Source organism: Larus michahellis, chromosome 3 (genome assembly GCF_964199755.1).
Source record: "Larus michahellis chromosome 3, bLarMic1.1, whole genome shotgun sequence".
Taxonomy (NCBI): domain Eukaryota; kingdom Metazoa; phylum Chordata; class Aves; order Charadriiformes; family Laridae; genus Larus; species Larus michahellis.
Genome location: NC_133898.1, coordinates 65970988 through 66115166, shown reverse-complemented (window position 1 = coordinate 66115166; position 144179 = coordinate 65970988). Strand labels below are relative to the sequence as shown.

General features: G+C 38.6%; 3 protein-coding genes across 4 annotated transcripts; 2 read left to right on the top strand and 1 right to left on the bottom strand.

Moving 5' to 3' along the window:
• Nucleotides 1-63036: 63036 nt before the first annotated feature.
• On the bottom strand, nt 63037-81034 carry NMBR (neuromedin B receptor). Its single transcript, XM_074578280.1, has 3 exons — nt 80601-81034; nt 66330-66678; nt 63037-63652 (listed from the first exon to the last, which is right to left on the bottom strand). Exons 1-3 carry the CDS (start codon nt 81014-81016, stop codon nt 63251-63253), a joined length of 1167 nt encoding a protein of 388 aa, XP_074434381.1. The 5' UTR covers nt 81017-81034; the 3' UTR covers nt 63037-63250.
• Nucleotides 81035-88897: 7863 nt separating this feature from the next.
• GJE1 (gap junction protein epsilon 1) lies at nt 88898-91897 on the top strand. The gene is made up of 3 exons (XM_074578279.1): nt 88898-89008; nt 89639-89821; nt 90224-91897. The coding sequence occupies exons 1-3, from the start codon at nt 88970-88972 to the stop codon at nt 90617-90619; spliced, it is 618 nt and encodes a 205-aa protein (XP_074434380.1). The 5' UTR covers nt 88898-88969; the 3' UTR covers nt 90620-91897.
• Nucleotides 91898-95189: 3292 nt separating this feature from the next.
• On the top strand, nt 95190-136934 carry VTA1 (vesicle trafficking 1). Of its 2 annotated transcripts, none has more exons than XM_074580563.1 (8): nt 95190-95384; nt 111726-111820; nt 115130-115257; nt 115931-116006; nt 118254-118365; nt 125445-125618; nt 127456-127536; nt 135469-136934. In XM_074580563.1, the coding sequence occupies exons 1-8, from the start codon at nt 95276-95278 to the stop codon at nt 135612-135614; spliced, it is 921 nt and encodes a 306-aa protein (XP_074436664.1). In that variant the 5' UTR covers nt 95190-95275; the 3' UTR covers nt 135615-136934. The 2 variants fall into 2 exon arrangements, with proteins under 2 accessions (XP_074436664.1, XP_074436663.1); XM_074580562.1 differs by having other exon boundaries at nt 95200-95384; nt 125442-125618.
• The last annotated feature ends 7245 nt before the right edge of the window (nt 136935-144179 follow it).

Genomic DNA, 144179 nt, shown 5'->3' with positions numbered 1-144179 from the left:
CGGGTGGCTTTAACCAGCCTCCGTACTGATAGGGAGCTAGATGTGGCAGGTGAGAAATGAAATTTGCGGTGTTCGTTCATGAGCACTGGGCCTGATATGTAAGACCTTGAATAAATGATGTGTAAAATGTGATTGTGGATTGTGTTTTATAAATTACGTCTGCTGTGGTGTGCAACGAAAGTTTTACACTGGGAGACATAAAAATGACTATCTAGTACAGCAGATGTTTAAGTGAAAGAAAGACACAGGAAACCTCACCATGGAATAGCCTGCCCAAAGGGAAAATTTCTTTTCCCCTCTCAGTGATTTCTGCCATAATCTTATACCTCAAACTAAAGAGGTATTATTACTTCGTAGTTCCACATTCTTTACATAAGACTGGGTATTTAATTACACATAGAAATTTTAAGTTCACTTTTATTCAGACTAAGCAGCTGACCTCAGGAGTCATAGAATCATAGAATGGTTTAGGTTGGAAGGGACCTTAAATATCACCTAGTTCCAACCCCCCTGCCATGGGCAGGGATACCTCCCACTAGACCAGGTTGCTCAAAGCCTCATCCAACGTGGCCTTGAATATCTGCTGACAATGGATTCCAGAAATCATTTCCGTGCTGTTCAAAAATGGGAAATGGGCCTGGTTCTGAAACACAGATGAAGGCATACTGAGCTCCTTATTCCATCAGAAAAGAAGAAGAAAGTGCACAGCTAGAAGTCCTCTCTCTTTTTCAGTCTTCACGTCAAAAATTGTAAGAACTACTATGTGTCCTAGAAAAGTGACTTATTTGGTGTCTGCCAAGATACTTTCTCAAGCTTCAACCTTTCATCAGGTTTTATTCTTCTTTTGACACACCCAGGATGTAAAACAAAGAAAAAATATTAGTGACTTATACTGGAAAAAAACCTTTTGGTTATGTCATGCTGCACACTTCACGAGTGGGTAATCCCCAGGATATAAAACCTGTTTGTATTTTACTTTGCTACTAATCCTACTGCGTAATGTTTCCTGGTTGGGTTAGGCTGGATCTACACTTTAGGTTCCCCAGTAAAGGTTTAGCAGTTCTAAAATAGCCATAATACCAGGTAATCACCACCTTGCAGAGAAATGAGAAATATTCTTGGGGCGTTTTAAGAGTTTTTGACTTGGTGACCTCTGAATGCTTTGTTATCTGTGTGTAACTACAGACAGTAGTTACATGAGAAAATTTTTAATCTTCCTGTGGTTAGACACAGTGAGAAAATCACTGTGTATTTTCCCCAAACATCAAAGTAATAGACCCAAATCTAATGAAAGTCCAATTTGAGCAGCAAAAAACCCAAATCCTTGTGAATTCTTTTAAGTTAGCCTAAGAAACTTTCCATTGCTTGATAAGAGGAATTTTAAACAATTCAGCTAAACCAGCAAGGATTATAGTTGATAAAACTTGAGAAAAGGAAAATAAAAATGGAACACAACTGGTATTCATTTGTACTATTCTTAGGCAAAGTCCTGAAGCAAGTATAAATATTTTCCTGGGGTAACTTCACATAAATTGGGTTTATGGGATTTTGAGACTAAGAATTACTGGGAAATGTTCCTTCAGACCTTCCCCTTCAACCCAGTGGCTCCCATTTCTCTCTCCATCAGGGCTACATCCCTCCTTTCACCTCCAGTTTTTCTTATGAAAAATAAAGCAACGCACAAAACTAAAAACTTTTGTTCTAAGTCTTAGGTCTATTGGTTTAGCCAGCAAGTCACCATCTATAACCAATGCACATGTAAGAAGTCCTCTGGAAATCAGCCAGATTGCCCTTGAGAGCACAGACATGCTCAGCATCTTCCCAAGGGCTGGACGGGCTGGGCACGGGCAGGTCCGCCTGTGCTACATTCATGACATGAATGGATAACCCTGCCCTTCCAAAGCACCATGTGGACAGCTGGAGCCTGACCTGTGGAAAGAAATCAGCTGACCGCTTATTATCTCACATTCACATTTCCAACATCTCCACATGATTCTCATGCCTTTAAAACAGAGTTTATCTGGGATTGTGTAACACTTCAAAATAGGCTATCAGAAAGGACTGGATTTTTTGATTGTTCTGTGTTATGAACCTGAGCCTTGTCTGGATGTTAGAAGCAGATTATTCCTGTTCTCACGTGGGAAAGTTTTTGTAGCTGACTGTGAAAGTATGGAAAATCAGAAGCTTGTGCATGCAGTTCATAGAATCATAGAATAGTTTGGGTTGGAAGGGACCTTTAAAGGTCATCTAGTCCAACCTCCCCTGCAATGAGCAGGGACATCTTCAACTAGATCAGGTTGCTCAGAGCCCCATCCAAACTGACCTTCAATGTTTCTAGGGATGGAGCATCTACCACCTCTCCGGGCAACCTGTTCCCATGTGTCACGACCTTCATTGTAAAAATTTCTTCCTTATATCTGGTCTAAATCTTTCCTCTTTTAGTTTAAAACCCCTTGTCCTATCACAATAGGCCCTGCTAAAAAGTTTGCCAGAAAAGTTTCCCTGTCTTATCCCCTTTAAGTACTGAAAGACCATAATAAGGTGTCCCCAGAGCCTTCTCTTGTCCAGGCTGAACAACCTCATCTCTCTCAGCCTGTCCTCATAGGAGAGCTGCTCCAGACCTCTGATCATTTTTGTGGCCCTCCTCTGGACTCGCTCCAACAGGTCCATGTCTTTTTTGTGCTGAGGGCTCCAGAGCTGGACACAGTACTCCAGGTGGGGTCTCACGAGAGCAGAGCAGAGGAACAGAAGCACCTCCCTCGACCTACTGGTTGGCTTTCTGGTTTGTGAGCGCACATTGCTGGCTCATGTCCAGCTTTTCATCCACCAATGCTACCAAGTCCTTCTCAGCCAGACTGAAGATTGAGACAATCCCTTCATCCCCCAAGCCTGTATTGATACTGGGGATTGCCCTGATCCAGATGCAGGACCCTGCACTTGGCCTTGTTGAACTTCATGAGGTTCACACGGGCTCACTTCTCAAAATATATAAATTGCTGCTATTTTAGGAAATTATTATAGAGAACAATCTCATTTCTAGTGTCAGGAAAAGGAAGCTAATAATATGTCTGGATGAGCTTTACTTAGTCTTTGACTTTGAGATGACTCCTTCCATTGCCTTAAGTTGTCTATTGTATAATTGTTGACTCTTTACGTCAGTTCATCCTAAAGGGAAAGACTAGCAATGAGCAGTGAGCCAGTCTGTTCCCTATCACAGGTACCTGTTAGGAAGCTCTACCTCAGGTAAAATAAGAGGAAATCTTTATTCTGTGATATGATTTGTCATTTATATATTTCTTGGTTGGTTAATCTGTGTTGGCTTGCACATCCCTGAAATGTCTGCTAAATCTTGCAATCCAACTACTGATGGTATTTGAAAGTATTTGAAACTTTCCAGCTTCCCATGTTGCACTTTGGATTACGTAGTATGCTGCTTTAATCTTTGAAAATTACTTTTGACTGCAAGTTAGAAAAATCTAGTTGAGAATATCTATCAAACTGAAAGCAGTAACAATTTTTTTTCTGTAACATTTCTTTTACCTACAGAAACTCAAGTTCATTCGGGTATGTAATACATACTTTTTGTCCCAAAGCCTTTAAGTATTTTGTGCTGGCCCTTCAGCACTGCATAGAAAGTATTGCTTATTAGATGTTTAATGTGATGTTTTCATTATTCTTAAAAGAAATAGAACTTAAATAGTTGTACAAATAACAGGTGAAAACTGAATCCAGAAATTTGCATATTACATATTCTTATGGTATAATCTATACATTTTCATATAAACTGTGCTGTATGTAAGTTACTACTTAACTTTAGTTTTGTTTTGAAGTTAAATCCTTATAAATGGACTCCTTACAATGACATTTTAAGGCTGCAAGCCCATTTCATTTACAGCTATGGTATTTTGTTATGTTTTCCTTGAAAATTACCTTCTGTGTTAAAACCCAGTACTGTTACTGAGGGTAGTTGTTTGCAAAATTTCAGTGTCCTAAATTGTCTGCTGTAGCCTTGCAACTATGTAGAGTGGATCCAAACCACTATTGAGTCAGAGCTCTTCATTCAAACCAATAGGGATTGAACAAACATAAATCCAAGTAATAAGATTTTCTGGATTTAGAACCAAAATTAAAAAACGTAATCTCAATAAATCTTTCCATTTCCTAATTACATTCTAGAATGGATTTTCATTAAACATGCAGTGTATTTGATCACTTATGCTCATTTAACCAACAATGTTTCCTAAAAGTTTCCTAGTGCTAAACTTTGCAAGTCATTATGGAAATGTAATGACTCACAGCATTTGTTTACTCCTCATTTTTAGGGAGAAGAAAATACCTACAGAACCTGTAATTATTGAGAAATTTCAGCAATTTCACTTCCCTTCACTTCTAAAGCAATATAATCAAATGTCTGCTTACTTTGCAATTACGGTAGCAACGTCTAGGTGCTTTGTATTAATTACTCAATTCCACAGTAATTTAGTCAATGTTTTATTTAGGAACAGAATAATTACATTCATTTTCAATAATGAACTGCACCTACTAAATATTTTTAATGTATCATTTCATAATTCAGAAAACAAGAACAAGCAAGTCTTTCCATTTTAATTGCTAGCTTTCTTTTAAAAACCATTTACAAAGGGACAATTGTACAAAAGCAGAGATCATGTTTCTCGTTGCTGCAACCAGACATTTCTAATATGATTTGCCAACTTGTGTATTTCCAAATAGGAAAACATGTTCAAAAATGCTTAGAGTTTTGGGTTTTTTTTTCAGACAGCATGTTTTATTAATTGCTATTTTGCAAATGACTCAACACTTATTATTAAGTCACTGGAACTGCACAAGCTGAACAATTAGTGTAGGTCTTTCACAACACACTGCAGGTAGGTACGTTCGCGTAAAACAGAGGGGAGGGAGTCAACCAAACTATTAATTCAGCAGTTCATTGTGGCTCTTTTTAAGACAGTGAATCAACTGAGCGTGTGTCCTACAGAAGCACTGGGGATCATGTGCTGACAGTGGGCATTCCTCTCTGTGAATTTTCCATGTCTACATTTATGTATGCCATGTTTGACCTCCTGAGTCATAAGGCCTGATGTGTCTGTAGAAATCCTTTGGGTCTATATTTTTCATGGAAGTGTGAGAAGAAAAAGAATAGCAGGAAATGAACAGAGCTAAGATGCCTCAAGTAACTTCAATAATTTATGGAGCAAAATAAGCTACACACGCTGAATCTAGGCCTGGAAGGCAGCTACGTCTGTTCCAGACAAGGACAAAACCAAATTTCACAGCTTCATATACAAAACTGATTTCTTGAGAATTTGTTTTTTAACAATATACCATTTCAATGGATCTCCAGTTCCTTTTTTTCATACGTAGCTACCACTAGCCCTTGAAGCTTGTTGAAAAGGCTTCAGAAGTCTTTATTCACTCAATTGGGAGATAATTCACTCAATGGGAGTTGCAAGCCAGACAACTCAGCTCTAGTATTTGTTAAATTGGAGGTGCCTCTGAAAGCCTAAATCAGCTTCCTTTTCTGATAAATACAAGACATATATCTGAGTGCACACCTGCAATTTCAATCTATAATGTTCATGCATGTGACTGTGTCACTGTCCAACTGATGAACAACATGAATATATTTTAATTTTCAGAAAGAAACAGGAAAAATTCCTTTATGACTCTGTAGCAGAAGTGGGTCAAGTTTGTCATACAAACTGACAGAATTTAACACAGTATTAGAAATGTGCTGTTCTCACTAAAATTACACTACCTGTTCGGAATAGAAATCAACCAAATAAATAACACAGCCCAGATGGTATGAATTGGAAAGGAATTAATGAAGATTTACTGATCACAAATGTGAAAAAATCTTAAAAGGAAAGAACTTAGGGTTTTTTAAATGGGATTATAACTATGTATAGTTTTTGAGCCAGCATGGTTTTCCTGTTGATAATATTTAGTAGATTTTTTTTAACAATACTTAGTATTTTTTACTTTATAAAAAAAATCCACAGATTTTTTCCAAACAGCTAGCTTATCAGCTACACTAAACTTGCGAAGAGTATCCTCTTTATTCAGTGGGATAATAATGCTTGTGGAACACATGATGGTGAACCACTTTTTTCACAGGAGAAAAGGCGTCCTGGAGCTCCCATCCCATGTAACTTTCTGGGTATGAGTCCTGATTTGTATGTGAAGCTGTAACACACAACGTGATGTTTGTTTAAGGTACATATAGCATAGCAGTGACTATTCATTATCATGAATGCTGAGCTAACTTCTTAGGGTTTTTTCACTGCCCTTCTGCTTTGGCCAGCCTTCTCATTTTGGTTTATCCTGACACTTATTTCTACTGGAATAAAATCCATCTTCTCAGTTATTCTGAATGCAATGTCGCTATCACCAGAAGCAGTACAAAACACATCTTTTACATCAAGGTTTTCAAAAATGTATCCTCAACCTTAAGTCTTCCGGGTAATCCCCCACCCATCTGAGATCATCACTTGCACCACAGATAATTTTTGTCTTTCATATTTCACTTTAACATTAACACTTTGAAGATGAAAAATAGATTACAAAGAAATAATGGCAAAATTTCCACTGACCTCAGTCAGGGCTATAATGATCAATCAATTGCCTAGAAACATTAACAGCATTAATATATTTACATAAATCCTTTCTTCTTCAAATTGCAACATTTTAGTTGTCTACAGGAATATTCATGCAAATTTGCCTAGTAAGTGGGGTGGTGTGTCAGGGCCCCTTGTGATGGATTGATGACTCATTGCTCTCTACTTTCTGTATTCCCTCACGTGGCATTCAGTGATCACATTTACTGTTTTCTTCCCCATTTGTCTGAGTCCTCCCTCTTCTCCTTTCCCAATATATTTTCAGTTTAACCCTCTCCTTTTTCTTCTGTTTGTATTTCTCTTACTCATTTTGTTTCCACTTTTCTAAACTTTTTGCCAGCTGTTATTTTTTTAACCTTTGTTCCCCTAGAACAAAAGGAAGACTGTCAAGACCCCTCCTATTTCGAATTCTCCTTCTCCAGTTCTCCCTTCTTATAAGAAAGCTGCAAATGTAAGATAAAAAATTTGTCATCCGTATCAAAGACTAAAAGTCACACACTGTCCCTAACAGCTTAGTTATCTCAAAATGTGTGTTACAGAAGAACATTTGAGCTGCTTTAACCTGTATTATTATACTTCCACTCTTAAAAGAAATTCTGAGGTTTTCTGTCATTATTTCATGTTGTTTAGCTTTCGACATGCACTTAATTAGTGTAAAACTATTTACTTTAAAAAAATACATTTGCCTGTCATCTTATTTGATGTGAAGGGGGACTTAGTATTTAAAAATGGTCCTGTGCTTTGCCCCATGCAGTGATCTGATGCCTCATTAGAGTCAGCTTTTCACTGTGCCTCTGTGAATCTGCCTTTGCAGTCTTATACTAAACTAGGATCCAGGAGGCCAAGGTGAGGAGGACCCCAATGTGCTAGGCTCTTTCTACTTGCATAGCAGAGTGCAATCCTTTCACCAAATATCTCACAGGGTTAAGAGAAAGCCCTGGAGAAAACGGAAGAAGAAAAACAACATTGAAAGATAAAACAATACTTCAACATTCAAAGCCTGGTATAGAACTGAGAGATGAAGGTTTGTGCCTGTGGTTCAGACTGGGCTGGGTCAGACCACAGTGCTGAATTTCAACTAAGGAGGAGGTCTGCATGGAAAAAAATTTGTTTGTTTGTTTTGATTTCACTGATCATTTGTATTAATCGAAAGGGAAGTTTATAGGAGACCTTCACACTGGGCATTACATAGCCTGCTCTAATTGGACTTGCGTTGAGCAGGATGGACTAGATGGCCTCTGCTGGTCCCTTCCAACACTTCACACCATCCTGTGGCTCTATGAAAGTGCCGTATTCTCCGATCAGAAGCTGAAAGTGTTTCTTGGAAACACAGCCTTGTCTATATTCACCTGAGTTGTATTGTAATGTTCCTGTAACGTGTAATATGGAGCTGTTCTGAAGGCCATTAGCATTATGTCCAAACTATCAATTAAGCAAACTAGAGTTAGCCTGTGAAGCCAGACTTACGCATCGTAATATTGTGAACCCTGCTACTCACATGAAGAATTTACCTTAGGGATGACTGTGTAAATGGGAAGGCCCAGACATACTTTATGCTTTGCCTCTGTTTCACATCATCTAGTCAGATCAGATACAAACGTGGCCTTGCACACCGACTGCTAGTTACACCAAGTTTAGCTCTTGCTGAATATAATAAGAATGATCTGAGGCTGAACAATAGCCAGTAATATCAAGAAAATTTTCAGGAATTGCCAAATTCAACATGCCAAAATTTGCTGTAAAGATAATTCTTCACATCACAGGTAGACATCATCTCACAGCAAAGCCTCAGAGACTACCTTGTGTAGGATACTGTCACTAGCTTTTCATGCAGGTTTTAAACCTCTGAACTATATTAAATCTGCCTTCTGAAGACAACCAGTTTCTGACCATAATTCATGCGTAGTCATGACACTAAACTGTATGTATATCATCACTTTATTACAAAGAGATGTTCCTAATGTTGTTATTCTCAAGTGATTTCCTGTCTGAAAGTTAATAAGAGGTTGTTTCCAACAATAGAAATTTTAAGACAAAAAACTGACTGGAAATATCTACTACGGCTATGCTGTCCCTCATAATATCCTCACAACAAACTTACAGATTTTAAGATACTGCCAGAATTCCAGTGGGTATTTTTGTGTCCTCTGTAAACCGCTTTATAATTTCACTTAAGTTTGCAGTCCCAGAAAGATGAAATGATACTTACGCTGTGATGTCTAGCACCCTTTCATGCTGTCTTTTTCTCCTGTTTTTCTCACTAAGCAATTGAAAGTACGAGAGCTCATATGGGTGAGGTTCCCCGCTGGCAATGAAAAATATTAAACCAAAAATGCAACAATATCCTTAATTCAGTACCACGTGTCTAGGTCCTGTAATCACCATTTGGACCACTGGAGACTATGACCAACACCTGACCAATGTCTAAACCTGGTACTCACACAGAAGCTAAGTAGGTCGTTGACTTCCCTTCCTGCATCCAAACTTCATCACAGCAGTATGGTCCAAATGTACATTATTCAGTTACAATTGAATACTTTATTCTAAAAATTGCCCTGTTTTCCTTGTTTGTAATTGTTGATCACGGACATGTGAAAAGGCTGGTTGTATTCCTCCTTGAACATTCCTCCTTGAGCAATAGACCTAAATGTCGAACTATCCTCCTTGAACATTAATAGAACTAAATGTCAAACTATCAAGGCTTCCTATAATGAGCCTGTTAAGTGTAACACAAATTGCATTTTAAAATTACTAAAACTGTGAGCAGCACTTCAGTACAAACCAAATCCAGCTTTACTGCCAGGCACAAAAAACAAACAAACAAACAAACAAACAAAAAGCCTAAAAAAAGCACTTCAGTTGATTGGTTTTTAATTTCTGAAAGTAATAGCCCTGTCCAGACAACTGCATGAGAAATAGCACTGAACTATCACTAATACACATGAAGAGTATCTCAGACTTTTAATCTCCCTTAGCCATTCACTCCTGCACAACACTATCTGTATTAAGCCACATATTCATATAAAAACTACCTTAAAAATGGCAGTAAATCACACTGTACAATCAAATTATTGACTTTCTAAATCAGGTTTATATATATTAAGGTAAAGTTATATTTGTAATATATTTACATAAATCATATATGATATATATATAAATCATATAAAAATTATATGTTTGCATATTTTTATGTTACGTTTATATGTTTAGTCAAGGTTCTAATTCAAGTAATGATTACATTTTAATTGTATTCTAGTAGTGGACATCTGGAAGAAAGATAAAGGTGTAGGACTTTTTCTTTATTACTGATTTCTGCTACAGGAACCAACAAGTTTACAGTGCTAAAAGTGTACCTTAACTGGGGAAGACACAGTATTTATTGCTCTGTAATAGAGAGTAATAGAGTAAAAGAGAGTAATAGAGTAAAAGAGAGTAATAGAGTAGACCAAGCACTGTACAAACACAGAACAAACAGTCTCTGTGTCAAAGAGACTACAGTCTAAATAGACCTCTGAATTGTTCAATATTATGTGATTATTCCTGGCAAGCTTCAATGCTGAAAGAAACTACCTGCTGGTTACCTACTGGAAGAGATTAGCTGCTGTTGATTTAGATCTTTCCCGAACAGATGCTATTTCTTCTTTTTTTCAATTAACATTTCCCTGTTTTATTTTTTTTTTAATCTCATGACAATATCTGTAAAACATTTACTCTGTTCTCAACCTGATAGATTCAGGACCTCTATTTTTACCTCTTCTCTGAAACGCTTTTGGATTTAGTTACAATTATGTTATTACTTCAACTCCAGCAAAGGCTTTAGCTTTAAAAAAGATTGCAGAAAGATAAACTTAAAGCTGAGTGAAATCATACTGTCAGGGGTCATGTCTGTAACCAAATCTTTAATCTCAACTAATTGACTACTTTACGGTCATAATTAATGGCACAATGGGTGAGGAAAAGGAACAGTGAAAGAAAAATAGATAATATCTATCTGTACAATGAAATGGATATCCTAAAGGCAATTTAACCATATGCTACTTGCTATATAGAGAAGCAGTGAAGTATGCTTTGTTTAAATATGTATTTTGTAAGAAAAAGCTCTGTGAAGCATTGAAGTTTCGGGGATGCTACAGTTTATGGGGAACCGATGATTTAAGACCCTTGTCTTAGATTTCTAGAATGACACTTGAAAGATGCTTGTGATCTTATTCTGTGGCAATAAGGCTCAAAACAATACATTGCTGAAGTTCCACCCCCCGGTGCTTCATTCATGATAGGACAGATTAAGCACCGAGGGCAGAGATAACAATCAAGAGTTCTGTCATTGGAAGTCATTATATGTCAAATAGAGGCACAATTCCCTACAGATCTCTGCTCATACTTATGGGAAAGCCACAGTGTATGTTTTTCAGATGGTTTCCATTAATACTAGCACAGGGGAGCACGGATCTGTTTGCCATGCTTGTCTCATTTTCTTTGCAGCACAAAGCTCCTGTGATAGATGCAGCATAACATTTTTGTGCCTGCGCAATGTCTGACCAATTGCTCGGGATGCTTTGTGCAAAACTGCCGTGTCAGATGACAAGGCAGCCTCCACACCATTTTCTCTAAACAAGAAGTTATCTATCAGTGCACAATTGCTAGATGTAGCTACAACACTGAAATACACTCCTAGTAGTTTCCAAGAAAAATGTATAGATCAGGAGTAACTGAATATGCTCATTAGGCATCATGAGACTGTTAGCAATTACATATGGCATTGTAGTTTTCAAACAGATGCAACATTCAGTAAAGAACAGAGTAAGACAATGCATTAAAATAGATCACACATCATCTTAAGATAAACATGCTCCACTTTCAAAGAGCTGCACAGAATTTTAATGAGGCAGCTGCCACCGCAGTGGGATCATGTGGTAAGGAGCCGTTTGACAGTCTCTGGGAAGAGGCAGGAGTGTTATTAAGTCATTTTTTTTACCGTGATCACTGTCTTTTACTGCATCTATTGGGAGCCTAGTGAGGAAATTTTTGACTAATATAGAAAAGAACTCAATGAATTTACAAGTCAGAGAGATTATAAAATTATTGCTGGAAAAGTGTTGGGTCTGGGAAGTAGATTATGGAAACTGCTTTAACTGGGAGTCTTCATACTGGGATTACTACAGTTTTTTTAATTTTGACATCTCTTTTCCTCCCTTCCGTTGCAGTCAGCAGACAACACCCATTTTCTCAAGTTCTTTCCTCCCTTTTCAGCAGAGTCCTGACACCAGGTTCGTTGGGCCTGAGAGGGGCCAGTTCTGAACCAGCTCTCCCAAGCAGGTCTCCCAGGCTCCCTGGTCCCCATTTTCCCTCTGTGTGTCCCTCCGTGACCACTCCCTGATTGTTGCTGTAGCCTCTGCCCAGCAGTCAGCAAGAGCACCTTCCTACCCTCACTGGCACGTTGGAAGGGTCTTGCTCAGTATAGCAAGGGTAAGGCATTTCCAAACTTAGAAAGTTATTTTCCTTCCCTAGTTTGAGGTCCTTTTCTGACTGCAACGACACAGAGTAATAGTGTCCCTGCATCATTTTTACATGAGGAGCTGCGTGGCTGCTCTGCACAGCGGTGGGCTTTGCAAGGTCTCTGCAGAAGGGTGGTGTCTCCCCATAGTTAAAATGAGGCGACCAGCTGAATTTATGAGAGAAACAAAAAGCATAGAGGAAATAATAATCTTACGGACTATAACAGAACTTAATTTATTATTAATGCAACTCTTTTAGCCTGAAGTTAATCCTTATATTTTAGGAGATAGTTAGAACTTAGAATTCTATCAAGGGGAAAAAAATAACCATGGGGACTTCAGGTATGTCACTCTGCCTGTGGACTCATAACTCATAGGATTTTTAATTTGGTGTCTCTCTGCTTTCCTCTCAGCTGGGAATAGAAGTTGGTAAATTAATCTTCTTTTTACTACACAAAGTTCTTTTGGCAGGATTATAGTTTCTTTTTCTGTTAAGTTCTTCATACAACCTCTACTGCTGTATGCTGTTTGTATACATACAACCTATAACTGTGCCTACTGTTTTATTTCAAGCCCTACTTAGAAAAAGATTACTTTCAAACGTAGCTAACATTATTGGATTATAAAAATAATGGAGTCTTTTATTTTGGCCTCTATAGGAACTGTTTTAATTGAAAAACACTTCCGTTATCAATGGTCTCTGAAGTCACTTGTGTGAAGCTTTCAAAAATAAGCATCTTAAAAGCTTTAAAACACTGTCTTTTACTTAATCAGTAAAGGATTAGAAATATATTTTTATCATTACTATTGATAAAGAAAGATTTAATTAAATCCCTGCAACTGTTGCAAAGGAAGATTTTCACTTTAATTCCCGTGAAAAGTGCTTCGGGAGAATTGGGATAAGTAAGATTGCCCGGGATTACTGTAGTAGTCTCAGGACCACAATCAGGTATTTTATCCCCTGACTAAGAATAAATATAACTGCAAACTACTCTTAAATGGACAGAAAATTTCATTGACAGTGAAAAATATATAAGAAAAATATTTCAAACATTTAACCTACTTTGGTATTGCTTGGCTCCAGCTATAGGAACGTGTGACTAATTCAAAATATTTAATATTTGGATATCAAAGTTTTCACTGCTGTGGGCATGTCACCATGCTAGGCAGCCAGCGTGCTTCTGAGAACATTACTACAAGAACATCTGCATTCAGTAAGTAAAATCTTTTCAAAATCTGGCCCCAAATTTAAGATTTCTAGCTGCGTCTGAGAAGTTCAATTCCTGTTGAATTTCAGTAGGATCTGGGCGCCAAATTCTTTAACTTCTTTTCCTTGTTTCCACAGCTTTAAATTGATGACAATTTTTAGCACTTGCACTCTCTTTTTGTTTGTTTCTGGTCTGGTATTAAGGAAGGGGTTTTTTTTCATGGTACTCTTTAATGTAGGCAAGTCCTCATGAGATTTCCCAGGCTTCAGTTAATAATCATTATTCTACTACTACATGCAACATGGAAACAAGGCAGCTCTTGATTTTTAGGTCATAATACTTGCAGTCTCACAACTGAAACACCAGCAGTTCATAGGAGAAAAATGGATTAACATTAGCTGGGGGTAACTTGGATCAATGGTATCTTTACACAGGATAAAACACCAGATGGGTATTATTACTGATTGCATAATGCTATGAAATTTACTCCAGGAGAAACAAATTACCATCAGTCTCAGTTAAGCCAAAGTACATGCATTTCAACATACCTGAACATCCATAACAATTTCTCTGTGTTCTGGAGCACCAATACTCCAATGTCCATTTTTTATGTAAAACTGTAAATGTAAAATACATTCAACCTTCCCCAAAAAAGTCATCCAAGGGACAGACTAAGATATTTTTATTGATGCCCTTATCAAAATCTACAGTCCCCTAATGCTTCAGAAGGTTAGAGAAGGTTCAAAAGGCTTGAGAAGCAGAATACAATATACAGTGTCCACTCACAAACTTCCTCAAAATAAGCTTTGGGAATACCTTGGCTCAGTTTCAGGTATTCAGGCTTTTACAAATAAGAAAAAAAGATTTACTTTACACTGAACTTCTTCAGCACTCCTGTATTGGTATGTACATTAACATCAAAAACTTTGAAGAATATTTATCTCCAGCTACTTCATCTCAACATCTGTGTTCATTTTGAAATAATATAGAAATGCTCCAAGCGTAAAGTAACAGTAGTGTATTACCAGTGTAATATAAGCAGTGCAATATAAACAGCCATTTTAGCTATTTTTAGATAATACATTTTTCCTTTCCTTTCCAGATACGAAAAATTCTGCATAAAACATTAAGTACTTTTAAATTATTTCTGTTCTCCTCTGCATAGTTCTAAATATGATGAAGAACAGGCTTTCAAAGAGACTGACTGAAATACCTCAGTTTAATCAGAGCTCAAGAAAGCCATTTGTGTTAAGTTCCTTTTCCCATTTTTTGTTCTTTTACACTCACTCATTGCATTTTATTTCAGATGAGGTTTTAATGCTTTTGGCAGGGCAGCTTACAAAGCCCAGGGAACAGAAAGTGTTGAAAATAAAGCAGCTACGGCTGTGTAACAAGTTTCTTGAAGAGATCAGAACATGGAAGGACGTGCTGGTGTGGTGGGTTGACCCTGGCTGTATGCCAGGTGCCCAGCAAAGCCACTCTATCACTTCACCTCCTCAACTGGACAGGGGAGAGAAAATATAACGAAAGCCTCGTGGGTCAAGATAAGGACAGGGAGAGATTACTCAGCAATTACCATCACAGGAAAACAGACTCAACTTGGGGAAATTGGTATGATTTATTACCAAGCAAAAACAGAGTAGGATAATGACAAATAAAACCAAATCTTAAAAGCACGTTTCCCTCACCCCTCCCTTCTTCCCCTGCTCTACCTCCTCCCCCAGAGCGGCACACGGGGACAGGGAATGGGGGTTGCAGGCAGTTGATCACATGTTGTCTCTGCCACTCCTTCCTCCTCAGGGGGAAGACTCCTCACACTCTTCCCGTGCTTCAGCGTGGGGTCCCTCCCAGCAGAGACAGTCCTCCACAAAGTTCTCCAATGTGAGTCCTTCCCACAGGCTGCAGTTCGTCATGAACTGCTCCAGCGTGGGTCCCCCATGGGGTCACAAGTCCTGCCAGCAAACCTGCTCCTGCGTGGGCTCCTCCCGCCACATGTCCTGCCAGGAGCCTGCTCCAGTGCCGGCTTCCCACGGGGTCACAGCCTCACTGTTTCATTACTTCTAAAGCTTTTGGTCATCTTCTCCAACAGAAATACATCTAAAATGAATAAATAAAAAGTAATATCCTTCTGCAGCAGCAGTGGCCTCAGTGCTGCACAAACTATCAGAATTAAATTCTCTGTGGTCAAACTCCTTTGACCCAACTGATTCAACCTGAGAGGCATTAAGCTTCATGCTCTCCTCCTTGCCAAGGACACTGTCCTCATTTGTTACAGACATTTGTATGTAGAAGAATGCAAATAGAGATAATATCATGTCCTTTACTCTGAGTCAAGAGTAACACTTAGGGCAGAAAGGGCATCTTTCTAGCTACGGAGATACAGCTGCACAAATAAACACTGCTCTTGCACAGTGTGCTCAGGGTCCATTCTGTACCCAACAGCAGACATGGGATGACATGCCAGAGTACTTGCCACAAGAAGATTTACACAAAAGAGACACCAGTCTGGCTCTTGCTCTGGTCTCTCTGCATGTTTTCAGATCCACCTTATTAACAACATCCAGAAAGCATCCATGAATGCATCTTTTGCCCTCCCACCTGAAAGAGAATGGTATAAAACTTACAGGGAATGTAGTTTACTGTGTCTGGATACATGCTGTGAAGGAAAGACATAGAGCAGGGATAACATACCTGATTCTTCCTTTTCTTGCAATGTGAGCCAAATGAAAATCAGGCTTGTTGTGTTTTGAAGAAGGAACTCTCTAAAAATGAATATTCCTAATGTTTCAGGATAAAAGTGTTCACTCCACATCCAGGGAGAATTACAATGATAGTTATTACCAGTTATATTTTTATTACAGATTTGGAAGTAGCAATTAAAATAAGAAAAATATAACAATAGGCAAACACAAGCAGCACTGTTTCAGACTAATACCATGTATACATAGGCAAACACTTAATTAGTAGATATCTATAGTACACTGCAGATTTATTGCTTGAAAGGAGAAAAAAAAGCCAGAGTATCTGAATAAGGAATCAGTAGGCATAACAACAGTAAATAGAAAGGTGTGGGGTGTTTAAAAAATATTTCTGATTTGTACTTGGAAAGAAGCAAGGAGATTTTGTATTACGCTGAATGTTGAAGTACTCTTCATTATAATAATAATTAAGGAAAGCTTTGATCCCCTATGTGAATGGTGGAGAAATAAGGGCACCCAGACAGGTTATCCAGAGTAGCAAAAGCATTGGCTGAGGAGACAGCAAGTTTGCTGATGCCTGTTTTTAGTGAAGTCTGGAATACTGGGCAACTTTCTGGCCAGAATTAGGAGTTTATTCAGCAGTTCTGATCCAGATTGACCCATGAATTACTTCCATCTGGGCCAGTGCTTTTTCTCAGGAAAGGAAAGAGAACTCAGGCTGTCAAGCATCATTAGGTTCCCAAGCAGCCAACACTCCCCAGGTAACTACATGCCAAACTTCAAGAGCGACACAATGTGCTGCTGCTGTCTAAAGGGGGCTTGGTCTTGGGGGTGACGACTGCTGGTATGGGATTCTCTACTGAGAAAACCCAGATCCAGCCCTTGCAGCAGCTGAAGCTGGAATAGGCAATATTTATGAGCTCTTTTCAAGCATTGTGCAGTCAGTCTGTAAGCCTGTTGGTCCAGCCATCAAGCCTGCAAAAGATCCAAGAATTAAAATTATCTCATAAAGAGTTAGAGAGAAAGTATATGATGAACACGAGTCAGCACAATCTTATGGAAACAAGATTTTGTCAAACAAATGTGATATCTTTGGAAGACATTTCACTTACAGTGGATAAAGGCATAATAGAGTTACAATATAGGCTGAAGCAAGACATTCATCTGAGTGCTGTGCAACAGTCTGATTAAAAAATGAGGAGTAGACACAGCAATCTGAAGCGTAAACTTAATGGATTAAAATTTATACATTTAATGGATGACAAAATGCCATTCTCAAGGGGGAATCTTCATAAAATAGATGTTTTTCTAGCATTTACAGAGTATGATAATAGACTGAAAGCTCTCAGTACCTCAGTAATGAGAACCACATAAAGGCAATTCAACAATATTTGCAGATGACACAGAGCTGACAAAGTGGTAAATACTGACAAGGAGATAGCAACCAGAGATTGCTATAAATTGCTTGGCAAACAAAACTTGCTTAAGCACAATGTTTCGGTATAGCAAATGCAAAGTAATAGATTTATAACAGGAACAATATTCTGTGTCCTAGAAAGCAGCATACTGTTAACATGTAGCATTACTTCTGCAAAACCAGAACTTCAATGAGACAACAGTAGAGTAATATATCTACTTGTGGTTCCCATAAACTTAGAAGGGTGGTAGAAATGAGATAATGCTGAGAACAGCCTAGAAAAATTAATGAAAGATTGGAGGAAGTACATATGTCTTTAAAATTAAAAAGGAAGATGACGATATTTGTTTACAATGTGTATATTTCTTTACAGGGGGAAACTACCAGTAATTAAACAGCTCTAGTGAAGAAAGGCATAATAAAACCAATGATTGAAAAAAACAAATTAAAATTAAAAATTAAGCATTATTTCCTGTGACTGTGATTAAACCATGAAAATCATATACCAAGGGTAATACTGCAACTTCTGTCTCTTGTTATCCTTAGACAAGACTGTCTGTTGTTTAAGAAAAGTTCTAGCTAAATATAGTGGGATGAACTCAGCATGGGGGTAACTTTTTTAACAAGTCAGCCTCATTCAAAAAAACAGCAATTCAGGTAATCTATTGTCCCTTCTGCAATAAATGATGAGCATCTTAAGATCTCAAGGTCATTCTGCACAAAATTGTTTCTTTTTGCTTTTCAGTGTGGAATTTTACCCTTCCTTTGTGGTAGATCTCATCTTAGTTCCTGTCCAGTGCACAAGGCATACAGTGCAGCCTTTCCCTCAATATTGTATAGTTAAATTTTTAATGCCTGGTCTCGTGCTGATGCCTCCTTCTACTACTCCATTTAGTTTACTATTGAAAGGAGAACCGGTCCTTGAAAATGCCTGCACTGAAACACTTGTCCCTCCCAGGACAATCTGGTTATGTTTCATGACTTTGTGTTTAAAGCTGGTGAGGAGCTTGATACAACCTACAAATGCATTTCACCTTTTCTTATCAGTTGTCTTCTTTAGCCTGACCATTATTATGCTAGCAACCCATAGTTATCAGCTCCAGCACTGGTTGCTCACTTTAATCAGCTCTAGTGTTTGGTTTGTCCTGGTTTGAGCGACACAGGACTGATTTCTCTTGTAATGCCTGGGAAAACTGCACTTTTAGGATCCCAGTGTTTTCAAGCTCACCAGGTGCAGGGATGAGGAGGAGCGAGACCTGGGCTCTTGACCCACGCTGGTCAACAGGATTATTTCATACCATTGTCACACTCAATATAAATTAGAAAGTTTGCTATGAAGTGCTCTCTCTCTCTGTCTCCCTTGATGGCGGCAGTCCAGAGAACTTCTTGCCCTGTTGCCGGACTGCTGAGCCCTTCCCCTCCTCCCGAAGCGGTAGTGCTCGCAGCATCTGATGTTTGCTGTTCACTGCTGGGAGTGGACAGCTTCCTACTGAGTATATTCCTTCTATATTTTATATTGGTAACAGGATCAATACTGGTTCTTTAATATTATTAATGTTAATTATTTAGTCTTATCCTATTAAATTTATTTGTATTTCAACCTTCATGTTTCCTTGTTTTTCACCAATTACCTTTACCGGATGGAGAAGGGTCATCAGGTCATCAAATAATTGTCTAAACAACGATAAATCACTGTGAGTTCCTCAAACCGTAACAATAGTACCTGCTATCCTGACGCTGGTTGTTCTGCATGTTGCTTGAGCATCTGGGAGAGCTCTCCTTCAAAAGCATGCAAGCAGATCATGATGTGGAACTGATCCCTCCTAAAGCCAGATAGTGAAGGAGGTGCTAGGGACCATTCACACTAAAATTTGCCATCACCCTGCAGTGTTGTTTTTTTGCCTTAAATAGACCTTCTTGCCTTTTCATAGGTTCAGTGAGTAGGTATGTCTACATCTCACTATATTGAGCAGTAGAGTAACGTTGCCTTCAATAATCCCGGCAATTCAATGATCAGTATGCACTAACATTTCAGTGTGCACATTTTGTAAAACTGCACGTGTATTGCATCTTTCCACTGGAATTTTGTGAACCATGTTTGTTTTCACCACCACACTGCAAAACTCTCATTGAATGGTTACAGTATAAAACTAGATCAAAGAAATCTTGTTGTGTTGTATGTATTTTCAAAAAGGCTTTTTTTTTCTTTAATTGCTGGATATCTTGATTTATGTGTATGTTTCTTGTCTGTCTTGAGAACCAAGATGAAGGGGGAAATGTGAAATAGAAAATATGGAAATATGGGGGATTTTAGACACTCGAAGGACAAAAAATAAGTATAAAAAAAAATGGCCTTGTTAATTTTTATTAACATTGTTATGCTCAAATGGCAATAGATATTTGTTTAACCCTACTTATCATCATACAAGTCCTCTTTCTTCTGCTAAAATGATATACCTCAGTTCTTCTACCTCAGAGGTTTTTTTGCTCTTCATACATATATGAACCATTTAATTCAAAATCATCTGATTTTTTTATGAAGGTATAACAGATTATTTCAGGGCTTTTTCAATTTCTTCCTTTTGATATTGAAATAATTTCATTGAATTACATTTTAAATGAGAATGATAGACAGAAAGAGTGTACTATCTGATCCGTGATGGAAACTGACTTTACAGCTGAATTTACATTTTGGCATTCTGATGTGCTGAAGATACTATGGAAACCTGGAAAATATTGGTATCCTTCCCATGAATTTCCATATGGAAAGTTATACAGCCTGTGGTGCTTTTTTCAAGTTTCAAGGGAATAATACTACAACTTTATGCTTTTTTTAAATAATACTGATAGATGTTTGCATTTGATTGTTACCTTTCTCCTATTCAGCACATGTAGATTTAACTGTAGTTCAGTCTGGAAGCTCTAGTAGAGCAGTGACTGTTTCTGCATCTCCACTTCTCTCTTTCTCAGCGCAATGGGACCTTGGCGTACTGCCAAGGTGCACCAATACACCATAAGACCTCAATGATTTGGCTACGGTAATACATACAGTAAGGATATACTGGCTCACTGGAATATTTGATTATCTACTTTGGTTGAGTTCAGTAGTTTAGTAACTAAATGATCTGTGATAGTGATCCATACTGGCATTGCTTTCCACAAGTGGCTTTATTACTTTGCCACTCTCAGTTTATAATGATATATATGGCTAAATTGGTGGAGTAAGAAATACAATGTTATAATTACTTTTTAAAATTAACCTTTCAAGTTGAATTGGTATAAAAAAAGGATAAAGCATAAGTGGTTTTAGGTCTCATATGTAGTTAATTAATTAGCTATTCAATACATCAGCAATGCTTTTGTTCAAGAAAAAAATAAGGAAATTATTATAACACTGTATATAGAAATACAGAGTCAGCTGAAAGCTAATGAAAAGCGTTCTCACTGATGCCTAGTGGCATAGTCTTTATAATTTCATGTTGTGGCCTAGGTTTATTGGAGCAATACTTTATGTAACCATTGCAATCTGCAAGAACTTCTTTGAAGATCCATTTAGTGCGATGAAAGGTCATCTTCACTTCTATTTTCTGCCTGTGGTTTAAATAGATGTGCATAGATCCCTGTGAAGCTCAGAGAATTGCAAGCTAACATGGGAAACGGCTGCAAGACTGACATTATTGTGCCTTTTAAAGTTTTAAAGTCCCCTCCTTGACATCAACAAACATTCTGGCTGTGCTTGTGTTAGTCAAAAGCTAAGCAGATGTTGCTTTCTGTACTGGGGCCAAGGATTATATTCCCAGCATATGAGGCAGACACTTGTCAGAGGTAGGTAGCAATTTTTAAGCAGAACTGGAACTTCTTAATGAGATATTGGCCAAACAGAAAATCTGTTGGGAATGCGATGTTGGACTATGTATTTATTTGCAGTTGTTATTTGAAGTAAATTCTTATCTGGAAGTAAAATTTGCTTAAAATCTATTTAAAATAAACCCAGCTAGATAGCTGCAGAACAACTCCATTATTAGGTTAAAACTACAAAATTTAGCTGTTCCATTAAACTGTCTGGGTCGCTCAGGAAATCATGTGCATCACTCTCAACAAAATGAAAATAAATGCGCTACCAGTAATTGTATCTGTGTTAATTAAAAGATTAGAGAAAAATTGTGTAATCATGAAGACACATGCAATGAAATCATTCTAACTGCCCAAAATTTATACAAGTCCATGTTGTGGAAGACAATCAAAATGGAAATGAAGAGGTTTGTAGTATTCATGGATTATTAAACGCAGTGATTCTTTCAGATGTCCAAATAAGTGACTAAGAAAAAACAGCAAAAACCTTAGCTCTGGTCTGGATACAGTATATATTTGTGTAGTACCTGCTAACCTGTCATCACGCATCTGCAAGTACATAGCCTCTAGCCTGAAGCATTTTTGTGTGCGTGCTGCTGTACCACGCTACACAAGAAGAGAAGAGAGACAAATTTACTGCCTTAGATGATTTCTACTCAATATCTTCACTGCTCTCTCAGAAGTCACGTTCCAAGGACAGTTTTCAAACTATCTTTTGCTAGAATTGTCACAGAAATTTAATCTTACCAAACAATATCTTACAAAAATTGAAGGTGATCTATACGATCTTAGTTTATCCTATGTGTATTAGGGCACAATCAATCATTTATAGATTTGTCATTTATGTATTATATCATCTCACTTAATTTTTTTTTCTTCAGGACTCTTGGCTCATTCAATACTCTAACTAAAGACTTCAGTAGCCTTATAAGGTATGAAAAGGATTTATAACATAAGAAAATACATTGAGTATGTTCTTTGCCACCTACAATAATTATTCTGAAAATTGTATTCATTCAGTCAAAATGGGGACCTATATTACACAGTACATTACTGTCATTCAAAATTTGGAATGACAACATACAGTTTGGCTGCTTTCCAGAGGCAAGGCCAGACGAAGCAGAAATATCTTACTCAGCTCACATACATGTAAGGTGGATCTCAGCAAAGCTGACGGATCTACTGTTCATTGTACAAGGATTTATTTTTCTAAAAGGCAGTTCTACCCGTGAAATCACATTGTGTGTTGTTCTAAGTCATGGAACTAACTCAGGCATACTGAATTGCCAAAAAACCTTTAAAAAATTCTCAGAAAAGTGATACTTCCTGTATCAAGGAAGTATCACAAGACAGTTTTGCCACCACAACTCAACTGCATAATTTGTGGTAGTGGGGGAGAGCATCTGTCATTCACTTCAGTGGCCACCCCGGGCCAAACCATGACACCAGTCATCTTGTAAAAAAGATCTCCTCAGTGGATTCCATTATGGAAAAAGGTACAGTGATAACTTCATATACTCAAAGGCAAAGAATAATGTGTTTTGCAGTGATCTCTCAGCTGCTTTTCAACCCTGAGGTGAGGAGTAAGCAGTATATTCTTACATCTGGACAGCAGACACAGCATGTTCTATAAGAGGCCTCTCTAACTGAACAGCTTCACTCAAAGAAAGAGCTCAGAGGGGATATTCAGCAAAGTAATTATAAAGAAACTGAGGAAAAATAAGAAATACAGGGGCCTTTTTTTGTTGTTTCATAAAAACAGATTGTCTCTCCTGCCCTTCCCTCTCACTAACAGTGCAGCGTGCCTTTAACTCCAGAGAGGTGTGAAGAGAAGTCTGCTTCACCTTGGCACAGCGCTGGGATGCTCTGGCTCTACCCCAGGCTCTTCTCCGACAGTGTTACAATGCTGCCTTTCTTTCACCCAGAGAATAACTCGTTTTTGCTATGAAACAATGTTGTTTTATAACAGCGTGATTCAGAAACAGCGGAAATGTGTTTGGGACAGTTAGGAAAACCACACTGAAAAGAGGAGCCCTTTAATCCTGAAAAAGAGTATAGAAACAACAGATTTTACTTGTCGTGATTTAGAACACTGTTGCATACTTCTTGTGCAACATAATGTTACAGTGAAGGAGGAGACTTGAAAGGATTGCGAGGTTGGTTGCCAAGCTAGAGAGCACCACTGAGAAGTGAATTAACATTAAGGGGAGAAATCACATAAACCTTGTGAACAGACCACGCTAATTGCATAGACCGCAAATGACACACTCGTTTGCAGATTAAGGATGTACGTAGCAGCCACCTTACTGTGCCAGTCTGAGTCTATGGAGGGAGAGAAAGCCAGAGCAGGGTCTCTGCGGTCTCAGTGTGGCTCTCCCACTGGAGATGTCTGGGGGTGCAGCCCTCCAGCGGTCGCTTACATGTTTTGCAAGTGTAACCCAGAAAAAGCAGTTCAGTCTTTACAGTTTTTCACAACAGTTGGGGAAGAATTAAAAATAAGTTAGTGGAAGCTGTCAGGCAGAAGTGCCGTGTGTGCCAGGAAAGACAGGGGGCTTGGAATAACTCCAATTTTGTCTAGGTGCTATTTGAACTAAAATGTGCTCTTCTTATCCATTTTGCCAATCTGCGTAGATTTACAAATGAAGTAACAATGGATATTTAAACTGTTTTCAGGGGTGTTTGTTTTGGTTTGGTTTTTTGTAGAAATCCTAACGAGCTGGCTTCATGGAAAAAAGTGGGAGAAAGGAAACTTCTCTACAAATAGTACTGTACTGAATGCTGCTACTGACTGCGATCCAAGAATCTATGAGGATTAGAGACTCAACCCAACAAACAAAAGAGAATTGTGTTTTTGGCTCAGGAGATGGAGCAGTTAGGGCTCCTTAATATAGTAAGCACAATGAATAGGTAGGTCAGTGCATTAATCTGCGTGGTATGTCTGAGGTATGCCATGTGGGTTTATGGATTTGCCAAGCTGCAACAGTGGGAGGATAGATGGAGTGAATAGAGGGGCAAGTGTATGAGTTGGAGACAGATAGTCTGGAATAGCAGCTTAAGGTCAAAATAACTCTGGAGGGAAAGAGGTTGTCTAGAGCTGTCAGGTCAAGAGTGGACCTGCTTCCTCAAGTGACCTGTTTTTCACGCTGATGACATGTCTATAGGTCAGGATTAAAATGTTCACCCTGTGCTCATGAAGAGTGGCAGATAGCTGGTCCCTGGCAAGCCAAGCTCACTTATATCCACAAAAAAAAAAAAAATCTACTGAAGTTTGTGCCAGACCATTGCTTATGCGTAAATGTGTGAATGACTGGAGAGTCTAGACTTGAGACCAAGATCAAATATGTGCTAAGTGATAAACTTGGAGTTTCCCGGGCATGTACCTGAAAAATCTGGTGGGTTTCCAATTGTTAATTTTAATGACTGGGGACTTGATGTGCATTTGTGGGAAACAACAACAACAAAAATAGAACAAGTCCCAGACAGTTCCTGTTGCAAGCAGCTACAGCAATAACCCTTTTGGTGAATGGATTGAGTTCCATCGTAAAACATTTGAAGACTTTGCATCTCTATACCAAAATGAAGGTCAACTTCTTTGGCAATTAGAAACCTTCTGCTGTTTTACAACATAAACTCATTGGCCAATACATACAAATCACGTGTTCAGTGACATGTAGATTGGTGTAGGTTCTGTATTTTTCAGAAATACTTTGATTTACTCTAAGTTAGTGTCTTGTTTTATGAAGCAAATTTAGAAGCATTGCAGCTGTATTTTATTGATCATTATGCCTTCTTTAATCTCTACAGGAAAAGTCATGTAGCTAATTCTATTATTCAGATTTCTACTACTCTGATGAAGATTTGCACTTTTTTTCTGGTTAGTTTTTTTTTTTTTTTCCCTGTTGTTTGTTACTCTTTCATGCATTAATGTTTCTTGCATATCTGATTTTCCTCTTCTCAGGTATCAACATAAGTTTTCAACTTCTTACTTTAGTAGAACTCCCCTATAATCATGTCAGATCTGAAAGGATCTTGTTCCAGCACTCACGCAGTGTTCATTGCTTTAGGGTAGTTCCCACTGTGAACATAGTCCAGTGTTGAACACCAAAACCTCCCTCATACTCCTGATACTTAAACCATCCCATCATTCTTTACCACTTTCATTGCCTGTCTTTAACTACAAGAGAATACCACCAAAGATCACCTGAATCTCTGTCTGGGAATAGTGACCCTGTATCTAATTGAATAGGAACCTTGAAACAACATTTCTCATATGGCTGATAGGAAAAAAACATGGTAGTAAGGTAAAAAATAAAATGCTAGTTAGCCCCCTGCTCCCTTCCCCCCCAAAAAAAAAAGTCAGTGAAGCAGGCAGACACCCGAATCCAAGGATACCATATGGAAACTATGAAATAAAAGAAAACATTTTTTTTAAAACACATACAGGAAGAAGAATGGAAAGAGCAGGACAGAAGGCTAATACCAATGTCAGGAACAGGCAGATTTATGGGAAGAAACATAGGTCTATTACCAGAGGAAGTCCAGGAAGGAAGTATTTCAGCCAGGGGCAAGAACACCTATTTATGACAGGGAATGAAGAATTCACTCATTGTAATAAATTTCAAGACAAATATTCTTCCAAGGCTCCTATTTAATTTGAACAAGACTGACAATTTCCAGACAGAGATTCAGGTGGTCGTCAGTGATATTGTTTAATTAACCCTTCAAGGAATTCCTGAGAGAAGTAAGAAACAGGATTTTTGTGCCTGGCTGCCAATGCTACCTGGAAGTCACCTGTTGTTGCCAAAGTACTTTATACAGGGGACATCCGTATCATCATTCCCTATGCATATGATGAGAGACTATGTGAGATTATAGCTGCAGAAATCCAAATGATAGTTTTTTCATGCTCCCTTGATATACCTTCTGTGTGATCTTTATACTTAATAATGCTGATGAAAATGAATCAGGTTTCTACTGGTTTTGAATTTGCGCTATGAAGAATACAAACTCATTTTCTCTCCTTTTCATGAGACACCCAAACATAATGTAACATCCGCCTCCTCCTCAGATAGCTTTCTCTCCAGAAATCAAATTATATCCATTTTTTACTGATTACATTTCTAAACTCGGCACCCTAATATGACCATTATGCATGCTATTCTATTTGCTCTTAACTCTGCCAAAAGCAACAAGTATCAGTTCGTGTAATGTGTGACATGAACTGTTAATTAGGCTCAGATGTTCAGCTTTAGTTTTCCATTTTGAAGCTATTAGGAACACGCTAATTGTAACACAGCAGGTAAATAATAATCTGAAACTCTATTTCACAGCAATTACAAGGAAGCCAAGATAAATTTGTGAGTTACAACCGGATTTAAAAAGCATAGTGGGGTTTAATGACTGCTTATACACATTACAAATTTTGACTGTTCTTAATAGTCAAACACTTATTAATCCTAGTACAAGTTGTACAACAAAAGAGTGCATTTTGATGAGAAGACAGGGAGATCTATAAAGTTACAACATTTTCCAGTTCCACATATACAGGACAGGGTAACAAGTTTTCATCTTTGGTACAAGATGGAAGTATCCCACAGATAACACTCGCAGTTCTCTGGTGCCATGCAAGCACAGCTGTGACAATAGCTGGTGGAGCGCCCGCTGGAAGGAAGAAATCATATGCATAGGTTTGACCATCTGGTGACAGTTCTGGAAATGTGTTAGGAAATATCAAGATGACTCAATATCAGCACCTGTCGGAGTACTGACTGCTCTCATAGCAAAGTGCTGCAGTAAGACTGTGGCACTGATGTGGAGTACCACTGCTCACTACTGGCTCTAGCAAATACAGTAACCAGCACATTCAGAAGTAGCTATGCCCTTCTTAAGACTGAGCATTAAAGCTGTTTTTGAATTAGTTGTAAACTGAAACTTCCTGACTTTTTTTTTTTTTTTCATTTTACCATCTAAATTCTGCCCAAGCTCCCAGTTTTTTCCTACGAGATTGTTTTAAGGAAAAGAGACACGGCTGTGATGGTTTGGGTAACTGCAATAATTTAAACTCTCTTTTATTACAAACCAGCCTTGGCCCTGAACCAACATCCTTACAAGATAAGCTGTTATCACTACAGATGAGGACATTTGTATCTCACCATACCTGAACAATATGTCCTGCAGCAAAAAAAAAACCAGGCAAATCTGTAGCATGCAGACATTCCCTCAGGTCCATTACAAACAGAGGATGGTAAAGCAGAGGAAATATTAAAAACAAACAGAAAAACAAACCCCGCCCCCCAAACTAAGAATTGTTTCATAAGAGGCATCATATGAACTAAATACCAACTTTTCCTGAAGGATTCATTTTTGGGTAGCTTGGACTCTTTGAGGTACCTTCTGACAGTTTATGATACGTTACTGACTATTGCCTGTGCCTACCAATTTTTCATCATTCCCACTAAATTTTATGTTGTCTTTGATGAATATCATTGGCCAGACAGCCCAGGCATGATAAGAAACTATCTCAGTACTGGACCATCTTTAAATATATAGTGGGCTGGCTAAGGGCTGGCAGGGCCAGGAGTGAAACATTTAGAAAGATGTGACCAAGGGATATAAAGCTCTTTGTGGGGGTGGACCTCAATATACCTTAATTAACAGCCACACCTCTGACATTACCCATGTCCCAGAGTGAAATATAACTCAACATGTTAAGAAACAGGAATTACTTCTCATTTGTGATGTCTGACCTTTGAAAGGAGATTTGGAACAGGTTTTGAGGTTTTTTTATTTCCTGAAAATTTTGGAGTGTAACATTTGCAAATGTTACTTATTTATTCCTTATTTACTCCTGTATATGAGGTAAGTGTTAACACATTTTCTCTAATTATATATATGTAAATGTCCTTTTGAATTGCTCTGAAACTACAACTAATTCTCAGTTTTCCTTGTGATGTGGATCTTACAGGGGCGGTTTCTTTGAGTCAGTATCCCTAATACGCCTCTTGCCTTGCAATACCCAGCAAAGCAAAACTTCCCAAGTGTGCTCAGAATTTTTTCTCTGCTAACAGATACAAAGTGAAACATTTGCCTTATCAGTCAAATTCAGCAAAGGTAATTTCTTTCTGCTTCTTGAAATGGTTTCTCAATAAAGAGTTGTAGTTCACATAAGTGCAATATGGAGTAAAGCACAAAGCGCTCACAGCTACATAGGATTGTCAGCATTATCCAACTCTGTTGACATGGTTGAACTGAAATCAGATACTCTGACCTCGTCCTTGATGGTTTGATACATTTCCCCATGTGTAGGCATTTAAAATGCAACTGGAGGCCTGGTACAAGACCTTTCCATGTCTGCTCAGTGTGACCCAACGCTCTGCACCTTAGTACCTTCAGTCAGGATTCCTGACTTAATTTATCCCCCATTCCCATCAGTTTTCTGAAGATCGGCTCCAGGACACCTCTGTAGCAGAAAGTGGGATCGGGTAAATGGAAATACGTTAAACTATCCCTTCCTTTCCCATTCTTTTGCAATAGTATTGGTAGCGAGATGCAAGCGCAGGTCAACATCACTGCTTTTGCCAGAGGATGTTGCCCTCAGTCTAATACTTTCATTAGGAAATATGTTTGAAGATTAGATCCTCTTTATTAAATCTGTTCCTTCACTCATAAAATTATTACAATACATTAAACATGTTTTAAGAAAAGAAATATTGAAAAGACTCTCTTAAAATTTGTATCAATGAAATTCTGAGAGAAAATAGCGTGAAACAGGTGACACAGGAGTTGTAAAAGTGTAACAGGGCAGAGATAATGGAAGTGAAGTATATAATAAAAAGAGGGAGCCTTTTTCCCCTCTCTCCTGCAAGTGATAGAGCAACTAAAAGGAAGTAACAGAGCCTGAAAATCACAGACCAAGAGCATGAAAAATGGAAACAGACAGAGGAAATTAATAATTTCCTGTACAACCAGAACAATGTTTTCAAGATACACAGTAGGTTTACAAATGAAAACAACAAAGGGAGATAAAGTTTCTAGAGACCACTCTTTTTTCTTGAAATACCAAATAGCACAAATTCTCTGTATCTTCTGAGATAAAACATTTCAAGAAAAAACTTTGTGATCGGGCTAAATTTAGCAAATATATTTCCTTGTTCTTTTTTTGTACAATTAAGTAGCTCTGTAATGTACAACAACATTTAGGCCAGAAGATATATCATACTAACAGCTTTTCATGTGGATACTAAGAACAGACAGCTAGAATGCTCTTTGCATAAAATTATGTGTGCTTCTTTATGGTAGTTATGTTATTTGCATTAAATAGCAAGTTAAGGATACATTATATTAAATTATATAGGACATTATTAACACATGAATAAAACATGCTTTTGGTAAGGTATAGTATAGCAACACTTTTGAGGGGTAAGTGTCCCTAAAATTTAATGTAAGAAAAGTGCGCTCTGAGGAGCAGAACACAGTGGGCCAACATACACTGCTACAGCTCTACTCACATCAGTGACACTGACTTACATCAAGTGAGGGTTTGGAATGAAACACTCCCTTTTCCCGTTAACAGTCACCAAGTAAAGCAGATGTAGATAAGATTTAGGGCCACTAAGTGATGCGGTGCAAGACAGCTGATCGGTGGCCCTTTAATCTCCTGCAGCTTGCGAGCAGCTCCAGAGCAGCTCCCACTCCACGGCAAAGTCACGCAACTAGCAATGAGATTCTGGTGACAAAAGATTGCCAAGTAGCACAAATTCTCAGCTTTGGGAGCAGCTGAGCCAAGGACAGGCTAATGAGTCTGATATCAGTAAATGCCTTGACGCCCACAGGTCTTTTAGTTCTTGGCTTTGATTTTAGGGTCAGAGTAAATGGACAGAGACTCAGGTCAGTGGGACAGAGACTCAAGGCAGACAATTTGTTCAAGTTTTAGATTTTAATTCTCTAGCAACACTGGAAAACTTACAAAAGACACTCTAACCTTTATATTCAAGAACTGAGCACTCAGTCAGTATCAGCTAAAATCAATATTTCTCCTTCTTGCTAGGACTTTGTCAGAGATAAGACTGCAACTAGTGCAAAAGAGGATAGGAAGTGTAGGGTTTCTTTTTCTATTTCATTGTACTTCAGTACTTCTGAATGTTAACTTATTTTGATGAACAACTAGAAATTTTAAAAGCAGTTGCAAATTAATTTCCTGCCCACAGCGTAATGGCAGATAATTCATACAGACTGTAGAACCTCCTACTAGTCATGCTTGACAAGCAAGACATGATGAGTTTCTTCTGCTTCATTTCCCCTACAATTTTGGCATGAAAATGAGGGAAAGATGTGATGTGATTGCAATGTGTATACAAGAAAAGAACAGGGAGGGACTGAAATTTTTCTACTTAATTACAAACCACAGACTGACATAATGCTGAATTTTTGTCTATTGTAGATTTTTTTTAAAAAATAAATTGAAAATATTTTCTGTTTAAAAGGAATAAAGAACATAGAAATAAAGACATAAAGAATATATAGATGACCATTTTCTCTTTACTTGGGATAGAAGGGATATCATCTATCCCTTATACTGATTACACTGTAATGACACTGAGCTGTCTTCTTCAAAGGATGCGTTGGCCCTAAACTCACCCTGTCTGGAGTACTGGAGCCTTAACCTGTGTGTAATATTACAAGTTCATTATAGAACCAAACAACCTGTCCCAAAGAATATTGTGAATTTTAAGCTAGACCGCCACTCAGTCCCAGCAGATTCTTGAGTTTACTTCATAAAGATAACAAGATACGAAGTTCAAGCACTACTATTTTTCTGTGGAACACCTTAGCCACTAAAGATTTTTACTCATGCATAAATGCAAAGGGTTTTGCATTATTTATTTAACTACCAGCTCTGAGGGTGTTTGAACATCATCAGTGGTGAAAGCCACTGGAAATCAATGAGATACTCTGGGAGTTCATTAAGCTAATAATTCTATTTAGTATAATTATGTAATGGAAAGATGACACAAATACTTTGCACAAACAGAACAATGTGTAGGGATTACAATTATTTGGCTTAGTAATTAAACCTCCCATTTGGCCTCTTTGCTACAAGTTTAATTTTATAAATTCATCATGCATGCCATTCTATGAGTCATGAAGTAGTTAAACTGATAGACTATATATAAATTTCATGTCCCAGTGGAGAACCTTACTGGGATTTTCCTGTGTATTTGGAGGTTTGGTTTTGTTTGCTGAAAATGCTCTGAAACAGTGGTAGTTAGTCAAATTCAAAGCCAGCAGAACTCCAGGGGTTTGATTCAAAGGTCATTAAAATCAGTAGGAAGTTTTAATGAGTATCATGGTTTAAGACCAAGTGACAGGACGAAGGTTGAATGGATTTGGATACCAAATCACTAAACATATGCAATTGTTTGAATTGCCCAACTTCCATGTTCGGTGGGAGAGTCAGTGCATTCCAGGAGGGAAGTGAAAGGGGGAGTTAGTGTAGTGGACACCATCGTGCCACAAGCTTCCAAAAGAGAGTAAAGCTAACCTTTGATACAAATGTGTTTGGGCTTAAGGACATGAAACACATTAATAGAAATATGAGTGTCACAGATCTTCTGATCTCTCCGGTGGGTTCAATCAAATATGTTCCTAGGACTGAGAACTTGAATCACTACGCTCAACCCCATTCCTGCCTTTACTTTGAAATGCACAACTTTCACATCTTCCATTCTTAAATTTGGAAAAGTATGTTTTGGAAAAAATCAAACTAGTTTTCAGTGCTCTGCAGACACAATCCCTGTTGCACAAATTATTTTTTTAGAAACCTTCCTTTTCTCCCTCTTTTCTTGCTAAGTGTGCTTGTAAAGACTGCAAAAAAAACCAGTATCTTGGCAAGTGCGTCTGAACTCAGTACTCTTACATTTTGATTAAGGATTTGGTCCATGTCTTTTTTAATAGACAGAAACTCACTAAAGATTAAATTCTATCTACTCACAATCCATTATGATCTATTGACAATGGAAACTCACTTTAGTTGTGTAGTTAAGCTATGCTCATGATGCCTGGAACTGCCAAAGAATTGTGGTGAATCCAATAATTTATTTTTAATCATTTGTGTGCTGTAAATTTTTAGGTGAATATCAGATATAAAACTTCAGATGTGCACTTGAACATGCTATGCCTGATGACAGCTCATAAAAAATTATAACTGTTACTTATTAAATATTTTTTCTGTATAAAGAAAACAGGACCTCTTACAGCATCTAAGTAAGCAGGTTAAATATACAACTACTTCACAAATTTTCATAAATGTATATTGAGTCTGGACTTGACATCTACTTCTTTATATTGACGACACTTTTCACCAATACAAAAGCTACTTGTATGAGAAAGGTAAGTATAATTTACAAGACTTCACTCTAAAATCTGTGATATAAAAGATTCTTTTTATGCTCAGTAAGGAACAGGTGAAAGAATTTTGTTCTACAAATTTGAAAAATGATTCTTATAAATCTGTTTTATGGTTTTAATGTTGTATAATGTCTTACTATGTAATACAATGGTAAAGAAAAATTAAATGACCGGTCTATATCTTGACAGTATAATCTACATTCATCTTGCAGAACATTCCTAACTACTGAATTATAACTTGTGAGCATTAATTTATACACACGTGATTTACATTTAAAAGGCAAAATTGAACCTCTTGTTACTTGGGTCACATACATAGATTTTCTGAAAGCACAGAATTTCAATCTCTAAGACGCAATTTGTTCAGTAGCATTAACACTCAATAAGAGCCCTGTGGTACTTTCCTGAAAGAGAGTAGTTTTTGGTCTACACCATGGTTTAACTCATGACTCTCACTTACCTGCAACACTACAGTTGGATGAGACTGTAAAGTGAGAGATGTCAGAACGGTATTAAATACAAAAATGTTTGATAACTTGATGAAGTAATTTTAGTTCTGGAAAAAAGTGTAATAAAACTGTGTTTATTGTTCGGAATGATAACTCTTAATATTCCTTGAGTATGAAAAAAATGGGAATGCTCTCTTTTTTTCTCTTTGCACAACTTTAATAAGATGAAGGCTCTTCAAGAAAAAGTAGAGTTCACATTGTTTCTCCTAGAGAACGTAAATATACGCCACTCTGATGGAAACCTAATAAAAACAGGACGCCACAAGCGTGGTTCACGTTTAAGGTTTTATTGTACAGTTCCCGTTAACAACTGCCAAGTAAATGACTCTTTACACACACCAAATGCAAAATTCTTCTAATTTTATCTCTATTTTCAGTCAGAGTATCTCTATACTTTTTGGTTAGTCACTAGTGGCATGAGTGTTATGAATCCACAAAAAAAGCAATTCCCTAGAGTGAGGAAGTTGTAGGACACATCGTCTCACACTATGAACAGAGATGTGAGTCATTGCGAGGGAAAATATAAAAGTGCTTACAGGAAAATTAGCACCATGAAAGTTCTCCTTTAATTTACCAAACAAGGTGTGAAAGTGGAAACAGAAGACAACTAAGGCGAATAGAGCACAAATATTTTTTTCCAAGCCTATATTTGCACCCCATAGTCAACACAGCTCCATAAGAGATTCTGAATAAAGTCAGGAAATAATAGAAGTAAGAAGGAAGCAGTCAAAAAACTTAGGAAATCTTAAAAATATTCAGGGCCTAGTGCTTTGTTCGTAATATTATATATGGGTATATTTATTTGTATATATTGTACATATTATAATTTATACAAAAAGTGTACACGTATAACATACACAAACATGCACATGTTTATACCCACATATGCATATAATTTGATTATATTACATCATATATAACAAACTACAAATAAATAATATGCTATAATGTAACATATGGACAGATAGAGAGAGAGAGGGTCATACATTTATATGCTGCATTTGGAACATTTGATGTCTTGGCCTTCGTTTTGGTTTGACCGTCTATGAAATCTTGATCAAAGACTTTTATTTGGAAAAGACTTGGCCCTGTATAGAATCCCTATTTCTGGGGATTTTGTGATGTTTTTATAATGTTGAGAGAGACTTTTCTATTTTCATAACTTCTATGCACACTCTCTTTGGCAAACGAGGAACATTTTTGGCATAGCTTCAAAAAATAATTTTAATTAACATTATCACTGGTGATAATCTTTAGTTACTTGGCACACAAGCAAGGAGTAAACTGGTGTGCACTTTGAAACTGCCAATACCAAAATGAGAGACACCAGGCAGACTATTGGCATCAAAGGGTTTCCAAAACAAGAGCACTTACAGTAATTTTAACTGTCTCCAAGAGGCTAAAATTCTAGTAGCTGAATCCAGAATAATGAGCTTCTGCTGGCCCTTAGTGCTTTGGCTTCAGAGACCTTTGATTTGTTAAAATGCGCATACAGTAAGAGGAAAAAGGGAACCTTTTAAAAAATTGCAATAATTCAAAAGCTTTCTGTGTGTTCAGATAGATGCATATATGCTTCACTCCCAAGCCTCTGCGCCAAATTTCTGCCAGGAGCAGCTTGTTGCCATAGAGAAAACACAAGACATAAGCTGGTGAACCAGTTGACAGAGTGACCTATGTACATCTGTTCATCTCTGGAGACTGGATTGCCTGTATCAACTGGGGACAAATGAGGTCGAACATAGTTATCCAATGTTAGTGTCTGCCAAAACCCAACACAATTTGGCTAATTCTTTCCTCCTGATATAATTATCTGTTTAGCACAAGAGTTACCATATTCATTATAATTCTGGACATCTCCTCAATCCATATTAATTATATGGATAATATTATTTAAAACACAGAGCGCACAGAGTCACTTTGCCAGTCAGGGAAGCACATTAGCCTCAGGCTAATTGCTCAAGCATATTATTGTGCTTCTGTATGTATCATTTAGATCCTGTTCACAACAGAAATAATCACTAACTTGGCCTAAACTGTCCTTTCAGTAGAAGTTCCTAGGCATGCTCAAAAGAGGGAAGTTTCTCCCATGTGGATAAAGAAAAAGGTTTTATTCATCTTCAGGTACCTGTAATTGCAATAGTCATTCCCTCAGCAGTGTCGGTGCCCTTTTGTCATAAGATGGAGGCATGATAAGAACAAAAGAGGAAACCAGCATGCACACAGATTTAACGGGATCTTGCTTCATAAACCATTTGTAAGTCTAAGTAGCAAATGTATTCTACTGCATAAGACAGGATAAATGGCAAGTGATAAGGCAGTTACAATGAAAAAAGTGCAAAGCTAATTATATCAGTCAGAATTGATAGAAAAATAAGCACCGAAAAATGTGGATATATTTAGTTGTTTTTTGTTGACAATCAACCGAAGCCACTAAGTTCATGAATTTTAGCCTTGCAGAGAGGATTAATCTAGATGTGTTTTGCAGAGGACTAGTAGAGCATTTACTCTTATGAAAGAAAAAAAAAAGATGTACAGTACCCAGCTGTTACATCTGGATACTCTAACAAAGTATAAAGCAAATAGAGGTAAATAGTCATCATTCTTGGTACGGTAAATTTAATTTAAAAAAATGTAAACCTGTTCTGGCAACAATTCTTTCCATTCCAGATGTGGCAATCAGAACCTCTGTTTAGTAAAAATTTCACATTAAGACATCATGACTAAGTTGACTTGGCTTACCAAATGGGTCAGTAGTAAAGAAAAATGTATTGTGTCTGCTTTAGAAATCAATCCGGCTGTATGGGGGAAAGCGTGGGACTCTGGAATAGGCAAATTAACACTAGCAGATTCACTGAAATCAGATCGAATCAGATTTAATTCAGGATACATTTTCAGTGCAAAGATGTGTTAGGAACAAGATGTATAGCCATTTCCACCAGCAGATTTTTAATTTTGTAAACTGTCTGTGCCTTGTCACCAGTCACAAATGAAAATGGTTTCTCTCTTCTTAGACTACTCCATACCATCCTAACCGTACCTCCCCAAACACACCAGGTAATCTGCACAAATTAGCTGCTCTGCTTGGAAGAACTATCCTTTCCTTTGGGGTATGACAGAGCCTGGTGGTGTCTCTGCTTGCACTTCACGTTCCCCTTGGTTAAATGACCCTTCAGCACAGGAGAAGGCTCCTTCTGAAATGTTCTTAAAAACACGTTCAGGATCCTTTGAAGTCTCTAGCAGTCCTTCTGCTGACTTCAAACAGCTTGGGAGTGGCTCTGTCATGGATAAACAGGCAGGAAAAATAAGGCGAGCAAGGAAAATTAGCTTACAAAAATAACATCTGTTCTGATCTGAAAAGAAAAAACATATATTACAGAGCACATGATAAAGACAAGGCATTCTCATGTAAAAGCTACATCATAAACAATCCATTTTACTTGTATGGGCATTTAAGAGGGAAATTTCAGCATAATTATCAAGATTGTAGGTGGTATATTACTGAAGCTAATGCTTCCACATAGTACACTGCTGAGGTAAAATTTTCCAGAAGACTTTCTTGCCAACAGACCCCTCGGACTATTGCTACCATTACTCAGTCCACCACAGCTACTCCTGGAAGCTGTGTTCACCTAAGGCTGCCTCTGAGCTAACATGCCCCACCTGGAGACAGCAGCACCTCCTGACCGTGCCTGGATCCCACCTCCTGCCCCTGCAAGCCATTTCTGCCCCACCGCGTGGACTTGTGTCCAATGTTAAATTAGGGACTTTCTGTCTCGGTCTCCATTTGTACTGCGGGCATGCTCTCAGACATCCTGAGCATTAATATTCGATGCTATCTACTGCTGCTGAAGATGCTAAATTAGTCAGGAGGTTTCATCACAACCACGCACACATGCTAGGTACTCCTGGCTGCTGCCGGTCTGCTGAGGAGACTTGCCCATTGCAAAATGACTGCCCTTCTTGTACAAAACCTTCAGTAAATAAAGCAATTAGGTAACCTTCTGCGTGAAGGAATATTTGCTTGACTAGGACTGTTTTCTAATCCTAGGCTGTCGTTTTGATAATCAGCGCCTCAGGATGTTGTAATTTTGCTTAAAAAATAAAATAAATAAAATTCCAAGGCTGATCTAAAAGCATTATCTGAGGGAATAAAGGCTAACTCTGCATTGCAAATATTTTGATTAGCAAGCCACAGTCACAGAATTACAGTGCTATAAGCAAGGTCCTGATGTCAGCTACAGTGTTCTGACTGTCCATCTGCTCAGTTTTTGGTTCTAAAAATTACATTTTACTGCATTTTGGAGCAGAAATTAGGAACAGTGGGGTTTATTGTCACTCTCCAGATTATATTAGATATCACAGCTGGTTTTGAATGGATACGTGAAACAGCCTCACCCCATCTGCCTCAATATGTTTTAGAAATGTATCAATTGAACTGGCAAGTGCTATTGGTAGTTCAGACATAAAAGAGTTTTGCTAAGTATTCTCTCCGTATAGCTTTTTTATCCTTCTAAGATAAATCCTTCTCTGTGCAAGCTTACTGTCAGGAAACTACCCTGAGAGTTCAGGAGAAAGAGAGGAAAGAGAAAGGGATTGCAGGAGATGTACAGAAGTCCATTCTCCCTTTCCACCACTACTCTTTTCCTAACACGTATCCCTTATTTCTGTTCCATGCGCTGCTGCTATATATACAGTATATTGGTTTAAAAGATAAACCTGGAAATGCAAAACCTGAAAATGGGGAAAAACTAGCAATTTCTTTGACTTCTAATGTACCTTGAATTTCTCTCAGTTATTCTCATATTAACCTCAGTAATTCGAATTTGGCCAACATGTTTTCCCAGAAATAATTCAAACTTCGTTTGAAGACCTTAATCAATAATAACTGTGATAACAAAAATAATGTTCTTGTTAATACTTACTGCTTATCTTGGTAGTTTGTATAATTGAGTAATTATGGCTTTTGTAAAAATGCACTTAATTTCTCATCTAAATTATTCAGTTTTAATTCCAGATCGTTGACTTTCATCACATTTTGTTATTTAGTGATCTGAAAAAAATTTTTGTGAAGCTAGTCTTTTTCCTCCTGAAGATACTTTTATAACCGAATCACATTTCCTCTCACTCTTCCTTTCTAAACAAAGTGAACCCTTTTATTCTTTAAAAGAAAGCCATGTGTTACAGACCTTGCATCACTTTTAGTCCTTGCAGCTCCCTATGTGCAATTTTTCATCATCCTTCTAAAAATGTGGATAGCCATAGGATTTGGTATGTTTCTTCTGTAGGAAAAAAGCCACTTGGAGAGCTAAAGTCATGTTTCTATTCCCTCCCTCTATAAATAAGGGTGGCGTGAGACTCTGTGCTACAACATAACATTGTGATTTTATTCTTGGTGACTTACCTCTTTGGAAAATGCATTTTGCCATTACAGAAGTACAGCAGCCAAATTTCTGTATTTGGGTCTGGCAATGTTTATGCATCCGTTTCTTTGGAAATGGATGTACCAAAACTTGTAAGTATAACTATCTGGCCTTCATTATTTGCCACTCAGTGGCACCTTTGTGTAATGTGTACATTGGTATTAATTTTTTATTTTTTAAAAAATCTGGTTCTTGATTACTGATGAAAATATTGAGTCATGCTACACTGAAAACCGCTCCTTGAAAGTCCTCAATGGAATCTCCAGCACTAGAAACTCCATTCACCTATTATTTCTTATTAATGACAAGGTTTGAGAGCTCTAGGCCAGCTCTCATCTCATTGCCATGCGCATAAATGCCAGTTTTGAAGGTCATTCAAAGGTCATAAAGTACAAATCAAACTGCTTATCAAAGGCTTTATGTTTTATAGAGCCTTTATTAACTAAACTCATTATCTCAATTTAAAATGATGATATATATTGTAAAACAGCTATGTCATGTGTTGGGGATTTTTTTTCACTTTCTGCAGGGGTGGTTTGTTTTTCCCCCATAGGAAGTTACAGTGGCCGCCATTAATAATATTCTCTCTACTTCTTTATGGATTGAATCCAGTTCTGTTAAGCAGACTGTGACTCTCCAAGCAAAATAATGTCTGGTCTGCAGGAGGAGTAAAACAGCATTTGATGCTGGTGTCATGACAGGCTGCCTACAGGAAAAGATCAGGATTGTCGATTGGTGTAATATAAGCAATAACAGCCAGCATGGCAGATTATCTTTCTAATTCACTGAACCTCCAGGAACTGGGGAAGTTACCACCAAACATCCTACACACCGCACAAAGCCTTGCGTTTCACAAGGCACCCTTCTAGTTACTAAAATTTGTTATACCAGTAGAAATGCAATCCAGAGATTTCAATTTCACTTATCTGTGACCTTTATCCCTGAATTTGTACGAACTCTGAATCCAAACGCAAAACTTGAAGTATCATCACATCTTTGCTTGCAAACTTTGAACACCAGTGATTTTGTTCTTTAATTTTGTCTCAACCCTATCCGTCAATTACAGGTTTTGAATGTATATGTTTACTTGTGTTGCTATGGTTCCCTTTGTTATGCTGTGCAAAAGCCCTTGAAAATAATTTGCGTTTTGCTGAGAGAAATCTGTCTTTCACTTCTTCTCACCAGGAGATTATTCTTTGCTCTATTTCAATCTCTTGCTGAGAACATTTTCTTAAAATCTCAGAGAATTATGGCCTTATATGAGACGGCAATAACAAAAAAAAAATTACAAGTTTATGTATTATGTAAAAAAATACATTTTTAAAACAAACACTCTTCCGTATCAAAATGCTGTGTTGAAATTTAACAAAGATTATTTCATCAAGTTAACAAAACCAAGAAGAATCAAACAGAACTCAGGACACTACTTAACAGCAGTTTATTATAAAGGTGTATAAAAAAAGAACACCTCAAACTCAGTTTTCTCCTATTTTTTTTCTTTACAGATAGAAACAAGAATAAAGGAACTAAGGTAGTGGAAAAGGTGCAATGAAATACAGAAACTTTTAAATTTATTTTATTTTTGTATTTCACTATTAGAAAAAAGTCAGTCAGATACCAAAGAAAACCTTCAAATACTTTAGGTTTTCACACTAAAATTGTGCAAAAAGCAAAAATAGGTTGCTTTTTCTATGCTAATTTTGTAAAACAGCATTTTGTGTTACTATCTGATGTACTTAATACTGATATAAACTAACTGAAGTGCTTAATTCATGGATTAGAGAATAACACTTGCAAAATGTCTACATCTTCTGAACTGATTATATTTATATATATATATATATATATATATAAAAGAACAGACACTGTAATTGCAAAAAGAGGTGGTGCTTTGAGGTGCTATTGAAAATAGAGGAATACAATTTTGCTACAGAGCACTGTGTCAGTCTAGTATGAAAGCGCGGCACCCCAGGAGTATAAATTGTGCTCGCTGCCAGGATCCAGGTGAGGATGCAAAGGCATCTATGTATGGTGAGGATATATCACTTGTTCCTCCTCACAGGAGCAGAGAGAGGACCAAATTTGGAACTTGAGCCCATAGGACGCTCTGAGTTTTCTGTTCATACAGCCACACATACTGGAGTGTTGTTGCTAGTGTAACTTAAGGCAATTTACAGACACAAAAGTATGGCAAATGTCAGCTTGACATACTAGTAATTCCAGTAACGGTAGAGGTGCAAATGGGACTAAACCTCTGTCTTTGAGCTGGACCGAGGTTGAGCCTCATATTGCTAAGGCTTCATTCCAGTTAATCAGTGGATGTACCATTATTTATTTGCCGCAATGTCTGTGTGGTTCTTTTTTTACTTCAAGGGCTTTTATAATTTAGCATATGAGAACTTAGTCAAAAGTAGTACATAACTGTGGCTACGTGTACGTATTGAATAAAAGCATAGCTTCTCCGTTTTATGCTGTCTAAAACAGGAGGCAGATATATAGACATTCAGACATGGAATTAACAGAATTGACTGACACGCTCTAAGGAATTGCATTCGCTTTTTAATGTTTAATCATATTTTGACTGTGCAAATTAACATGCCTGCACTTTAGCATATATTAGGTGTAGTTTGTAATAAGTTACTTTCAGAGAAGGAACTATATTTGGTGAAAATAATACTTTAGGTAAGATTCTGTTAGTATGTTTCATACATACAAATCTCCACTACTGTATTTGCCCAAAATACTGCCCCACAAATGAGGAACATTTTTACAACTACAGATTTCAAGCCATGTTGAAGCCACACCTCTTCCATTCACATTCTAATCCCTAAATGTGCCAGCACATACTGCAGTTGCACCTAAAGTGATGGGAGTAACAGTAGGAGGAAGAAGATGTGAGATAACCATTCTCTTTTGCTTTTCAAAGCAGAAAGGAAGAGTTTAAACTCCCTGCCTTAATGAAACATGGAGTTTGGAGCGACAGGTGCCCACTTCCACTGCACTCCCCTTCCCTCCTCCTTCCTCTTCTGGGGTGAGTGAAGCAAGGACCAGGTAGTCACAAGGTAAAATGACAGCACTGTTCCAGGTGTTAACAGGTCCTCATGCTAGCATGTGGAGCTGCAACTTTTGTCAAAGGGGAGATAAAAGTTATTTCCTACAGGCCATCATGCAGAAGAAAGTAAACAGGATGCCGCAGGGATCTCCCCAAAGGAAGGGCTGAATTACTAAATGGTACTTTTTAACAATAGGGAGAAATGAAACAATTCTAAACATAATTTGGGAGATAACAGTGCATTCCAAAATGTTCAAAATGTTAAAAATAATCCTTGATAGCTTCTGCCTAGTACCTTTGAAGCTGTTTATTATTCCAGGCCTAGCCATCAGAAGATAGTGCTATCTTCAGACACAAAATGAGAAAAGCTGATAACTAAATCAGCCATGTGAGATATTGAAATTAATTTCCAAGGCTAGACTTCGGTTCATAACACCTGCAAGCCCTACAGTATTAGAAAGCCTTGCTAGACAGTTGTGCCTAAGACCAATTCTCTTCTCAGAAAGCAAACCAGCGAGCACATGTTCATGAGATGAACTTTACACAAGCATCAGTAAAAGCAAACATCCACTTTAGCTTCATGTAAAAGGGCATTCTTCTTCAAAAGCTCAGTCAGATGCCTGATCACAGCTAGCAATTATTCAAGCAGATAAGTCAAGATTTTGTCATTAGTAGAGACAGTAATAGAACTGCACTGATTAATGTAATTAAGTGTAATCCAGCATGCAGTCTTGCAGTCTGAGTGAGTTGGCATTAGGTATTATTCACAGTTTTATTTTGTAAGAAGCTGCACACAAACATATTCCCTAAAAAAGATTAGAAGGTATTTTGCTGCTGAAGGTACTGACTCCCAGTGGGATAAAAAACATAGTTGTTTTCATTATAGAGACAAACACAAATGCTGAACGTATTGGATAGAAGTAATACTATTTTCATTGGTGCCCCTAACATATTCTAGCATAAGTGTCTCAGAAAGTCACAGATTTTAAGAACAGAGCAGAAAGAGCAGTCAAATAATTTGTTTTATCTTCATATTTAACATGGTGATGTGAGCAAAGCCTGCTTTTTAAAAGATAACAAGACTTGAGAATAAAAGAAGATAAGCCATATGCCTTAAAAAAAACATGGCAAATAATTTTTCCTCTTTCCTATGCTAAGCAGGCAGAATATTTACATTTTATTTTGATATAATCTAGGCACTAGTACAGACAACTTCATTTCCGACCTCATTTAGGTGGCATTAGATGTGTGCCACCGTGAAACCAACTGGAAACTGGCTGGTCTGGGACATGAACACCACGGGATGCAGTGTTTCCCTGTGCAGTTACCATTTGGATCCTTACAAATGTTGTTTAGGTTTAATGTAAGATGACAAATGTATGTGAAGTCCATGATGGCTTCCCTTTTACCATCTGAGACACAGAAAATAATGATTGATTCAGATAATTTCCTGTGCCTTAATTTTCTTTTCTCCTGAACATGCAGCTCCTCAGAATCCCATTTCCTTGATCTCAGATTCGTTGTGCAAATAGCCAGCAGCAGATTTGTACAAGGAGATATAAGGTTTTACAGGATACAATTGTATCTGCAACTACAATGAAAGAAGCCCTGAGGAATGGAAGGACATTCAACAGGACACTCCTCTGTCAGTGCAGTGAGGTGTTTTCAGTTTAAAGCTTTTTTTCTTTGCAAAGGTATGTCTCCTCTGGGAGACCTGCCTGGGGCTGTGACACGGGGTGACACACTTCCCATGGCATGTAAAAATGTTTAATGGCTTAGACTCTGCTCCTAGCTGCACTTCAGCTACTCATAAGAGTGACTTCTAGAAAATTAAAATGAAAACTACTTTGCAATCGTCCAGTGTGAAAACCAAACTACATCATGATAAGATTATTTTTTTAAATTTCCTCTGAACTATCTTCTTTTTTTCAGTTAAATGCTAGAAGATAGAAGAGAAGCCTAAGCCAACATTTTAATGAATATAACTCAGAAAGCTAACACTAATTTCCTAAGGAGTGACAAAGGGCTCAGAGGGTTTTTTTTTTAGTGACGCTTCTCTGACTTAATCCTTTATTAGAAAAAAATGAATGAGACACAATTGTGACAAAGGTCATGTAAATCAGCACTTTAGGACAGGAACCAGCTATTCTAGTTACTTCAGAGGAGAAAATAAGTTACTGTCTTTTTAAATATACAGAAGAAATAGGAAAGTGAAAGTTTAGGAGGAAAGCTCAATAATGCCAGCGTATCAAACATCAGGTCAATGGTACTCACTGGAAAGGCAAATTATGGAATCACAATGAGTAGAATTATCCTTTTATTTGAAGCTAGACTTCATAACTCTCTATCAGAGACAAAATATCGCTGATTAAACTTGCAGTTATAGAGAACTGTCTGAGCAGGCCTTTAAAATTCTTTTCAAGTCATGTTATTTAAGTCTTCTCCTGTCCAGCTCTCCTTTCACCCCGAGAGAGAAACAGTACTGTTTCAGCCTGGGAAAAGTCTATGTTTGAGATTTCCTGACAATACAAATCATTCTGGAAGCTAGGAAAGTTCATTAAATGTATTTAAGCAAATCATTCTTCCTTGTGATTTAACCTTATGCCTGAATTCCCGTAAAATGATACAAATCAATTATCTGCGACGGAGCTACAATGAATAGGTAAAATAGATAAAACAGATTTTTAAAAATGAATTTATTTTCCTTTCATTACAATGATCATCTGTTTCACTCTCTATCTTTTTCTGGCTATTCTTGTCCTTTCTTTCTTCTTTTTCTGTTCACTCCTGGCTACAATAATTGTAGTGAGTAATAGCAACATTATCTTTCAAAAACAACATGGTGTCTATGTGATGAATAAGATGGTTAAAAAAGTGATTGCAGCAACCATTTTTGAGCATTTGCAGAATAAAATAACGTACCTCCTAGAGGACTGTGCTGTGTTACCAATGCACATAAATGATTAGACACGCAGAAATGTTGTTGAACTAATATGTGGGAGATAAAACAGAAAAAGGGATTAGACTAATATTTACGGTGCCAGTGATTAGGATTGGCCTTCTTCCCAGCCAAAGAAATCAAACGCCTTTAATATTATTAAGAACCAATATTGTGCTGAAAAGGTAATACGTTTTGTTAACTGATCAAAGCAGATCTACATATTCAGACCTAAATGAAAGATATTTCATTTATAATCATCCCCTCTTTTCCCTAATTGCATATCCATTAATTCAGCTCGCTCTTATCACATTACTGAAAATGAGCCTGACCATCTTTCTATCATCATTTGCAAGCAATTCGGTGAGGAAAGAATGCCTAAATTCTCTTCTTTGAGTTACTGGTTCCTTGGGCCTTGCTCCCATCAGGAGGAAAAGGTATTTTCACAGTGTGGCAGCTGAAACAGAGCAACCAATCCTAGTGAAGGAAAAGTGACCTTCTAGCTGTCGCATGACTTAGCAGAAAGTAGTAAAGAATGATAGGAAACCAAGCATATACCCTGAGCTGATATCCTGGTAAGAACTACTCACGTGACACCTATGTTATCCCACGCTTTTCAGCCGCCATCATTAACAACTGGAGGTTTTGCCTTAGGTCATAATCAAGTGTCCACCATAGTAAATAAATCAAATAGCTAGAGTGAAATAGAGCAAAAAAATGTATTTTCTCTGTTACTAGAAGATGAAGTCCATGTCCCAAGAAGGCAGCAAGGGTTCCTTGCAAAATCATTAATACACCTCTGGGATAAGTAAGTAAGGATCCTTAGTTCTGTCAACCAGCTACTTACCTTCTCTTCAGAATGGTTCTACCTGTGTATTATCTTTATGAGACTGTCATGGTCAATGACACCACCCTCCAGCTTTGGACTGAATGGTTTCAACACAGCAGATACACAGAAAACAATATCCTATCAACACTTGGTAGCTAGAAATTTTCATTATCGCAGTAGTTACGCCATCGTTTGTATAACCTGTTATTTAATTAGTGAACTGAATTTTGCTGAACCTTGAAAATAATTCTGTCTTTGTCATACTTTTAGCTTAAGCAACAGAAAACAACCGTTGTTGGGTTGTTGTTAGTATATGCTACATACTTTAGTAATAATTATTTCCTGACACTTATGTTTAGCACAATTTTTTTCCTCTAGCACAGAAAAGTGTTTATTCAGGGAAAGATGACTAGAAGCTATAAGGTATCATTTATGGCTTCCTGCTGCTAGGAGCTGATTTCAGCTGGCCTTGAGGTTATATCAGGTAAGAATTGGGAGGACACAACTACACTGCCTTTCTGTGCTGGACCCTTCCTTCACTGCAAATGGCAGCGACAGGGATGCAACCTAGAGAAGCTTTAAACTAATTTTTCATTTGAAGCAGCTTTCTTCTAATTTGTACTGTCTCAAAAAATTAACTGAAATAGAAAAGAGACCCTGCAACACACTGTCTGAAGGTTATTAGCTAGCAATTAGCTAGCTGCCTGGCAAGTGTTTTTTAGGCAGACACACGTACAAGGCCAACCAATTTGTTCTATCTAAATAACCGGTGACTTTGCAACTTGCAGTGATAGCGAGCAGCTTCCAGTGAGCCAGGATCTGGAGCTTTCAGCAAAGGCACACAAGGCTTCCATCCAATTCATTATTTGAACCTGCCTCTCCAAGGGGAATTCTCAGATACAGTTTCTTTGTGTCATGTAAGCTGTTGCAGAAAATACATGGATATTCCCTGGAGTATGAATCCTGGAGGATTTGAACCTGGTGGTTTTCACTGGTCGTGTACTGGGAGAAGCCAATATCCCTGATGCTAGAAACAACATTCTTAATTACCTTAGGGTAATTAAGGGATAGTGATTTGGGCTCAGTCTGCAAGTTTCCTCCCTTCCTACACTTTCCTTAAAGGACAAGATCTTTTCTCCAGCAACTTCCATGGTTTCCCTCTGGTCCCTTGAATTTCTTTCTCTTTGACATTTATGTGTCTGCATTCTACCATAAAATGGTCCCCTCACTCCTTCCAGGAGTTACTTTCTAACAGCAGTCTGCTTGCCTGACCCATCTGGCCATGCAGAAATTTTATTTCCTGACGTTATCCAGTGGCTTTCAGGAGAGGAAACCTCCAGAGAGTGCCACAGGAGCCAGGCAGCATCGCCTAGAAATAAGCAACCTTCCTCCTTGCTTCTCAGCTAGACTTTTTTCACAGAAAACAATATACAGCAAATTGAAAACAAATAAAGCTGTTACAGCAGCTGCCAGAAGAAGTCCCACAGGTGCTGCAGAGTTTTATCACTGAGCCATCATCTCTTAGCGCAGCTGTCTTCCTTGAAGCTATGAGAGCTTCTGTACGGCCAAGAGGTACGTGTGACAGCAGCCTACTGACAAACATACTGAGTAGCTTCACCTTCCCCTCACCCAGCTCCCTGCTGCCTCTTCCCCCCGCAGTGCCTTATATCCAAGCCCAAGTCACTGCTTGGTCTCATCCACCCATCCCAGCCTTTCCTGTGTGTCTTCTCACATCCCCATTACCATAGGACAGCCTCTTGACATCCCCTACTCTCCACAGCTAGTCTGTTTTCTAACACGTACTCTGCTCTAGGTAATGCTGGCAAACAAATTAATCATTTTCTCCCTCCTCTTCCCATTTGCTCTCATTTACTCAAAAGCCAAGGCAGTCATGAGCAGATTGTCACCTTTGTTCCAATGGATAAGTCTTGTTTCAAATTTAGGATCCACCATTCACTACAGCATATGGAAACTACTGGTGGTCCACATTCTGCTAGGATTACTGGCTTCCCTGGCAGATAAATGGGACTCAGATGGAAGACAGGATATCAGCATATCCTGTGCATGTTAATCAGAAGTCTATCTGGAGAATTACCAAACTTAAACTCATTGTGAATCCCCAGAGAAAGCGGTAGGTTGGTAAGACATACTAATAAATAAGATTTAGAGGTTGAAACTCACCTCATAGGTTTCAACTCCTTGTCTGCTTACCTCATTAGTACTCATTCTGATGCTTTCCTGATTTTTAAAACTTGGCACTCAAGGAATATTTCCTCTCAAGACCATCCTTTTGTGTGTGGCTTGCAGAATTTCAGCCACTTCATGAGTGGTGGACTGAGCCGTTGCTACTTACAGTCAGTCGCATTGCTGTAGGCACACCAAAAGAACACCCCTTTGCCCAAGGAAGAGAATTTTTCTCTTTTTGCAAGGTTGATTTTTCAGCTCCATTTTTTCCTCACAAGAAGCTTAAGTCTTCTCGGTGCTTATATTGATGAAACATCATCAGCATAACAAAATAGTTGGCTTTAAGCACACAGCTAGAGGATTAATTATTTGAGGGAGAAATATATAGTTGGATACCTATTTGGTCAATTCCAAACACACAACTCCTTTGGAAATCCTGCATCAAAACAGATTATATTTTATGCAGAGCCAGAATACCTGCCAAGAACTAGTACAAGGTAACAACCCTGCTTAAAAGTACTATGTTGAAAACTTCTGAACAAATGAGGTTTGAGGTTGCCTATTATGAAACAGTATTCTGGGCAAGTGAGCTGGCAAAAGTTTGAGGGGCCAGTCATTAGGCAATTAAGTAACCTCAAATTCCATTCAGCTGTGTCAACAAAGAGCCTAATCCATTGTGGCTTTCTACCAAAACGTGAAATTCACACCCTTGGAGAGAAAAGCCTTGATTAGAAAAGCTACCACAGTACGTACTAATCAACACTCTTCTTGGCAGTCATTAGAGATACGCCGACAGCTGAAAGAACATGAAGTCTGGGAATCAGGCAGCTGCTGACAGTTTTTGGAAAAAGGAGGTCCACCTGAGATGAATTATTTATTATATGGTCTAGGTATTGAATATTGCCATTAGGGGAGAAGCATAGTGTTTGACTAAGACTAGTGATTAGGCTTCAGATTTTTTTCCCCCTTCTTTTTCACATAATAATGAACTTTGTGCATAGTCTTATCTTTTTTAACAGCTGGATGAAACAGTTTTAGAGAGAGGGTATGAGGAATCAAGAAACACACTTTTTGTCAGTTTTATCAAAAATACTTTCAAATGAGAGCTAAGATGCATAGTTGAGACCAACATTGCTCGTTCTAAGTGAGATTGTATTTATCATGCTGAGACAGGGGGAAAAAGAAAAAAGGAAAATATTTCACACCAGAAAAGAAAAGTAAACTAATGTCTATATAATTTAATGATATATCTACTTGTCTGCTGAGTACAGGAGACATTAAGTCTGAGTTTATAAAATAAAGCATGAAATGGGTAAAATTCAGGCTCTCAAACCCCACAGTCATTGTCACGAATGGTAAACCATGGAGGGTCATAGAGTATACAAAAAGTGAACATTTTATATCTCAACATTTACAGAGAAGAATAAGAACTACGAAGTAGATATTTTGAGTAGAATGTAAAGAAAACATTTGTCTAACATTGAACCCAGACTTCAGAAACAGATAATGTGATATTATTTTTATTAGCATTGGTTTCATTATGCTAATGCCTAAAACACCAATGAAGAGTCGGCACCTTCAAAGGTACTGCATAGACAGATATTTACAGGATAAATAGATAAGCCAGTGAAATAAGAGGAAATGAAATGGAGGACCATTCATCTTAAAACACATCGTGGCCAGGAAAAGACTGCACCACTGTGATTGTCATGTCTGTGTTCATCATGCTGGACCAGTTGAACATCTCAGCAGTGACATATACTGTAACACACCTAAACCTGCCTGAGGCTGGATACATGACTAAGAGAGTGCAGTTATACAAACACATAGAGCCAAAGCATAAATATTTAAAATTAACATCTCTTACTAGGTTTACTGCTGATCATAATTTTAGCAGGACTATTCATAATTTTAGCAGGACAATCCATTTCATGTTAAATCTTATCGGTACTTGTGTGTGTGTGGTGAGTGTATGTGTATGTGTGTGTGTTTGTGTGTGTTAAGGGCATGTTTGGACTCTTGTCATGGGCCATGATTCTGTTTTCCTGCACTGTACCCAGAGATAGGAAAGGAAGCCTGTCAATGTCAGGTGTCTATGTACAAGGGAGTTAAGGGAGATGTAGCATATCCATCAGCAGTTTCCATTCTATGCATAAGACAAGATATAGATGTTTGTAGGGAGTGTAAGGGCTACTCAGCCTGCCCACACAGCCCTGGGAGGGCCCAGAGAACCACTGTGTTGCTGTCTTCAAACCTTGAGTGCCCTGAGCACAAGCTGCCCCTCATGCCAGAGTGCCCAGATGGTGGCCACAATGGGATATGTACTGTGTTTCCCAGTTTTTCCAAGACTGTTTTTTTTGGAGCAAAGTCAGGCTGGCTCGGTCAGCACAAAAGGTGTGTTCATGCAACAGAAGCGTGACACTTCACAGTCTTTTGTGGGGCCTCAGAACCAGGCAGTTTTTGAATTTAAACACCAGAAAGAAGATATGGAGATAGCTTTTGCTCTCTGCAATAGTTTGGGAATTATTCCAGATGTGATCTGCCCTTAAAATTTCCTTTATCTGCTTGGGATAAGGTAGCAGCGTCCTATTTCAGTAAGGCTTTTAAAGCAAATATAAGATCTCTTCTGTCAATACAGAATTCTGGGATTTACTTTTAAAAGTAAATAATAGTATTTCATGGTCCTTTTACCTACCTTCTCAGCTACTTTCCTCTGTCTCTGCTGTACTTCTAATGAAGTGTTCATCCACATCACAGTAAGGGTCCTACCACAAAGGCCTGCCATTCTTTTTAAGATAACCACAAAAAAGAGAAGTTCCTTTTTTACTAAGACTCCATGTATGTGGCAATTGTTTTAGAGACCAGCCTCATTGATGTTGTATTTTTTCTTCCTGAAAGAATATGTCTGTATTACTAGACACTTTCCAATTTTCAGGTCTCAAAGAATGCCCTACCTATATCCCAGCTTCATATCAGCACAAGACCCTGGCACATGCTACATTCCCCAGCACATCACAGACAGTAGTCTGTAGACAGCTTAAGTAATTTGCCTTCCTAAGCACCATAAACTTTCTGTAGGTAAAGTTAGCACTGCGTAGTCTGTGAAGTCTCATATATTACCTCTTAAGACTTAAAGGCTGGTCTCAAATGTCTCTTTTCCCCACTCCATAAAACTATAATCTTATGAGGACCATTGATTTCTCAAGTTAATGTTCCATCTTCAACTCCCACCATGGCGAAAGTGGTTTTATTTTGTTATTTGCACCATGGAGTTTTTCCAGAAGGAACAACACTAACACTGCCACAGGAATGGGGAAGGAAAAGAAAAGCAAAATGTTATTTATCACCATAACCTGGGGGCGTAAAAACAGACTGAGAATATCACATTACTCCTTTTTTCTTTTAAGGCATTTCTATCATGATATTACTATATGAAAGATTAATTTCTGGCTTTGGGGTTTTTTTTCTTTCTCTTGTGGAGCTGAAAAACTCACTGAATTTAAATAGGAAAAGAAAAAAATATCTCTCTTAACTGCTATAGCACAAACTGCAGCATGTGAAATTATCCAGATGTTTCTCATGGTGCAAACTATCAGAATACCTGATAGAACAGAAAATCCTTGTGTGTCCATGATGCTGCACACACAATTAGAAGTGACAGCTTAAAGGGAGCAAGAGAAGCTCCACCTCTGTCCGAAATCTCTGATGAGGGATGTATTGCCAGATTCCTACTCTTTGTTCATGCCACACTGTACCTGTGCATCTTCCTATAGAAAGGGCTCTGCTACCAGGAAGATGTATGAATACCTATATGGCATTGACCTGTTCTAGTCCCCCATACCCTGAGAAAATACATGAGGTCCTTGAAGTACATGTCTGCTTCCCCCTGGACGGTAAGTCCCAGGATGAAACCAACTCAGGTTTCCAGAGTAATGTCTCCTGCTTTGGGAAACCTTAGGAGCTTCTTCCTCGGTACCTTCCTATTCTCTTCCCTGTTATTTCCCCATCCTGTCAGAGGAACTCCTCCTTCTGGGTGAACATATTACTGTAGTGTCCAGGTAAGAGCATGTGTAATGCCCAATTTGTTGTGCATGATGAGTAGCTATTTTGTTGGGGACTGATCAGAATTGATCAAGCTGTCTTTTCGAGCCAGGGAAGGGGGCTATTGTTTAGGGCAGTCAGTGAAGCAGGCACTATAGTCGTGGTACAGCGTTCTCTGAGATACTCGATCACTTCTGCTTTCAGCATTGGTCTTACAGAGGTTATGCCTTTCTCTCCTGGCAGAACACCATTATTTGCAGATTATGGGGTTCTGTTGTTGAGTCTTGAAAAACAGGAAGGATTTCCACGTTTATTTTGCAACAGTTATGATGATTATGATGAGAAAGAATGACCATGTGCAGAATCCAGAGTGTGCTCGTTTGTGACTGCCCAACAAACACCTTCTTTTTAGATGCATGACTGTATAAGCATCGGGGCATTCAGGCTGTACATTACTCTATATGAGGACATAGACATCTAAAGTGCAACACACTCCATAGAAGGTTAAGTACACATCTGTACTAGGAGGAGTGGACTGCAATTAAAATGAGCACCAATTCTGGAAGATGTGTCTAGCTTATATTTAGATGATTAAAATGAGCACCAGTTTTGGAAGATGTGTCTAGCTTATATTTACTTACAGCCAGATGAAGCACACTGTTAATATTTACATTAAATTTATTTACATTAAATTGGTATTTAATATCTTCATTGATTTATCTAAAGACTGATACCAGTCTGGTTTCATGGGGTTTTGTCACGTCCATCTTCCTGATGAGTCCTGTGCTGTCAGCTGCCCCCACTTCTGACAAATGCCATGAGGCAACACACTCTCTGAAGGGTACAGAAGTCCTCAGCAGACCTACATGAGTCTCTACTCAACAGTATCAAGTATGTAAATTATTCTGGTTCTCTGCTATGTATTTATGGCTTGTGAGGGTTTTGTATCTTTCTAAACCTATTTGCCTCTTAGCAAAGAAAGCGCAAAACAGATGCACTGCAAAATCAGCATTCTCCCATTGTTTACAACACCCATAGTGTTTTCTACTCACTTGTCACACTTCATTTGGGATATTTTTGAAAACACAGGAGAATTAAAGTCACAGACTTGACATTTTATCTTGTTCTTTATGAGCATTGTGCACAGTCACTGATCCAACACGATTTATGAAAGACGATTTACAAAAAAAAGAAAGATTTTAATCTATTTGACATGACTCAAGAGTGTACTCAAGGGCTATATCTTCTGTGTCCATTTTTGCTTCAGTAAGAAGAGAAACGGCTTTTGCATTAAAATTTTCACTTGGTTCTGCCATTGTGCAAGCTCTGGGAACATGCTGAAGGGTTCTGATGTGCCATGGCTTCACTTGTGCAGTGTCGGATATAAGACTTTGTCAGAAAATATCTTTATTTTCACTTGATAGACTGATGGAATAGTCATTTTTACTTTCTGCCTTTCAGTCAAATTACTGTGTTGTGCTTGTTCATATCAATATCTTTCACATGAAATAAAAGTCGTACGTAATTTAGTTAAATATAAAGGGGAATTTGTGGTAAAAATTCTCTGTAGAGGGGACAGATCCTTTAAAACTTGATCTTTTGCACATATCACTGCTGCATGGGGACTGTCAAACAGTTTCCCAGATTTAAAAGTAATGCCAGAGAGTTTGAATTGGGCAATTTGGGTTCTTCTGCTCCTCAAAACCAGAAAATCTCTGTCATTAAGTACAAATTCTGATTTTTCTTTGCTTTTTGCTCAGATTCAAACAGGACTGTCATTATTCTTAACTGATTTTAAGTTACTTTTTTCACATAAAATGTGACTCATTAAAGAAAAAAGTGTTGAGATTTTTCATATGAATTCTTTTCTTGGGAAGAATTTTCATTTTGCAGACAATCCTAGTGAAAACCATCACTTGGGACACCTGAGTTTGGTTTTCAGTTCTTCTTTGTTGGGTTTTGTTTCTGTGGGAGTTATAGAGGCTAAATGAGATGAATAAATGGATTTTTACCAGGCTTATTACAATGTTCTCAGCTTGAAAAATAAAGCTTTTAAGATTTAATTTTTAGCAGCCTTTCTCCAAAAGTAAAATTTAATTAGAACCCAGTTATACTTAAAGTGAAGTAGTGCTGAGGTAGTGCAATGAATAGTCTGTCCCATATGATCTGATTTATAATCCATAAGCACTTTGAAGAGCTACCTTATTGTCCTCTCTATATTAATGTATTCCCTATTAATATAGGAATTGTATGGCTGGTTTGCATATATTTGAGAAGATTTTTAAATAAAGTAATATAAGAATATTTATTTTACTGTCTATTTACTATGGCTTTACGCTGCCAAGAGTAAACATGCATAAATTCATGTGAAATTTCAGAACCTTAAAGTTCCTGTTGGAAAGGGAAAGAGTAAAGCAAGTGAATCTTTTAGAAACATCAGTATAACCTTAATTCTTTAGTACAGAAAACCCTTGCTAGAAAATATAGAGTAAGGTTTCCTACTTATACCCACTTACACCAATATGAGCCCAAAATAATGTTTCTGAACTCATGATTTGTAGTTATTCCAGACTTAAAATGAGGTCTAACAAACTTCTCTAAGTTATACGGCTAACCATAACATAACAGTTAAACAAACAAACAAACAAGCAAACAAACAAACAAAACACACAGAGATATTTTGCCAGACCATTTTCTTACCCTCCACCATTTTTCTCTCAGTGAATTCCTGACACTTTTAAAGGGCTTGTATCTGAGATTACTAATTACATGACCAGAACTTAGAGCAGAAAGCATCTTCACACTCTCTCTAGCTAAGGGACAACATAAGGTACAAGAAAATCAGCAGGGTATAAAACAGTAAAGGAACCAGCTAGTCTGAGGAAATGGTGATTTTTGACTCATGCTCTAACTAATTTTTGGTCAAATTTCAAGTCAGAAATAGCTGCAATTTCTTATCTTTTAATGTCTAATGGGATATGTTAATGATTAAATGATAATTGGTTACTTACACAACTAGCACTTCCTACAAGATAATTTTGATGTGGACTTAAACTAGCTTGTTAAGATCAAGATATTTTCCCCAGAGGTCGTCTTGCATTTTCAAAATGGTTTCTGTAAGGTAGCAACCTACTTTTTAAAAAAACAATTTTCTGTTTGAGCAGTATGATGATCAGGTTTTGCAGGCTAGCCAAACGGCAGGAAGACACCAAGTTAGTGTACTAAATAAGTGTTCTGTTAAGACCTAAAAAAACTTTTTCTTTTTTGTAACCGAAAGCTCCTCTTACTTCCTCTTATTTTCTTATGTACAAGAGGCTTAAAAATACTTTTATTGTATCTATTTTCTCCTGTTACGCAGTCTGATTGCAGATCTGACAACACCGTGGGAATTGCCAGCAGTTCTGCTTGTTGGCAGCTAAATGTCGCTGAATGCTGATACCGAAATGATACCTAAATTCAGTGTTAAATGTCACTGAATGCTGTCACTGTATGCTGATACATCACCACATAACTTCTCAGATCACACTTGCATCCACAACCCGAGCACTGCCACAGAAAGCTGATGGGTGTTGCTAAGAGAAGGCAGGACTCTACGACCTCCCATGCGATCGTTGATTTGCAGCTTTCAATGCTTGATTACATGCTGTTGAAAGGTGGAGAAATCTATAGCAATGTGCTCTTTTTTTAAACCCAATTCAGGCTGCTACTGTCATTATAAAGTCATCATAAGACATCTTTACATCTTTGAAAAGGAGTTGAGAAGTGGATTAACTTCCGAGCACGTACTTGCCCATTTGGGACACTCACAGCATGTGATCATCAGCTCACTGGACCTCCCGTACATACTGTGTAAAGGACCATTTCCTCTCCTCTGCACGTAGTCTCTGTTCTCTATTGCATTTGTGGGCAAAAGAGCCAAACCGTGAATTTGCATCTGCTCAGGTTTTAATAATATTATTCAGAAATGCATCTTTATTAGTTGCTTTTCTGGTCAGGCGCTGCTAAATCCTGTCCAGGTATAAGCTGATTTGAAGCTTTGATGTTTAATTGAAATGTGTTCTTGAGCCTGCTGTTAGTATTGGCCAGTATGCTGGAAAATGCAGCCTGATTTCTTGTGATACAAGCTGTCAGGGTGACCCAACCACTTTGTTTCAATAAAGGCTAAACCCACAAAAACACTCTTGCTCTGTAAACATCACATAGAAGATTCAAGAAAATCATAGTAAAAGGTCTTCATTTAAGTAGCAAAGCAAAGCTCTCCAAAGTTAGGAAATGCTGGATATACAGTGACCCTTGCTATCTGTAGCTCCCGCCCTGCGCAATGAATAAAGAGAAGTCCTGTGGGAGTGGAAGAGTTTGTGGTCCTACAAGTAACAACAACCTCAATGATGTCTCACCCAAAAAAACAAGTGAGAGGCACTCACTTTTTTAGCTCACATTTTAGCTTTCCCTTCTTTGTCAGTGCTCAGGTCCAGCAACTGAGCCAGGCTATTAGAGCAACCACTGATATAATGTTAAATTGAGGCACAGGAGACTATACAGATGCCCGGCGGTTCAAAGGTGGTTTAGGACAGTGTCATTCCTTCACTGAGTGGAGCACTGCTGCAGTCCCTGGGTTTTCTTTGTTGAATCTATAGGAACATGGTCATGATGAAACATGGCGCACGCATCTGTCTTTGCCTGGAGAGGTAATGAATGCAAACAGTGTCTAGACATGGGAGAAGCATTTAACTGAGACAGTGCACAGTAATATTTGCCATTGCTGGCATTCTCTCCTACGGATACTTCCCCTGCTGCTGACGGCTCCATTCCCTGCAGCTACAGGATCAGATCGGAGAAGCTGCTGTAGGCTCACGAGCCCACCCAAATATGTGCTGTGCTTTTCTGAAATGGCTGCACTGTTACAGAAATTAGATAACTCTGCTCCCGGACCAGCAAAGCCTATGGGGGCTTGGGCAGCATTTAGTTTCAGATATTGCGATGCTTGAAGGTAAGGGTACTTTGCCATTTTAGAACTGGCAATGCTTTTAGATCATATTGATTTTATTTCATTGTCTTGAGATCATCTACCCTTAGCTCTAAGTATAACTCCAGACTCCCACAGCTCTTGAAATACAGAAATAGTCCTAGGCTATGCATAACTTAAGGTTGGAATGCACCCCCCAGCTCAGCCCAGGCAAAAGGCTGTGCACAGCCGTGCAGAGCTCTGCAAAAAGGCTGTACATGCTGCTGGGAATAGGGGTGCTCTGACAACAACAGTCATGGCACTCAGGCAAGGGCTAGTTGTCCAGGCCAGGTGCTGCAGAGTTTCAGCAATAGGAGACAAATCTTGGGATGTGCTTACAGGTTTCGTGTAAGTCTGGGGTTTGCAGCGAGAGGAATGACAGTTGCAATGCATGGACAGAAGGCACAAGGGGCTCTCAGGCACTTACCTTTTATGCCTAAAATATATATGATGTTTTTATTAGTAGTTCAGATGGACCAGAGTCAGCTATATAAAGCACAGCTAGCTTTCCAAAGATGTTCACCTGTGGTGGAGCTGATTGGACAAGCATCTATAGGGTACATCTGAAACACCTCTTTCTCATCCTTTTCCTGTCTCTCCCTTTCCAGTCCCCAGATACTGTGAGAAGGTGGCTGCTACTTGCCACGGGCATGAAATGAGAAGATGCTGAGAGGACAGAAATGAGAAGGACCTTATGTGACACGCAGGTAAGTACTACCTGGTACAAATGCTGGAAGGGCTGCCTGCTATAGAGCAAGGTGTTGCAAAATTGTTAATGTCAACAAGGATATATTGGCTCAGATGCCATGGAGATGGGACCCTCCAGCTTTACGGTAGCTAAGGCAGCAGTTGCAGCCCACCCACACGCTAGGTCTGCTGGAGGTAGACTGCTGGAGATGGATGGGAAACACAGTCTGTAGGCACTGGGAAGCAGTAATAGACTGGTTCATGGAGCAGCTCAAAATCCGGAAGGGTTAAAAACAGCTATGCTACGGTACCATCTCTCTCGGGAGAGAGCGAGCATTAATACCTTCTTGTGTTCACTGGATAGAAGTGTCTTTTCTGAATCAAACATGCACTGCAAAGTGAATTTGTAGTGCACTGAGACAGAAACGACACAGAGCTTCTGACTCACAAATTACTCCCCCTGTTTTAAGAATGAAGTAATAAAATCTCTCTCCTCATAGATTAAAAACAATTCACCAGATTAGTTAAGCATGGCCATGTATTAGATCTTCTTGGTTTGAAATCAATGCTATAGAAATTTACTAACTGTATGATGTTGTAATACAAAATCCAAACTTCTTTAATTTGCCTTCTATACTGACAATCCTCAACTATACTCTCTAAAAGAAAAAAGAACAAATTCATCTCCAGTATATTGCTATTTTCCTGTTGACTTAGGTCATAAAAGTCATTAATAGATGTTTGTTAAAAGCAAACGCAATTCTTCTACGTTGTTGCTAGTCACTAAGACAGCAATAGTACTATTGGGAGTCAGAAACAATTAGAAATTAAGGCAACTTTTCAAAATTGAATTAGACAATTTTCTAAATTAAGTGAGAAATCAAAAGCAGGTGTGTCTAAGCAACGTATTTTTGGTGCCAACCCACCAGTTTAATGGCTGCAAAATGTGTCATAATGTAAAGCACAGAGCCAAATACTTCAGTCAGACTTCCCCCTTCCCTCCTCTGGAGCAGGACCAACCCCAGAAGTGTCTGAATGTACTTGTGAATTGTACTTGGTTCTACCACTGTTGTATATTTCTATGGCTTGAAATAGAAAACTTCTTTGGGAAGCTACAGCTCTTGAGCTATAGCATGCACATTTTCAGATGTCTTTCTCTCTCATCCAGATCCCAAGGGACCCCTGCCCTACTAAAACGTCTATGTTTTCAGACTCTGTTTGCCAAAATGCAGTCATGCTGGCAATCTTTGAGCCAGCAAAGACCATTTGAAGACACACCTTTTTGGTCTGTCCTTGTTCTCGTTCTTCCTCCTCCCATACCCGCTTCTGGCACAGCGGACGGGGCCCCTCTAGCCTCACACAGGCAGAAGGACGAGAATATTCATCACGGTACCAGAAAGAAGCAAGAAGCCAGTAGCAGGTAACAGCGAGCGTCTGTGTAGAGCCCTGTGATTGTTACAAGTACTGCAAATATGTAGGTGGGTTTTCAAAGGCATCTGGTGATTTTGTGAGGTTGAGTTGTGATTTCATTGAAAAGTTGACTATTGTGCAACAGACTCTTATTTTAGAAATAAGTGAAGAAAGAAACGGGTACTGGAAATCAACACTGCAAATCTTCAACTTAATGTAAAACTGTTTAAATTATGAGAAAGCATTTTTCTCTCTTACTCCTAAATTGACTCTTCCTGTGCTTATATTTCTGTGAGTCTCTTTTGTCTGAGTTAAGAAAAATATCCATGGGGCAGGTGTGTTGTGAAAAGTAAAGACATTGTTCTGTATTGTAACCAAAGTGTCTTTGTTGAAGACAACTATCACTTCACACTGTAATGCTAAATGAGGTACGTCAAGTCTGTTGAGAATTCAAACATACTGACACTTCAGGATTCAGCATTGTAACGTTTCTTTTACAGGCAGAGTGGGGTGACAAGATGCTATCAGACTTATTTTGTGCTAGTTCTAGTCTTGAAAATAAGAAGTCTTACACAGAGGAAGCAGTAATTACCTCTATTCTCTCATTTTTCAGAGACTGTGAGAAGAGACGGTAGTTTTCTCAATAGTTGCAAAAATATTATTGAAAGAAACCAACTCAAAGTCAGAAGAGAGTGATAGAAAAGAACTGAAGTTTCTGAAATAAGAAAGTTTTCACAACAGAAAAAAAAAATCAAATGGCATTTTAACAATCGTTTTGGCATAGATCTCAATGTAGTACTTGAAAAGTTGACACACTCACATTTACAGATTCTCTTTGTTTCTTTGACTACAGAGTTCAAAGAAAATACTTCATATAATGGATTCTACAATCATTTTTTTTAATTGTTAGCAAGCAGTGTTGTTTGGAAATAGCATCATACGTACAGCTGTACTTGTATACAATGTGAACAGTAACAGACACTTCCAAAATGTGCATATTGGGTTAGCAACATAAAGCTCCGCACAGATTAACTAATTCCCTTGCACCATGCTACAAGAATTTGAGAGGAGGCATATACAATTTAGGTTACTTACACAAAACAGGCTTTGAGTATTAGGCCTGGGAAATAACGAACCAAAATTGTGCAGATTTCCTGACAAGAGGGAGTTATTGTCTACCTGGGAATACTTTCCCACACAACGAAAAAGAACAGGCTGTAGCTTGCACTTCTGCCAGAAGGCAGGCTCATGCTGTCCATACCACACATAGCAATTTAAGACACTGGGAGAAGAGCGTAAATCAAACACAAGCATCACATCTACTATAAATTAGATTATTATTTTTCCAGTAGGGTACCTGTATCATCTGGTAATGTCCACATCAGACAAATGCCTTCAGGAAATAGCAAATACAATGGATTTAGAAGGCCTCTGAAATGTTATGCTGTGTAGAGAGATTGCCAAACAAAATGAGAAGCAGGGAACCAGAAAAAAAAAAAGCAGAAATAAAAGGGCAACTTGATCACAGTCAATGATCACCATTGAGAACTGAGAAAGGAAGGCCTTAAGTTTTGTGTTTTGTGGGTGTAAAATATCCAGGAGTAAAAATTTTTCAAGACTGATCAGAGCAGAGGAATCTAAAACTCTGGCTGGCATCCAGGAGGAATTAGTGGCATAAAATTAAAGAGGAGTTCTGAGAACTTGTGGGCTCACATGGAATTAAGGCATGGAGGGGTAGAAGAGGAGACGAAATGGAGAAAAAAGGGGATGAGGCAGCTTTAGGCAGTTATGGATGACAACTTCCTAAACAATTACAGATAGGTTTACAAGATCATGGCAATCTGCTCCTTTGTGTTAAGTCTTCCAAGGAGCCACTGAAGCCACAGGGCTACTGCAGTCAGCTAGGGCAGGCATGATGGAGCTAGTCCACGCTGAACTTCACAAATTTTGTCATTTGAATGCCGCACACAACTTTACATTACATACTATAGGTCTCACCAGCTGGACCACGCTGACTGACATTCAGACTGCAAATCTGCTGCTTAAATCTGCTGTTGAGTGCTAACAACTGGGGATTTTTTTCAGGTAATTAGCTAAAATCATGTACCGATTCTATCAATGTAACTTCTTGCTTTAAAAATCGGGGTAAGGTTCTAGCCTTGAAGGTACGTGAACTGGGAAAGAAATTTTGAACTTCAGCTGGTTACACAGAGTTACAAATAGAACTAAATTAAGAGCAAGTGCATCAATAAGGACAAAAGGAACTATAAACTGCTACGCGGTATTATCACTTCAGATCTTGAAATTATAAAACTAGCAACTAATTCTGAAATCCAATCTAAATTTCTAGTGTACTTTCTATTGTTCACCTTAGAGAAGTCACTGCAGAAGTACAGGCTACAGTGTTGTGACAGAGACAGATTTGTGCTGGAGCAGTTCCACTCAATTTGCAAGAAAGAGCTATTTAAAATTACATTTGTCTCATGACCTGGCCAGAAAAAACTACTTCCACAAGGTGCCATTGTCTGCAACCACTGCCCCTTCTCCTAAGGAAGGACACAGTGAGTATCTCCTCTCTAGAGCTCAGACCCTGCCCCGGTTAACCTCTCACCTGGCTTGGGGAATGGTTAGTCTGACAGCAGACAGCTGTGTAAGGGGGAAATCAACTGTGATCCCATCAGCTCTTTCAGCAAAAGCTGGTGCAGCCCTGGAACAGATTAGAAACTTTTATATGGGTGGCCTTACATAAGTTTTCACAGCAACAAGCTTCAGTCATTGTGTCTATTTGACTACCTGTGTTGACACGTGAACTGATTTTTAAAAAGAAAAAAAAAAAAATGGAAAGGAAAAAAGAGTCAAAAAAAATGAAACAAAATGAGGCATCGTAAAGCTGAACTACTTTCTTTCTTGTGGTCTTTGCAAGCCTTGTATAAATTATCCCCCGCAGCGGAGTGTGAATGAAAAGAGAGAGCAGTAAGCCCTTCTAGTAAATTTATTCTGGACAGGATAGCATTTGGCAGCTACAGCCTCACCCACCATTCCCTGCTGTTTTAATCCCAGCTCTGCACTGGTCATGTATGCTGAAAATGTTCTCCTGGGAATACTGACAAAGACCTGTGCACTGTCCGTGGCACTGGGATGTCTCAAAAAAAAAAAAACCAAAGCATTTGATAATACTTTTAGTCAGCCCAGATAGGATTTTCAGAAGTGCACTGACTTTATGCACAAGGGCCTTCAGGAAAAGAAAAAGTGTCTTTTAAAATTGAGATTTTCAACAGTACTTAGGCTCTGTTTAGACTGTAAACAGTGTGTGCAAGAGGAGTAGTAGATACAGACAGTAAAACAGCTGGTACTGAGCCTCAAATGCCAGCTACCTGTATATCATCACTGGGGAGTTATTTTATACTGGTCCCATGGGCTGCATGACCATTAGTGATCAGAGTATGTTAGGTGTGTTTCTGCGCGGCATCCTTCATGTTTGGCTTTTTTCTGTTAGTAATATGGGTTCTGCACTCAGAGACTGCCCTGAGCCGAAGGAAGCCTTGCCACAGATCCTCTCTGAAAAAGCCACTCAGAACTTCACTTCTTTGAATGTTCAGTCGTCCCGTTACACTTAGCATCCTTCTTAGCTGTGTACTGATATCAGCAAGATCAGTTAGTATTAGCAAATATAAAGCATGTAGACACTCTAAAGCAAAGATATCATAAACTTAACAAATCAGAGAAATGAGCTTTCAGACACTAAGTTCTAGAAAACCTGCACATTGCCCACAACATTTTTCTTTTGAGAAATTTGGTTAACAAATCATGAAAAGAATGTCATTTTAGCGGATAAACTGCTGACCTCAACAGCAAACAGAATCCCCAAAAAAGTAATTTCTCATCTGTACACCTGCCAAAGTGAAAAATGAGGTGGATTTAAATGAGGTAAATATCTGACACTTGATACTTGAATATTTTTTTGTCTGGCATTAGAATCTATGCACCACAATAGCTCCTTAACTGGTTCAAAAAATGCCTACCACTCTTAATGAACAATGCTTGTACACACAGCACAGCTAAAATCATGCAAAATCTATTAGAGTAAGACACAAGCCTGGATCAATATTCAGTTAAAAATACATATTTTTCAGGTCCAAAAATCTATACTTTTTAAAGCAATGTGAGATCAGCTACACTAATATTCACACCATTATTTTTCTTTCTTATATGTTAAGCATACGTTAGCATTTCCTTTAAAGTACAATATGAAGCCAGTCAGTTTTGTTTTCTCAATAAAACGTACTCTTCACTTCTACCTAAAAGTAAGACTAGGTGTGAAATAACCTCAGATTGGCCAGACTTTAACAGATCCTCTGTTCTGAGGACTCAGATGGTCTAAGCGTGTGATAGCCAAAAATGAGTTACAAACTGCAAAGAAAAAGTTCAAATTTGTTCCACAGTCAAAAATCACACCTATTACATCATAATGACATTTCCTGTTTCAAGTTGTGCCCGTTCAGTTGTGTCATGCTAGTCACTGTGTTCCTGGTATTGCTTTTCAGGGAACTCATTTGAATGGCAGAAGAGTTGCGCAAGTAGCTGGCAGATCTCTCTTGCTGAGCTTTCTTCCTGCAGCAAAGCTGGTTGTTGAAATGTCTTCTAAAACTCTCACTGAGAAAATACAGTGCAAATGGGTTGACACAAGAGTTGCAGAAGCTTAGCACTCGGGCCACTAAGGTAACCACCATATGTCCTGTCGACGGATCAATCTCGTTGTAATTAAACGATCGGTACATGTATAGCACGTGGTTAGGAAACCAGCAGATAGCAAAGAAGCCAACGAAAACTAGGACAATTTTTGCCAGGCGTTTCCGAGTTTCCATCTAAAAAGATGAAGAGAACCCAAATGAACAACAACAAAGAGAACTACTCCACATGACAGACTTAATTAAAACATGTAGCATTTTATTTTATGTTAGCTTTAACAACAATCATAAGTAAGGCCAGTAAAAATGCTTCCTTCAGGGCCTGAATTACATTTTCTATCTCATTTACTTTCCTTTCCCCCTTTCAGTTTACTTTCAGTGAAAGATCCTATCTGTTTGCAGTTACAGAAGGTTGCTCTTTCTATATGACCTACGCAGCATGAGTGACTCATGACCCAAGTAAACATTGGCTTTTAGCCTGAAAGCACGCACCAAAGGATGCCATGAAACATAACCTTTTCTGAAGAGATCTCAGCGCTTGGCTTGAAAGTTAGCTTTAGTTAGAAAGCTATTTAGAAACCATTGGCTTTGAAATGGAGAGGCATTTTGAATGAAATGTAGAGAGATTGCTAGGGTGTTACCTATACAACGGTACTTACATCCCCATATTTTGCCTGAACTGCCTCAGCTTGCACCTCTCTCCTTGACAAATCACCAAAACTGCATTGCACAGTCTGAAGCACTGTAATTCCAGGGTAAGGTAAAAGGTTCAGTTAATCTTCAAAGATGACATGAAAGAAATATACCTTAATTGCAGTGCTAAAGTATAATTGGATTACAAAGTAGATATTGAGAGTGGCTGAAAAGTTGACAGGATACAGCCTACACAGTGATTCCACACTGAGAGAGGGAGAGAAACTGGCCAGGTAGAAGGCACCAAAAGGGAACCAGAATCTTTCTGCATTTTCCTCCCAAAAGATTTATTATGTATGTCAAGCACGAAAATTTGCAGAGGCAGGAAAGTTTTCTGGCTTTGCTCTATTTTCTATCAATTTTAAACTGAAAAAATCAAGGGGATTTATTCTAACAGTGTTTCAAAATCTGTGAAATAAATCTGTAAGTATTTTTCTTGGCTCCATCTAAACCAAAACCAGTGGAGAATTCACAAAAGATGCGAAAACTCTACCATTCCAATTTGGTAGGATTTGCACTTAGACAAATTGCAAAGGCAGACAAAAACATACGGAGGTATAGGATGAATACTACACTTCTGTGCTATGGCCTAAAGAAATGTGAGTTGATAGTGACAGTATGAATTTACTTCCTCTTGCTGGGAGTTATGTAAGTACATCGGAATTTTCTATTCTTCAGAGCCTCATAGATTGACAAAAAGAAAAAAAAAAACTACGTAGTATGAAAAAATATGTTCTTACTTTGAAAATACATGTGGGTTCAGAAATGTGATATAAATTATATATTGTTTCCACCCTGAGGGTTCAGCCAAAGGCTTTATATATTTCACAGGAAAATAAAATAATACATGAAGTGCTAATATGTATGCATTTTTGAGAAGAAACAGGCTAGAGTAGAAATGAAGTGCTGAGCAAAAAGGACATGAGGGAATGTGGTCTTTCTTTTTAGAAGAATATGCACATGCTACTTATGCAAGGAGACTTCAGTGAGTATAAAGGTATTTTCTAAAATATTAACAGAGAAAAACCTTCCGAATTGTTTTAATGGGCACAATTATTTTCCTCTATCAGTACTAATGCTTTTGTAAAGTAGCTGAGGCACTTTTTCTGCAAGAGCTGTTGTTTGTGTATATAAATGTTCCTGCTAATGAACAGCCTGTTGCTATCGTACTGCTTCCTATGCCTTACAGGGAAGCTGGCTTTGTCCGGCATTTTAAAATGCTTTGTCTCAAAGTTATACAGAACCTATACCAAAAGTTTGATAGAAGCTATAATAGAAAGAGTATTAGAAAAGTGCAATTTCAGGATTGTATCCGAGAAAGATCTACTGAGAAAGCCAAAAAAGAATCAGCTGATGCTCTGTGTTCATATTTTCATCACTCCTCAGTCTGAGAAGAAACTTACAGAATCACAGAATGGTAGGGGTTGGAAGGGACCTCTGGAGATCATCTAGTCCAACCCCCCTGCCACAGCAGGGTCACCTAGAGCAGGTTGCACAGGAACACATCCAGGCGGGTTTTGAATGTCTCCAGAGTTGGAGACTCCACCACCTCTCTGGGCAGCCTGTTCCAGTGCTCTGCCACCCTCAAAGGAAAGAAGTTCCTCCTCATGTTTAGGTGGAACTTCCTATGCTCAAGTTTGTGCCCATTACCCCTTGTCCTGTCAATGGGCACACTTAGATCCCCTAAGAAAAATTTTCCCTGCCTATGTCAGGTTTTTCATTTCCAAGCACCAGTGAAACAGGGAGAATTCTCAAAAAGTTCATGTAAGATTTCTTCCCAAAATGGCTGCCTATAGAGACAGGTGAAGCCACCAGCATTAACTACAAAAACATTGTTCCCCAGTAAGAATGCAAGCAATGGTTACAGTAACAACACATACAAACACACATACCAATCCCATTTCTTGTTAGGAATATGCATTGATGGTATTGAATTTATATTTTTCCTTCCTCATATTCATTTACACACTGGGTTTAATGCTGAGTAATAGTGAAAACAAGGAGATTTTTGAGATAATCCTCAGCTTAATTCATGCATGTGGAAACTGAACTAATCCTCTACGAAATCCAACAATTTGGATAGTGTAGTTCCTGTACTTTAATTTATAAGCGTATACAGCACACAAATGTTTCATCAGGATGTAAAAAGCAAAATGCTTACCTGTCTTTTGGAATGTTCACTGTATTCTCCAGGGATGTTGTGAGCACTTTTTATTAAACTCTTTGCAATATGATAGTAGTAGATACTAATAATTGCCAGAGGGATAAGAAAATACACAAGGAAAATCATCACAGAATGGATCTTCGGGTGCATGTCATCCGTCATGGGGTATGGTATGCATGCTGTGAAAGTGGCATTGTCCGTGTCATTGATGTGGGCCAGTTCAGAGAACACTGCTTCAGGAACTGCTAGGAGCATGGAGATTACCCAGATGGCAATGGCTTTCACACAGGTCCATAGCACTGCACTGGAGGTCTGGATGTCCATGGGATTTACAATTGCTTTGTACCTGAAATTGATCAAAATGCAGAGGCAAATTAAAAGGTATCTTTTCAAATGCAATGTGCAATTCATAAGGCCACTGCGTACCTCTGATTAAAATAATGTCATATTTTGTTCTTATTTGAAATGTCAATGGGTTTGTAATCTTTCTTAGATTTGTATTCTCTAGATCTCTAGCTTCATCTGCATATACACCCACCAGAGATGGCAAAAGGAGCCCCAGATACAACCTGTAGCTGTAGGTGCCTGTTCTGTGCCAGCCTGGTGAGAACACAGAAGCAGCCCTGACTCCACTCTTTCTTTCCCCAAATCCTCCCAGCAAACCCACAAATGCACATTCTACCTAAATACTTCCACCTCACTCTCATACCAGCACAGGCACACTAGAGTTTGTTTTCCTCCTCGTCTCCCAGAGCCCAGGACTCCTTCCTGCCCACCACCATGGGTTTTCCTACTCTCAGGCTCCACCAGCCCCCTGGGAGCGTGGGGCAATAACCAGCACTAACCACCTCTTGCCAAACCAGCACCAACCACTGCTACGGAGGCTCTTGCCTTTCCATCCCAGCACCTTTCTGCACACTGATATGCTGTCCTGACGCTAACGCCTAGAATATAAGCATCTTCATAAAGTCGGGCAGGAATGATTCCCAATGGCCTATGCAGAACTATTAAACTCTTAAAAAGAGTAAACATTTCCACATAAACAATTGGAGGCCGCTGCTCTATACCGTGTTTTGGGAAACTGTCTCATAATACATAGTTACATATAAACATTTGCAGAATTGATAATTTCATAACCATTATAATGAAAACAGGAAGTATTGCAGAGAATGTAAATATCACACTACAGCAAAGTAAAATAAATGAATAGAAGTAGCCTCTGGTTAGGAATTATTTTGTTAAAAAGAAAAAAAAATCGTTGCAGAAGGTGATACAAAGTGAAACTTACCACAAGAAAAGGTCAGGTTTAGAAGGACAGATATACTTTGAGAAAAATGTTTCAAGGATACCCAAATGTTTTGCTTAGAGTTTTAATTTATTTTGAAAACATTTATTTTCAAAATGGATGTGAATTATAGAATCATAGAATCACAGAATCATTCAGGTTGGAAAAGACCTTTAAGATCATCGAGTCTAACCGTTAGCCTAACAATGCCAAGTCCACCACTAAACTATGTCCCTAAGCAGCACATGTTTTAATGTTTTTATTAAAAACTGAACATTGAACAAAACGTTTCAGTTTGTCCAAGTTGTAATTTTGAAGTTTGCTTTATCTGATGTTCTTTTTTTTTTTTTTCTTCCTTGATTTTTTGTGTCTAGTTTTGATCTGATTTGAGATGGGCAGGGTTTTTTTTGGAAATTGCTGAGGTTTTGAGGAATGGAAAAATGATTTTTCTGTAACATCTAAAGTGTAATAGGAAGAAGGGAATTAGGAGATATTCATGCTCCAGGTACATAACTTTATTCATGTTAGGTTCTTTCTAGTCAGTGGAGATGTTCTTTCAAAGGGTGAATCAAGTTTAAGTGCATTAAATCACCCTCTGAGGTGTCTATTTTTCTCTGTTAGCTATACAATGAGCTTCGAGCGAGAAGAACTGTAACTTAGATGTCTCTACTTAGTGATAAAAATCCTTATGTATGCATGTAGATACATATACATGCATATACAAATATAAACATGCCTGGGTATTAACAGGTGTCTAAATACATACCTGGAGTTAGGTTATGGCTAAATATAACAGAGTTGCTGAAGGGAATCCTGAGAATGGAGCTGTGATCCCAAATACCCTTTATGGCTGATTTGCAGGTCCCAATAGGTACGTCATAACCTCTCAAAACCTTGAGCAGATGTTTGAGGGACTGCGGATAAAAGCCATATCCCCACGCAGCAAGAAGTGAGTTTGCTGGAAACCGACAGTGGAAATGGCTATGCCATGAAAATGTCTGGAGCAGAGCACTGCCTTGATACCCTAGCAAATGTTTTCTTCAGAGAATATTTGAGTTGAAATGTGCCTTGAAGTCCTCTTTCTCAGGACAGTGATAAATTGTCTTATCACTAAATAATTAAAAATAATGGCTATTTATGTTGATATCCTCTCCGAATTCAGGGAGAGGATTTTTACTGTGTCTTCACCCTTATTATGGAGTAGAAAATTAAACTCAGTAAACTGTCGCTACTAATTTATGTTTACCATTTCTTCTAACACATGATGAGAAACTCCCTGGACACCAACGTGTAAAGAAATCCTTTATGCTGCCATGGGAAGGATAGAAGATTTTGCACGCACAAGGCATGAATGCTCCCAAGCACAAACTGTGACCTTATTATTCAATAATTTGCTTCCTATTGCTGTCTGCCTTGATTTCATTAGATAAAGACAGACCTTCTATTTCATTTCATTCAGCTGAGGTGACGTCAAGTCCTTACATCTGCTCATTTCTTTAAGACTCTATATTGCTGGGGAAGAGCTGGTTTGGGGACTTTATGGGGCAGGGAGGGGGGAATTGAGTAAAAATTACATTTTGTACTACGGATTTTTTTTCCTCTCTTTTCCCACTGCAGTGTTTTAAAATATTTTGACCACAGCCCTATCACCCAAGACAGTCACCATGTCATGCACAATTCATTGTTTTTGCAAAGCCTGATTTGATTAATATCTAAATGGGAGATCTTTTCGGAAGGTTTTACATTAGCAGAAAATGTGGCATATATTTGTGCCTTGGCACGTATTGCTGTTTCAGCAAATAGCATGCTTTCCCCTGAGCTACGACTGACTCCAAGTTGGAAGGCATTGGAGCAGAGCACCCTTTTTCACAAAAACAGCTGGGATCAGCCCAAAAAACTTCTTCCTTAATCTTATCAAAATTCTACTTGCTACTTCAGCTGATTGCAAGGTGGCACTCTTCTTTCTAGGACTCAGCCCTGCACAGTACTCTGCATCAATGGGAAGGAAAAGGCACTAAAAGTGCTTTTACAAAATCTGTCATCTTGTTTATACCTCTGAAAAGATATAGAGTAAAAAGAGACAGGCTACAGATAAAATCAAATGTAAACTGAGTGAAATTAGAAGTGTTGCCAAAATGAACACCCAGCCTCTTCCTTTGTATAAAACCAGTGTAAGGCTAAAACATACAACCAACCCTTCAAATGACAAAGTGCATATTTTCTGTCAGTAAAAGAACACTGGTGAATCAGAGTAAAGGGGCAAATTATTTAGTCAAATTTGTAAGCAAAATTCATCTTTTCTGTTACTTCCCTGATGAAAAAAAGAAAATTATAGGTTGCCATGAAGATCAGGAAATAATTATAAATTGCATTTGGTTTTAATTAAAAGCCCTCATGTAAATTCTGTCTTCCTACGTCCTCTATCATTATCACTGCTGACAAAGGCACCCCAACTCAGGAAATACTTTCATAACAAGTTTCCTTTCTTTAAAGCTGTGGTTTCTGCCAACAGAAACAAGCACAAAGGTGCCCGTTCTGCAGATATTGGTTTTGGTTTTATAGTGTATTTTCATTATAAAGCAATCTCCTCCCTTCCATACAACCCAAAAAAATTGACGAAAGAAAGAACACCCTCTTCCTCCAGAGTTATAACCTGCTGTTACCTTATAAACTCCAGTATAGCTTATCTGGTCCTCCCAGTCTTTGTTTTCAAAGGCCTTTGTAAAGGTATTTCTCAGCTCACAATTGGTATGGGAAGCTCTGCTCCTGTCTCTGCTGAGTCTCCAATGCTATTCCCCTCCCACACACTTCATTTCAAAAGAAGCTGATTCGTGATTAGTCCTAAGCTGCCCCTCCATTGCAGTGCTACCTCTTTGTCTAGAGTAATTTGTTGTGATGCCCTTCAAAAACAAATTAAAGAGAAAAACCAAAATGACCAGAAAATACTTAGGCAGCCATTGGACTATGATTACAGCCTACCATTCTAAGCAGAATTGTCTCAATATTCCCTTGCCCTTCTGTTCCTGTATCTTGTGTTGCGTCTACTTAAGAACCTTTTTGGTCATGCACTTCCTTCTTGTTCCTGTTCATATAGCACCTACCACAAACAGGACCCTAATTTATCACCCAGTTTCCTACATGCCATCACAATGCAAATAGATAAATATAATAATGAAGTATCATAAAACAAGCAAAGGCCTAATTCAGGCAAGGCAACTCCATACTACTTGATTTAATTTGCATTTAATCCTGGATCTGGAGGGGTTGGTATCATTGGCTTTATCATAAGCGTCTGTTTTAAGTGGTGTTACTGTGTCACAGTACTGCATTTCCTGCAAACTGGAGTCATTTATTAAAACCATTTCTATGCTAGCATTTTATTGTGTCATTGCATGAAGATTTCAAACACAAAAAGACAGCATTTAGCCTCACAATATAGAAGGATCAAAATACATCTGAATAGGAAACATGGCTGTGTGGTCAATATTTGTTAAAAATACTAATATCGTGTCCAGGTGTAGTCTACTCCACTGAAGTGGAATGAAATTTTGAATGGGGCCAAATCCCTTTTCCTTGTATAGGCGGCACTGTTGACTCAGTTCCAGTTGTATCATCAAGAGGAGAACAATTTATCTAGCTGAGAACAATGTGGAATCTTTTGATGTCCGGTGTTGTGGAAACTTCTTTCACAACACACAAATAGTCTGATTTGCATTTATTGTATTTTATTCCTCTAAATTCATTCAATTTAAAGTAGATTTCTTCTTTCTTTATATAGTTAGTCACAACATTTTTGTTCTATGCTTCTGTCTTATGCAGAAAACTGCATTTACCAGGAACGAGCATCTCAGATGTCAGATAGCTGAATATAATGAACTAGCAGACCATGTGTAAACAGAAGTAACTGAATGTCGATGGTATGTGTTCTGTGTTTCTCAGGGGGGAAATCCTAAGATTTTCCAAAGTGGAAAAAGTTTTCCACTCTATAGAAATATGCTCTGTTGAGCCAAAAACTATCAATAAGGCTTCAACAAAAAAGTTTTAGTCTTTTGGATGATGATTTCTCCTCCCTAAAAAGAATAAAAAGAAAATTTTCCTAGGGTTTGTTTTTTTTTCCCCACAGGAAATATATAACCTGTCCTGTCTACCCAGCATTTCAGAGGAGAAAATTTCTTTTTCTTTTTCATTTTTAATTCTCTTGCTACTTTTTCTCTTGCTGTTCATCTCACATTAGCTAACTGTATTTCTTACAAGCTAGTACAAATCTTGCAATGGCAACTCACTGCCTGCAATCTGGCTTTTTAGTTCTACTTGCCTAAGCCCATTTACTTATAACTGCACTAGTTAAAAGTACCATAATTAATTTGTTCAATTCTCCTCCCGAGAGCAATAATAGTAAATTGTTTCACTGACTGCTATTCAGAAGCATTCATTTATGTCAGTATTCCCAGTAGATTTATATATAAGTTGGATAATGCCAAGAGTCACTGATGAACATATTTTTACATATTTTAGGACAGACAAATATGTCCGGGAAGGGAAGGGAAGGGAAGGGAAGGGAAGGGAAGGGGAAGGGGATCAGGAGCTAAATCTAACAAAAAATGTATGCTAAGTGTATATTAGCAAACTAAACAGTGCCAGTCTCTATTCTTCAACCTGGAGGCCAGTTGGCATTGGCCGGACAACCGTGACCATCCCATTAAACTCTTTAACCTCCCAATACAAGACCACCACATCAAAACAACACTTCTGTTCATAACCTTTAATGATTTAATGTTTAATGTGTTTAATGCTGAATCATGCCTAGAAATTGTTTAGGAGAATATTTATTGAATCAGGTCAAAACCATACCGTGGGCTGCTCTAATAACAATTTGACAAGTGGTTGACGTCCCATGCTCAGGCCTATGTTTTGGCACTGCTGAATATGTTTTTGTGCATACATATATGAAACATATATGAGTGAATATATATGTGTATATGAACACATGTGCATAGCAAAAACCACACATTTTCAGGTGCCTGGTCCCAAGAACACCACCCATAAGCCTTGTGCAATGGCTGGCCTATCCCAGCCCACTGTGCCCCTTCTTTCTTGACTTTTAAATTATTCAAGTCGCTGTATTTCCCCTGGTGTGCATGCCTGGAGCTCCCCTGACCAGACCGACTCAGTTTGCATGTAGGCTTCATTTGGATCCTGAAACTAAGCACTGCAAAGCTGAGGAGCCTGATCTCAAAGCTGTGTTTAAGTAATGGCTGGAGCACACTGAAGTCATTAGCCTTCACAAAGCACTTGTGGCAAAGGCAGCTCTTGTACCTTCATCACCAAGAAAAAAATAAAGCATTCATTCAGCCTGGTCATTGCCCAGGCCTGCTAGACAGTGGCTCAAAATTAACATTTCATCAATGAAGAGAGAATCTTATTCTTACTGGTCTGCATCGTAACACTTGGATGTAGCATTTCCCACCGGGAAGTAAAAAGAAGCTCAGCATGAGTATTCACTTTGCTTTTATTGCCTTTCTGGAGCTTTTACATCATTCCCACACTAATTTGGAATTCTGGATTTTGCATTCTGCTCAGGATGGGTGGACAGGAGGAGGGAAAGTCAACACTTAGGTTAGAGGGTAAGCATTGCAACGTGTAGCCTAGACGAGCTTATGTACTGTTTGACTTTGTTCCCTAGTGCTCTGCTCTCCATTAGTCGTATTACTTCTTCCTCACTATAATCCTATTGTAAGAAAAACTCTTAGAAAACCACACCTAGTCTTGTCTTATTCTTTCAGAGCTTGTATTTTGAACCTTGAAGGGCCAAAGGAGTTTCAGGAAAGAGAAACATTTCCTCAAATGGCCTTGATCCAAACCCCATTGATATCCCTGCCTTTAGACTGATGAGAAAGAAATGCATGCTTGTCTGCATATCTGCCATATATTTACTGCATGTCTTCCAGCAATTATATCCATGCATGTTTGAATGAAGAAGATTTCATAAAATCATCACTGCTAGAGCAGAAGGTCAATAAAAATATCATTTACAGAAACTAAAGTGCCTGGAAGCAGAAATACCGAGTGTAAAATATGCTCAGTGACAGTTTACCTTTATAAAATTGTTGCTGTTACAAAATCATTCCTCCCATTTCCTTTATGAAATCAGTAATAGTCCATGCCATGGCAGACAACATAACTATTGAGAACATTACGTGGTCAGATGATTTTCAGAAATGTTTCAAGCTGGGAAGAATTAAATAACCAAACCTCTGTTAATGTATCTGGAAGAGACTTAGATTTTGCCATTTGAGAATCTACATCCAAAATCTCTAATTTCTAAATTCAAAAATCTGCAACTTCATTTATTTGCTTCAGTATAAATTTTAGTGGCCAGACCAGCCCAAACCATGACAATTATCATCTTAGAACACTTCACTCTGTCACCTTCAAACTTGTTTCCTGTTCAATTTCATTTGCAACTTCCGTTGTAATTTTGCACTTAAATCATGTTATGGGGACAGACAAACAAAATAAACGTATGAAGATTTACGTTCAGGCCTGCTTGGTAAGAATTCAGTTGGATCTGCTATTTAGCAGCTTTTTTGCCTGCCACAGGCACAGGGTTTTACTGAACAAATCAAAGAAACAGGAAACAGGAGGAACAGTTTTGTAAGTTTCTTAGGGTTTAGGCTACAACCTATGAAAGGCTATCGGACGCGGGCATTTGCTTTAATCAAAGCAAAGTTGGCTGCTGCCAGCACAACAAAGGCATTGCATCTATCACTGGCTAAGGCAAGCACCGCAGCCATTTCTCACTTCACCATCCTCAGGACTAAGCTGTTTCCTTATGAGCTGACGAGCACACACAGGACACGCGCACAAAGGCAGGAGTTTAACAGAGGCATGTGTCTGTATGAAGCTAGAGAAAAATTTGCCTAACTTGGCAGTGAAATGTTATTTGCTGAGAAATCATTTTCAGCTGTGGAAAGATGGCCACAAGAGGAACTTCTCCAACAGCTGATTTGAATTCCTGGACTTGGGCAAATTTACCCTAAAATAGATAATCCCTTCATCTACTCCAGACATAAAATTCCTCCTGTGGGGTTTTTTCCCCATCCTTTTTTTCTTTCTGGAGTATTTTCCGTCATATTCCATTTAGCTGTAGGAATGATTACAAACAAACTAGAACATTTTGGGGTGGGGACAGGTGAGAACAGGATTCACTGTTTCACTTGGCAAAAAGGATTGCTCCTGACAAAATATGTCAGAGTTTCATCAAGACAAGCTTTCTGGCAAGCTTTATTTTGTGAGTCAAGTTTGCACATACAAAGTAAAGGATGAGCTGAAAAAAACATGAGAGACAAAGCCTGCCCAATCTCTCTTAAATTTCTTTTACTTTGCCTGCTATCACATAATTATAACCACATTGCTACAGCCTACAGTGAGAGAAACATCTAGACCATCATTTCTTTTAAAGTACTTCAGTAAGTCACTCATTCAATAGATTTACCTCAAGTGTTAGGGTTTCTAAGATATATACGTATAGATTTCATAGTTCTACTGGTTCCATATAATTTTGTTTTCCCATCTACTATATACAGTAAAGGCATTGTTTTTCTTTTATACAGGCAGTCTTTCATTTTACCTTTGATTATTTTTTCTTTATTCTTTGGTTAATTATACGTAATTTTCAGGATGTCATTTAATACTACTTTCTTTGTCAAGGCTCTTTAGTCCCTGAATGACAGCTATCAAAGCTCAAAAGGAAATCATGTCCACTTCCCTGCTTCACCTACTCCACTACATGTAATAAGAAACGAGGATTTTAGAGGTCTCCAATCACTGTATTTCAGCCTGAATCAGCACCTGACGTAACAAAAGAAGAAGCTTTAAATAAATTCTGAAGAAAAGTAACTAAGAAATTTTTATTAAGGGTCACCTTAATAATGAAAAATCCTAAAGTAGTTACTAGGGCACCTTTTCACACTTGTGAATGTCTTCAAAACATTTCCTGAGTTTCCAAAAAAGTAGGAGACAGTAGGCACGCAAACTGAGCCAGAACGGCTGTTATCAGTTGTAGTTAGAAGTCAGCACATAGATATAAACCTGCACAAAACGTTTTTGACTCTTTTTACACTTTTTAAAATATAGATTGCAATCTTCAAAAATCAAAGTAAATAAATAAAGAAGTAAAACAAACAAACAAACAAAAAAAGGATCAAACAGTTTAGCTATGCAAATCTATAGACTATATTTTAAGCATCTTGGTTAGGCACTGTATTTAGTTATTTAAGTATGAATGTAAATTTTCGAAGTCCTTTGTTATTAAGAATTATTAAAAGGAATGGCACTAATGAAAAATAACTTTGTTACCTGGTTAAGCAAGTATTTGTCTCAGCAATGGTGTCTTTCTGTCACATTTTTAGGAAGAATACAAAGCAGATGCTATTTCAATTGTAGTAGGGCCAGTTGTTCCACTGCTCAGCTTCACTGTCTTCATTAGAGTGTAGCAGGACTGTATGTGAGCTAACACATTTAAACCCTTCACTAGAAAGAAAATTCAATCTAGAATAAGTAGCAGAATTAAATTTAATCCTATTTCTACAGATCACACAAAAAAATCAGGCATAAATGACGGCCACAGAGAAAAGGAAAGACTATGTGAGACAAATCTAAAGTTGTTTTAAGGGGCTGCCATTTATTCCTTCAGACCCCAGGTCTCTTGGCATTTTGTGGGTACAATTGCTTTTCATCAGCATACATAATAATGCCGTGATGGTCAGAGATGCACGCTGTGGCATCTGTTGCCCCCTGAGCTTCTCCAGCCACCTCTCCACAACATAATTTATCCAACCCTCTGGCTCTGAAAGGCATCTTGGAAACACCTTTCTGTACTTGTGCTCCACTTCCTTACTCTAAATTCCTTCCCAGGCACAAAATGACAAGTTCTCTCACCCTGAGAAGAGAGTGAGGAGCCCCATGGGCCTAGTTTGCATTCTGAGATAACTGCATGGCCCACCATGGAGGTAAATTGGAAAAACCCTCCCTGAAGCAGTGAACAAACAAGTTCATGGGATGGTTCAAGTCAGGCATAGTTCAAGTCAGATTCATCCCTGGCTTCTGCCTTTTCTACAGCGAGGAGATGCTGGCACCTTTTCTTCATGTGTGCCATGCTGCAGTCCCTCTGGCTACACTTCTCTCACCTCTTTATTTTTACCCTCCTTATCCAAGACTACACCAAGTCCTGGGACTTTCTCATCAACATCCATTAGCCGTGGCCAAAACATTCCATGGCATGCAGTCCATGGCCCCTGGAAAAGCAAGCTCGACAGGGGACCCGTTTTTAATTCCTTGTCCCGCCAAGAGTGCACTCTAAGAAGTGCACCCCTGGCCATCATGCACCAGCTCTGCGGGCACTTTCAAGGTGTGCTGGATGCTATTGGGGGTGTTCTGCCTTATGGCCTACCTAGTTCCTTTTTTTTGTTGTTTTGTACGTTTTTGTCCCTCACCCCCTTTCCTTTTTTCATTTGTCATCCACTGAAATTATTAGGTTTTCTCTTTCTGTAATCCACCCTCTGTTTTCTCTTGGTTTTTTGAACCAGAGAAGCATTAAGGTTTCTAGAGGCGGTCCAGTTTCTCCACGATAGAGGAAAATCAATAGGAGCAGTGGCCATGAGGGGCAGGGGTGCTGTCCCTGTGCATCTCCTGCCTGGCAGTGAGAGGCGCCGGCTGGCTCAGCACCACTGGTCCTGTGCTGTCCTGTCCTCTGCACCCCAGAGGAGAGAGAGATTGAACCCTCCTCTGATGCCAACACTCTGTGCAACCAGTGGCACCACTGCTGCCACCGTCCCCACCACTGTTGCTGACATCCCACCCCTCTCTGCCCCAAAATGTGTGGGGTTGCAGCAGGGCACCGCCACCCACCCCTGGCAGCCAGACCCACAGCAGCTCCAGGGTGGGAAGGGCTGTTTGATGGGACCAGCTGCTGTTCTGGGGATGGGGATGGGCAGATCTTGGGCAGATCCGCTGTGTGCTGCCAATTTCAATCTGCATGTGTACTCTAGGGAAGTCTGGGAAGCACTGTTACAAATTACATATCATGTTTGTACACACAAAAAAAAAAAAAAAAAAAGACACAAAAAACCTACAAACAAAAACTCAAATAATGTCAGTACTAGATAATGAAGCTTCCAGGTAGAAGGTGCACATTTGTCACACTGAAAGCACTAGTGATGCTGAGAGGGACTTCTGTGACAAAAAGCCATACGAAAAAAAAGCAACTTTGGAAAAGATATATATGCAATGAACACTACTGTTTCTTCCTTATAGCTTCAGTTTGTAAGTAACGATCATTCAGAGTTTATTGCTTCTGTAGCTGTTGTTGTTAAATGTATCATATACGTGTAATTTGCCATGCAAAATTTCCACATAAACAATAAGTGCTAATTACACTGTGGAAACCAAGGCAACCTCCCTTATCCTAATTAATGTAGGTACATTATAAAGAACTCTAAAAAAATATTTAGAATATATTTATAAATATTTATAAATATGTTCCTTAGTGTAATCAGTGTCTGGAGTTCTATACAGTCCTATAGTAATAGGGAGTAAAAAGCAGGAAAAGCTTTAATGATCATATATTAAAACATACTTTAAGTATTACCTCTGAAAGAAGGGGTCGCTGAGAAGACATTGTATACCAGACCAAAAAGGCTCTGGATTATACTGGAGCCTTTTTAGCGATATCACTGCTTCCACACTGCTAACATGCAATGCTAGATTTGCTTATCTGGAGAAAACACTGCCCCCAGCCAGGCCTCACCTCCTCAGCACCTCTTAGGTGCAGGATGCTGCCACCACTTCTGATCTGCCAGAGTAATTACACGTACAGTTTCCCCTTCCCTGTAATGGAATCTAGTCGAGATGACAGACATTAGGATCTGGCTACAAATCAGTGTGACAAAAACCTCTCCACACTAGTGACACCCCTTTGGTTCAATTCAAGTGTCATACAAAAAAGTAGACCTGAGTCGAACCCGAACTCCACTGAGAGTCCAGCCAGCGTCACTCAGAGGTGACTTGGGTCCCTAGCAGATAAGGCACGGGTCTCTGAAGCCAGTGGGTGCTCTTCTGACTGAAAAAGAGATGGGTTTTGTTCTCAGTAACTGAAAATATAACTACTATAATATATATATTATAGTAGTTATATATATTCTATATATATATTCCATATATATAGAAAATATAAGAGGGTAAAGAAACAGAGTATTCTTACTATAGCCATTTCTGATATTTGTAAATACTGTGGACTCCAAAATGCTGTAGAAACCTATTTATTATGAGCTTATGTGGTCACAGCACACCATCTGTAGCTGTTTTCTAGGATGTGTAATTCTAAATGCGTTCAGTGTAAACAGATTCAGCATTATTACTTCTTGAATCTTTACTGATATTAAAAGAAGGCTATAAAATTATATGGAAAAAGCAAAAAAATGAATGCTCCAAAGCTATATGAAAAGTAAATGACTCCTTAAACATTAAATGACCAGCATTCCCTCACATTATAATTCACTAGAGATATGATCTCCTCTGCAAATAACTTCTTCCCTTTTCAAATAAAATACCACAATTTCACTTTTAAACAGTGGAAATAGAGCAGAAAGAAAACTGCAAGGTTTGCTTGACTCTGCAAAGACAGTTTTTAACATACTCTTTAACTGAGGTAGTCAGGGAGTTACAGGAGTTCACTTTATGATTGTCAAGCTCTTCTTCAAAAATATAGTCCATTTTCATATGCTACAAAGTCTTTATACACAAGTATTTTAGGTCCTAATTCAAACACCACTGAAATTGATGGCCACTGAAGACTACTCTCAGGTGGAATCAAATGATTTACTGAATTGGCTAAACAAAAAGAAATAAATTGCAGTTATACTCTTAAAAAAAAAAAAAAGATTAAAAGTTTTAAAGAAATGTTATTAGAAGTGTGAAGATACATTACTGAACTCAAGCCTTTACATCATGCACCAATGTAATGCTCTTGTTTGACTTAAAATCCAACAAAAGAAAATGGAGTATTTCCTATGGAGAAGGAATTAAACATTTTCATTTTTGGCTGGAAAAAAAGAAAGGGTTTAGCTAAGGGAAAGAAGATAATTTCATTTAATTAAAAGTTGCCAATTACCCTGCAAGATTTTGTCTTTCAGAGCCTGAAGCACAGTCCACAGCCACACAGTTGCTATAAATCCCTTAAGTATCCATTTATACAAGTTGAAAGGAAAAGTTTGGGGTCCAGCTTTTTGTTTCTTCCTAATTTGACAAGTACTAGAGATGGCAGCGTTTCTTTCTAGTTTGTTTTGGGGGCTTTTTTTTTTTTTCTTCTTTTTCTATAAATTCAAAAGAAGCCAAAATGAGTAGTTTGAACCAAAAGTTTAAGACTAACAATCACAACAGAACAGTTTGGTACCTCTGAATTCCCAGAGGCTGAACTAGTTCCGGCAGTCACCTCTGGTAACCTGCTCTTCTACTAGGGCACAAACACACACACACACACGCACTTACTTTCTCAGCAGAAAGAAACAAATCTATTAAAAACACCTCTGTGCTTGACTTGGTTTAAGCTGCTCGCCGCCTGTTCACATATCCCTGTGGTTTGTCATAGATTATATTTAGGGTCTAAAACCTATTCCAATACATGGGTTGTTACAGGACCATCCTGGAGGTGCAGAAGCCGGGACTAAACCCTGTTCTTGCAGCTGGCACCCTGGAAGTTGGAGGCCCAGGCTCACCCATCTTCAGAAACCCTTTAACTTAAGTTAGTACCAACCAGACTTGCCACCAGTCAGTGAGGAAAGAAGTATGGGCAGCTCACAAGTTGGAATAAGGGGATGGCAAATGAGGGATAACTTATCAGAGGGGTGCTTCACCTTTCATGCCAGCTCTGGCTAGCCTCAGCCCAAGCTGCAGAGACCTGCGAAGGAGCAGCCCAGCTTTCCTACCTGTCGGCACTGAGGGTGGTGAGGGTGAAGACAGAGACACCAACAGAAGTGAGCTGAATAGCAGGGATGAGTTTGCAGCCCACCTCCCCAAAGAGCCACTCCTCGGAGAAATACCGGGAGGCGTCCACGGGCACACAGGTCACTAGCAGCAGCAGATCGCCAGCAGCGAGGCTAGAGATGAAGATGTTGGGCACGCTCCTCATGGCACTGTTGGAGATGAAGATCTTCATGAGGGTGATGTTGCCCAGCAAGCCCACAGTGATGATGAGCAGGTAAAGCGAAGGGATCACACAACGGATAATGAACATGGCTGTAGCCCGTGATGGGGGCATCAGGGCTGTGTCTGGCACCAGCTGGGAGCTTCCATTTCCCCCGAGGGACATTGCTGTGAGCTCGGATGGCAGCTCTGCCTCCATCCTCCAGCTTCGTGCAGACCGGAAGTCTTCAATGCAAAGTGCGGTGGGAACCACTGGAAAGCTTCACCTCTCTGCGAGTCAGCTAACTTTCTCCCCTTTCCCTCCTGCCTTTCTTCTCCCCCTTTTTCTCTGCCGAGGTTTCTCCCCTCAAAAAAGCAGAGGAAGCGCCGTCCGCCGCGGGGGTGGGGGGGTAAAAAAATCCCTCTCAGCCCTTTGCACAAACCCTCTCCCGGGGGCAGGAGGGCGAGATCCCCAGCCTCGGGGGGCATCAGCGGCCATCGGGACCGCAGCCTGCCCTCGCTCGCCCCCGGCAGCGCCCTCGGGGGGTTCCGGCCGCCTCCCCGCGCCCTCCGGTGCCGGTGCCGGGCGGGCGCTGCCGCGGGGCCGCCGGCGCTGTCCAGCGGCGCCGGTGCTGCTCGGCCCGCGGCTGCGGGCGGCGCCGGAGCCGGAGCCGGAGCAGAACCGGGGGCGAGGAGCAGAGCAAGCTCCGCTCCTCACTCCGCAGCCCCGATTTATACCTGGCGCTGGGAGGAGCCTCTCCCGCCTCTCCTTCTGCAAGCGCTTGTGTCTTCGCCCCAGCCCCGAGAAGCCCGGGCGGCTCTTGCGCGGAGGGGAGGCGCGGAGCGCGGAGCCGCCGCCGTCCCGCGGGGTCCCAGCCGCTGAGAGCCATGAGGGCGGCTGGGGGCGGGGGTAGGGGGTTGAGGGGGGTTTCTCCTCCCGCCGCTGCCCTCCGCAAGCAGCCCCCCGAGAGGCGCTGCCCGGCAAACCGGAGAGCTGTCCCCCACGTCGGGCGGAAGGTGGGGTCGCCTCCGGGAAACCCCCGGGTTTCAGCGTCTTACCCAGGTGAAAGGTGAGAAATACCCTTTGAAATACAGGGTGACAGGGAGCGAGGGACTTGGAGATGAAGAGATTTTATTCCTGTCATACAGCTGTGGGTTCTGAATAGACACTGCTCAAAGACATCAGCTGCCTTGAAAGTTTTATGGTTTAATTTGCGAAGTTGCATCTCACATCAGTCTCGACTATGAAACGGGGACAGGTGGTGTGTTTTTATCCATGTCTCACTATGCAAATGGTGTAACAGAGTGTAGAATAAACACTGTTTGCCCCTTTGAAGTGTAGCATTTGTCCCTGCTGTTTCTTGCTTTTCGGTGAGGTAATACCTTTTACTTCCTAGTGTGTGCACATGTGTAGGCTTTCCAAACAGCCCCATCTGTTTCCAGAAGAAGCCATGAATGTAGGTAGCAGTGCAAATATGCTGAAAGAGAGGCAGACCTACTGGACTGAAGTTTTCAAGATAGAGGGTTCAGGCAGAGGAATAACAGCATTTGCCAGTAACATTCTCTGCAGACTGACTCTTTTCCTTCCTCTTCTCAAAAAGGAAGATGTATGAGTGAACTTGCTTGTTCATACTTTTAAAACAGTGCTTGAAGCCCTATAGGCTTATGTGTATGGCAGGTGTATGGAGAAAGCAAATGAATGCATGGTGGACTTGCTGAAATGGGAGAAAGAGTTTGGCCACTGAAATACCAGAAGCAAAGCAGGTCATGTGTGCAGCAATACATAGCCCGTCCATGGCATGCTGTTCAGTGTAGGAATTAAATTTAAAAGACATGAGCGATTTATTTTAAATAACCTTTTACTAAGATTATCAATCAAAAAGTATTATTGCTTCTTAAAAATCACACCTTGCTGCAAGTATTGATTGATCTTTGTGACTCTTCTCACTTCCCTGAATTTATAAATGTGTTACAGTTGTGTAAATTACTTATTCATATAATGTTGATTAGTTATTAGAACACCCAGCCAGTGCCAGTCCTCAGAAATGATCAGGCTAGAGACTTCACCTTTACCACTAGGTAGCAGATCAGAATTCCCACAGAGATCCTCTGGAAGTGATTCTTGTTACTGATAAAGTTTCCTCCATAAATTCAACTACATTCCCTCTAAGGCAGCCTTAGTGTCAGTCTGGGTATTTATCACAATTGCTGGTACCTTCTACTTCGCTGAGTGTACACAAACTTGTCTAAGACCACCAATATTCAGATTTCTGCAAACAGTCCGAATCAGTCTTTTTGATTCCCATTGGTTGGATTCAATATGTGTCTTTAACACTGATCTCAGAGTATAGCCCTTTCACTAATTTATTTGAAAATGGGTTTATATGTGAACAATCAATATGATTCCCATTGGGAGAATAGTTAAAAGTCAGCATGTCTTTAATATTCATTTACCTGAGACACCAAGAAGATGAGTCTTTTTGTTCGGAAGAGAACACTTCAAAAGCTTCTATTGGCATAAACTCCTTGCAGTTTGCGTGGAGAAAGGTGAGACCACTTGCTTTCTGTTTCATACCACACCACCACTGCTTTTTGTTACACAACACACATAAGAATTTCTTCTATCCTAATAATTTTTGCCTGCCCTTTAGTCCAAAGGATGGAATTCCTAAGGTTGAGGAATTAGGAACATATTAAGTGGGAATTTATGTTCCTGGTTTTTTGTCATTACTTGATTTTATCTACTTTATGTTTTCATAACTCTGAACAATGAGGAAATAAGCTTTGGAGACTATGAGTGTCTCCATCTCAAAGGAAATAGAAAGTTACATTACGCTCCTAATGTCATTCAACAGATGTCTGTGTAAAGACAAGGGAATATACTCAAACAGCATCAATACAATTTCCTGCAGAGGCAAAAAGGAGAGGGAAAAGATCCACAGACCCTGACATAAACCAGACGGAATTCCGATTCTCACATACAAACTGTTCGTCATTCTCTTTTCAAACATTCTCTTTTCCAAAAGAATCCATCCAACTCTTTGGATGTTATTTCAGAGTATAGTCTAGAGACGTGACACAGTACTTAGCACAAGAGCAAAGGAGCGCGAGCGCCACAGGTAAGTCTCCTTGATGGGAAAGAAAACGTGCATAGGCTGAAATCAGCCAGCGCAGACGGAGCGCGTCTGGGAGTGTAGCGCCACAGGGCAGGGACTGCAACAACTTGGAAAGGTGGGAGGCAAATCTGCCTCATCGGTAATTCCCAAACGTAGGAAGGAAATACCAGTCTGTGTAGGAATGAGGAAGTCCACTCATCTCACAAACGCCCTCTACCGAGAACTGCTTCTAAGAGGGGAAAAGGCTCCTTTCACGTGTTTGTGCAGCTCAAGGCGCTTGATAATTCCAGGGCTAATTCCAGATTTGCACATCACGACAAACTTTGTGTAGTCCCATGAAGAGCCAAGCATATCTGCCACAAAAATTACCTGCAGTAAGTAGCCTTTAATTAAGTATGCATGCTTGCAAACTAAAGGAGAACTGTGTTCAAATGCAACCCTGAAAGTAATCATGTTTGAAGGCCTGATATCAGTCATGCATTAAAAAGAAACAAGGCAACAAAAAAGGAACAAATACTATTTGATTTTAAAAACTGAGCATTAGGAAACAAACCTGAGAGAAATTCTTGTAGTATCACACATTAGACCAGCAGATACAGTTGGAAAAAGTGGACATGCATTGTACGAGAGAGTGACTTCCCCCAGACAGTTAGATGTACAATAATCTTAAGTAAGTCGTGTCTTCTTTCTTGTTACTTGAATACAGGCTTTCTTAATTTGGTGGAGGGGGTTTTAGGCAGAGACTTCCATTCCTTTCAGCTTCTTGAGTCAGGCGCTCTATTTAAAGGACAAGAGAATACAGAAACAGATCATTTCCCCTATCCCCCCATTTCAGAATACATAATAGGATTTGCTGCTGCTACTATGTGGGTAGCTGGAAGTGGACTCAAGAAGCAGCTGGGAACAGCAGGCAGAGTTGGAGAAAGGAGGGTTGTCTACCTGGGTATGAAACACTCCATGTCGTGGAGCCTCCAAGGAGGACAAATGTTCAGCTGCTAAGACCACATCTCTTAGGCCAGACCTCAGACTCTAAGGTTAGACATCTTGACATCAAACCTCTATGACTCTTACTAGTAAAATAGCACTGAAAGTTAATCAGCTCATAGGCACTGCTAATGCATTCCCTAGGAGAAATTGATATGAGCAGAATTAATCTAAAAAGAAGAACTGTTGTGGATTTGTGTAGAGAATGTCACAAATGACATAAGATAGCAAACTAGATATCTTAAAAAGTGAAATGCTGAGTTCAACCACAGCTGCTCAGGGATTACTTCTAAGCAGCAGCCAACCAATAGAAAAGACATCATGCAGCCCTTTCCCCTTCTAGACTCCAGATAACAGAAGAAGTAGCTTCATTCTGTGGTCAGAGCTGAGCTGTGTCCACCGGCAGTACAATGTCCTTGGAGCAGTGGCTGCAAGCAGGAGTTTGTGGCCTCCCAGGCCTGGTAAAGCTGCCATGAACACCAATATGGAAATTCCTCTTCGTTAAGTCTGCATGACTGGACAGCGTGACTCTAGAAAAGAAAGCTAAAGTGATTCATCATGCCTATTTCTTAATTTTTCAAAATATGCTTTTTACATTGAACAGACTTTGCAGTAATTAAAAAAAAAAAACAAACCCAAACAAGCAAAACAAAAACAAAACCAAAACCAAGACCAAAACAACAAAAAAAACCACAAAGAAGTGGTGAAGAAGCTTTATGTGTGACACTCATCTCCCCACACTGAGCACCATGACTGAGCCCATACCCCTGTGCCATAAACCCAGACTTTCTTTAGTCCATCCTTCTCAACTCCCAGATTTTGCATCCCGCCCGCCACTCTTTGTGCTAAACATAAACAAACCATCAGGCAGCCAGGAGGATCTGTGGAAGGCACTTGCCTCCCACGCCACCTGCCCTAGCTGAAGGTGAGGCAACCTCCATCTCAGGTCCAAATTGCAGTGGAGGCACCAGTCTGCAGCTATTAGAGGCCTTTACTGGGCCTAAGCTTCGACGTGGGGAACTCTGCAAACCAAAAGGGAAATTCAGGTGCTTCCTGAAAAGCTGGCAGAAGAGGTTGTTCTCCAAGATTTAGGCATGCAAGCTGTCTTTTGGCAGACAAAAACTTACCTTATTGACAGCAGTTCGTTTTTTGTGCCATTTCATTTTGTGCCATTTTCATGACCCAAGTATAATAGGTGCCACTACATTTAACCACACTAGTTAAGCAATGATCAGGGTGCTTACTGTTAAACATGCCACTCATCCCTCTAAGCACAAGTGCATCTTCATGCATGTATTTATTTTCCATTTGTTTAACTGTGATTACTTAGTAGAACTTCAACTCATTAAAAGGTTAAAGAGCGCACTGCTCAGTTGCAACCTTGAGCTGAAAGCCAGGCTTAGGACTCACTTAGAAGCAAGTGTGATATCAACATCTTCCATTGCATTTGCGCATGAGAGGAAACCAACAGACAGCCACTCCTGCAGACTCAAAACAAATAATGATTTTCTGTCAAGAAAGTCCCAAGGAACAGCTTGAGTTGCCTTAGCAGACTGCATTCAAAAGGACTGCACAATGCCAGCTTACTCTACTCAAGTCATCCTCTTAATGTGGTGTTACGAAGCACACTATTGAACACACATGACAAAAGAAAAACATTGCTATTAGTTCCTCCTCATGCAAAGATAATGGCCTTCCTGTGCTTCAGCTCACACGACACGTACTGAGCCACTTCAAAGAAACCAACACTTTTATTGTGGGGCTATTCATCACACTCAGTGGGGTTTGGGTGCAGACACCCATGGGGTTTGTATTGGATTTATTTGACAACCTCTCCAGAATTCGGTTTTTATTTCAGTGCAGTTGTATCCCTTATGTGTTCCCAGAACTAAAGCAGAGCATTGACAGCTAACTCTTATTTTAGCATTTTTATCACAGGACAGGAATTCAAGTATCCATAATGTTACCAAGGTCATACAGAGATTGTGTTAGATTAGAGGATCTGGTCAGGTAAGTAATTATGTTATCCTCACTTAACAATAAGAAGATACAAAGTAGCATTTGTATAGTGAAGCTTTTTACCTAAAACGTGTTCTTAAATATTTTTTCTATCTGTAGCAAAATCAAATGCTTTCTGACCAAACTTAATGATTATTGTGGGTTCATGTTGATCAGTTAACGTAAAAATAATTGCTATGATACTAAGCATAATGAAAAGTATTGAAAGATTTATCTCAGGTTAGAAATCAGGAGCTTTTCAGTTTTCCCATTATTGCCTTTTAAACATTTCTGTTTAAAGAGATCATAAAAAATGCCAATACAAGTGTTCTTGAAGTACCTTCAACAGTAGGTTTTCAACAGCAATTCACATTTTAAAAGAATTAAATGATTAAAATATTACTGATATTAAACATCTGTCCAGCATGCTGAGGTAATTTAGTAATTTTATAGTATTGTGGGAACATTAAAAATTGGGTTTGGATGATAATTAAGCTCCATATGTATTACGAGCAGAAGAAAAACAACTCACTGTAACCACAATTATTGCTTTTTTGTGAAGGTTAGTCACACATCCTGAGAACCCCAGTATTTTATTGCAGATTACATACCACCGTGAGACATTATTGCTTTCAGTTCATTCAATACATACAAAGCTCAGCATTCTCTCCATGCAGTGGAGTGGCAGTTTGCATTAAAAAATGCTTAGAAACCCAGTCTCAGTGCTACTAATACAGCACCTTTTACAGGCCTCCAGGAGATAAATAGACATTTAATTAACTGCCTGAAAAAGGAGCTGTAGTAAATAAGACACACTTACTGAAGGGCATTTCACCTTTGTACTCTAGCTACTTCAGCAGATGCAGGGCAGGTTCCCCTTACAAAGGGTATTCTGATGTCTTGCAACAGTTACTCTAATCATGGCATTAATACAGTCATTGTGGTACCTTTTACTGCCACAGCAGCTAAATCCACACATAAAATGAGCCCTGATTCCCATCTGTTCCCTCCTCCTGCCTATGTTTCCATGCCTATGAGCATACATCACAGCAGGGGCAATACTTCTTGTTACATCAGCTTGAAGTCATGCTGCAACCAATTCCAAGGGAGGATCTCTCCTGAGTTTGGAGGCAAAAGACTAAATGTCCCTCTTAGATTTGGTGGATTTCACTTTCCTGTGCATCCTCTTCAGAACACTGAATAAGCTACTGCGCAGCAGTGCCTGAATGATGAGCTGCCTCTTCCCCTCCTCTGGTTTCCCATCCCCATCCTTTCTCTCTCCACCTTCTCCTAAAACTCCCACTAGGTTCAAACACAATGTAGGTCCCTGCAGCTGTTTCCCAGCAGGAGTGCCTGGTGCATGCATGAGGTCTCACGCACAGGTCTTCTGGATTCCTTTCAACTGCGCATATGTTGTAGGCTGGCAAATTATTAATAGCAATTATTGCCATTAAGTTATTTGTACCAGTATTGGAGTGGTTAGCATTATTCGTTTTAATTGAATTGCTGTTACTTCTTTGAATTCAGAATTTTGTTCCTGCAGCTTCCAAGTTTGGCTGCATCTTTACTTTTTATTGGACTCAGCTAAAAATAAGTTATTAAGCTCTAGATGGTGCAAATTGAACCTGTCAGCAGCCCAGGAGGCTGCCGCTGTGCCCCGGCTGGCGGGAACCCGGCTTCTTCCGCCGGCAGCAGCCCCGAGAGCTCCGTGGCGGGTCTGCGGATGCCGGTTACCCCCGCCCGGGGCCGGGACAGGGACCGGGGCGGGAGAGAGGCAACGGGGGGGGCGGCCCTGCTGCCGGGGCCGGGACGGTGGGTACGGCGTGCAACCCGAGGGGGGGGTGAAGGCGGCGGGGCACGGGCAGGGGAACACCCGGCGGCGGCGCGGCGGAGGCGGCAGCCGCCGCTGCTGACGGTGCTGGCCGGGGATTACCGCCCGGCGCCGGCGGCCCCGCTGTCGCCGAGCCCGCTCCCTGCCCGAGAGCCGGGGACCGCCCGGCGGCAAAGGGCGGAGCGATCCGGGGCCGGGGGCTGGGTCCGGCCGCCGCCGCCGGCTCAGGGCGCCTTCCCCGGACATGTCCCCCAACTATATGCGGAGCTTCTCGGAGGGATGTGTGAGTACGCCGGGGCGGCCCCGGGGCCGGAGCCGGGAGCGAGGGGTCCGGCCTCAAAGCGGCAGGGAGCGGCGCCGCGTCCCCCATCCCCGAGCGGCGGTGCGGGATGTCTTCCGCCCGTCACGGCCCGCTCGGCCGCTGGGGCTCCCCGGGAGGGACTCGACGGCCACCGAAAGAGGCCTGCCTGGGCGCCAGCAACGCCCCTTTGGGGAAGCTGAAATTTAATTTGCAAGCCTAATTAGCGTTAACGACGGTTAACGACATGGTGGTCCTTATGTTGCCGTCACCTGACATCACGCAAATCGATACAACAGCAAAATGAACGGACTTTCCGTCCAAGCGATGAGCTCCATTGGGTGCATTCTGCCACAGCAGAACACAGATAAAGGCAGCGAAAGAAATTAACTGCTAAGTGCTAGACAAATGAATGTTTTTTATAAAATTAGTAGCAACAATAAAGTGCTCTAAGCCGTTATTATTTTAGAAAGCTACTGCAGCCTTCATAGGCAAACTGCTTTTCAAACAAAGAGAATGAAATAAATATTTTGGATAATGAAAAAGAGCAAGTAGGCCTCCAACAGTAATGCTGTTCATTTTTGTTTTCATGTTGAATAACCCTGTGATTTGCAGCTCAGGCCACCAACGGTAATTGGCCAATTCCATACTCTTTTCTTTGGCTCAGTCCGCATGTTTTTCCTTGGCGTTTTGGGCTTTGCTGTTTATGGAAATGAGGCCTTGCATTTCAGCTGTGACCCAGACAAGAGAGAGGTTAATCTTTTCTGTTACAACCAGTTCAGGCCTATAACTCCTCAGGTAATTCTCTTTTTTTTTTTTTTTTTTATTGTAGAAATCCAATGTTAAGAAAACGAACCGAAAAAATTAAACATAATTGTTCCATATAAGAAGTAGCAACTGATTGGGCTAATTATCACTTAGCTTTTTCATTAATATTTTCTTTTTAATAACCTTTCATCTGTGACTAAATAAGGAGTTGTGCTTTCTATCCATCATACCAACAACCCTCACTTTTCAGAAACCAACTGAACTTTTCCAATTAAAATATAACAGTGATTTTTACCTTTATTGTCGCCTAAGTGTCTATACATTTGATACACATATAAAAACAGACTTGCAAAATGTTCCAATATGTGCATGTTTTAGCTGTCCTGATGCAGTTGTAAATGACCTGACAGCTACGTTTCTGCTACATTTTAGGTATTCTGGGCGTTACAGCTGGTGATTGTGCTGGTACCCGGAGCCTTTTTTCACCTTTATGCTGCGTGTAAGAGCATCAAACAAGAAGATATCCTCCAAAAGTCATTCTACAGCAGTTTTTATGTCTTCTCTGTTTTCTTAAGGGTTATCCTTGAAGCTGTGGCTTTTTGGCTTCAGATTCAGCTCTTTGGTTTCAAAGTGAATGCAATCTACATGTGTGATATGGGAGCATTTGAAAAAAAGTTTAACATTACCCGGTGCATGGTGCCAGAGCACTTCGAAAAGACAATTTTTCTTATTGCGATGTACACATTTACTGTGATTACAGTGGTCTTGTGTGTTGCCGAAATTTTTGAGATCTCATGTAGAAGGCTAGGTTTCTTAAAAACTCAATGATGTCAATCACTCCTAGTAATTTACCACCCTGCCCACCTGCAGTTTTATAACAATGATTGCAGAAGAGAACCGCACTCATGATTACCGCTGCAGGGTAGTATCAAAAGAAAATCTTGAAGAAAAGCCTTTTCTGGGTCCAGTCATGCCTTGATTTCAGTGAGAGTTTTGCTTGTGTGTGACTGCGGAATTGGGCCCACAGAATTTTTTGCTGTGTGTGTCACATCTAACTTCTGATTGCTCTGACTAAAGTTGCTAGAATAACAGTTAAAAAGATGTCTGCATACTAAAATTATTCCATGCAATAAGTGTATTTGGATAGGTTAGGTCTTGAACTTTATATAGATATCAGATGTTTTTCTGTGCGACGGTTTCTTCTTAAGGACTAGCAGACATCTTAAACTTAGAAATTATTTAATTCTTTGTGCTGAAGTGAGGTAATGACAAAAAAAAAGATTTCAGAACTGGAAAGAAAGGAGGAGGTAGTTTACTGTATAAAATATGTACAAATAGCAATCATAACAATTAGCTTTTTTCCATTTGTTTTTCAATTCTCCTAAATTTCTAGGAAAAAAAAAAAGGTGTCTTCCTCTTTCAGCATTTTCTACAGCTACTAAATTGAACAATTTCTGTTCCGAATCTCAGTGAAATGAGAGACTCAGACTCATCACTCCTCTAACAGTGATCCAGGAATCAGCAAAGTCAAAAGGAATCCATCAGCATCTTTGGACACAGTTTGAGGCCTCTAACACTAAAGGGAAGAACATCTTTGCTTCTTGAATTAAGTTTGGGTCCTTCCAGGAATACTTGGAAAATTCTAGAAAAATTACTACAAAATCTTTTAGCACCAACCACTAGTTAAGCCATCCCAAACAAGGCTGAGTTATAGGAACTTTGTAATCCTTACCCAAAAAAGCAGTCCTCATGACATAAATGGAGCTGCATGACTTAGGTGTCTTGGATTTGATTGATTCTGGGCCATTTAAATCAAAGTGGGTCATAACTAGATGTGTGATTTTTTTAATATGCCAATCAAGAAGAAAATGATGAATTTCAATACATTCACTGTATTAAAGCACTAATGTTGTGATATTTTTTCCCTGCAGAATATGTTATGTTGTCTTAAACCTATGTCCAGTCAATACTATCAGATTTGTGCAATATTAAACTAGTTATTTGGTATTTGCAAGCATTACAAATGGAATAAGAATCACTGTGCTAACTTCTTGGTTGCATAACATGCCATGTACTTTGCCTAATAAATGCTTAATTTTCTGTTGTATACATCAGTATGTAGATGTAGTGTTGAGGGACATGGTCCAGTGGTAACTTGGCAGTGTTAATTGGACTTGATGATCTTAAAGGTCTCTTCCAACCAAAACAATTCTAGAATTCTATGCTCTATCTGGAATTATTCTTTGCAATTTAAACTTCTAAATCTCAGGTAAAAAAAACCCATCTTTTTATTTATACATAACATACAATATATATATTACTACTAAAAAGAATTTACTTCCATGTGCTAGGTATAGTCATGACCAACTGTACTCAAATCACACTTAATCATATGTTTGTATAATAATAAAATAACTTCACCACAACCTTGTCAGTATTTTCCCTGGTGCTTAATATTTGCATCACTTGTTGTTCTGCAGATTTCAAAACACTTCAGCAAGGTCAGAGGAGTGCCAAAACCCACAGCCCCTCAGGGGACTTCCCTATTGCCATCAAGAGCCTTGCAGAGCCAGGACTGGCATGGGACTGTCTGAGGATCCCTGGGGGGGGGGCTCTAGGGGCTGGATTACCCACCACCATGCCCTTTCCCTTGGCAGTCAAAACCTGGACCAATCAAAATGTGTTCTTCTTCCTAATCAGATACAATGCAGATTTTTTCTGCAATTTCTATGAAATTAAAATTGTCAAATTCCTCAGTTTCAGTTTTTCATTTAAAAAAAAAATGCGTATTATTGCCTTTTAGTGCAAATGTTTTTCTGTGACTGATTCCGTCATTGGTTTCTGGAACACGTTGATGGAGATATTATGTCCATGTAAAGAAACCATTTCCCCATGGTTGTCAACACTTCTCTTTCCTAGATTTGCCATTTGTTTTCCTGGCACTCATTGTATTCTCAAGTGTCTGTAAATTTTTCTTTCTCTTAGTCTTCCAAACTCCCACCACTATTGTCCTCATTTACATTACTTTCTATCAGCTTCCTTCCACCCTTACTCCCTCTGAGATTTATAACATGCCTGCGTGCATTTCTCAGTGTTGCACTGATTTTAGCTCAAATGCTGAGCAAATATTTGAGATGATCCTGAAGGCTTTTTTTGCCGTTGTGAAACGAATTATGTAACACACTTGGGGATTCTTTGATTCAATTCTATTTCTTTACACAGCGAACGCGAAGTCCTGTCTCCCTGAACACAGTAGGAAGTATTTTTGTTGCTTACATCAGGGTCACGTTATAAGTGCTTCTTTGACTTTGTCATTGTTTTCCACCATACTCTAGCTGCCTCATTTTGCACTCAAAGCAATCCCCAGCTCATGCATTTACAGTCAGTTTTGTCTCTAGCCAGTCATCATGCCCATTTAAGTTCTCACTTAACAAAGAGCCGTTAATTGTTCCCTCCATCATCTTCAATGAAACAGGCTAAATACACCCAGTAAGTGATGAGATTGCCTTTACATCAAAGGTATAGCTGCTCTGGGCCAGCCAACTTCTAGTACACCACCACAACATCCCAGTCCTATAACCACTCCTTGTTCTGTTCCTTTCTTGTATTCCTTTCTTCTGTTCAGCCATCATTTCCCTCCTGTTCTCTTTTCAGCACTCTCCCATGATAGCAATGAGACAACGCAACCACCTGTCCTACCCCGTGCCTCCCTCCAACACACATCTTTCTTTATGCCTTGGAGCATTGACATTCTCCTGTCTTGTAGACAGCCATTTTGAGATGAGGCGGAGGTTTGGCAACAGGGCCATTTAAAAGAAATTAAAAAATCATTTAACTATGCTGTCAGAATGAGAAGATGACAGACACTTGTCCTGGTTTGAGGTAAAACAGAACCAATTTTCTTTTCAGTAATTCTACTTTTCAGTTAAGTCTCTTCTAACTAACTAACTCCCTAAAATTAACAGTGTATTTTTCAGACAGTGTCTGCTTCTAGCAGATAACCTCAGATGTTTATAGTTAATACCAAGGAATGGTATGAAGAGGCTCCTGCTTACACTTATTGCTCTAACAACCAAGGTCAGCTGACTTTGTGAGGTATCAAGTTGGAGTGGTGGAAGCAGAAAAGCGTAGAGGGGTTGCACCTGTGGGGAGGAGAGGACAAGACAAGTGACCAAAAACTGACCAACAGGGTATTCCATCCCAACTGCCTCATGCTTGGTATAAAGCTGAGGGATCAAAGGGGTCAGCCTCATTCTTCAATGGCCAGTGTCTGAGGAGGACTCTGTTCATCTGTCTTTGATCCTAATCCGTGCACTCCTGAATCCAGATCCCCTCTATCACTGAGTCCAGCCTGAAACTTTCCCAGTGCCTGCTGGTGACGTGATCGTCAACCTGGGAGCTTGATACTGGTTTTGTATATATCATACGTATTTCATTATTTTAATATTTTTTATTATTATTAATATTTCATTAAAGTTGTTTAGTTTCTTTTTCAATCCGTAAATCTGTCTTACTCTCTCTCCCTTCTCTTCTGGGAAGGGAGAGAGGTTAACGAGAGCACCTGTTGTTCATTTAGTGGCCAAACCAGCCTAAACCATGACAACACTGCAATAATAATAGTAATTTTGCAAATTTTGAGATCCTTTTGAAACCATTTTGCTTCAGCTGCTCCCATTTCTTTTGCTGTTCCTATCCCCTCCCAGCACAAAGAGAAATCCTTGGGAGGTTCCTCTGAGAAAGTTTTGTGGGAAGCGGTGATCCTGCAAGATGTGCTTTCCCAGGTTAGGGGACTCGCTGCCGGGAAGCGGCGCAGCCCGGTGAACACGCTATTAGCCAGGCCACGGGGGTACAAGGCTTCTCCAGCGAGTGGCAGCGGGAGGAAGGGCTGAGGCCCAGGAGCAGAGGTGGGCTTCGGCGCTTCAGGCCCTCCCGTACCTCTGGCGAGCCTCGGGGCAGCTCAAGGGGAAGGTTTTTCAACCTGAAAAAGGGATTTTTCTTGCAGCTCCACCTCCAAGGGCAAGGTACCCACGGCTCTTTGGGCTGACGTGCCAAAGGAATGGGCAGAGGAGGGCTGGGGCGGCCACAGAAGCGGGGCCAGGCTGCTATTCCGCCGGCAGGGCCCGGGGAAGCCCGGGCCGCCTCCGGGGTCTGCAGTCCCCTCCGCGCGGCGGCTGTGGGACACGCTTCCAACACTGACGAGCCACGCAGGAGACGCGTGAGGCTGTACGGCCCCAGAGACGGGGAGGCCGTCGCGGCGACGGGCCAACCTGCCCGGCGAAGCCGCCCGGGCCCCGGCTCCGTCCCCCACCCCTCCCGCTCAGCAGGGGGCGCTCTTCCCAGAGCGCCCCGCCACAGGCGGCCGCCCGCCCACCGCGCAGGCGCCCTGGCGTCCCCTGCCGGAAGCGGAAGCGGCCGGCGCCAGGCTCGGGAGCCGGAGTCGCTGTCGGCCGCCTGTTGTTGCCGTTGCGTGTTGTCGCCCCCGTGATGGCGGCCACGGCGCTTCCCCCGCTGCCGCCGCAGTTCAAGAGCATCCAGCACCATCTGCGAACCGCGCAGGAGCTGGACAAGCGAGAGCCGGTGGTGGCGTATTACTGTGAGTGAGGCGGCCGCAGCGCTGCCCCGCCCCGCTGGACCCCGAGCCCGGCCCGTCGCGGCCCGGCCCGTCCTGCCCTGCCCTGCCCTGCTACTTGCCCCCCCGGCCAGCAGTCGCCGCGCGCCCCTCCCGCCGTCCGGCTGGGTTGTTGGGTTGCGCCGAGCGCCCGTCGGCTGTACTGAGAAGTGGGAGCGGGGGGAGGTAGGGGGGAAGCCCCACCTCTTGGGGCGGTACGGGGTGTTCACGGTCTTCCCTGTGTGCTGCTTCAGCTGCGAGCCCCAGCCCGTCTCTCGTGGGCTCTATTTTTGCAGAGTTAAGCCTCTTTGCAGTCGTAGTGGATATGCCAGCAGCCTAAAAACGTGATTGTACGCGCGTGTGTAAAGTCAGGGCTTCTGTGTTGGGATAGCCCTAATAAGCGTCACAAAAGGCTAACATTGGAGAGTCTTTTCAGAGTTTTTCTCCTGCTGAAAAGACCTTCTTTCTGTCCTGTACCCGAGTAAGCAATTTGGGTTTGAGAGTTTTTAATTCTTTTAATAGCGTTGATTTTATTTTTTTGTGAAGCGCTGTCACTTCTTAGGGTTCTGTTAAGGAGCAGAGCGGGTGGCTCATTTTTTGTTTGTTTCATTGAAATGAACACAGCTAAATCTTACTGTAAATCTTTCAAATTAATATGTAAATTTTTCAAGCTAACTTATGGGGTTAGGATGGTCTATGAGCCTTTCTAAAAGATTTTTCCATGGTTAATTAAGAAATGCAAGCCTGTTAGTAGTCTTAAATTCCTGTCACAGTTAATCGCCACACTCGGAAAACTTATAAGACTTCTAAGCAGATCAGCAGGAATGTGTGTTTATTTTTATTTTTTTGTTTGTATTGATATATGAGGAGGTTGTTTGGGGAGTTCACTTGGCAATAGTTTGTCTTCAAAAATAGGTAAAAAAATAGAGGTAGAACTGGTAGTTTAATTTGTAAGGGAATCTTAAGTTTAGAAGGATGAACTCATGAAATTCAGACTTCAGAAAGCTCTGAAAAAACTGTCAGCTCAGTGTCACAAGAATAATTTTAATTTTTAGGTGTTATGCAGGAATACCGTGCTAATGTGGAAAAGTGACACCAGAGAAGAAGGATAGCCACATATTAGAACACTGGATGTTCTCAGTCATACTTGCTTTTTTTTACTGGAAAATCACAGGACTTTTTGTGGCAGGAAGCACCAGCTAGGTCAAATTGCACTGTTTTCTTATTTTTCTTTATTTCTTTGGGGTTTTTTTCTGGATGTGAAGCCCTGTCTGGCTGTACAATAAAAGCTAGCATTTAGTGTAGGTAACAAAATACAAGTCTGTATTTTAAAACAGAAATGTTTTGGTGGCTGATCTCTATTTTTCTTAATGTCTTTTACATTCTGCAACTTAATGTAAGCCTTAGTGTACAGGAAAAAAATAACTGTGTTGAATAATTACCGTTTTCTGTAAAGTCCTTTTCATTCTCTGTCCTCATTAGCCTGAAAATTTGCATATCTTATTTTTTCATTTGAGTACTTCAGCACGTCCGATTCATTACTGAGTGTAGTGAAGACTATTCTAGAGATACTTTTCTCATTAGATAAAGTAAAAAGCAGTGACACTTCTTTTACAAGACAGGTCTTGCTTGGATCCTTTGTTCTTTTAAATGCACAAAGGAGAAGAATTAATTTTCACCACTGTTCCTCTGATGACACTTACTTTCTCCCATGGTTGATGACTTTGTCTGGATTGACTAAAATGCGGAATTCCTGTTTCATAGGAATTTTTTTGTTAGTTTAATTCTGGCTTTAAAGCAAAAATAAGGTTTATGAACCATTAATTTTGAACATTGTGGGTTTGGAAAAATTGTGTGGAATCCTGAAGTATTAATATTGCTACTGTCAAAAAATATACTGTACATACTTCTTGCATGTTATCAATAATAAAAGCTTTCCTAAAAACCTAGGTTATTTAAAGTGTAAGTCTGAGTATACAAAAAATTTTCAGGATACTTTTCAGTATTTGAAAGCAATGTTTCTCATTAGGTGTGTCGATGGAAAAAACCTAAACATCTCTTTGTTGAGCCTTTGAAATGTGTTTCAGAGGAACTCTGTACATTTGCTATAATGTATTTTGTGGAAGGAATAGTGTGAGGAAAGCTTGGTGTGTGCCAGAACATGTTGTGTTCTCTGTGCCTGTGCTCCTCTGTCAGCCACGTCTGCAGGCCTGTGCCTGGCACCGCACATGTGATGGGACCAGGAGGGTGGCGTGGCACAGCAGCCCGCCAAGTGCACCCTGCAGTGAAAGGTGATCTGATGGGAGAGTGCTGCGTGTTTTGTCACAGGTCTGCTTGCACAGCCACTGCGTGAGGGGGAACATCTGAATTTTGGTCTTATGATGGACGTAACTACCAATTTGAAGAAAAGAGTAAAATGTTTATAACTTTGGAATGTTGCCAGAAGTGATTCATCACTAGAAAAAAAACTTCAGTCCTAATATTAATGTTTCCACTGCACGGTAGTTTTCAGCATGGACGTATGTTTGCTAGGTTTTGATTTATGTGCATTTTAGTTCAATTTCACTTGTATATTTCTGATAACAAGAGCTGCAACACAAACTAATTTGAATATCAGATACAAGTGAACTCTGGTAAGGTGTGTTTGCAACCTAAAATATTACTTTCTGTAGCTTAGCAATAAAATTGTTGGGAGGAACTACTTACTCCTCGCGTTAATATTTTTGTCTCTCATCAGCATCCACTGGTGCCAGAGGTATGCTCTCAGAGCTGGGAATTTGAATGACAGTTGCACATTGTATTTGTATACACCATTTTAAAATTTTTTCTCATGTTTTTTGAGTGTAGTTGATATGAAGTGTTAAACTAGCATAAATCAGCACTGCCACCTAAAGAAGATACTGTAGTCCTTCTCTAGCCTCTCATTCCCAACCCTAATGTGCTTCAGAAGCAAACGTTGATGTAATTGTATGATGAAAACCAACAATAAGCTATTTTTCAGCCAGGCCAATTCACTACCGCTTAAACAGCTGTGTTCCCATACAGACAAAGACAAGGAACAAGACACAGTGGCTTGGGGTGAAGTCAGGACTCCTGCTTTTTTGGTATTGCTGGCATATGTTGATTTAAAGAATCTGTAATTTGATTAACATTAATCTCTGTTTTACATAATATGGATAGCTACAGCAGGGATGATTTGTGTTTTTCAACTGCCGTGTACCATTGAAGAGCAACGTTGATGCTCTCGTGTACCATAACACATCACAGATGCTTTTTGTTGTGGTACTTGCTAGAAACATTGCAAAAATTAAAAAATGGTTTTAGTTCTGGTAGTGCTGTGTATTCCTTACAAAGCCTTCAGGCTTAACTCCATTTTTAGGTATTCAAATTCAAAGCAGCCTATAATCAGTAGCTTTATATGTTGTTTGTAAACTGTTAATTTTTTTAGCCCTGGCCACTCTTAGTAGATGGACATAATTGGTTGAAGCAATTAAAATACATTTACTTCCTGACAGTATGTGCCGTAAGTTTACTTGGTTGTAAAATTTGTACAGTTTTGTTGGTAATGTGCCATAAGTTTACTTGGTTCTAAAATTCTCTACAGTCTAAGTAGACTGCAGAGAAATAAAGAAACCAAGTTGCTGGGTTTTTTTTTTTTAAGTTGTACAGGACGTGATCTCACAAAATAATTCTCCTTTTAAAGGGATTAGACATTTTAATGTAATTGTTCAGCACTGCCGTAACCTACCACCTTCTTTTAAAATGTTTACCTCCCCATGTGATACTTTTTCTCACATTTCATATTATTTTGTTGAATTGTCGTTAAGTATGTAGCTATTTTAGGTTCAGTAAAGGTTGTCCGATTCAATAGATAGAAGGGAATACCAGTAAAGGATGCTACATTGATTGCCTAGCAAAAGGAAAATAAGTGTTTGGTGATTCCTTATGTTAAAAACTTACATGAGTCTGCCTGTTTGACTACTTTGAGATGTTATTCTGCAAACACAAGGAGGCAGGCTTTGATAAAAAAAAATCTGGCCTGTGTAATAACTAAAAAAATTGTATCTCTAACTGTGCCACAGGCAATTTGACTGAGAAGTTCTTTTTTGAAAAATTGCAAGGTTTGAGAGGTAGTTTTGTCATCTGAAAGCTTCTGTTTTAGTGTTTAAAGCAAGATTTTCCTTAATAGCTGTTGTTTCAGCCTTTCAGTAGTGGTGTTAAGCTCTTTTCAAAGATGATTGGTAGTTTATTTTATACTTATGTACCTACTGGCCGTTGATGTTCTAATTCAAAAGTATTGAGAGAATACCAGTGAGTTGCCAGAAAAGCATGTATGTTTCGTGATATATAACATCCTAACACCCACCAGTGTTTGGATAGCCAGTGAATGCAACATGAAAAATTATGGTTCTAGTAACTTTCGAAAAGCAAGGCTGTGACGGTTTTTGCTTTACAGTCTGCTTAACATCAGAAAACATTCATGTGAGATCAGTAGACTTGATCTGTTTAAAAAAGGTACGAAGAAAATCTACAATTCTCAAATTCTTGACATAAAAAAGCATCAGCGAAATCCTCCTGAAGCATCTCACTATTGTGTTGACGTTTCTGTGGGATCAAGCAGAAGAGAAAAGCAAGAGACGTTTTTTTTTCCCTCAATTAGTTGACAACCTCTTGAATCAAGTGTCATTCAGCTTTTAACAGAAATACCCATCTGTTAAATGTGACTGGCTTTTTACTTTCAAGCTTAGTCAGACATCAGTGAAGCAAGCTTCTCACCGCATACCAATTATAAGACTTTTTTTTTCTAAAAAAAAAAGAAAGAAGACAAAAAATAAAGTTAATGGCCTGACTCAGAACTTGGGAAATGTAGTTACCGTGTAATTTTTCAACTGAAATACTGTTAATCTTTTACTGAGCCTTCCTCAAAGCAGAGAACTAATAACGGACAAATATTTTAAATGAGCTTTTAATTTATTCAACTTCTTATTGTATCATGATGAATTTTGAATTACTAATTTACAAGATGCATGTAATTCAGAAGTATTAATGGAAATAAAAGCAGCTGGTATTTGCAGTATTTCACTGCGGAGGTTCTGCATGTGCTTACTGAATTCATTTAACTGGGACATTGTAGAATTGAAATGCGTAAAATAATGTTCTTATAACATTCCTTATCTAATAAGATAATATTCCTGAGCTTTCCAGTTTAAATATTCGGGGGTTTTGTACTAGTTTTATATAATCCATTTGTAAAAGTACATTTTCCATATTCTGTTCTTGGTGGTGGCAGAAAACTGTTTTGTGTGCTACCAACAATACTACACCATTTAAAGCCTGTTATTAGAGATTACATACTGAAGAATAGGTTTAATCTGTTCTTTATTCAGGATAAATTAGTTGAAATAGTCAAATATTTAAGAAATAGATATCCATTTCATAGGTTATTATGAGACTTGTTTTGATTGTGCTGTGAGTATAAACAAAATATTTTTCAATTTTTTTTTTCCCCGCTGTGCTTTCTTTTTTTTCTGTTTTCTCTCTTAGCTTGTTTGCTCTGATTTTTTTTCAAAGATTTGTAAGTGGGAAAACTGTACTCTTAAAACTCTGTTTTTTCTGTGTAGAGAGACAAACAGTGAGAAGTGATTGGAATAACAAAGATTATAACAAAGAATAACAAAGCACCTGGGGAGGAATAACCCCATGCACCAGTACAGGTTGGGGGCTGACCTGCTGGAGAGCAGCTCAGTGGAAAGAGACCTGGGAGTCCTGGTGGACAACAGGATGACCATGAGCCAGCAATGTGCCCTTGTGGCCAAGAAGGCCAATGGCATCCTGGGGTGCATCAGGAAGAGCGTGGCCAGCAGGTCGAGGGAGGTCATCCTCCCCCTCTACTCTGCCTTGGTGAGGCCGCATCTGGAGTACTGTGTCCAGTTCTGGGCTCCCTGGGTCAAGAAGGACAGGGAACTGCTGGAGAGGGTGCAGCAAAGGGCTACCAAGATGATTAGGGGATTGGAACACCTCCCTTATGAAGAAAGACTGAGGGATTTGGGTCTCTTCAGTCTGGAAAAAAGACGTCTGAGGGGGGATCTTATCAACACTTATAAATACTTAAAGGGTGGGTGTGAGGAGGATGGGGCCAGGCTCTTCAGTGATGCCCGGCCACAGGGCAAGAGGTAATGGGCACAAACTTGAGCATCGGAAGTTCCACCTAAACATGAGGAGGGACTTCTTTCCTTTGAGGGTGGCAGAGGCCTGGAACAGGCTGCCCAGAGAGGTGGTGGAGTCTCCATTTCTGGAGACATTCAAAACCTGCCTGGACGCGTTCCTGTGCAACCTGCTCTAGGTGACCCTGCTGTGGCAGGGGGGTTGGACTAGATGATCTCCAGAGGTCCCTTCCAACCCCTACCATTCTGTGATAAATACATAAAAAGCAAAAATTAAAGATGATGTTAACTGTTTTGTAGAATTTTGGGCACTTGCTTTGATTACATAGGTGGTAATTAAAAATAATCTGCTCTGACAGAGCTAGGAATGAGAACATAAAATAGAACCAAGGGTACTTCAGAGATTGAAACTTTATTTCTGAGGTACTTGTATTTGTATAAAACTCCTAAACTTCAATTGTACAGTGTAAATGTACTATCGTGCATTTTTCCACCAGATAATTCACAGTTTTTTGGAGGATCTTTGTTCAACTTGAACCTCTGGAAGTAGAATTAAGAACTACATTTGCCTGCCTGAGGTTTGCTGCTGCTTCTGAAGAAGGGATGCATCAATATCAGCATTCTAATTTGCAGAATCACAGTATCGTTGAGGTTGAAGGGAACTTTGTACATCATCTAGTCCAATCCCCTGCTCAAAGCATGATCACTAGTGCAGGTTGGTCAGGACTATGTCCAGGCAAGTTCTGAATATTCCCAAGGACGGGATGAAGAGTCCACAGCTGCTGGGAGCAACCTATTCCAGTGTGTGATTATCCTCACAGGAGAAAATTTTCCTTATGTTTAAATGGGATTTCCTGTATTTCATTTTGTGCTCATTGCCTCTTGTCCTGTCCCTGTGCACCACTGAGATGGGTCTGGCTTTGTCTTCACTCCTCACCGCCGCCCCTACCCACATCAGGTATTTATGCACATTAGTAAGACTCATTGGGCCTTCTCTTTTAAAGACTAAACAGTCCCAGCTCTCTTTGTCTCCTGGTATGACAGATGTCCCTAGCCCTTTGTTATCTTTGTGGCCTTTCCCATGTCTCTCATACTGGGAGCCCAGAATTGGACCCAGCACTGCAGGAGTGTCACACCAGTGCTGAGCAGAAGGGAAAGATCACCTCCCTCAACCTACTGGCAATGTGTCTCCTAATGCAGCCCTGGAAGCTGTTAGCAGTTAAGGTCAGGAGTACACTTCGGGAACTTACCTCATGGTCATGCCCATCAAGGGTGCTTTGGTTCACCTCACAGAAGAGTTTGTGAGCATGAAATAGGTTTCTTCCAGTTTAAACTAAACTGGAGGGTGTTCCACAGGAGTGCTTCAAATTTGTGCTCTAATCACTACAACCTGTTTTATCTGCATGACTTGACCATAACTAATCCAGAGTAGCTGCCTTCTCCTTTTGCCTTCTTGAGATCTCAATTACTATAAATCCTACAGTTAAGGTAGTTTTTCTGTTTTAATTAGAAATGTATCACTTTCTTTATTAGACTATAGAGACAAGCTTTGAAAAATACTGCTGGTTAAAATACTGTGCCAGAGCTTAGAAACCTATGAATTCCACTTACAGATCTCTTACTCAAATTTTACAAGACCAAACTTGGTTCTTAAACTGCACTGAAGAATGGCAGTGTAGAATACTGAGTGATTTCCTAGGATTCATAATAGATATTCGATTACTTGTTTTGTCATCTAACCTTAGTAATTACCACTCTTGTTTGTAACTGCAAATTTTGTTTCACCGATTCAGTTTGTTTATGAGTTCCTATTCAAATAACAGTGAATTCTAATGTAATTTACTGTAGCTTTCAGTAATTTTAAGTAAGATGTATTTAATTTGAGATAGTTTTTACTTGACAAAGTTTGTCTGGCATGTAACATAACCTTGAAATATACAGTTATCAATCCATTTTCCTCTGTAGGAGTTAGAATACTATGAAAGATTCTGATGGGAAGAAGGGATCTTGATACTATGCTTTTTTGGTTTTGAGTTGCTTAATTAAATTTGTGTGTAGCCTTCCTTCCTCCCTCCCACTTTTATCTCAGATTATTTTTTTTCTTGCATTTCTCCTTAAACTAATTTTACCCAAAAAGAAGTATTTAAAATAATTTTTTTTCTCGGTAAAATTCCCGATTTTTAATTAATGATTCTAGCCTAATACTTACCTTGTCTTTTGCCAGTTTCCTTCAGCATCACATAATGAAAAAGAAGTATAAGGCTTTTCAAAGTTTGTTTGTCAGTGCTTTTGAATCTGTTTTTAAAAGTCCTGGAATTTAGACAACTTAGGCTGAGCCGTGTAGAATAGCATATATTTATGATCTGCATGCAGAAATTACGTGAAGTATGACACATTAGTGTTCATGAAAGGAAGCATTATTTTTTTAGTTTTGTTTGCAGATGCATTCTTTATGAAAATATATTTGCAGTAGTTTGAGTACAGTCCCATTTCATGTTTTTGTATTCCTTGCTTCCCACATTTGTATTCCAACTGTTGTCTTTCTGTACCAAGCAGTTAACAAACGTTTTTCTGTCAGTGTTCTGACAAAGGGAAGAGGAAGGTGTAGAATGTGAATAAGTAATAAATTACAGCCTGAAAAAGCTTTCATCCCTTAATCAGAATCAAAATGTGGCTAAAGTTTACGGCGATGTTTTTTGTTACTATTTAATGTCAATTTGTTACTATTAAATGTCAAAAATATTCCAGTTCCTAACAATTTTTTTTCTATACTAGAGAATTAGATACTCATGGGGAAAAAGAACTGTAATCTTTTGATCCTGTTAGACCAAGAAAAAAAGATGGATAGTAGGACAGAATTTAGAAGATAGAATCAACCTATTGTGCATGCTTGCTGGCTGGAACTTTTGTTCTCCAGTATTTTTACTTGGCACGGAGTTAGTTTAAAATGGGAGTGAGGGGAGTTTCAGTTGTTATCCAAACATAAATCTGGAATAACTTGCTATGTATTAGGAATGAATGTCTGGCATGTACTAAAGACAAAATACTCACTCTGAAATCGTGCTGTGTATTAGCAAAGGAAAAATAACGTGGTATTACGTGACATAAATAAAAGCAGAGAAGTTTCTGTAAAGCTTACTGTATAATTCCTTCCAGCACACCCACACTTAGTATTTGCTGAACAAAGATTAAGGGCAACAAATCGGGACATAAATTTTGTAGTTGTCTTGGCAAAACATTTTTCTGAGAATGATTACTTGCCAAGTCTTTATAAATTTGAAGATAAATGTCCTGTCTGCAAACTGAGAGCAAACCCTCTTTTAGTTAATAATTGGCAAAACAGTTCTGTCTTTGTGCATAAAAGATTACAAGTGACTTGAGCTCTACTTTCAATATTAATTAATATGTAGACATTAGCTCTGTGTAGCCTCCTTTGCCTCCTTAGTGCTTTAGTTTATGTGTATACTACTGTTGTTGGCCACACAAAAATCCTTTTTGCTGCTTGATTTGGATAAAGGGGGCAGAAAATGTAGGTTTTATCTGTGATGAAGCCAAGTGCACAAAACAAGCTTTAAAAGAACCAATAATGGCATTCACCTATTTGTTTCCAGGTATTCCAGATCTTCGTCATGAGAATTACAGGTCGCTTATTTCCAAGATTGTCTACATTCTTCTAATACTTCATTTAGGCTTTGAAAACTTGAAAACTTTTGCAGGAACAGTGTATGGTTTTAGTTGCCTTTTTGTATCAGAATTTTCAGTAGCTTGGCTTTTCATAGGGGAATTTTTTTGTCAAAAGTTACCAAATAAATGCCTCCTGTAAGCCTAGTTGCTTAGTTTTACGGTATATTTCTGTGGTCGTTAGGGACGTGCACTTTAAACATTTTTCAGTGTGTAGAGAGAAGTTCTGAAGAGATGAGCTCTGAAATAATTTTGATGTAAAATGACATCTCAAGCGCAGTATTTTTAAAAGGTGTAATAGTGCAATTGTAATACAGAACACTGAGAAGTTTTCTTTCTGTAGTGTTCATACCATTCAGGAGATTAACCTACTTATTAGAAATTGAACCACTTGCATTAAAGCAAAATTTTTGTGACTTAGCAAGCACAGTAGTAATACATTCCACTGCTTTTACAATATTATAGAATCCAAAACAGCTGTATTTAAAGGAATGTACATAATTACTCTGTTTTCTTTCAGATATATGGGAGGGGAAACTGAACTCATGTTACATTAGGCTTTCTCAACAGAGATGTTGGAGGCTGTGAACTTTTGGCCTCTTGCTTATGAATTCTTTGCAACTGAGATTACCTGTCAACATAAACATGGAGGCCAGTTCTTTGACCAAAGCTCTTTGACTGTTGGCCAGTTCAAAATTTCGCTGATGATATTAACACAGGGAAATTATGTTTTGCTCATTGCTGCTGAAAATTCAGTAACAAACTGAGTTTTCTGCAAGGAAAAGGACATAATATATCTCCTTGACTAGACCAAAACATATCTTTCAGTTACTATCAGGTATCCTTACTGTAAGTAATATTTGTGTGATAAACTACACACAAAACTAAAAGATATGTAAGAGACTTCTGACACCTTAATTGGCAAAGGTAGTTGGCAAAACCAACACAAACCAACCTTCATATAGAATACTTGTGACATTTCAAAATTAGAGAGAGCAGAGAGAAGGATGACAAAAGATGTAGACATGGAAAAACTTGTGTTTGGAAATAAGTTAAGATTCTTTGCCATAGGAATGAGATGTAATAATAATTAAAAAAAAAATAATGCAAAGAGTAGAACTAATAGACGCTTTCTCCTGTTGTCTGTAATAAGGCAAGGGATTACTTACTGTTTTCAGATTCACTCACATACTGTTCTTCATACAGATAATTTCAAAAGCAAAATTTCAAAACATTAAAAGAATATTATTTTTATTTCAGTTGTGTCTGTAGAGGCAAATACCAAATTATTTTCTCTTTTTCCTATTCTGTTTCTGTCAGAGAAATCCCTAGTTCTTTCATTTTTCAACTATTTCGCTTGCTGTCTGCTTGATAAGTTTAATGATTGTGGATAGAGGTTTTCAACCCCCAAGCCCCACTAAGTGTGCCTAAATGTACTTAACAACGTTTTGTTTGTCACTGGTGAGTTTCACACACTGGAGAGTATACTCTCCTTCTGTATCTTCAGTTCATCAGTTGAAATTGACGTTCCAGGAGATTTTGACTGATAGGATATGGTTTGCATTTTCTGACCTGCAGGTTGCCTAGTTCTTCATTGCAATCAGGTTGTTTTATCAAAGGTATTTGAGTCAAGACTCCTTTTCAGTACTGAATGCTATTAGGTAGTCATTCTCTGTCAATAGTAGTTTTCACAAACATCATACTTTTCCTTGATCACCACTTACTTGAGAAAGAAGCAATAGCTTTTGCCCTTACCTCAATAATTGCCTCATCAGAGGCCTGTCTCTGGGCAGGTTTTTTTATTCAGTACTCCTTTTGAACACGTTATTGAAGAAGTGAGCGTGCACAAAGTCTGAACTTTGAAAATTCTTACAGATTGCAGTAGACTCTGTTGTTAGGGTAACTTAAGTGTGCTTTGACTTTTTACTAGTTAATAAGATCATGCAGGAAATCTCCTTTCCAATTTATATAGATGTTGATACAAATCGGGGTTTGACAGCTAGGTGTGGTAACTGTCTCATATTGTCAGTTGTGTGGTACAGAGATGTAATTGCTGTGACAGGTGCAACACGTTTAATCTTAGTTCAGGTGACGTTAATGGTCGGTCTGTAGGATGTCTCTGTTCTTAATATCTGCTGCTAGAGCACCTTCATGTTTTCTTGAGGGTCAGTACGTTTGGATAATAGTCCTTTGATCTTGAATGACCTGAGGACTCTTGGGCACCTCGGTCCTAGAGTCTTTTGTTAGCAGAAAAGCAGTGTTGGTATGGAACACTGTTTGATGTTACCCACAGTGTAAATTTATATCTAGACAAGAAAAACATGTTTCTTATCTGTTACTATTGTTCTTTGACCTGTATCGTCTGTGTGTTCAAGACTTCTGTATTTATTCATTGGAATGCCTGAAGGAGTCTTTGAGTTTTTCTCCGTCTGTGAAATGCAAAGAGGGGAGAGGGCTGGCTTTTTAGGGCTGCCTACAAAGCATACAAATGTCACAGTCCTGTAAATACACCCATTTGGATATTATTGAGGAACAAAAATCTTGCTTTCACTATTTAAATGAATGTATTTGCAATGAATGCGAAAAAAAGCCACGTATAGGTAACAGAAGAGTAACAATTAAGCAGATAACAAATAAGCAGATCTGATCCTCAAGAGTAAATACATTTGCAAGATTTCCATTTATATGGAAACAGAATTCTTTTTATGTAAATGAATTTTGGAAGACATATGAATATGCATACTTCAGCAAGTAGGATAAATCTATATCCAGTAATGACCAAGGGTATTCTGAATTTATGTTGCCCTAGCTCGTATCAGTCTAAAATTAATTTACTTTCCTCTGAAAATGTCTGATATTTGCATCTGTCAAAAAGAAATAACTGATCTAGATGGGCCTGTAGGTCTAGCATCCATTATGTTAATTCCTACATTTTACATTATTAAATCATACCATGAAATCTGTTCAGGGAAGCTTACAATCAAGTATGTCTTTAAAAGTCAGTTTAAATGAAGAATGTAAGTATTAACTCATGGGATTGTGGTACTTTAATAGGCAGCAGACTTAAATTAATTTGAGTGCCTTAGATAAAAAATCTCTGTATTTTTCTGTGTTTGGATTCCTTTGAAGCGTAATTTCAAGTTTGCATGTACTGTTTTCCTAATTTTTAATATTAACATGTCAACATCCTGAAGGTAAATAAGGTGAGCTTGAAAGTACATATCAGTAATTAACTTAATATTAGTTTTGTCACTTGATGAAACCTACATAGCATAGAACCTACATAGCAATTTTTGTTAAACTTGCTGTCTTTCATTTGTCATGGTCAGTTGTTGTAGTTTCACTGAATTTCACAGAATTTCAGAGTTGGAAGGGACCTCTAGAGATCATCTAGTCCAACTTCCCTGCTAAAGCAGGATTGCTTAGAGCAGCCTGTTCCAGTGCTCTGTCACCCTCATCATAAAGAAGTTTTTTCTTATGTTTGATTGGAACTTCCTGTGTTCCAGCTTGTGCCTGTTACCGCTCGTCCTGGGGTTACGGGGAACCACTGAAAAGAGTCTGGCTCCATCCTCCTTAGACCCACCCTTTAGATACCTGTAAACATTAATAAGGTCTCCGCTCAGCCTTCTCTTCTCCAGGCTAAAGAGTCCCAGCTCTCTCAGCCTTTCCTCATAAGGGAGATGCTCCAGTCCCTCAATGTCTCTCTTGAACTGGGGAGCCCAGAACTGGACACAGTATTCCAGTTGTGGCCTCACCAGTGCAGAGTAGAGGGGGAGGATGACCTCCCTTGACCTGCTGGCCACACTCTTCCCTGTGCAGCCCAGAATTCTGTTGGCCTTCTTGGCGACAAGGGCGCATTGCTTACTCATGGATAATTTACTGTCTACCAAGACCCCCAGATCCTTTTCTTCAGAACTGTTTTCCAGCAGGTCCACCCCTAACCTGTATTAGTCCCTGACATTTTTCCTCCCCAGGTGCAGGACTCTACACTTGTCCTTGTTTGAACCTCATTAGGTTCTTCTCAGCCCAGCTCTCCAGCCTGTCTAGGTCACGCTGGATGGCAGCACGGCCCTCTGGAGTGTCAGCCACCCCACCCAGTTTGGTATCATCAGCGAACTTGCTGAGGATACACTCTGTACCCTCGTCCAGGTCGTTGATGAATGTGTTAAACAATACTGGTCCAAGTATTGACCCCTGGGGGACACCACTGGTTACAGGCCTCCAACTCCGACTTGACCCTGCTCCATTAATCACAACCCTCTGAGTTCTGTCACACAGCCAGCTCTCAATCCACCTCACTGTCACCTCGTCTAGTCCACACTTCCTCAGTTTCCTAAGGAGGATGTTATGAGAGACAGTGTCAAAAGCCTTGATGAAGTCAAGGTAGATGACATCTGCTGCTCTGCCCTCATCCAGCCAACTGGTTATATCATAGAAGGCTATGAGATTGGTCAAGCCTGATTTACTCTTGGTAAATCCATGTTGAGCACTTCCAATAACTTCCTGCTGCTGAACATGCTTGGATATGACATCCAGAACGAGTCACTCTATTACTTTCCCAGGGATGGAGGTGAGAGTAACCAGTCTGTAGTTCCCTGGGTCCACCTTCTTGGCCTTTTTGAAGACTGGAGTGATATTGGCCTTCTTCCAATCCTCAGGCACCTCTGCTGTTCTCCACGACCTTTCAAAGATGATGGAGATTGGCCAAACAATAACATCCGCCAGCTCTCTCAGCACTCGCGGGTGCATCTCATCAGGGCCCGTGGACTTACGGATGTCCAGTTTGGCCAAGTGGTCTCTAACCTGATCTTCCTCTACTGGGGAAAACTCTTCCTCTCTCCAGACCTTCCCCCTTGCCTCCAGGGCCTGGGATTCATGAGGGACAGCTTTAGCAGTGAAGATTGAAGCAAAGAAGGCATTCAGTACTGCCTTCTCTGTGTCTTCTACCGCCAGGGTGCCTGTGTTCATAGCATTTATTCATTCCTGTAGTTTCGCTCAGAGTAGACTTTTATTTGGTTATTCTTTGCTGAAAACTTGAATACAAAGGTGCTAGGTTGTTTTATAAATTGTAAATGTAGAAGTAGAGAGGTGTTGGAGGGCACAAGTGTTTTATTTTTGGGAGTCTTTAAATGGTTGGGCAGCCCAACAGCTTTAACATTAAATAATTCGGCAGCTTTGCAGTCCCAAATAAAGAATATACACTCTGTCTGGTATGAATAATCAATTGTATGTGAAAAGTGAAATATTACTTTTAAAATCCAGAAAAATTAGTTAAGTTATGATGCTCACCAGCAGAACCTAGGTAAGTTTTCTAGAGAGTAAAGTAAGTTTTCTACTTTTATTAGACAGACTGATAATAGATGGAAAAGGCAGAGAAGCTGTGTTATATTCATATTTACTGAGACAATTTGAAGAGAAAGGCTATCTCTAGTGCATGAAGAGATGCTTGGAAGGAGAGAGATAGTAAAGCTGTGAAGCAAGTAAGGATCTCTTGCAGAGAATTCTGTGTCCTGCAGGAGGAAGGGCATTGGGGTATGCCATAGTAACTATCTCATGATAGTATTTGGTAGAGTTACAGCTTTTAGTTCTTAAGCTCTGCATTTGAAGGTGTTTTATAGGACTCCCTTGAGGGTCAGGAGTGAGAGTTAGTGGAATGTTTGGTTTTTTTATGAAAAACGTTCTGCATTTTGTTTCTGAATGGTTTTGTCCATTTTCCCTTCTGTGTGTGTGTTAATCCTAGTAAATAATAGTTGTTTGGTTTTACCCACGATTTCCTGAAGCGTATAAAGTTCTGCCACGTGCATATCAAATATCCATAGATTTTTGGTATTAAAAAGATAATTTTTAATCAGAAGATGTTAATCATTCATTTTCAAGATAATATGAAAAACTGGCAACTTTACTTGCATGAAAAGTTTAGTAAAGTCTGTCTTGTCTGATTTAAAGATCAGGTTTGTGTCTTGTGTCTTTTGATTATATGTATGCATATACACGGATATAATAGGTGCTTAATTCCATTTGTTAAAGTGGAGTTTTTAAGCTACATAAATTCCTGCTACATTAAGTTCCATTTCTGAGATATATCCATACACTCTATACATATATGTAAATCATATGAAAATTATTCATGCATAATTAGGGATAAAAATCAATTTGTTCCTATTCGAGAATTGCAAATGAGGATGGTGATTATTTACAAAAGCACTTAATATTGCATCATAGTGGTGCATGCGTCAACCTGTAATCAGCAGAAGTACTGTCTGAGAAAAATAAAGCATAAATCTTAGAAAAATATCTGCTTGTATATTGAATGTATCTAGATTTCGCTGTCATTGCTTATTAGTACTGTAGCAGTACATTGTTAAACCACAAGATGAGTTTGTCGTTCAGATGTGTTGGGGGTGGCATTGCTTTGTTTGCTTATGGGTTTTGTCTTAAATAATAACTTCTGATTTTTTTGTGTGTTTTGTGTGCTTTAAAGGTCGTTTGTATGCAATGCAAACAGGGATGAAGATTGATAGTAAAACCCCAGAATGCCGTAAATTTTTATCTAAACTTATGGATCAATTGGAAGCAGTAAGTAGAATGTATTGCTCTTCTCTAAAATGATTCATGATGTTACTTTAATTTTTATCTAAGCTTCTGAAAATACTATCTTTCCTCTGTCATCAGTCATTGATGCAGCTATTCTGTATGCAGGCATAGCGTATGAATGAAGCTGTGTATAATAAATTGGCAGAAGGACTGAAAGGAGATCAAGCTATATGTGTATTTATGTTTATATGTATGTATGCATGCACAAACATAACTGAAATTTCATACAGTAGACATTTGCCCTAAGGTTTTGTCTAGACAACACGAATTGCAATACTTTATTCATACATATTCTCATGAGAAATCATAATTCATTATGAAATAAATGCAGGAGTTCTAGAAGACTTTTTTTATTGATTTTTCCTTGATTCCTTGAAGATTGTGAGTTATTTTCACTGCTATAGGACTGGCTAGCCTAGTTCTTGGTGCTTTTGAAATTTTTGACCTAAACTGTTGTACCCAGGCAGTTTTTTAAAACATTATCTGAAACATAAAGGTACTTTTGATCATATCCTCTGTTAGAGATTGGGAGTTCTATACTAGGAATTTTTGTAAGCATAGTCTTAACTGCGTGGGTAAGGGATAGCTGTGCCATGCTCTTTTGAGTGGACCTGATAGTATTAAAAAGCGAACAACCTTGAATAGAACAGAGTTAAAGAAAGGTAAAGTCATTGTACAGATGGTCAAAGTTCTAGGAGCTGTTTGTGTTCATATGCTGTAGTTTTCAATAGTCTCAAAGGAAGTAGTGTGTGGACTTTAAGTGCTCATTTGGAAGCAGAAAGTAACATTGAAAAATGAAGCAGCAGTTCTTTTTGTGTTTAGCATTAAGGATTCCATCCAAAATCTAGCCATAACAATGCCTGTAGAGCTTGCGTGAAACTAGTGCAACAGCCTTCAACTCTTCAGGGAAAAAAAATGAAATATGAACCATTTGTCTTTTATTCATACTTTGTGAATCTTGCTATGTTTTATCTCTCATTTTTTAGCAATGGAAAATCCAGTGTTATTGGTGTGTTATTTCATAAAATTTTAACATCTATAATGCGCGAAGCATGAGCATGAGATTTTCATGCTCAAAAGGAAAGAGAGGTGGCAGGACAGATGAGATTAAAACTCCAGATTTTCCTCTTCATTGCCTAAGAGTTGTTAAAATTGTTAAAAATACCCTTGTGGTACTGCAGCAACTAATTTGCCTGCAGTGTTCAGCTGCCCTTTTTGTTTCAAATTTGAAAAGACTAGAAAACCATCAAAAGTCCATGGTTTCATCTTTCAGTTGCTGGTAAGATAGTCTGCATGACAACTGATGCTTAGGTATTGAAGTTCCTTCTATGTAGCCAAGTGGTGGAAGGATGGGGAGAGCAGTTCTGAGCAGGTCTAATACAGCATTTTGGGGGGCTAGGAAGCTTGGGTATATTGAGAAGTTGCAGTAATTCACTACTCTGCAGTAATTCGATAGCAGCCATTTTCAGTCTGCCCTTAACCAGCAGGGGGCACAAAGGGGTGCTGCAGGGCTCTGCTAAGTGTTTCTTACAGCGTTCTGTATGTTGCCCCAACTGATTATTTTAAAGGTTTAGACTGAAGCTTACAAACAATCCTGAACTTTATAGTAGCAAAGAATAAAAGTGTGGATATATCCGGAAATTACCAGGTGTCTTCTTTGCAAGAAATTTCATAATATTCCAAATATGTGAATTAATCAAATACAGTGATTTTGTATCCAAAAATGCATGTTTCTGTCAGAAATATTTTTATATATGATTATGTTATTTTTCTTTTCCAATAGGTAGCTGGTTCATTTAAATGTTTTTAGTAAAGTTAAACCAAATTTGCTTGATTTTACATTCACATTATGAATCGTCATTTAAAATATGCTATACTGAATCACAGAGTGATGGGTAGTTACAAAAGTAAAAAACTTTTTTAACTTTAATATTTTTAGAAGCTTACATAACTGGCTGTCATTTGTCGTTGTCCCTGCCCATGGAAGGGGGGTTGGAACTAGATGATCTTTAAGGTCCCTTCCAACCCAAACCATTCTATGATTTGTGAATTTGAAATCTCCATTGAACATCAGATCAAGTATAGTAATAAGTTATTTTCTGAGTGTAAGATGTATGTATAGGCTGATGAAATATATATAAATATATATATATATATAAAAAATCATTTTCTTCGTCAACTTCAGTGTTTCATTCCAGTTCTATATCTTGCAACTTACAAATTGTGATATGCTCCCAAAAAAAACAATTACACTTTGTAAAATGCAAATATTTTTGAAAACTATGTAGAGCATGTGTTTGACAAAAGTCTTCAAATTTATAGTTCTATTTAGAAAGTTTGTATTTCACTACTGAAATCAAGTAATTTTTCTGGCAACATTCTATGTGTTAAAAAATTGGCAGCAATGTAAAAAATATGGAAATGCAGCCTGCACGATTAAATTTTCTTCACACGCACAATGAAAAATAACTGCTATTCAGAGATTGTTTTTAAATCTTTTGGCAAAATAAAGGCTGCAGGTTAGTATCATGCAGTGTTCCTGTTTTTGTTCTCTAAGGATAACCTGAGGTTTCCTTATGTGCCAACAGTAGCCCTATTCAGAAGCTGTAAATCCACCTGTTGTAAGTGTTAGAGAGTTATTTGCTTTACTGATTTTTATTAGGAAACCTGAGGATTCTTGTACTCTAACGTCTTTGAAAAGAGGTCTTTGAATCACAGTACACTGCTTACACTGAAAATTCCAGTAAGTCCATAGGTCACTAAACCAGTCATGGTAGGGTTCAAACGCTTTGAAAGATATAATGAACTGCAGTGAAATAACCTTACAAGAGAGAAGATACATATTCGCTCTGACCTACAGTATCTTTATAAAGCATGCATTATTTTATCAATTCAACTGTATTGAATCCCGACACAGGCTTCAGAATGCTGGGTCTTTCGGATAGTAAGGGGAAAAATATCTGTAGCTATTCCTTCACAGTGTTGTAGTTGTGTTTATTTTTGACGGGTTTGTTTGGTTTGCGTTTTTTTAAGTATTTTGTGATTGAGGATGGTATTCAGAGCTACTTATTCATAATATTTCTCCTTCCAAAAGAACGTGTTTTCTCTTTAGTGTGTTACTTATAGCATTTGTTATGTCAGAAGCTGGAGATTTGTAAAATGTATGTTGTTTCTTTTTTAAATTGTGTTTGGCTATGTCTAAATTAGCAGCTTCTTTTTGTGTTTGAACTAGACTGCAGAATTGCTAGGGTCTAATAAGGTAATTAATGTATTTTTTTCAACTTTTTTCAGATGAAAAAGCAATTCGGTGATAATGAAGCAATTACTCAGGAAATTGTTGGTTCTGCTCATGTGGAGAATTATGCTTTGAAAATGTTTTTGTATGCAGACAATGAAGACAGAGCCGGGCAATTTCATAAGTAGGTGAAAATCTTTGGGTTTTTTATCTGAATTAAGATACCGGTCAGGAAATTTGAATAACCAAACTGTCTTTCATTTGACTAGAAACAAGAATTGGGCTTTAATGCATTAATTTCTGTTTCAGAAAATTTGATATGTTACTACTTCTATGTCTTTAACTTCACATGTTAACTGGTATCCTCCTCCTTGTGTTCTTTAAGAGGTTGCTCACCTACTGGGCAAGCCTTCTAAAACCCCAGGCTAATATTGAGCTTGACATCAAGCAAGTTTTAGTTTCTACTGTCCAGTGATATTAAAATAGTTGTTATGATACATTATGTGGTTTGACTTACAGCAATTACTACAGCATGTTGATGACTTTGCTAGGCTTTTTCTAAGATAATATAGGATGTCCTATGTCCTATATTGAACATTCTAAACTAGAAACTAGGTGCAGAACGCATGACCAGCTTTAAAAAATACTGAAAACTTTCTGCATAGTAGTCAGGAGACTAGTCAATATATTGCTAAATTTAAACATTGTGAAGTAAGTTCTGTAACATCAGATTAAAAGAAAAAAAGTTAGTGATGATTATCTTGAAATAAGCCGGTATGATCTAAAATGCCAACTTCTAAAGTGTGATCCCGAGTGACTGACATTACAAAGTTAATGACATGTTTTCTTTTTTACAGAAATATGATAAAATCCTTTTATACTGCAAGTCTCCTGATAGACGTTCTGACAGTATTTGGGGAGCTCTCTGAAGAGGTAGGTGTTAGGGGTATCAGTGTATTATCTGATTGCTTTTCCTAGCACAGGTGCAAATTATTGGTTTAGTTCTGTAAAGTTGTTTTTATAATTTGTGAACATGAACTTCAAAGAACACAGATTCTAATTGTGTAGCCAAATACATGTTAGTAAGTCATAAGGAATTGTGCTAAGTATTTCAAATAAATTATATGTGAAATACTAGATAACTGTTATCTTTTAGCAGATGCTTCATGACTTAAATATCAGTTAGAAATTCAAAGTCTGATTATTACTATGGAAAACATAGCATTACATTGAGCAAGTAGGAATGATTATAGGGAAAAATGATGCAAGGTTCCTGGCTTTTTCCACCTTCGCTTTTTTCACCCTGCAAGCCAGAACTTTAGTGCTAGTAGTCGAGGTGGAATTGTGTACAGTTTTAGTTAGAATAAATATTTTTGGGTTTGCAACAAACCCCACTTTTAAAAGGTGATATGTTAAGTTGGAAGAATATGAATTTACTTAATGAAAAATGGCTTGCTGTCTGGCCATTAGGACATGGATGTTTTAATTCAAAAAATTATCTACTGAAGTAACTAACACATTGCTCTTTGTGGCAGGAAATCTTTAAATGAAACAAGTATTCCAGAGTTGACTGAACAAGGACATGATTACTTTTATTAAGGAACACAGTAGAATAATCTCTTGGTGTGTTTTAAAACAAACTTTTCTATTAGGTGCATGGTCAGCTGCTCTTTATTATTCATGCCCCAAATCTCAGATATAGAGGAGCAGGTACTCTTAATAAAGTACTCCTTGTTCTCAAAATTAAAAGTGAGGTTTCCTTGTGAAATTGTTAAATTCATGAATGAGAAGCTCATTTTGAAAACGTAATGATATAGATCATAACTACTGGCAAAGAAAAAAAAATTGGCAAAAGGTGCTACTGACTCGTGAAGAAAAGTTTCAAACATTGTTAAAGAGAGGTTGAAATACCTGGAAAAACAAATAAGAAACAGCAACGATGCTAAACAATGTGAGACAAAATCAGGAAGTGCTGATCACGTAGGTGCTGAATATGTCTCAGGACACCTAAATCCACACAGGTAGTCTATGAATATTATTTTTTTTCCTCACATGCTTGAGTGTTATAGGCTACCATGCTTACAATAGCAAGCTAGAGATATCCATTATACTGTCGCTCTCTACCCTATTCTAGATGACAGTGTGATAGACTTTGTGAAGTACAATTTGGAATTTCACTTTATTGGAGGTGATGATGTTGATGTGAAACATGGTATCAACCTTCATTGGTCACTTGACCAAATTATTCCACTCATCCTTCCACATTTCTCTTCTCTGTTTATTATCAGCCTTCCTCCTTGAAATATATTTCCCCATGACTATCAGATTTGGTTATTTCTCTTTCCACTTTTTACAAAGTAGTTGATTTGCATAATCAGTTTAAGATTTCTCATAACAATTGAGAACTCGTCCTGGATTAAAAAAAAAAAACACTATTGTAACAGTCCTGGGAGATAAAAAGTGGCCAATCTTCATTTCATGTTTTGACATATTAAACTTGTAGCTGGGAACAGTAAAGTTTATTTTAAAAAGTGAAATGGAAAATCTCAAAATAGTTGAGATTCTGACATTTATTTCAATCACTCATGTTTTGCGAAAAGAAGAATCTATGAAAACGCAAGTGAAATGCTTTTCCTCAATTCCTTTTCCCCAGAAACTGAAAATACATTAATCTGCAACTACAGCAGCTTTTCTGTATTCATGCTTTTAAATACATTTTTAAAATTTAAAATAATGTTATGAGAAAAATTATATTATTGGTCAGCAGGAGTAGCATTTTAGGTTTCAGATATGTATATATAAAGTAAATAATCATCTAAGTTTTAAGGTGATAGAAGTTTTCGTTATTATTTCACATCAGTAATTACTACACAGTGCTCAGTCTTTCACACAAGGTGGTCCTGGTGTAATTTATTTCCTTTTCCTGACATGCTGCACTAATTGAAGATCGCCACGTTTTCCTTTCATGCTGAGATCCTGTTTGAGCTCTTCTTTTCTTTTTATATTATTTTTAAATTCACCAATTAATTTCACATGTGTTGTTTATCTTTAAACTGGTGTCTAATGGTAGTAGAGAAAGCAGCTTAGTTTTATAATCTCGGGGTGAAAAACCTGCTTATATTTCTGTTTTGAATGCATTAATGTGAGTAGTTAAAATGACTGGCCTTTTCCCTTCCCCAGAACGCCCAGCACAGGAAGTACGCCAGGTGGAAGGCAGCATACATTCATAACTGCTTGAAGAATGGAGAGACTCCTCAGCCGGGGCCGATTGGAATGGAAGGAGAGAGCTTTGGTATGTGTTTCCCTTTTCTTTTTAGCAGAGCAGAGGGCTGGGCCAAAACCAAAATCGTGGTATGCACAGTACTGCAGGGAGCACCCCACAGGAAGCACAGCTTCCCGGTTTAATGTTCCATTCACGATGGGCTGCCTTCTGCTTTTTATTTTCTGCTTCTCCTACTGTTATTTTTATTGGACCTTACTATTTGATTAACTTATTTATTAAATATTTTTTTTTCTTTCCTCTGTAGTGGAGATTACTATTTTGAATACAGATACTGTCTAAGAAGGCATTGTCACCTTTAGGCCAGGATCATGCATTTCTTTAACACTACCCACAGTCCTCCTTTGAAATATGTTCTGTGAAGTTAGAATCCCTTTGCCAGTTGATCCTCTCTCAGAAGTTAAATAGGAGTCAAAAATGGTTTGATCGTAGGTGAATTCAGCTTTAAAGCAAACACATGACTGTGTGACAGCCCCTTCCTCCTGTATAAAAATGTGGTTTTCAAAACAGATTTATGGCCTATTCTTTTTAGATTGGATTTCCTGCCACTTCGTCACTCATCCCCTTTTTCCTCGTGTTTTTAGTCACTCCCTGTGTTCTTCTGGCTACCTGACTTTCCTCTACTGGATTCCTCGACGTTACCTCCTTAAGCATTAGCTAAAAATTGATTTCCAAGGACACCCGCTTACCAGAATGAATGTGTATCAGAACAGGTTGTTTTAAACCTCGCAAATTGTAAATTTTACTCTCTTCTATTTAATGCATTCAGACCTGTCTAAACTCTGCGGCTAATTTAAAAGTCGTAGCTCTTTAGTAAGAAACATCAGGGATATACAAACCTTTCTCATGTGGAGCTTTTTAAAAACAAACATCGCCACTGTGAGCAAACACAAGCCAGCCTCTCCATGAAGTAACAGAACACATACTAAGCAGACTCTCTCTTACAAGAGCACATAGGTCACAGCCTAACCTATTCCGAGAAAGACAGCTCCGTTCTGTTATTTCATCATGTGTATATTTACTAAAAATAATTTAAACAATCGAATCAGAGCTGCCATATTATTTCTAAACTTACTAATGTCACCCAGTTTGTAAAGTATAGATCCACAGACTTCAGATATGTGCTGAGTTTAAACTGCTGAAACAGATAATAGTATTACTGTTCTGTGTATAAACTGATCGTGCTTTTCAGTTATTGATAAAAGCAGAAGATATGCAAAAATTACTAATTTCTGTTAAAAGTAAACAAAAGTGTCTAAAAGCCTGGGTGCCAGTTATTATTTCTGGATGAAATACTGTTTGGGTATTAATACCCTAGAAATACTACAACATAAGTAAATTCAAATATTTGTGAACAAATAATGAGCACAATACAACTTGATTTCCAAGCTACTGGTTTATTCTTGTTATAATGTTTTTCTTACCTGAAGATGCCCTACAGACTTAAGCACTGGAATGGCTACCTTACCCACTGAAATAAGCTCCAGTCTAGGCACAGCTATATTTGAAGCGGAGCATTAACAAACTGATTTCTTCTTCAACGTACCACCTTTTTCAAGGCAGTTTTCTTAACTGCTGGTGCAGCTGTAGCAAGAGAAACTTAGGGTGATCAGAGGGCTGGAGCATCTCTCCTATGAAGACAGGCTGAGAGAGCTGGGGTTGTTCAGCCTGGAGAAGAGAAGGCTCCAGGGAGACCTTACAGTGGCCTTCCAGTACCTAAAGGTACCTTCCAGTACCTACAGGAAAGATGGGGAGGGACTGTTTTTCAGGGAGTCTAGTGATAAGACAAGGGGTGATGGCTTCGAACTGGAAGAGGGCAGATTTAGGTCAGATATTAGTAAGAAATTCTTTACTGTGAGGGTGATGAGACACCGAAACAGTTTACTTGGAGAATTTGTGGATGTGCCATCCCTGGAGGTGTTCAAGGCCAGGATGGATGGGGCTTTGGGCAACCTGGTCTAGTGGGAGGTGTCCCTGCCCATGGCAGGGGGCTTGGAACTAGATGATCTTTAAGGTCCCTTCCAACCCAAAGCATTCTATGATTCTATGCAACTCCAGCTGCAAACATCACCACATCTTTGTAAGTCAAATTACACCAGTTTGATAATTCAATGGAGAAGACAACCTATGGGAAAAAATCTTTTGTTATAGTGAATGTAATAAATAGCCCAATTAAATATTTCTAGCTTTAAATGACTGCTCTTTAGTGCTCTGTCTCATAGTGCGGTAATGTTTACAAAGCTCATCTGACTATGTGATTACAGAGCTTTTGCTAAAATTCTGTATACGCAGCTTGTGTAGAAACAGTAATTGTTCCTCAGCAGCAACAAATAGTCTCTTTCTTCATTTTATTAATGTGGAGGCAAAGGTAACCGACTTGCTCAAGACTGCAAAAGAAACTCTTGTAGGAGGGAAAGTAGAATTCAGACTTAACTCGAATCCTTAGTATTTGTTGCAGGTCATTACAAGCAGTTGTGTGAATAGGTGAAGACTGTTGCTTTCGTTAGCAAGTTATGTCTGCAACTTCTAAGGGATGCAAATGATGAGTGAGCCAAAATTTCAGCATCCTTATTGATAGGGAGCCTGCAATATCTATAATTTGGCAATATATTTTTATTTGTTGAATTGTATTTCATGTAGTAAGAGAATTTTTCGCACTCTCTTATTTTCTCAGCAACAAAATGAAAAATACTTTTTGACTATTATTTTTGGAAATTAACTCTATAGTGTAGGTGTCCATAATGCTTTACACAACCAGGACAAAATTTTTATGCAAATTAATTTTTATTAGAAGAATCGTTAAAAAAAAGTGTCAATTCTTGCTTTGTGCATCATAAGAAGAAAAGCAGCATTGTTTGAATGTACGACTGAACCTTCCCCATTCCTTTCTGCTTGCTCATTTTCTTCCTCCCCTCGCAAGTGGAAAAAGTCTGTTTAAACAGAGTGAAACTAGGTCTCTGTAGCTTGACAAATTACCATTTTTTTCCAAAGTGTTATTTTCTTTGTGATTCTTGAAAACCATACTGTAACTCTTGGAGATGTTTTTACAGTAACATAGGCATGCGTTATGTAGTTCTGCTGTTGGATTTATGGATGCTTTTGTCAGGATGCCACCATGGAAACATTAAAATGACATGCTTGATTTATTAATGCAGTTAGAATACAAGTCTGAGAGTACACATAAAGGTCACTTAGCAGTAGCCCTAGGTCATCCAGCAAGATTTTATACTAATGGAAAAAAATTAAAAATGTAATTTCAAATATGAAAAAGTTCCTAAATGGTCATGGTATAGCCATAGTAAAATACATTAAATGTCACCACTTTCATTGCAATATATGATATGTCTTCTACATTTATATTTTGTAATTCCAGGAAACCTTTATAGTTCCAACTAGTAGAAAGAAGAGTGTATGATAAGTTGATGGATTTTTGGGTCCATTTCTCAATATTGTGGAAAAAAATATACTTTTTTTTTTTTTAAAAAAAAGCAGCTCCAATACAACCTTACATTGTACATCTTTTAGCAACATCTCAAGCTAAAGGGAAGCAGTGCAGCAGAATGAGAAAAAGAAAATATTTTAAAATTATAATTAATAGATTACCTTTTTAATTTTCTGGATTCCCTAAAAATAGGGGTCCAGAGAATTGGAGCAGTTTAGACTCCTTAAAAATAAAAATTTTGCTAGTTTAAATTTAGTGCTGTGGGCTGCTGAAGTTCAGTCATAATTGGTGCTTCTTTACACTAGTCAAGGCCATTAAGGCTTAACAGTTCTCTATTTATGTGAAAGTATCTTTGGACAGCCTTATTCCACAAAGTCTTGCCTTCAATAAATAAATAATAATTTAAAACAAACAACCAAACAGTTAGTCTGGGTATACTGTATCTCTGAGGAAAATCTAAAGAGCACATGGATTCATTATGCTGGGATCCAAGCACAAAGGCTGATGAGGTTCCAAGACAAGAAACTCAGCTGGAGCTGAAACTGAATGTGAAACAACTGTGTCCCTGTTTCACAGCCCACTGTTTCAGCATTCTTAAGCAAATGGCAAGGAACTTTAAATTCTAGGTTATTACTGCTTTATGAGAAATTAATTCGCTTAATTTTTCTAGCATTCATTCCCATTCCCTGGAAAAGATTTGTTTTCCAATAATGTTACGGATGTTCTAACCACAGAGCTTAAAAACAGTTTGTTGACTTAAAAGTTCTTTTTCAGCAGCCTGAAATCCTTTTATTTAGCACTACTGTTAAAACTCTTCACAAATACTGCAAGCACATATCTCAAAAATGGTTCTAATACTTTAATCTTTGATAACAAATATTTTAAATATTTACTTTGCAGAAAGAATAGTTACAATGCTTTGATGACATTTGGGCACTTTAAACACCTCAGAAGAGTTAATTTAAACAAAGCAACTTTTATGTTTAATACAGTTTAGCATTTGGCAATTGCATAATGAGCAAACCAAACAGTTGATCTTTTGCTACATATACCTGATTAAAAAGTATATCACCTTTTTGTGAGTTTGCCTCTTAACAGGCACTGTTATTAAGGGTGGTCAGCACTTCTAGCACTTTTTTGGGGTTGGTTTTTTTTTGTTTATAATATTACCAGACTTTAACTGTTTGAGTTCATATCATCCATGACCAGTGTTGCCTACAGCATTGCACTTTTATAGGAGTGACTAGAAACCATGAACTGCCCAGTGAGGAAGTTTGAAGCTGAATCTGGGAACGTGTTGGCAAGAAGATTGGGAGACAGTGCAAGACAGACACAAGTATGGGGCATGGGGTTGCAGATACGGGATATGAAGTCCTGGTACAGAGAGAAATCAGAATGGGACTGAAGAGCCAGATCAGGGCAACAGGAAGCTGCAGGGAGCAGAATAAAGGAATAAATGCATTAACAGTTTAAGCCTGGGCAAGAACTTACAGGTAATTTCTCTTAATTGAGATACTAAGTACAATGAGAGCGTGTTTTCTCCTGCTCCCTCATTCTCAAAAGTGGCTTAGTAATTTTTACAACAGCTTTCCCAAAATACTTGCTTCAGGCAGACACCTAACATGGAAAATCCATCTTTATGGCTACAATTTGACCAAGCTATAAATAATTGATAACAGTGGTACAAGTAAACTTGGGTAGCCTTGTCTTCAGACAGCATGATGAGTGTTTTGCGTAACTATTTCCTTAATCTTACGTATATTAAGTCTCTGGGATTTCATTAAACTAAATTTTATTTTCTGAAACTCTTAAAATAATTTTTTTGATTAACACCAACACCACAGAAAAATATAGCATTTGACCAATGGCTTATTCCTATTATTACATTATTATTTAAAAGGTAGCATATCTGGTGTTTACTTTTGAATCTCACTGTTTTTTTGCCAGCTTTAACACGTTTAATTTTACTTCCATGCACATTAGCCACATGATATTGCAGTATGAGATATTAGCAGAAAATACAGCAAAGGAAAAATCTGGCACCTTAAGATATCCTTTGCCTTCCAGAAATCTGCCAAATGTTTGTTTGCATATGTCAGAAATAGTTTCATAAAACCACAGCCTGAGTTACTGGTTGCAGCAAGTGAAAGTCACTTTCACAAGAATAACATACATTTTACAGTGTTCTGTGTTTTTGTATTAATTTTGCTAGCAGTGCTTGACACTCGTGACAGAACTTTGCTTCTAGGTTTCTTTACTTTTTAATACTTTTAAATAAAGATTCTTGGTTTTGGACTGTGTATTTGGGGGATTTGTGAATTTATTTGTACTTGGATGTTCTGAATGAAAGTACAACTTTGCAATATAAAATAAAAATATATTCTTTAACTGTGTATTTATTAAAGTCCAGTGAAAAGCCCTAATGACAATACCGTTGATTTTACTCTGCATTATAGCCTTTTATTGTAGTAAATCATATTGTGAATCAGAAGGTGTTTAGTTGTTTTTGGTAAAGGTAGTAACTGAACTTTTTTTGGGGGGAAGAGGACCTTACACAGGAAAAAATCTGATATTTGTAATAGTAGCCTGTTTAATTATTAAGCAGTAGAGGTGTTTGCATAACATAATCTTGTATAGTTGAAGATCAGTGTGGATTTCATAAAGAAAAAATATCTATTTTGCTGGCTCTAGACACATACAAGTTTTGTGCTCCCATATTCGTTTTGCTCCCTTTCAAAAACTGACTGTTAACAAAGCCATTCCCAAAACTCTGCTCTTTCCACCTGACATTATTGACGGAGATAAACACATACACTGTAAAAGAAAATTAACTTTTTTAAATTGAACTGAATTCATGTATTCTATGGTTCAAATTAAGGAGCAGAAATCAACCATATTCTAAATTATCTACATTGTTAACATAATAAAATTGGACCATTACTTTTGCAGTCTTCAAAGCAACATTGACTAAACTAGACCAGAACCTTAGGAACGTGACTAGATTGAAAAATAGTGTGTATGTTCTTTGTACATGCTATGGGATATATTGAATCTCGTTATTCTTGTAGTGCATTGTGTACTCTAACTGTTCTATATACAGTTATGACTCAGCTAAGCTGCATTTCATTTTCTTGCTTGGTATTACTTTCCCAGAGTACCTCTTTTTTGTTATTTATTTGTGGTTTGCTTAATTGATATAGGCTAAAGGATTGGCACTGTCTTTCTTTTTATGAAGAGTTTGCAAGGCAAATACAGTTTTTCATATTCTGGTTCATGTATGTATTAAAATATAGATTACTTCATGTTTGTATTATCTTGGGTCAGCTAATGTGGATGCAGTACACAGAAGTATAAAGAATTGTACTTATGAGACAAAGTGCTTATATTCAAACCAATAATGAGATGATCCTTCAGTTTAAACAGAAGAGATCTTTGAACATATGTGAGTTTCTAGATCTCTTTCCTATGGTATATTGCTTTTTTAGTTTGTCAAATTAACCGTATGTGGTTTGGGTTGATAAGTGTTTTATGTCACACTGTGGTTGTAATTTTTCTACTAACAAAAATTTGGAAGGTGGAAGAAAGCCTAAGTTTTCAAATGTTTGTACAGAAGAGTTGCAGTAACTCCTCTTTTGTGTCATCTTAGCAGATGTTGAAAGGGAAGAAGCAGGGTCATCTTCTCTCCATAGTGGAACAACTCAACCAGCATCATCATCCACGTATGAAGCTAACAACATACCAACTAGTAATTACACTGGCATACATATACCACCAGGTGCCCATGCACCAGCCAACACTCCAGCTGAAGTACCTCATAACACAGGTATGTCCATATCACACCCAAAAAATTCATGCCTTTATTGAGAGGCGAATTCTAGCCCTCTTTCCATTACAAAGTAAAATAATATAGCTATTCTATGGCAGAGGCAACTTCATAAATTAACGTTGTAAAAATGCCATCAGAAATATTTTTTATGTTTTTATGCTTTTTAATGTAATTCATACTTTTGAGCATTTTGCCAGAAGAGATATATGGATGAAAGAGTGAGTGTTCCTGCAGACAGAATGTTTTTTTCTTCCCTAGAATCATGCATTACAACATCCGTACTGTGAAGCACCATTTGAATCTTTCACTTGATAGATGAAATTATATTGCTTCATTCCATATTTAGCTTTCCCTATGCAGATAGACTGCTGCTCTTTATGTGGGAATGTATCTGACATGGGGTCGGAACCGTTACAACAACACTATAACAATCATGCCTGATGTACCGTTTGTAGTTTATGCTCCTTTTCCCATGCAAGCACAGTAGTGTGATTGACCTCAAACAATAGTAATAATAGAAATTTTGTCCCTACTGCTAAACATATTGGCCCCTACATCCTTCTTCTTCTTCTTTGTCATTTTTGGACCAAACCCAAGTTCTTAAAAATCCATACTTCTTCCCAGTTGCTGTATTTATAAAAAAAAAAATAATAATAAAAAAGTTATATTATTTGTGAATAGAACTTTTTCTTTTCATTCTACCTTTTTACAATGATTTTTCGTAAGACTAAAAAATTAAAAGCTCTTGATTTCAATCCTGATGATCATTTGATTTTTCAGATACTTTTTTTTATTATAGAACATATGAGATGTTTTTGTCACACAGCTCCTCCTTTTCTTTTGATTTCTCATTTTAGAAATGCCTCACCCTATGAAAAGTTCAGGATGCTCTTTTTTTCAGCTTTATCAAAGGGAAATCCTTCAGATAGGTGGGGTTTTTTGGGTCTGGGAGGGGGAGAGTGTTGTTTTTACATTCAGCCTCGCTAAATGCTTAGCTCTTTGTTTTTACCAGATCTGAAAATTATGGAATATGTACCTTGTTGGAATACAAGAATTCTTTGCATTACATAGTTTTAAGCCCATCAGTCATTCCATGAAATAACAGATAATTTAGAAAAGTGGTTATACCATCTTTCTACGTAGCAGATGTTGTAGAAATAACTTTAGGTTAGTCTGGCGTATTCTGGACATACTGCAAAAATATAGTTTTGGATCAATGCAAATGAGAGTGTCTAAAACGTGAACACGGATACAAGAATGCTTCACAGCGTAAAGTGCTGTTTCTTTTTCTGGCATCACCATTTCCCTTTAAAATCCAGCTAGCTTTTTTATTCTCAGCAACTGTTATCGAAGGAATTAGAAAGGACATAGTTTGCAGATGTGAGATGGCAGGCATGGGTCTTTAAAAATACAATAATGGAGACTCTCTCTGATATTAGAAGGCAGAATTTAGGCTTCAAATATAAGTTTACTCCTACTCTTCTTTAACAGATTTTCCTCAGCACTCTAGGGTAACCAGTGGCTATTGGACTAATATGTTCTTTTTTTATTTTTTTTTTAATGCTTGAAATTAAATTTCGGTGAAATGCTGTACTGATAAAATGAATGACAGCATGTAAATTCTTCTGCATTATTTTGTAAAACTTTCGTAGTCTGAAGTGAGGACTTTAAAATTATTTGTTACAAACTTTCAGAATTGGGAAGCTGTCAGCTGCTTAACTTAAAAATCATTGAGTCATTAGGTTTACCTGTTCTGTTTTCGTATTTTGTCTGCTTATTTTTAAAGTCTATAAATACAAATAACCTAAGTCCAATTTTTTGCATTGATTTGCAGGAGTGACAAGTAACACCATTCAGCCTGCTCCTCAGAATATTCCTCTAGTCGATCCTTCCCTTTACAGTGCTCAATCTGCAGGTAAGGTGGTGGCATTTGTATTGTCTGGACATGGATGTGCTGTGTCCTGTGCGTCTCCCCTGTACTGAAGGAAGAAGTTTGAGAAATAACGTTGTTACTATCTGAATGCTACTAATGCAGAAATCCTAAAAAGAATGGACATAATCTAAACATTGTGTTGCTAAGAGTTTAACAGTTTCTGAAAGCTTTGCCACAGTGTATGATTAGTGTTGTCTGACTTTTTCAAACCAGCAAGACTGTGTTAGGCTTTTTATTTTATTATGTTCTTGCTTCTCAGATGAGGTTCCGATATACGTAGCAAAGCCTATGATGGCCTTGCTAAATTATATTTTTGGTAATTAATACACATTCCCTTTACTTACGTACTGACCCTGTATAAGAAATTTTAAGTTATTTATTTAATTCATTAAATAATCAAACCATTCCAGTGGTGTTTTCTGTAGCAGCATAATTGTTATGTGTGCTTGTTGATTCTAAGTAGTACCTGTATTAAATTAAATAATTTATAAGGTACTGCTAATGATGTCATTTTGATGTACCATGTAATCAAGGCTTTTATCTTTTAAAATGCCATCTGTCTTTGATGTTAAAATCACTGATAACCTATATTACATGTATTTTATGTCTGCTTGCATATATCATGCTTTGAAGTGCACACATAAATGCTTACCTTAGAGAAACCATGGCCGGGGAAAGAGTAGTGACTGACAATAAAGCTGGAATCATCCTAGATTCTAATTTGGACAAATTATTAACTGTTTTCTAGGAATTTTTCTGACTGTGGAATAGAGATAATAAAAAGATAAGTTATACCTATTTGTAGTAATCAGATTTTTGTTGGCAACATGTATGTTGAGTGAGGAAGAGGTCTAGAAGTCCTGGTGTGAAATCTGTTCACGTTCTACCCTACAGTTTATCCTCACCAGGGAAAGCTAATAGTATATGTAATTCATGTTTTAAGTTCCAGTACTAGATACAGTCCAGTGTTGCCTGTTACGACTACCAAGTTTAGATAGGTATATTTGTGTATATTGTAACTTAAAAATAGTTAGATATTTTTGTTTATTATGTTGTTGAAGGGGATGTCTATATTAAAATACCACCTTTATTGAAAAAGCATTTTTTATTCAATTGAATGCTATAATAGGAATTCAGTGTTTAGCTTGACTTTAGTCTGCTGTCATAAGAATGCCTGGGGGCTGTGTCTCTCAATATATTAGGAAGCCTTTTTTGTAGATGTCTTAAAAAAATAAAAATAACAAAATTTATCTTTGATAGAGACAGATTAACCTTTAGTCTTCTCTTGAAGAACAAAAGGCACACCTGTTGTTTGTCTGGCATGTTACTATAATGTCTCATGCAAGAGCTCGTTTTATTGAAAACAGTATCTCAGACCTGTAGCTGAACCATTTCAACTTGGTGATAGTTTTTGAGTTTTGGGGGCTGTTGTGGGAGTTTCGGTAGCACCTTAACCAAAACAGCTGAAGGCTTCACTTAAGCTTTACTCTAGTAACTTCTAGTTGGAAAGCAAATTTTTTTGTTGTTTGGCAGCAGAGATTTTGTGTTTAACCAGCTTATCATGACGCTCTAGACAGTCATTCAAATAGGTTTTTGGATAACTACTCTGAAAATTCTAGCCATCATTGTTTCTTGGATTGAATGTTTAATTCTAGTTGTCAAAAATGTCATAATTTTGATTTAAAAGGTAATTTTTCATCAAGTAGTAGAAATTCCATTGTTCAGTATCTGGATAATGTCTGTGCATTGCTCCCTCTAGCCACTTACCTGTGATAACCTGATTTAGTAAGTATATAAATATAAATAAAAAGGAATGGAGCGAATTAAGGTACCCCGTGTTTGTGAGAATTCATAATAACTACTATCATGTAATTAAGAGATTAAGACCCTTGCTAGCACAGTGATGAATCTCTAACTTGATCTAACCTGAGTATTTGCATACCTGCATTCCTCCTCTGCACATCTGTTGTGTCACTACAAGTTTGGGTCTTGTAACAGCTTAAAGTGTGAGGGAGTTTTGCAGAAGCACACCCTGAGAAGTGCTACGGCTCATACAGGTGCTCGGTTCTGAAAGCTTAGAAAATACGCTGTCAGTTACGCAGGAGTTTGAGAGGGCGTAAGGGGTATGTCAGTCAGCAGAGATATAGTAACAGTTTTGTTTGCATACATAGAATTAAGAAGCTTAAGAGAAATGGAAAGGGTTTGTCTTGCCTGTCACCATCCTGTCATGCATGCCTGGTCATTACCCAAAACATCGTCCCTTCAGCTCTACGTGTAAGAGTAACAGCAAATACCGTTCTCCTACTCATGCTGCTGAGGAGTGCTTTTCATGCCAACAGTACTCTGTTCCACAGTAGCCTTGTTCCCTGACCTCTAAGGAGATGTAGAAATGCCTGTACCTCACAATGGATGTACTGAACTGTGGGACCCAAGAGCTCTCCTCCATTCCTGAGTTGCAATATGTATATTCGGGCTAGATCCTGGCTGTATATTGAGGTTAGACTTTGGTATGCACTATTCCTATGGAACTGAAGTTTCTTTTGGATGGAAAGGAGGGATCAGTGTTGCCCCCCAGTAGATCCATAGAGCTAGCACAGTGTAAAGTACACTTGCTCCATGATTTAGACACGATGTCTGTGTCTATACTAATAAATTAAACATGCCTGTAAATATTTGCCACTGAGAACAGCTGGCACAGAACCACTCACATCCATACTATTAAACTTTTAAACCTTCTAAACAAGGTATTTTATGAAGGCTGCCAATATTGAATGGTCTCTAGCCTGCTCTAACCACAAGTCGTGCCCAGGAATTGTTTGGGAAAGTGCTGGTTTGCGTGGGCCAAAACCATACAGGAGTCTGTTCCAGCAGTTTGACAGTGTAGACAGTCAAGTTTGAGTGCTGAGACGAATTCCCTGGCACTGTTGAATGTACTAGTATAGTCATAGCCAAACAGGATATTCCACATATTCCTGCAAGACTCTTTCTAGTAGAAGATCAAATGTATATTTTTAAAATAAATTATATATTTTCTTTCCTTCCCATAACATGGGAGAAGCAATTTGATTAATGCTATGATGGGAGAGAAACTTTCTGTGGAGAAGAGTGGAATATTTTATCAAAAGAGAATTACATTAAAGTAACAGTGTTCCTTTGATTTTAATGAGGGTGAATCCTCCAATAATTGTCCTGTCCTGTCCTGTGGGAACAGGTTTCAGAGTTTAACATTGACTTTTGAAAGCGTCAAAGCTTATGCAATTAAGCATTGGTTAACGTCTCTGACAACAGGATGTAGAGTTACACAGCAACTTTGTATAATGTGTGCGTGCACTGCTCTGCTGTAGTTCCCTTAAAAAATGTATTACCGCTAGATTTTGCTAACACTAAATCCATTTATGGTTGTGCTACACAGAGTTTTTATAAAATCTTCTTATGTTACCGTATGCTCCCTTCCACAGGTGGCATGGTATAGAGAAACCATTTGTCCATTCTAGTTGTGTGTATAATAATGTTTGATTTTCTACACGCAAAGTAGAAATAATAATTTGACATTCTAGATGTTTTCATGATCTTAAGAAGAAATCTTTGAGGATATATATTTCAAATATCTTAAGTGCCTTAATGGGGGGAAAAAAGAGCATCTTGTTTCAAAAATCATTTCAGTTACCTTTGCTATCACTGTTTTTATATACCAAGTTGCATTGTTAAAATGTTCTTAAATCAGTTGCCTTGTATGTGGGCAGCTTCATAAAAAGGAAAAACATCTGATGGATAGAAAAGGGATACCAGAGAGAAGCAGATATATCTTGTAAAATACACATTATTTTTATTCTAAAACTGCTTTTTTTCCCCAACATGATTTTCAGCATCTTTAGTCAAATCACCTTTTGGTTTTCACTTTGTGTTCCTCTTAAACTAAAAGAGTCATGCTTGTTGACATTAGTTACATATTCCTTATGCTTGTCACATTTCAGTAATAAATATAATGGCCTGTGTGAACCTCATGAGGTTCAACAAGGTGAGGTGCAGGGTCCTGCACCTGGGTCAGGGCAATCCCCAGCATCAATATAGCCTGGGGGATGAAGGGGTTGAGATTAGCCACGCGGAGAAGGACTTGGGGGTACTGGTGGATGAAAAACTGGACATGAGCCAACAATGTGCACTTGCAGCCCAGAAAGCCAACCATATTCTGGGCTGTATCAAATGAAGCGTGGCCAGCAGGTCGAGGAAGGTGATTCTGACCCTCTACTCTATTCTAGTGAGACCCCACCTGGAGTACTGCATCCAGCTCTGGAGCCCTCAGCACAGGAAAGACATGGACCTGTTGGAGCAGGTCTAGAGGAGGGCCACGAAGATGATAAGGGGGCTGGAGCACCTCTTCTATGAGGACAGGCTGAGAGATGAGGTTGTTCAGCCTGGAGAAGAGAAGGCTCCAGGGAGACCTTACAGCCACCTTCCAGTACCTAAAGGGGGCTACAGGAAAGATGGGCACAAACTCTTTAGCAGAGCCTGTTGTGATAGGCCAAAGGGTAATAGCTTTAAAATAAAGAATGTAAATTTAGACTAGATATAAGGAAGAAATTTTTTACAATAAGGGTGGTGAAACACTGGCACAGGTTGCTCAGAGAGGTGGTAGATGCCTGATCCCTGGGAATGTTCAAGGTCAGTTGGTTAGGGCTCTGAGCAACCTGATCTAGTTGAAGATGTCCCTGGTCATTGCAGGGGCAGCTGGACTAGGTGACTTTCAAAGGTCCCTTCCAACCCAAACCATTCTATTATTCTATTCTTTAACTATTGGGCTAATAATTTCAGATTAACACAGATGCAGGTTTGTTTCAGGATAAATACAGTATACTTTTCCCATCTCAGTGTTGTGCTTTTTAGAGCTGAGAATCACAGGGTGGTTGAGGTTGGAAGGGATCTCTGGAGATCACCTGTTCCAACCCCTCTGCTCAAGCAAAACCGGTTGCTCTGGACCAAGTCCTTTGTGTCTCCCCCTGCCCCTGCTCTTTCCCCATGGTTTAATTTACAGCACCAAGACAGCTTTTGAATCTTTCCCAGGACGGAGGCTCCAAAACATCTCTGGGCAACCTGTGCCAATGCTCAGTCACTCTCGCAGTAAAAAAGGTTTCCTGGTGTTCAGACAGGACCCTCCTGTGTTTCAGTTTGTGCCCACCACCTCTGGTCCTGTCACTGAGCGCCACTGAAGAGCCAGGCTCCATCCTCTATGCACCCTTCCTTCAGGTATTTATATACATTGATGAGATCCCCCTGAGCCTTCTATTCTCCAGGCTGAACAGTCCCAGCTCTCTTGGCCTTTCCTCATTATGTAAGGTGTTCCAGTCCCTTCATCATCTTTGGCCCTTCACTGAACTCTCTCCAGGATGTCAGTCTCTCTCTTGCACTGAGGAGCCCAGAATTGGACACAGTACTCCACCTTTGGCCTCACTAGCGCTGAACATCCCTCCACCTGCTGGCAACGCTCTTCCTAATGCAGCCCAGGATGCCATTAGCCCCCTTCGCCACAAGGGCAGATCGTTGGCTCATGGAGAAATTATGTCCACCAGGACACCCAGGTTTTTTTCTGCAAAGCTGCTTTCCTTTTCTCCAAAGCTGCTTAACCCCTAGAATATGTAAATTGAAGTCAGTTACTAACTTTTGTGGTTGTACCTTTGATGTAAGTACAGACATTACAGTTAAGTTTCACACTATTTTGAAAACTTAAGAACACAGAGCTGTTTTATTTCTATTCTGCTTGTCCATTGTGAGGTGCTGACTTCAATAGGAGCTGAGGCCACTGAGCACATCAAACGATCAACACCCTTACTGTGTAAACTTTGGTTTATAAATTTAAAATTGTTAACTTTTTTCCCCTCAAGTTATGTCATAATAGCATCTGAAGTAGATTTCATAATAAATAAGGCTTCATGCCAGCAAAACATTAATGGAGCTGATACTGTAAAAATAAGATTAGACTGGTGAATTTAGGCTTCCTTCCAATAAATCAGTTGAATACTGGACTGATGCCTTGGCCAGTTTTTAAAGAATGATTTTGTAGTTTCTTTTGGCATCAGAGCATAAAGCCACTTTGAGGGGAACTTGGTCTTTTTAATTTCTTAAAGATGTTCAGTAATGTGGTCGCAGATTGACCCCAGCTGCTTTTAGTCTGTGGCTTTATTTAGGTTACAAAATAACTTAGGTGTGTGCTTGTGTTTGTACACTCTCACGTGTATTTACTCACATACTCACAGATTATTTTGAGAGATTTAATGTGACTTGACTTATTCGACAGTAAACTAATACACATTGCAATGATAATGAGCCCACTAGGTTGTCATGTGCCTCAATATTCAACAGTTATTTTGTGGTTATACTTATTTATTGAAGGGAAAATAAGTAGACTTGTAGATTATATTTTAAAAATCGACAAAATTTATGTTAAGAGCACCTACCTTTCTGCTTTTTATTGGGGTAGGGTTGTTTTGAAAAACAGCAGACCAGTCAAGTTTTTAATATTCCCAGGTTTTCCGTTTTATTTGTTTAAAAGCTGTTCTTAAATAATAAGAGTGGGAAAAGGAAAAGCAAATATAATAGACATTTTCTGATAAGAACTGAGATTCCTTAGTAAAAATTCTCACAGTATTGCTAGCCACGGTTTTATTTTGAAAGAAAGGGATCCAGCTAACTGAAATTGTAACAAAAATGCATTTAAGTATATTCATGTCCTTGCTTAAAATTAGAAAGCTGTACTTAGAGAGCTAAATCTTTGTTTAACCAATTTTATATGAAATCTATGGTGCATTATAAAATGCATTTTTTTTTCTTTATCTGTGAAATCTGTTCATTGCTTATAAGATACTGTGGGGAAGCCTATTAAATAAATACATAATTCTTTAGTATTGCATATAATTATTTATCCATGTCCATAAAAATCAGTCTTTTACAAGTTAAGTTGTTCTGAAAGAACACAAGTAAAGGTTTTATAATTTATCCATAGATTATTGGGGTGGCATGGGATTAGTCTTAAAATTCCCAGTGAATTTGTGGGTGGAAGGCGGGACAGTAACATAACTGCTTTATTTTATGCACACATCAGTGATGCTATTCATATATTAAATCTTCTGCCAGTTAGGGCATAAGTCCCTTCTGTGCTTTCTATAAGACTGAATGCAGGTGTTTGAGCATTACAGAATTCCCAATTTTTTAACTTATGTCAAGAAAATATTCTGATTAACAAGTAACAGTTAATGGTTTTATACTATATTATGAAAATATTTTTTGCTAGTGTTCTCTGGTATTACAAAAATGGGCACATTTAATGAGATCAATGTTGTTCTCAGTCACCTTACATAAAATTGGAAATATAAACATTACTTGGATAAAAGAGAATTATAAAATGTGCACAAACATGCCAGTGAGAAATGCTTCTACGTTTTGAAAGGTTGTTCCGGTTGAGAAGGAACAGTTTCTAACTATGTATCATTCCTGAAGAAAAGGGCAAAGTAACGATACTGTTAACACAAAAAACACTGTCCTTGTTTCTTGCGGGTTGTAGTATGATTACAGCTAACTTATTGTTGTTGAAAAGCTCTCCTTTGCTGCCTTAGATGAAGAGCAGATCTTTCTCAAAGGTATTGACTTACTTTTGAAAGGCACTGGGCATACAAATACCAGTGTTTAGAAAGATCCTCTTATATTTTTCAAATGCCAGCAGCAAAGAAGTTAAGCATTATGCGAATGGGAAGAAAAATGAATAGAAGAAACCCTGTAGCTTGGTCTCTGTAATATTACCACAAATATTAGCCTGGTTTTCATAATATTATCGCAAATATAAGTAAAACACAGAAATCACGTGAAAGAAAGCCTCAGTCAGATTTCTTTTATAGTAACTTGGTAATACTTATGTTTTTGCAGGGGAAGTCCGTTTGACTCCAGAGGACTTTGCCAGAGCTCAAAAATATTGCAAATATGCTGGCAGTGCTTTGCAATATGAAGATGTGAGCACTGCTGTGCAGAATCTACAGAAGGCCCTCAAGTTACTGATTACCGGCAGAGAATGAAGCCTTTATTCAACAGATTCACGTCTTTTGCCTAAAGAACTAACAGCTTATTACTGTACCTGTTAGGGGAGCGGAGTTACACAGACATTCTCAATCCCATCACCCGTGACAATGAAATCACTGTTTCAGTGTCATAATAGCAATTAATGGTACAGTAGGAATCTCTGTTTTCACTTTACAAACAGTGGAGCTAGAAACATATGAATGCAGTGGGTTGATGTAAGCTCAATACTGAAGAAAGTATTGTGAACACCACTCAAGTTAGAATTCATCTTGCAATATTTAGATTATTGGAATGCTGAATCTGTAAAAAAACTTGCGTGTAAGAATGTTCTGTTAAAATTCTTACTCAGATTTTACTATTTCAAACAGTTATTTAAAAAGTATAATAGCTTTGAAACGATAACTAAGATTAGCGCTTTCCTCCTGAAATGAGAGCATGTGAGAAAGCTGACAGATTCACAATGGAAGGGACTTTTTTCCTATAAATTGTGTATTATCTGAGACATAAGTCAAAGGTGAGGGAGACTTGAGGACATTTGTATTTCATTTTAAAACATGCTGGAAAAAGCATCTCTTGATACTTCAGAGAGTCATTTTGATGGTGTTCCAACCCAGTCCCCCACAACTGTACGGACTGCTACGTGTAGTCTTGATTATTGGTTCTTGCTCCTTTTGTGTGAAAACTTACAATTTTGTATATGTATGAGTAATTAAGAGAAAGTACTAATATTTATCAGAGGTGAACCTGAAACTGGAGACAGAGGTTCTAAACAACGTGAATTTTAGGGAGACTTACTTCGTAGCTGTTCCATCTTTTTAAGAGTTTGAAACAAAAGCCTGTTCTTCAGCCATTAAAGCACTGTAGGTTCATCTCTGGTATTAGTGTCATAGAGCTTCATATTTCCAGCTAATATTCTTCCTGTCTGCTTTGTTGTGGAGACTTTTTGGACTTGGGATTTAATTAAAATAGCTTGGAAACTGAATTTTGAGTCTTTATGAGGTCTGCCCTTGCAATTACAGAGCTCTTGGTTGTCAAAAATCCATCCATGCTCTTTAAAAGAAAGAATAAGTAGTCTTTTAACCGAGGTGACATAATAACTGAGTACACCGTAAAGCATGTCTGATTTATATAATAACTTTAATGACATATTATCTGATCTATATTTCTTTCCAAGCTGCCGGTTCAAATCCATGTATTCTTTATAGCTGCACTATTCTGCCGTGACTAAAATAAGTCTGATATTCAAAGCAAAAAGATGAGGAAAAGAAAATCAAACATAAGCATGCATTAAAGTTTATCTGGTTGTGTCCTTTCAAGGGTGTAGAGTCTTTGACAGCAGGTTTGAAAAGAGTGGTATGAAACTTGTAAATGTATGTTTAAGCATTTTAGTTGACTGAGATTTAATAGATAAAACACCTGGTATTGTTTGTGTTGCTTTCTGATAAAGGATAGCATGCTAATGTGGACAGTGATTTGGATTAGATTTTAATTATTTTGGGAAATTTAGAATAAATCAGTCGGAAACTTTTTTTCACAGTAATGCTGTACAAACCTGGGCAGTAAGGCTCTGTTTTGTACAGTGCTTCATGCAAGATAGATCCCTGACCTCAGTATGAAACTGAATTACTGTAGATTATTCCATATATATTATTGTGGTGTTAGACTGTGATTGGAAAAGCTGCTTTTCAGTTGAAAGAAGGATGCAGAACGTCGATCCGTGGAGAAATATATATATTGCATTGCTATGAAAACTCAGAAGTTGCTTTCATTCGGGATCATACCACTATTTACTAATACCACCTTCAGTCTCCAGCACTCAAAGGAGGAAAGTCAGTTTTCTTGTTTCTATTTATAAAATAATGAAAGGAACTTCAGGGCTTTTGTATTACATGGAAAAATAAGCAAGCTATGATATAATATTGTATTAATATGAGGCTTTTCAATTAAAATTGATACTATTATTTTTTTGGCGATTGAATGATGTGAAATGGAGGTACATAACTAAGAAGGTTGCAAATGAAAATTTAGTATTTCTTGAAGTGTATAAAAGATTGTCCGAAGGCCATGTTTGTGTTGAACCTCTAGATTCCTCTAGGAAAGGAGGTAATAAGAAATGAAAAAGCCATAAGCAATTTTTTTAAGTGATCATTTACAAATGTGTAACCTTCTTATGTCTAGAGAGAAATTAAAATAAATGTCTCTGAGGGGAATGGAGATGAAAATGCTAATACAAAAGTTTAAGAATTTCTTAGAGAAGCTATCAGAACATTCTTTCTGAAAACAGATTGGCATTTAGAGTATTTATCATATAAAATTCTCATGAATTTTGTAGAAGTAAATATATCCTAATACCGACCTTCAGACCACAATACCTGAATTAGCATATTGAATTTTATTTTGCATAAAATTATTTTGCTCTGATCATTTATTTTTTAATTTAGAAGTTTTGTAACAGGCCATCAAACCATGTTTGAAGACACATCTTTAAGCTGCTAACATTTAATGCAGCAGACTCTTGAGTATTTATCATCCAAACTGATGCCTGCAGTAAATTGTAGCAAAAGGTTCCCATTCCATTAAGTATAGCCTGTGGGACAGCTTTAAATGTGGCAGATAGCCCAAAAGTGCAAAGCAACGTTGCAGAACAGTTCAAAAAGTGTACATATTTGAAAATGTCAGGAGAATGTAGGTAGATAGCCTGTAATTATTCCAAATTGGAATTTGTGGTAGGCACAGGAATTTATGGCCCCATTGTTAAATATTGTGTGAGCTTTAAGTGTTGACTGATTCATTTTACAGGCGCTCTGAACGATAAAGTATCAACCCATAGCTCCTCTTAAACCAATTCCCAATACGTACCAGTGCAGTATTAAATAAAGGAGGGTGCCGGTTTTGTTTCATGCTACAGCCAACAACTCTCCCTTCTTCAGTATGACTGCCACCTACATGTGTGTTGGCCTTTCTCCTTTGAATTGTGAGTTCTCAATTTTCTCAGTCTTGTTCAAGAAAGGAGAAGTAGTGTTTTCTGTCAGGTGTTTCGTGTTCAGTTTCACTGCTTTTGTAGGCTAGAATTTTAGTAAATCTGTTCAGTGTTTGTTACTTAAAAGGCTTTTGCTATTACTTAATATTTTTGCAGTTCTTTATACTTTTTCCTCTCTGCAGGCAAGTTCCATGCAGGATTCCTACAGAAGTCTTTGAAAAGTGTCTTGCGGAGCAGGCCATTGTTTATGAAATGGTGGAGATTTTTTCAAATGTGCACTAATTGGATTTACTAATACTGGAGGTGTTCTTTTCCAATTATTGCAGTCATTTCAGGTGGAATTTTTAATGATGTCCTTTGTAAGTGAAGTTTCAGAAGCACAGACTTAAGTATAATCATATTTCAGGATGTGATGGTAGTTGTAGTATTTGATGCTATATAGTATTTACCTACGAGAAATTAACAACAGAGAAACTTCCTGTCTGAAGTAGGATGGGGGAGACAAGAGGGCAGTCCATGTAGGCACGTGTGTCTGTGCCCCTATAGTAATATAATTCCTGTGTGTTTATAATATAATGCATGTAAATTCAATGGTGAGCTATAAGAATGCCTTCCAAAAAACGTAATCGGTACCTTGTTTGCAAGTATTGGAAAATGTCAGATACAAACATATACACAAATATGCTGACACATGTTGTTCTTGATGCTAAACTTTAAATGGGCTAGTACAGTGCCATAAGTTAACTTTTAATTGAGCAGTATTCCAAATGAGTGATCTTTGATTTTTCTCCTTTTTTGGGTCAACAGTAATATAGGAGCCTGGTACAAAAAGAATGAGAACACAAATTTAGAGGAAGTTAGATTTACTGAAGATAGTTTCTGGGTTTTTTTAAAGTCTTCATGGTAATGTTCTGATTGATATTGGAAAGTGCCCTTCCTTATACTGTATAATTCTTGCTTCCTTTTAAAATGTCCTTTGTTGTGCAGTTTATGGAATTAGAGCCTGAGCCTGGATTAGGGAAACCTGAAGTTTGATGCTAAGTTTCTAAACCAGCAGTGCATCCTGATACTGATGCAGCAGTTGTTCTTCACAGTCACCTCAGAGTTCCTATTTTTAAATGTTGGAATTCTAACCAAGTTTTGTGGGAAAAGAAGCAATGTTGGGTGTTTTATTGCGTTGCCACCTTTCAGTGCACAGCTGTAGTAACAGGAGAACTGGAGAAAACATGAATTTGCATTTGATATTTCACTATCAGCAAGAAAAGAATATGTTGACAGCAGAGCTCTTTTTGACTTACAAGAGTATTGAAACAGTCTGATCATAGAGATGTTCTGAATGTAATGCCCTAAATGATCTAAGAATAGGAACTTTGGAAATAAGAGGATTGAAAACAAACTTGAAAGAGAGTGGAGACATATGTCAGGGGAGAAAAATAAATCACCCGTCCACAGAATGGGAGGAGGCACAAAAATGATTGCAGAAGGACATGGAAGAAATACCTAGGATCCAACATGGGATGGGAGCATGGCAGTGACTGGAATGAGGTTAGAGTTGTTGGGTGGTTTATTTAGCACCTTGAAAGAGATGAGACAGAAGGCAATAGATTACAGGAACATAGGAGTGGTGGGAAGGAGCACTAGAATGACAAAAAAGCTACACTTTTCAGGGGGAAAAATGTGGGTTGTAGCACAGGAGAAAGTTAACCTAGTTGAGGAAACGATAGCAGAGAGTAAGTCCAGCTAGCTCTAAAAGGAAAGAAAAAAAAAATACCAGTTGACAACATTCTGAAAATGGAAAGGAGCAGATCTCATCCTTGGAACCTTTGCGCTCATTAAAACATGTCATATTTAATAAATAATTTGAATTGCCCTTTTGGAAAACTTAGGAGACTGCATAACTAACTTTATGGTATCTGCAGAGAACTAGAGATCCATTTTTGTCCTTAAAATGTTATCTCCTGTTTTTTTTGCTTTCCTTCTTGTTTTGATTTGCCTTTGAAAAAGGTCACGGTCTGTATTTATTCTGTGGTGTTCCCATAGCTAGAGGGGAGGTTGTTGCGATTGAATACAATGCTCAGTGTGAGTGATAGCCCACATGCTTAGACATTGTCAAGTAATTTGGGAAGATAACAGATCTGGGTTTTACCTGGTGTGTGCAGTGGAGAAAAATGTAGCGATTTTACTTCCCTCCTGAGCTTCAGAGGCTCTTTGGCAGCAGTATGACTACAGTATTTAAAGAAGGGATATGTGGAAATTTACTTGGGGCCATATTCCCAATCAGAGCCCAACAAATTGATCTCTAGGAGTTTGGAGACCTACAGCTAAGCGGTTCATGAAATTGTCAACTTTTCCTTGCCACAACTAGCCCATCCGTAAAATGGGCTTCTCTAGATTTAGCACTTCTTAATATAGTCAGGATTTTTGTAATCCTGACAAGAAGTGAGAAGACAAGGGATGATTATGGTAACAAGTTCCCAACATAAATATTTTTTAGGAGAGGCAGAGAAGGTATTAATGTGCAATGAGAACATTTATAATAAGAACAGAAGAAATGGAAAAAAAACTTCATAGGACAATTTAGGGGACAATGGGCAGGAATAAGGAGATGTGATATACACTGTAGTTGTAGGTCATGGGCAGCAATTTATAATTTATAGTAGTAATATCTAATGCAAATCTTAAAATTTTGGATTTATCAGAGGACCAACATAACTTCCATTCTGCGATCCTGAAATAAGTATAAATCCAGTAATAAGTTTTAATGGATCTATAAGTACAGAGTTAGTATTTTACAGGAGAAGAACAGAAAGTAAAGCAATCATATTAAAAAAATAATAAATTGTGATCAACTTCAGGCCTGTTGGTTTAACCAAAAGATTAAGCAAAAGCTTAAGTTCAGGTTGTGAACAAAAAACTTGAAGTTCTAACATGAGTAATATAGTATGTTTTCTCCTAGCCCTTGCGTTCTGACTGCTACCCCAGGTGGTCTGGGACACTAGATTTCTAGAAAACGAATGTGATTAATTCAGTTTACTTAAAATGAAGTGATGCTTGGCATAAGGCTCTAAAAATACTTGGGTGGAAACAGATTAATGTGAGAATTGAAAGATGGATTAAAGCTGGTGGAAGAAGAGACTGCAGTAAATTCTGAACTATTTTCAGGGTGGAAATTGAGAGAGACCAGCCCAGGGACACAACCTTTTTCATATGTCAGTGACTTAGGTTGAGATCACTGCCTAAATCACATGTAATTTGTGGATGAGATGAAGTTGGGAGGTATTGCAAGTACTGCAAAGAACTGGGAAAAATTCTGTGATATTAACTGAAAGACTAGAACAGAGTGAAACTGAAAGCACAAAGTCACTCACTTGGATTCTAACGAGAAAAATTTTAAATAAAAATTAGGGTACTGAAAGCTGAAGTAGTTCTGATCAGCCTCACCTAGTTTAGCAGGCTAGCGCAAATTTAGGATGCATCAGATGAGATTGTTTAAATACAGAGTGTAATTAAACTGTCTCAATACCGGGTTTGATTCTGATCGTTGTTGGTGAAAGTTCTTTACTAGTAAGAGAGACAAAGATGGGCTGCTAAGATGATGAAAATCTTGTTTTTTGAAAACAGATTAAGTCTGGTTATGGAATGGCTTTCTTAAGGCATTAGGGACAAAGCATTAATTTATTTTAAGACATCTTGATAAATTTATGAATTGGATTGCAAGATTAAAGTAGTTCTAGAGCTAAAATTTCAGTTTATCAGTCACTGAGCTTTTGGGAAGGTTTTTTGGCCTTCTGATCAGCCTTGAGGTAATAGTCCATCTCCCAAAATACCGTGAAATATTACTGTAAAAAAAAAAGGTATTTCGAGACCTGAGATGTTGTGATGTCCTGATTTCTGCCAGTGTCTTTCAGTTATGCATCATTTTGCTTTGATGAGGTCTAATGTTTGTTATAATGCATTGTAAGCATTTCGTGAGTACTAGTGAGTATGGGGCAGAACGAAGAGATTTTTATGCATTGTATGAGTTCAATACCTAGTGTAACGTTTGCTTATGACTGGAAGAATATCCACAGTCTGCATGTTTCTGAATGCAGATACCTTTTAAACTTGCAATGTGAAAAGCCTATCAAAGATTGAGATGTGTGGCATATTGTCAAAATACAGCACTGCTCAAAATAGAGATACAGCTTTGCAGGAACTAGCCCATACTGAAATCCCTGTAAGCTGTTTTAAAAAATAGCAAATATTTCTTTTTTGCTGAAGGTAATCAGATCTATCAGCACAGTCTTGGGAAAAATACTTTATTCAGTGTAAATATTAAATCTCTATTTGTAACACAAGCATGCAGGTACTCATGACTGCTGCACTTCAGCTCAGCAACCCTTTGATAATAGAAGCTTTACACACATATGGCCTTTATCCTACACTTACTTGCCTGAGTAACTTCACCCATGTGAATGGTCCTATTGAGGCAATAAGACTACTCATGTACATAAGTGTTTGCGGTGTTCAGGCAGAAAGCTTTCTTTGCTTGCTGTTCAGTAAAGTTATAGCTAGAACAATGGCAATGGCTTTAATGGATCCAAGTGTGGTATGCTGCGAGTTCTCCAGTGTGGGGGTTCTAATCTCATAGTCTTTATACTGACAGATTTTGAGACAGAAGTCTTGACTTTTTTCCATTTATGTTTCCTGTTGTGTTTTTGTGGTTTTTTTGCTGAGGTTTTATTTGTAATTTATGCAAAATAATAATGATAAATCTTATTGAACCTAATTGCACTAGACTTGCAGAAAAGGACAGTACTCCTTTGAAGGCTCTGTCAGTATATTTTATGGTACAGATAAATCTAAACACAGCTCCTGTTAGCTAAGAAATTTTTATTCTCAGCAACACCTGCAGGAACATGCACAAGACCCACAGTACAGGCCCTGCCATGTATACTGCAGGTGTTCAAGAGGGCAACTTCTATTCTTGTTCACTCTCAGCCACCTACCTGAATCAGAACATTCAGCTCTCTTTTGAAGCGAGCATTGTGAACACTGTTGAAAGTTTCTTCCTCCTACCCCATAGCCTTGGTGATACATTTGTCCCACAGACTCGCTGGAGTGCTTAGCAGTTGTCCCTGCTGAAGCTCAAGAGAGATACGAACAGTGTAAAATGTGAAGGTTTCTTTCTACAGACACTTTTCGTAGTAACTGTAATGTTTGCTGGTACTGTTCAGTCAGCTTTCTGTGAAGTGATCTGTTTGTAAATCTTTCTACCTGTATGTCAGGTTTACAGATCCATGTGTATTTGGTCAGATCACTAAGGTCTTTGAACCTAAGCATATTGGAGTATGCTAAACACCTTACTACTGCATTTCTAGCACCTGCAATTTCTTTGGTTTTTGACAATGGAAATACCTATCAAGATTACTCTCTACTGAAATCTAAGTCCTAATTCCACAATTTCTTCCTCTGTCACAGTTCATCTTTACAGAGATCATCTTGCCTCTTTTGACTGCTTTGATCAGTCTTCCCAGTCACTGTAGACACAGATGCTGACAGAAACATCTGCGCACTGCGCAAATCTTCAGGACAAGTCTCA

Bases quoted from the DNA above. Each gene is read 5' to 3' on its own strand.
- NMBR (XM_074578280.1), bottom strand. From the start codon at position 81,016: ATGGAGGCAGAGCTGCCATCCGAGCTCACAGCAATGTCCCTCGGGGGA. The intron at 66,679-80,600 runs GTAGGAAAGCTG...GATCAATTTCAG, and splicing joins ACCACCCTCAGTGCCGACAG to GTACAAAGCAATTGTAAATC. The intron at 63,653-66,329 runs GTAAGCATTTTG...TCATCTTTTTAG, and splicing joins GTGAACATTCCAAAAGACAG to ATGGAAACTCGGAAACGCCT.
- GJE1 (XM_074578279.1), top strand. From the start codon at position 88,970: ATGTCCCCCAACTATATGCGGAGCTTCTCGGAGGGATGT. The intron at 89,009-89,638 runs GTGAGTACGCCG...TGTGATTTGCAG, and splicing joins GGAGCTTCTCGGAGGGATGT to CTCAGGCCACCAACGGTAAT. The intron at 89,822-90,223 runs GTAATTCTCTTT...GCTACATTTTAG, and splicing joins TCAGGCCTATAACTCCTCAG to GTATTCTGGGCGTTACAGCT.
- VTA1 (XM_074580562.1), top strand. From the start codon at position 95,276: ATGGCGGCCACGGCGCTTCCCCCGCTGCCGCCGCAGTTCAAGAGCATC. The intron at 111,821-115,129 runs GTAAGTAGAATG...AACTTTTTTCAG, and splicing joins TTATGGATCAATTGGAAGCA to ATGAAAAAGCAATTCGGTGA. The intron at 118,366-125,441 runs GTATGTGTTTCC...GTGTCATCTTAG, and splicing joins AATGGAAGGAGAGAGCTTTG to CAGATGTTGAAAGGGAAGAA.